The sequence below is a fragment of the Phyllobates terribilis genome, unplaced genomic scaffold, assembly GCF_046119375.1.
Source record: "Phyllobates terribilis strain yellow unplaced genomic scaffold, ASM4611937v1 Scaffold_1__5_contigs__length_1240528914, whole genome shotgun sequence".
NCBI classification, from domain to species: Eukaryota; Metazoa; Chordata; class Amphibia; order Anura; family Dendrobatidae; genus Phyllobates; species Phyllobates terribilis.
Genome location: NW_027362761.1, coordinates 899,127,283 through 899,271,461, shown reverse-complemented (window position 1 = coordinate 899,271,461; position 144,179 = coordinate 899,127,283). Strand labels below are relative to the sequence as shown.

The 144,179-nt window shown below is 44.1% G+C and overlaps 1 protein-coding gene and 2 non-coding genes across 5 annotated transcripts; 1 reads left to right on the top strand and 2 right to left on the bottom strand.

Moving 5' to 3' along the window:
• Positions 1 to 30,107: 30,107 nt before the first annotated feature.
• On the bottom strand, positions 30,108 to 30,179 carry TRNAA-UGC (transfer RNA alanine (anticodon UGC)). Its single transcript has one exon. It is a non-coding gene; the product is annotated as a tRNA-Ala (tRNA).
• A 331-nt stretch (positions 30,180 to 30,510) lies between these two features.
• On the bottom strand, positions 30,511 to 30,582 carry TRNAA-UGC (transfer RNA alanine (anticodon UGC)). Its single transcript has one exon. It is a non-coding gene; the product is annotated as a tRNA-Ala (tRNA).
• A 202-nt stretch (positions 30,583 to 30,784) lies between these two features.
• SEC24B (SEC24 homolog B, COPII coat complex component) lies at positions 30,785 to 140,935 on the top strand. 3 transcript variants are annotated; one of them, XM_073640925.1, is made up of 24 exons: positions 30,785 to 30,961; positions 54,242 to 54,895; positions 60,297 to 60,464; positions 62,280 to 62,384; positions 68,121 to 68,204; positions 68,310 to 68,494; positions 70,312 to 70,493; positions 82,797 to 82,899; positions 83,011 to 83,137; positions 85,038 to 85,147; positions 86,818 to 86,930; positions 87,660 to 87,778; positions 89,113 to 89,168; positions 90,455 to 90,661; positions 90,746 to 90,869; positions 92,812 to 92,970; positions 104,039 to 104,212; positions 104,342 to 104,452; positions 106,690 to 106,865; positions 110,956 to 111,093; positions 114,920 to 115,024; positions 130,325 to 130,417; positions 137,147 to 137,250; positions 140,076 to 140,935. In XM_073640925.1, exons 1-24 carry the CDS (start codon positions 30,925 to 30,927, stop codon positions 140,188 to 140,190), a joined length of 3,549 nt encoding a protein of 1,182 aa, XP_073497026.1. In that variant the 5' UTR covers positions 30,785 to 30,924; the 3' UTR covers positions 140,191 to 140,935. The 3 variants fall into 3 exon arrangements, with proteins under 3 accessions (XP_073497026.1, XP_073497016.1, XP_073497034.1); XM_073640915.1 differs by having other exon boundaries at positions 30,786 to 30,961; positions 70,309 to 70,493; XM_073640933.1 differs by lacking the exon at positions 62,280 to 62,384 and having other exon boundaries at positions 30,786 to 30,961; positions 70,309 to 70,493.
• The last annotated feature ends 3,244 nt before the right edge of the window (positions 140,936 to 144,179 follow it).

The following is a 144,179-nucleotide window of genomic DNA, read 5'->3' as shown; positions in this document are numbered from 1 at the left end:
ACATTGAAGCCATGACTGTGTCACTGGACCCTTGCTCTTTTTGGGCTTCCAATCTGGATAAATGGCCGGAGCTAGCCACTTACGCCTTGGAGATCTTGTCATGCCCCGCAGCCAGCGTTCTGTCTGAACGTGTGTTCAGCGCTGCTGGTGGTGTGCTGACAGATAAGCGCACGCGGCTCTCCACTGATAATGTAGACAGACTCACGTTCATAAAGATGAACAAATCATGGATTCGAAACGACTTTTCTACCCCTGTGTCATCCTGGGGAGAGTAAAAGCTTGATGATTGGTTAAAATCACCCTACCAACCGTTTTAAGCTTTCAAATTACTAATCATGTTTATCTGTATCTTGGCTGGAAAATAATTTGGGCTTTGTAGCAGTGTGCAGCACTGATTCTATTAGGCCATCTATAATAAGCTCCACCAGATTTAAAATTACTAATCATGTTTATCTGTATCTTGGCTGGAAAATAATTTGGGCTTTGTAGCCGTGTGCAGCACTGATCCTATTAGGCCATCTATACTAAGCTCCACCAGATTTAAAATTAATAATAATTTTTAGCTGCATCTAGGCCGGAAAATAATTTTGGGGCTCCGAGATGCGCAAGACACATAAGTGCCTTCTTGCTGCACTACCTGCAACATGACCCTCATATTGTCAGAATTCGAAGTAATCATGACTACTGGGTTGCCACACTCTTAGATCCCCCAAACTTTTCGATCAACCTTTTCATTTTAATAAAGACCAAAAAAATGGTCATTTTTGAAATTCTAAGCATTAGCAGGTTATTAGAAACTGAAATCAAACAGTTTTCAACTCAAAACTTTATTCTAGGTGATGTTACATTTTCACATAGGACCCCTTGTTCGAAAGGAGCTTCTGAACTCTCTCGTCCATTGAATTTGTCAGGTTTTGGATGGTTTCTGCTTCAATTGTTTTGCATGAGGACAGAATACCCTCCCAGAGGTGTTGCTTAGATGTGAACTGCCTCCCGCCATCATAGACACTCCTTTTGATGATGCTCCAGAGGTTCTGAATGTGGTAGAGGTCAGGGGAGCATGGGGGTCACACCATAAGTTTGTCCCCTTTTATGCCCATATCAGCCAGAGATGCAGATGTTTTATGTGCAGCATGAGATGGTGCATTATCATGCAAAAAAATGATCTTGCTGTGAAATACACGGTTCTTCTTCTTGAACCATGGCAGGAAGTGCTGTTTGAGAAAATCCACATACATTATGGAGTTCATCTTTAGCGCCTTCAGGGATCCTAAAGGGGCCGACAATCTCTATCCCCATGATTCCAGCCCAAAACATTACTCCACCTCCTCCTTGTTGGCGCTGTAGCCGTGTTTGCGTGCGGTGTCCATCAACCAGCCATCCTCCACTCCATCCATCTGGACCACCGAGCGCTGCACGGCACTCATCCGTGAACAAAACAGTTTTGAAATCAGTCTTCATGTAATGTTTAGCCCACTGGAGCCGTTTCTGCTTGTGTGAAGTGGATAGAGGAGGTCGACAGGATGGCGTATGCACAGCTGCAAACCTCTGAAGGACCCTGCATCTTGTTGTTCGGGGGACGTTGGAGGCACCAGCAGCTTCAAAAACTTGTCTGCTGCTATGACAAGGCTTTTTTGCCGCTGCTCTTTTAACCTGACGTAATTGCCTGTAGGAAAGAGTCCTCAACTTGCCCTTATCAGCACGCACACGTGTGTACTGTGAATCAGCTACATACTTCTTGATTGCCAAGACACTTCATCCTGATCATCGCACAATGTTGATTGTAGTCATGCCTTGACCTAAACACTCCACAATTTGTTGCTTCTCAGCAGCCGACACATCCTTTTTCTTTCCCATTTTGGCAGAAAATGTAGGCTGCTTAATAATGTGAGACAGCCTTCTTAAGTAGTCTTGCCTTTCATTGGACACACCTGCCAAACTAATTAGCACAGGTGTCTGCAATTGCTTACAGTGATATAAAGAGCCCTGACACACATCACCATCAATGAGTTTAACTGACAAACAAACAAATTCTTCCCTTATCACTCCTAAACACTTTTTTCATAATAATTTGGAACACAGTGTACATGTGCTTTTCCACAAAACACCAGTGGTTCACGTAGTGAATCTTACAGTTCTAACTTGCCAACCGTGGTCTGTATGGAGTTGTTCAATAAAGGGCCCAAAATTAAGATAACATAGATGGGAGAGGTCTCTATGAATAGGAATTCCTAAGTATTTGATACCCTGTGAGGGCCAGGCAAAGGGAAAGTTGGACTGGATGGAATCCTATATGGATTTGGGGAGGGAGACATCGAGGGCCTCAGACTTCGCTGCATTGATTTTAAAATTTGACCATGTAACAAAGTGATCTATTTCAGCCATAACAGCATGGATGGATATATGTGATTGAGTGATATATACTAGTATACTAGGACATCATCAGCAAATAGAGAGCACTTGTACTCGGTGCCTCCCACCTCAATACACCTAATATTGGGGTTATGGCGAATTGATGAGAGCAGGTGCTCCGTCACTAGGATGTATAAGAGAGGGGACAGAGGACATCCCTGCCTTGTCCCATTGGTGATTGTGAAAGGTGATGAAAATGTTCTGATGCACCCCCTGGGCCTTGGGACACCCGGAGCCGGACCCTTTTTGGTGGATGCTGGTGGTTGTAGTCTTCGTGGCGGCGACCCGGTTCCGTGGCTCAGGGTGGTCAAACCAGTGGCGGAACTATTTATGTGGTTTTGATGTTTAAATATCCGACTACGCCACCCGTGGATTGCGGTCAGAGTGAACCGCCGCTGCAGGGCAGACCGCTGAGGCTGGTGTTGTGGGTGCAGCAGAGCGTAGCATAACTCCCCACGGGAGGAGTATAGCCTCAGGGCAGTGTATGCGGAGGATGGGGGTGATGGTGCAGGGCAGCAGCAGTAACGACACGGAGTCAGTGATGCAGTCCAGGGCCTTTACTCACAGTTCTTATTATCCAGACCACGTCTGCAGGTAACGGCTGCCCACGTCGTACTGTGCTCACCAGGTGAGGGGCTCAGACAACTCCCAGATAACTTTGGAGTGCTTCACAGGACCCCCTTTGTGTGTCCTTTGTCTGGCCTTTCTTACCAACCCTTCTGTCCGGCTGCCTCGGGCCTCCTCTTGGTAAACTTGGCGCCAGTTTCCCTGACCCTATGTGGTGCCTTCCTAACGGGTGTAGCGAGGGGCTGCGCCACATAAAATGTCACAGCCTCCGGTTTCTAGCTGAGGGTCGTTTCCTGCCTCCACTAGTTTCGGGGACCGGTCTCCCCCTTTGGCCTGACCCCTCCACGCAGGTGGATTCGGGCGTGCGGTGGCGACTCGCCCGTCCGCACCCCTGGGATCCCTTCGTTCCTCGTTCCTGGAGCCTTCTCCGCTCCTCTTCCTTCCTTCTCCCTCTTCCAGGCCTGGGCCTCTGTTACTAGGCCCGCCTCCGGAGCAGAGCTCATGCAGAGCCCCTGCTCCCTGCCACTTCTGCTCAGACTTCTCTGCACTGAACTAAGATGGTGCCCACCTTTTATACTCCCTTCTCAATGCACCCAGGAACTGCTTCCTCCCTGCTCCTGCACTACAGGGTTCCCCTTCCTCAGTGTTCCCTCCCCCCACTCCAGCCAGGGACAGGGACTGTCGTGCCCAACTCAGAGGCATATTGGTCACCCTGCCCCACGGCAATGTTGTGTAATGCATGCATGTGTCGGGTCCTGATTCACACTCCATCCTTACCTGAGAGTGAGATATCACACCTCTGGGTGAGGTGCAATACCTCTGTAGCAACCGAGCCCTCAGGGTGCTACAGTTCCATTTATCTTCAGCCTAGGTGACGTATTGTGATACAGGGCCGTGATTTTGGCTATAAAAGGGTCCCCTAGACCCCTACCCCAAGCTTTTTAAGAGAATCATATATGGCGTGCCAGGAGACTCTATGGAATGCTTTCTCAGCATCCAACGAGAGTATCTAATTACAAATTTTTAACTGCATCTAGCCCAGGAAATACTTTGTGCCTAGTAGCAGTGTCTGCTAGTCAGCGGATTATCCCGGCTGTTAAGCAAGCTACACCACCTGTAGTTTGGACACTTAATTTTTTCAAAGGAAATGCTTCGGGACCACGGGATACTCAGTGAAGAGCATCAGGAGGCACCCCAAGGCATAGGGGCTGGGACTGGCAGTAGGATGCCTTGCGGTGGACAGCCGAGCTCGATCCTTATAAAAGCTTTTTAACTGCAGCAGCTTTAGTGGACGCTACTGGAGCTGGAATTACGCGGCTGCTGGCATGAGACTTGCCCTCCAATAGATCCTTGTAAATGGATTTAAAGTGTATTCATTCAAATTAGAGAGACAATTTAAATTAAAAAGCTTAGAGCTGCCTCCACCACAGGGGGGCTCGCTCGACCCACCAGCGGACAGGCACCAGTATTGGGAGAGGGGGGGCTGGCCGTCAGGGTTCACCGCGGCTCTGGCACAAACCCGGCGACACGGAGGTGGCACGGGCAGGAGCGGACTGAACGTGTCGGCTTCTCACTTTTTGGATTTTAGAAGGGCATGACATGCCTATATTTGTGTCTCCCCCTCCTTTTACTCCTCCACCTCTTTTCTTTTCGCATGACTATATGTACTTGTCACTTTTCCATGTGTTAGTTGTGTCTTCTGAGCAGTTTGTCAGCTTTTGGACACCTTTGAAGGTGTTTTCTATGTGTTTCTATGTGTTTTTGTTTGCCTGCCATTGGTTTTAACGGTGTTCGAAGGTGTTCGACGAACAGTTCGGCGAACACACGGGTGTTCGACGAACCGAACCGAACTCGAACACTACGGGGGTGGCTCAACACTAGTCATTAATAAGATTCTGAAAAAATGCTGGAGCATTGGTAAGACCAAAAGGCATAACCAGATTCTCAAAATGACCCACAGGAGTATTAAAAGCAGTCTTCCATTCATCACCCTCCTTCATGCGCAACAAATTGTATGCCCCCCGGAGATCAATTTTAGAGAACCACTTGGCCCCCACTAACTGGTTAAACAAATCAGGAATCAATGGCAGTGGGTAAGGATTGCGTACAGTAATTTTATTAATCTCACGAAAGTCCAGACAAGGACGTAAACCGCCATCTTTTATTTTTACAAAAAAAAAATCCAACAGCCACAGGAGACTTGGAAGGCCTAATGTGACCGGCGGCCAAGCTTGTCTGTATGTATTCCTCCAAAGACTTTCTCTCAGGAATAGTAAGATTAAATAAACAACTTTTAGGAAGAGTCGCTCCAGGGACAAATTCAATGGTACAATCATAGTCTCTATGGGGAGGCAAAATTTGTGACTCCTCCTCAGAAAAAACTCTCCAAAAATCCTGAATAGGTACAGGTAATTCCCCTTTTTCCACCGCAGCAATACGTCCGTTACAATACTTGTCATAACATTTAGGGCTCCAGGACTTAATTTCATTGGTAGACCAATCCAGTACAGGATTGTGCAATTTTAACCAGGGCAACCCCAAAATTACTGGAGAAGGCAAATTATTTAATACTACCAAATCCAAATTCTCTTGATGAATACCATTAATAGTGAGGGGAAATTCACAGACCTTGTGAGTAACACTCTTCAAGGGTGAGCCATCAACAGAAACCACAGCAATAGGGGATGACAAAGGTTTAGGTTTTAATTTAAGTTTATCCAAGAATCCCCCATCAATCACATTCAGAGTAGAACCACAATCCACAAATACCCGAAATTCAATTAATTCTTCCTGAGCAGCGGTAGTAGCAGATAGGAATACTCCCTTAGTATTTATACAGGCTATACGTGCATGACTGACCTTTTTTTTTTTTCTTTGTTCATACGAAGCACACAGTTCTTAATAAAATGACCAGAATTTCCGCAATAAAAGCACAAACCTCCAGAAAGCCTGCGGTCTTTTTCCTGAGAGCGGGGTGCCATCGCCCCAATCTCCATCGGCTCTCCTTTGTCAGCACAGACCCTCTCAAAACTCGGAGCTGACATGGCATAGGATTTACTCTCATTAACCCTTGCACGCAGTCTCCTGTCCACCCGTATAGCTAATTGCATTGCCTCCTGCAAGTTTCCAGGTGTGGGATAAGCAATCAGCAAATCCTTAACCCTTTCACCTAGCCCTGCAAGAAACAAACTTTTCAAAGCTGAATCGTTCCACCCTACCTGGGCAGACCACCGACGGAAGTGAGAACAATATTTTTCCACATTACCTGATCCCTGCCTCAGACGTCTCAATTCAGACTCAGCAGATGAGACACGATCAGGATCATCGTACAACAAACCCAAAGCAGAAAAAAAACTATCCACTGATCTAAAGCACGGATCACTAGGTTGGAGAGAAAAGGCCCATCCCTGAGGATCTTTGCGCAAAAGTGACATTATGAACCCTATGCGCTGTGATTCATCACCAGAGGATCTGGGTCTTAAACGAAAATACAATAAACAAGCATTTTTAAAAGAAAAAAAATCTTGTTGTTCACCAAAAAAAAGATCAGGCAGACGTACCTTTGGCTCCACAAAATGTGCTCCAGAACAGCTACTCACGTGTTGTTGGAGCTCGGCCACCTCCAGAGAGAGTCCCTGCAAGCGTTGAGCCAAATTTTGAACCGAGACCATGATGGAAACTGGAGGTCTTTCCTTAGAGAAATTTTTATTTTTTTTTGGGCTGGACTTACTGTTATGATCTGCTACAAGCACTAAGGAAAGACAGGAGATCTGTCCCTACAATAGAACTAAACTGGATCCCTACGATGTAACGGGGAACCTGATCCTGCGATCAGACCCGCTAAAGTCCTCAGATAGTCTGTACGAAGACCTATAGATGCAAGGGAGGGATCCCTACAAGAACTAGGGACTGGGATAAAGTTGGACACCTCCTAGCAGAAATTGTAGCAGTAAAAGACAAACACACAACATAGAACATAGAGGTCAGAAGACCTAGCAAAACCAACAGAGAAAGGTAACAGAGCACCAAGCTAGCTCAAGAGTAGTAATTACAATGAAGTCCAGCAAGGCCAGGAGGGCGGAGCCCGGATTAAATAGGCAAAAAAGGTCATGTGACCAGCAAACTAGAAAAAAACCAACAGGAGAGTTCTAACATCTTCTTCGTCAAAAAGAAGGATGGCTCACTCCGTCCCTGTATAGACTATAGAGGCCTTAACCTGATCACAGTGAAGAATAAATACCCCCTTCCGCTCATTCCTGAATTATTTGACCGTCTGAGGGGGGCTAGAATCTTCACCAAGCTGGACCTCCGTGGGGCGTATAATCTGGTCCGTATCCGTCAGGGGGATGAATGGAAGACGGCATTCAACACCCGGGATGGCCACTATGAATATCTCGTAATGCCCTTCGGTCTTTGTAACGCTCCCGCCGTCTTTCAGGAGTTGGTCAATGACATCTTCCGTGACCTTCTCTACTCCTGCGTGGTGGTGTACCTGGACGACATCTTGGTCTTCTCTCCAGATCTTCTCACTCACCGGAGGGACGTTCGTCAGGTCCTGCTCAGGCTCAGGCAGAACCACCTCTACGCTAAATATGAGAAGTGCCTCTTTGAGCAGACCTCACTTCCGTTTCTGGGCTACATAATCTCTCAGACCGGCCTACAAGTGGACCCTGAGAAACTGTCTGCCATCGAAAAGTGGCCCCGACCAGAGGGGTTGAAGGCTATTCGGCGGTTCCTGGGCTTCGTCAACTACTACCGCCTCTTCATTCCGCACTTCTCTTCCCGGACTGCCCCTATCTCGGCGCTCACCCGTAAGGGCGCTAATCCCAGAGAATGGTCGCTCGAAGCAGAGGAGGCCTTCCTTTCCTTAAAACGAGCTTTTTCCTCCGCCCCTGTGCTGCATCGTCCGGACGGCAACAAACAATTCTTTCTAGAAGTCGACGCTTCCTCCTCCGGAGCCGGAGCAGTACTTACCCAAAAGTCGTCTTCCGGAAGAATGGTAACTTGCAGCTTCTTCTCCAAACTCTTCTCCTCTTCTGAGCGCAATTATTCTATAGGAAACCGAGAATTGTTGGCCATTAAGCTGGCACTGGAGGAGTGGCGTTACCTGCTCGAGGGGGCTCTTCACCCCTTAATAATTTACACGGACCACAAGAACTTGGCTGAGAAGGTTCTACACTGGGGACACTCGTCCAAGCTAGCTGGCCATGCTGGTCAGAAAAAGACCCTCCAGCTTATTTCCCGGCATTACTGGTGGCCTACCCTGCACAAGGACGTAATAGACTTTGTTTCAGCCTGTGTGTCCTGCGCCCGCAACAAGGTTCCGAGACATCTGCCAGCCGGCCGTCTCCTTCCTCTTCCTGTACCTGCTGCCCCGTGGCAGCATATAGCTATGGACTTTATAACGGACCTCCCTGTCTCTGCCGGTTGTACGGTCATATGGGTGGTCGCTGACCGCTTTTCCAAAATGGCTCACTTTATTCCCCTGCCGGGTCTCCCGTCTGCATCAGAGTTAGCTAAAGACTTTATCCATCATGTCTTCCGTCTTCATGGTCTTCCTCTCCACATTGTATCCGACCGAGGGGTTCAGTTCACCTCTCGTTTTTGGCGAGCCATGTGTAAACTGCTGCGGGTCACCTTGGACTTTTCTTCTGCTTATCATCCACAGTCCAATGGCCAAGTAGAACGGATCAACCAAATTTTAACCAGTTACCTCCGGCACTTTGTTAATGCTCACCATTTCGACTGGGTGGACCTTTTACTGTGGGCCGAATTTTCTTACAATAATCACGAGAGCGAATCTTCCTCCAAATCCCCGTTTTTTGTAGTCTTCGGTCAGCATCCTCGGATCCCGTTTCCCGTCTCCACCTCGGTGGACAATCCGGCTGCGGAATCTCTCGTTAACGAATTTTCCTCCATTTGGGAGAGTACCAGATCCGCACTTCTTCAGTCATCCGAGCGGATGAAAAAACAGGCTGACAAGAGACGTCTGGATCCACCACAATTCCGTCCTGGAGATAAGGTCTGGCTCTCGTCCAAATATGTCCGGCTCAAGATTCCTTCCTACAAGTTAGGGCCTCGGTTCATCGGCCCACTGGAAGTTATCAAACAAATCAACCCGGTGGCCTATAAATTGAAACTCCCGGCCAATTTGCGGATTCCTAACTCCTTCCATGTATCTCTACTCAAACCCGTGATACTTAACTCTTTTTCCAAGTCTACGGGTATGCCTCCTGCTCCGGTTTCCGCTGAAAACGAGTTTGAGGTAGAGAACATTCTGGCCACAAAAAGGGTAAGAGGAAGAACCTTTTTTCTAGTGGATTGGAAGGGGTTTGGTCCTGAGGAGAGAACATGGGAGCCCCGGGAGAACATCCATGCCCCGCTCATCCTTGATAAATTCCTGTCTGGCCTAAAAAAGGGGGGCCTAAAGGGGGGGTGCTGTAGCATTGGCGTCCCTGCCTCCTGCTAGGCAGGGACGCCGTTCCCCTCACCTCTCCGCTCCGTGCCCGGCGTCTTCCTCCCGCTCTGCTGGCAGCACGCGCTGCTTCCCGGCCCCTGTGCTTAGGGCGCGCGCGCGCGCTCCCCCTCTCTTAAAGGGGCCGCGCGCGCCGTCCTAAGGAGTCCCCGGCCAATGGCCGGAGGACCTCGCCATATATAAGGCACCTCCTCCAAAATGGAGGTGCCCGAGCAATGTTGTTGCAAAGCCTTTCAACTCTGCTTCAGCCCTCAGGTCCCGTTACCAGTTACCTGCCAGTCACCTGCCAGATTCCTGCTTGATACCTGCCTGATACCTGCCTGATATCTGCTTACCTGCTTGCTATCCTGTGGTCCGATAGTCTGCCTACCAGCACCTGCCAGTCTGTCTATGGATCAGTCCACCTGCGGACCAGGAAGTACCTGCCAGATACCTGCCTGATACCTGCCTGCCTGTCCAGAGACTCTTACTCGCTCACCTGGGAGCGCTCACCTGCTACCTGCCTGCTAGCCTACCTGGAGGCTTAGCCGTCACTTGCTGTGACCACCTGCCTGTCCAGAGACTCTTACTCGCTCACCTGGGAGCGCTTACCTGCTACCTACCTGCTAGCCTACCTGGAGGCTTTTGCCGTCACTCGCTGAGACCACCTGCCTGTCTAGAGACTCTTGCCCGCTCACCTGGGAGCGCTCACCTGCTACCTACCTGCTAGCCTTCCTGGAGGCTTAGCCGTCACTCGCTGTGACCACCTGCCTGTCTAGAGACTCTTGCCCGCTCACCTGGGAGCGCTCACCTGCTACCTGCCTGCTAGCCTACCTGGAGGCTCTGCCGTCACTTGCCGTGACTAGAGATGAGCGTTGTTCGACTAGAACTGTTTGCCAATCTCAAATTCGAGCTGTTTTGGGCGGTGTTCGAGCCGTTCGGCGAACACGAATGATTTGAGAAAAATTCGGCTGTTCGAGGTTATGTTCGATAACTGTTCGTGCACCAAAATCATAACTGGATTTTTTCTCAGTAATGATGAAAATTAATGTTAATACGCAGTTTGAGTGTACAGCGGGGCGGGGGGAGGGGCAGGGGATGGATCTCTGCAGGAATAATGAAGATCTCCATTTTTTTTTCTCTTTCCCGCATTTACAGTGGGGAGGTGCAATCTGTCAGCCTATCAGCAGCGCACACACGGAGCGAAGTGCTTTTTTTCACACAAGCAAGGGCATGTGTCATTGGCAGTGTATGTCACATGTCCTTGCCATATAAGACCAAGCCATTTTCCCCGTCGCCACCATTTTCTCACTGCTGCAGCTGCGTGTTAGACGGCACCGCTGTTGCTGTGTGCGCTATACCTTGTTAATTTCAAGCCAATTTTCGCACAAATCTACATATAGCTTGGGAGTAGGGAATAGTTGTGATTGCAGTCCTTTTAAGGACTAGGTTACAGCATTTCCTACGACTTTTATCAGGCAGGTCTGTGCTCTTAAATAGATAGGTTGTGGGAGTAAAGACTAATTGTAATTGCAGTCCTTTTCAGGACTAGGTTACATCAGTTCCTATCAGTTTTTGCCAGGCAGGTCTGTGCCAGTGCTGTGCAAGTTGTTTTCACAGCATTTGGCTGAATCTAGCAAAGCTAATCCTTTTTGGCCTATTGCAGAGTGTGTTAGTCAGTGGAGTAGCCTATCTGTGTTGCAAGATATACCACCTGTGTATAGAATACCAATTTTTTTACTGCACCTAGTGAAGTAAAATCTTTTGGGCATAGCATCATTCTATTAGTCCATCTATACTGACCTCCATCAGGTTGCAAATGAAAAATATTTTTTTGTCTGCATCTAGCTCTGAAAAAATATTTGGCCTTCTAGCAGTGTGTGGGACTTGTTCTATTAGTCCATCTATACTGACCTCCATCAGGTTGCAAATTGAATATAATTTTTTTCTGCATCTAGCTCTGAAAAAATATTTGGGCTTCTAGCAGTGTGTGGGACTTGTTCTATTAGTCCATCTATACTGACCTCCATCAGGTTGCAAACTGAATATAATTTTTTTCTGCATCTAGCTCTGAAAAAATATTTGGCCTTCTAGCAGTGTGTGGGACTTGTTCTATTAGTCCATCTATACTGACCTCCATCACGTTGCAAATTCAAAATAATTTTTTGTCTGCATCTAGCTCTGAAAAAATATTTGGCCTTCTAGCAGTGTGTGGGACTTTCTCTATTAGTCCATCTATACTGACCTCCATCAGGTTGCAAATTAAAAATAATTTTTATCTGCATCTACCTCTGAAAAAATATTTGGGCTTCTAGCTGTGTGTGGGACTTGTTCTATTAGTCCATCTATACTGACCTCCATCAGGTTGCAAACTGAATATAATTTTTTTCTGCATCTAGCTCTGAAAAAATATTTGGCCTTCTAGCAGTGTGTGGGACTTTCTCTATTAGTCCATCTATACTGACCTCCATCAGGTTGCAAATTAAAAATAATTTTTATCTGCATCTAGCTCTGAAAAAATATTTGGCCTTCTAGCAGTGTGTGGGACTTGTTCTATTAGTCCATCTATACTGACCTCCATCACGTTGCAAATTCAAAATAATTTTTTGTCTGCATCTAGCTCTGAAAAAATATTTGGCCTTCTAACAGTGTGTGGGACTTTCTCTATTAGTCCATCTATACTGACCTCCATCAGGTTGCAAATTAAAAATAATTTTTATCTGCATCTACCTCTGAAAAAATATTTGGGCTTCTAGCTGTGTGTGGGACTTGTTCTATTAGTCCATCTATACTGACCTCCATCAGGTTGCAAACTGAATATAATTTTTTTCTGCATCTAGCTCTGAAAAAATATTTGGCCTTCTAACAGTGTGTGGGACTTTCTCTATTAGTCCATCTATACTGACCTCCATCAGGTTGCAAATGAAAAATAATTTTTATCTGCATCTAGCTCTGAAAAAATATTTGGCCTTCTAGCAGTGTGTGGGACTTTCTCTATTAGTCCATCTATACTGACCTCCATCAGGTTGCAAATTAAAAATATTTTTTTGTCTGCATCTAGCTCTGAAAAAATATTTGGCCTTCTAGCAGTGTGTGGGACTTTCTCTATTAGTCCATCTATACTGACCTCCATCAGGCTGCAAATTAAAAATAATTTTTTGTCTGCATCTAGCTCTGAAAAAATATTTGGCCTTCTAGCAGTGTGTGGGACTTTCTCTATTAGTCCATCTATACTGACCTCCATCAGGTTGCAAACTGAATATATTTTTTTTCTGCATCTACCTCTGAAAAAATATTTGGGCTTCTAGCTGTGTGTGGGACTTGTTCTATTAGTCCATCTATACTGACCTCCATCAGGTTGCAAACTGAATATAATTTTTTTCTGCATCTACCTCTGAAAAAATATTTGGGCTTCTAGCTGTGTGTGGGACTTGTTCTATTAGTCCATCTATACTGACCTCCATCAGGTTGCAAACTGAATATAATTTTTTTCTGCATCTAGCTCTGAAAAAATATTTGGCCTTCTAGCAGTGTGTGGGACTTGTTCTATTAGTCCACCTATACTGACCTCCATCAGGTTGCAAATTCAAAATAATTTTTTGTCTGCATCTAGCTCTGAAAAAATATTTGGCCTTCTAGCAGTGTGTGGGACTTTCTCTATTAGTCCATCTATACTGACCTCCATCAGGTTGCAAATTGAATATAATTTTTTTCTGCATCTAGCTCTGAAAAAATATTTGGGCTTCTAGCAGTGTGTGGGACTTGTTCTATTAGTCCATCTATACTGACCTCCATCAGGTTGCAAACTGAATATAATTTTTTTCTGCATCTAGCTCTGAAAAAATATTTGGCCTTCTAGCAGTGTGTGAGACTTTCTCTATTAGTCCATCTATACTGACCTCCATCAGGTTGCAAATTAAAAATAATTTTTATCTGCATCTAGCTCTGAAAAAATATTTGGCCTTCTAGCAGTGTGTGGGACTTGTTCTATTAGTCCATCTATACTGACCTCCATCAGGTTGCAAACTGAATACAATTTTTTTGTGCATCTACCTCTGAAAAAATATTTGGGCTTCTACCTGTGTGTGGGGCTTGTTCTATTGGTCCATCTATACTGACCTCCATCAGGTTGCAAATTGAATATAATTTTTTTCTGCATCTAACCCAGCCAATAGTTTTGGCCTAATACCACAGTTTGGCCACTCAGCTCTGCTCGGTTCCCATCCATTTTTTTTTTGTGCAAACAACTCCAGAGTTGTGAATTAGTTAACCACCAAAATGAGTGGAAAAAGGCCTGCTGCTGGTGGAAAGGGGAATAAGCGTGTTGGGAAGGGGAAAAAAGGTTGTGTCCGTGGGGTAGGTGTTAAAGCAACAGTAACATCTGCAGAAGAAAGACCATCTTCCAGCCAAACTAAAATGTCTACTTCTTTTAGCGGACAATGTGATAAGATCCCTTTCTTACGGCCACGCCAATCGCTACAAATTCCAGATGAGGCGCAAAAACAGCAGGTGCTTCAACGGATATCAAGTGTTCCTTTAAGTGGGCTCTCCTCAACATCAACTTCAACATCACAAATACTCCAGTCCTCAAAGGTGTCACCCCAATCGCACTTACTTCCTCACAGCTTCCAAATCTCCAGCTGCCCGTCTGAGTATGAGGTAGAACAGATGGTTGAGTCTGCAGAGCTGTTTACTCATACTATAGCCTGGGAATCAGAGGTCGACTCCAGCGCTTCTGTGAATCCAGACGAGGAAATGATCTGCACTGATGCCCAGAATCTTTATGAGTCGGATCCAGGACCAGACGCAGAAGGTTCTGACCATAATGTAGACCCTCATTCCCAAACTGTAACTCCTGTTGGTGGAGACAATGAGGAAGACGATGATGAGACTCAAATACCTGATTGGAGCGACAACTTTAGTTTTTTGTCAGGGCAGGAACAGGTTGGCTCTGAGGACGACGGGTGTGATAACGCACAGGGTGATGATGATGAGGTTGGAGATCCCACTTACTGTCAACCCACAATCAGCCAAGAGATGAGGTCAGCAGAGGAGGTGGAGGAGGATGCTAGTGACGATGAGGTCAGGTTGCGCCTTCCTGGACAGAGACGTAGTACTGGAAGCACGTCAACAACTGCATCCTCAAACACAACTCTGCCTCTCACCACAAGTCGTGGTGGCTCTTCAGGTCGCATGGGTGCTAAGCCTTGCATAGCCTGGGCATTTTTTCAGATCGATAAAGATGACCCAACTCGTGTTATCTGTAACATTTGTCAGCAAAAGCTAAGTAGAGGCCAAAAAATACATAGTTTGAGTACTTCATGCATGAACCGGCACATGGACATGAAGCATAAGTTGCAGTGGGAAGCTCACTGTGCTACAATGCGGCCTAGCCGGCCGGGCCAACCACCGTCTGCCATATCTTGTGCATCCGCGGCCTCTTCATCCTCTGTGACTGGGGGGACAGCAGTCACACCTGTTTTGGGGCGCAGACCTGCCACCTCTTTACCCGCAACAGCCAGCGTGATTGGCAGGTCATCATTTTCTTTGGAGGTGGTAACACCAGCTGGTGTTGAGCGCTGTCCGACATCGATAGCACCACCTTTGGATCAAGGCAACCTAACATGTCCGCCTGCATCTTCCTCACAGACCGGCAGTTTGCCGGGGACACCCTTATCAACCCCGTCTAAGCACAATAGCCAGCCCTCGGTCCCTCAGATGTGGACAAGTAAAAGACCATTTCCTCCTAGCCATGAGAAAGCTAAGAGGTTGAATTTCACCATCTGCAAGCTCTTGGCTACAGAAATGCTGCCTTTCCGCCTGGTGGACACAGAGGATTTTCGAGACCTTATGTCCGTCGCAGTGCCCCAGTACCAGATGCCCAGTCGGCACTACTTCTCAAAGAAAGGTGTGCCTGCGCTCCACCAGCATGTCGCACACAACATCACCGCTTCTTTGAGAAACTCTGTGTGTGACAGGGTGCATTTCACCACAGACACTTGGACGAGTAGGCATGGACAGCGGCATTACATGTCGCTGACTGGGCACTGGGTAACTATGGTGACAGCAGGACAAGGGGCTGCTGTCCAAGTCTTGCCGTCCCCACGAGTTGTGCGTCAATCCTCTTTATCTCAAAGTTCCTCCACTGCTTCTGCCTCCTCAACCTCCTCTCGGTCCTCCACCTGCACCCAAAGCCTGTCTGGTCATGCCACAAGCTTTCTAACTGCGCAGAAGGGATCCTGCACACCTCCTTACTATGCTGGCAGTAGGGCTCAACGTCATCAGGCGGTTTTTACTTTGAAATGTCTGGGAAATGTGAGTCACACAGCTGAGAAGTTGTGGTCAGCTCTGGAGAACCAATTTCATGAATGGTTGTTTCCACTGGACCTGAAACCAGGGAAGGCCGTGTGCGACAATGCTGCAAACCTGGGTGCGGCCCTTCGCCGGGGCAATGTCACACACGTGCCTTGTATGGCTCACGTGTTGAACCTGGTTGTCCAGCAATTTTTAGCCCACTATCCCGGACTAGATGGCCTTCTGCAGAGGGCACGGTCGCTGTGTGCTCACTTCCGCCGTTCGCATCCCGCAGCTCAGCGACTTACATCTCTACAGAAGTCATTGGGCCTGCCATTTCACCGGCTAAAATGCGATGTGCCTACCCGGTGGAATTCAACTCTGCACATGTTGCAGCGACTGTGGCAGCACCGACAAGCCCTGGTGCAATAAGTTCTGACGTATAGCCTGGGCCAACGAGATCCAGAGGTGGGGCAAATCACGCTGGAGGAGTGGTCTCAGATCAGGGACCTATGCACCCTTCTGCACAGTTTTGAAATGGCGACGAAGATGTTTAGTGCTGACGATGCCATTATCAGCATGACTATTCCGGTGATTTACATGCTGGAGCACATGTTAAACAGAATTCGGAGTCAGGTGGTGGCACAAGAGGAGGTGGAGGAAGTAGATGAGGAGGAGTTGTATGCGGAAGGGCTAACATCTGCAAGGTCCAGACGGTCGGCAGCACCAAGGCAGCAGGCATGTGAGGGTGGGGGAGATGGTTTTACCAGGGCGCATTGTAGCAGCCAAACTAGTGAGGAAGGTGCAGGAGCCCAGGAAGAAGTGGAGGACGAACTGATGGAAGACTCATCAGATGAGGGAGACCTTGATCACATTTCTGTTTTGCGAGGTTGGGGGGAGAGGACAGAGGAAGGAAGCATGATTGTTACCTCGCCACCAACACAACAGGGACTTGGTGCTCCTGGATGCGCAACACACATGAGTGCCTTCTTGCTGCACTACCTGCAACATGACCCTCGAATTGTGAGAATTAGAAATAATCCTGACTACTGGGTTGCCACACTGTTAGATCCCCGGTACAAAAGTAAATTTGCAGAAATTATTCCTGCCATAGAAAGGGATGCACGCATGCAGGAGTATCAGCAGAGACTGTTGCAGAATCTTACATGTGCTTTTCCACAAAACACCAGTGGTGCACGTAGTGAATCTCACAGTTCCAACTTGCCAACCGTGGGACCGTCGAGTGTTCAGCACTCAAACCGTAACAGAACCACAGTATCAGCTGGTAACATCAATTTTGCGGAATCATTTCACCACTTTTTTAGCCCATCCTTTGCAAGGCCACAGGAGACAAGAAGTCTGACACATAGTCAACGCCTAGAGACGATGGTACAGGAGTATCTCCTAGTAAACATTGAAGCCATGACTGTGTCACTGGACCCTTGCTCTTTTTGGGCTTCCAATCTGGATAAATGGCCGGAGCTAGCCACTTACGCCTTGGAGATCTTGTCATGCCCCGCAGCCAGCGTTCTGTCTGAACGTGTGTTCAGTGCTGCTGGTGGTGTGCTGACAGATAAGCGCACGCGGCTCTCCACTGATAATGTAGACAGACTCACGTTCATAAAGATGAACAAATCATGGATCCGAAATGACTTTTCTACCCCTGTGTCATCCTGGGGAGAGTAAAAGCTTGATGATTGGTTAAAATCACCTCACCAACCGTTTTAAGCTTTCAAATTACTAATCATGTTTATCTGTATCTTGGCTGGAAAATAATTTGGGCTTTGTAGCAGTGTGCAGCACTGATTCTATTAGGCCATCTATAATAAGCTCCACCAGATTTAAAATTACTAATCATGTTTATCTGTATCTTGGCTGGAAAATAATTTGGGCTTTGTAGCAGTGTGCAGTACTGATTCTATTAGGCCATCTATACTAAGCTCCACCAGATTTAAAATTACTAATCATGTTTATCTGTACCTTGGCTGGAAAATAATTTGGGCTTTGTAGCAGTGTGCAGCACTGATTCTATTAGGCCATCTATACTAAGCTCCACCAGATTTAAAATTAATAATAATTTTTAGCTGCATCTAGCCCGGAAAATAATTTTGGGGCTCCGAGATGCGCAAGACACATAAGTGCCTTCTTGCTGCACTACCTGCAACATGACCCTCATATTGTCAGAATTCGAAGTAATCCTGACTACTGTGTTGCCACACTCTTAGATCCCCCAAACTTTTCGATCAACCTTTTCATTTTAATAAAGACCAAAAAAATGGTCATTTTTGAAATTATAAGCATTAGCAGGTTATTAGAAACTGAACTCAAACAGTTTTCAACTCAAAACTTTATTCTAGGTGATGTTACATTTGCACATAGGACCCCTTGTTCGAAAGGAGCTTCTGAACTCTCTCGTCCATTGAATTTGTCAGGTTTTGGATGGTTTCTGCTTCAATTGTTTTGCATGAGGACAGAATACCCTCCCAGAGCTGTTGCTTAGATGTGAACTGCCTCCCGCCATCATAGACACTCCTTTTGATGATGCTCCAGAGGTTCTGAATGTGGTAGAGGTCAGGGGAGCATGGGGGTCACACCATAAGTTTGTCCCCCTTTATGCCCATATCAGCCAGAGATGCAGATGTTTTATGTGCAGCATGAGATGGTGCATTATCATGCATAAAAATGATCTTGCTGTGGAATACACGGTTCTTCTTCTTGAACCATGGCAGGAAGTGCTGTTTGAGAAACTCCACATACATTATGGAGTTCATCTTTACCCCTTCAGGGATCCTAAAGGGGCCGACAATCTCTCTCCCCATGATTCCAGCCCAAAACATTACTCCACCTCCTCCTTGTTGGCGCTGTAGCCGTGTTTGCGTGGGGTGTCCATCAACCAGCCATCCTCCACTCCATCCATCTGGACCATCGAGCGTTGCACGGCACTCATCCGTGAACAAAACAGTTTTGAAATCAGTCTTCATGTAATGTTTGGCCCACTGGAGCTGTTTTTGCTTGTGTGAAGTGGATAGAGGAGGTCGACAGGATGGCGTATGCACAGCTGCAAACCTCTGAAGGACCCTGCATCTTGTTGTTCGGGGGACGTTGGAGGCACCAGCAGCTTCAAAAACTTGTCTGCTGCTATGACAAGGCTTTTTTGCCGCTGCTCTTTTAACCTGACGTAATTGCCTGTAGGAAAGAGTCCTCAACTTGCCCTTATCAGCACGCACACGTGTGTACTGTGAATCAGCTACATACTTCTTGATTGCCAAGACACTTCATCCTGATCATCGCACAATGTTGATTGTAGTCATGCCTTGACCTAAACACTCCACAATTTGTTGCTTCTCAGCAGCCGACACATCCTTTTTCTTTCCCATTTTGGCAGAAAATGTAGGCTGCTTAATAATGTGGGACAGCCTTCTTAAGTAGTCTTGCCTTTCATTGGACACACCTGCCAAACTAATTAGCACAGGTGTCTGCAGTTGCTTACAGTGATATAAAGAGCCCTGACACACATCACCATCAATGAGTTTAACTGACAAACAAACAAATTCTTCCCTTATCACTCCTAAACACTTTTTGCATAATAATTTGGAACACAGTGTACATGTGCTTTTCCACAAAACACCAGTGGTTCACGTAGTGAATCTTACAGTTCTAACTTACCAACCGTGTTCTGTATGGAGTTGTTCAATAAAGGGCCCAAAATTAAGATAACATAGATGGGAGAGGTCTCTATGAATAGGAATTCCTAAGTATTTGATACCCTGTGAGGGCCAGGCAAAGGGAAAGTTGGACTGGATGGAATCCTGTATGAATTTGGGGAGGGAGACATCGAGGGCCTCAGACTTCGCTGCATTGATTTTAAAATTTGACCATGTAACAAAGTGATCTATTTCAGCCATAACAGCATGGATGGATATATGTGATTGAGTGATATATACTAGTACATCATCAGCAAATAGAGAGCACTTGTACTCGGTGCCTCCCACCTCAATCCACCTAATATTGGGGTTATGGCGAATTGATGAGAGCAGGTGCTCCGTCACTAGGATGTATAAGAGAGGGGACAGAGGACATCCCTGCCTTGTCCCATTGGTGATTGTGAAAGGTGATGAAAATGTTCTGATGCACCCCCTGGGCCTTGGGACACCCGGAGCCGGACCCTTTTTGGTGGATGCTGGTGGTTGTAGTCTCCGTGGCGGCGGCCCGGTTCCGTGGCTCAGGGCGGTCAAACCAGTGGCGGAACTATTTATGTGGTTTTGATGTTTAAATGTCCGACTACGCCACCCGTGGATTGCGGTCAGAGTGAACCGCCGCTGCAGGGCAGACCGCTGAGGCTGGTGTTGTGGGTGCAGCAGAGCGTAGCATAACTCCCCACGGGAGGAGTATAGCCTCAGGGCAGTGTATGCTGAGGATGGGGGTGATGGTGCAGGGCAGCAGCAGTAACGACACGGAGTCAGTGATGCAGTCCAGGGCCTTTACTCACAGTTCTTATTATCCAGACCACGTCTGCAGGTAACGGCTGCCCACGTCGTACTGTGCTCACCAGGTGAGGGGCTCAGACAACTCCCAGATAACTTTGGAGCGCTTCACAGGACCCCCTTTGTGTGTCCTTTGTCTGGCCTTTCTTACCAACCCTTCTGTCCGGCTGCCTCGGGCCTCCTCTTGGTAAACTTGGCGCCAGTTTCCCTGACCTTATGTGGTGCCTTCCTAGCGGGTGTAGCGAGGGGCTGCGCCACATAAAATGTCACAGCCTCCGGTTTCTAGCTGAGGGTCGTTTCCTGCCTCCACTAGTTTCGGGGACCGGTCTCCCCCTTTGGCCTGACCCCTCCACGCTGGTGGATTCGGGCGTGCGGTGGCGACTCACCCATCCGTACCCCTGGGATCCCTTCGTTCCTCGTTCCTGGAGCCTTCTCCGCTCCTCTTCCTTCCTTCTCCCTCTTCCAGGCCTGGGCCTCTGTTACTAGGCCCGCCTCCGGAGCAGAGCTCATGCAGAGCCCCTGCTCCCTGTCATTTCTGCTCAGACTTCTCTGCACTGAACTAAGATGGTGCCCACCTTTTATACTCCCTTCTCAATGCACCCAGGAACTGCTTCCTCCCTGCTCCTGCACTACAGGGTTCCCCTTCCTCAGTGTTCCCTCCCCCCACTCCAGCCAGGGACAGGGACTGTCGTGCCAATCTCAGGGGCATATTGGTCGCCTGCCCCACGGCAATGTGGTGTAATGCATGCAGGTGTCGGGTCCTGATCCACACTCCATCCTTACCTGAGAGTGAGATATCACACCTCTGGGTGAGGTGCAATACCTCTGTAGCAATCGAGCCCTCAGGGTGCTACAGTTCCATTTATCTTCAGCCTAGGTGACGTATTGCGATACAGGGCCGTGATTTTGGCTATAAAAGGGTCCCCTAGACCCCTACCCCAAGCTTTTCAAGAGAATCATATATGGCGTGCCAGGAGACTCTATGGAATGCTTTCTCAGCATCCAACGAGAGTATCTAATTACAAATTTTTAACTGCATCTAGCCCAGGAAATACTTTGTGCCTAGTAGCAGTGTCTGCTAGTCAGCGGATTATCCCGGCTGTTAAGCAAGCTACACCACCTGTAGTTTGGACACTTAATTTTTTCAAAGGAAATGCTTCGGGACCACGAAATACTCAGTGAAGAGCATCAGGAGGCACCCCAAGGCATAGGGGCTGGGACTGGCAGTAGGATGCCTTGCGGTGGACAGCCGAGCTCGATCCTTATGAAAGCTTTTTAACTGCAGCAGCTTTAGTGGACGCTACTGGAGCTGGAATTACGCGGCTGCTGGTATGAGACTTGCCCTCCAATAGATCCTTGTAAATGGATTTAAAGTGTATTCATTCAAATTAGAGAGACAATTTAAATTAAAAAGCTTAGAGCTGCCTCCACCACAGGGGGGCTCGCTCGACCCACCAGCGGACAGGCACCAGTATTGGGAGAGGGGGGCTGGCCGTCAGGGTTCACCGCGGCTCTGGCACAAACCTGGCGACACGGAGGTGGCACGGGCAGGAGCGGACTGGCCGTGTCGGCTTCTCACTTTTTGGATTTTAGAAGGGCATGACATGCCTATATCTGTGTCTCCCCCTCCTTTTACTCCTCCACCTCTTTTCTTTTCGCATGACTATATGTACTTGTCACTTTTCCATGTGTTAGTTGTGTCTTCTGAGCAGTTTGTCAGCTTTTGGACACCTTTGAAGGTGTTTTCTATGTGTTTCTATGTGTTTTTGTTTGCCTGCCATTGGTTTTAACGGTGTTCGAAGGTGTTCGACGAACAGTTCGACGAACAGTTCGACGAACCGAACCGAACTCGAACACTACGGGGGTGGCTCAACACTAGCCGTGGCCACCTGCCTGTCCAGAGACTCTTGCCCGCTCACCTGGGAGCGCTCACCTGCTACCTGCCTGCTAGCCTACCTGGAGGCCCTGCCGTCACTTGCCGTGACCACCTGCCTGTCCAGAGACTCTTACCTGCTCACCTAGGAGCGCTCACCTGCTAACTGCCTGCTAGCCTGTCTAGAGACTCTTCCCTGCTGTCACTTGCCGTGACCACCTGCCCGTCTAGAGACTCTTTCCCTGCTGTCACTTGCCGTGACCACCTGCCCATCTAGAGACTCTTACCCTGCTGTCACTTGCCGTGACCATCCGCCTGTCAAGAGACTGTCCCCGTCACTTGCCGTGACTTCCTGCCCCTTCTACCCAGAGACTGTCCCTGTCACTTGCTGTGACTACCTGCCCGTCTTCCCTGGGAGCCACCCGCTTCCTTACAAGGACTGCCTCTTTGTATAGTTGCTCAGAGGTTCCACCTCCCAGACCCGTTACAACAGGTGGCGACTCCGCTCCGTCAGTACCCTCCTGGGATCCTTTCGCCTGTGGAGCCTAACTCCTCTGCTCCCCTCCAAGGCCTTCTTAGAACAGGACCCTGACCGGGCAGAGACACTTGTTAACTCAGACCCGCTCCTCGTCTCAAGGCCAGAGAGCGAGGATCGTGACTCTTCAGCCAGCTACAGACTCTTGCTGGACCCTGACAGAAGACCCACAATCAAAGACCTTGAACTTAAGATGGTCACCTATTATATATGATTCTATACGTGCTCCCTGTAAGTGTTTCCTCCACCCTCACCCACTACTTGGTTCCCTCTATCTTTGGTTCCCCCCATCTCCTCTTTCCCAGGACGCGGCAGCACCCTGGTGCATTTAGGCCCCCTGCAGGACAGGAGTGGTGTAGTGTTGAGTGTGAAGTGGGGTCCTGGGTAATGCTCCATCCTTACCTGGAAAAGGAGATACCACACCTCTATCTGAGGTGCAGTACCCCTGTGGTGACTAAACCCTCAGGGGCGCCACAGTATCACTTGCAAACTTATGCGATCAACCAGCGAGAAGTTATTGCAGAAATTCGAGATTTTAACCCCTTTAAAGCCCATGACGTACTATTCCGTACCTGCGCCCTGGGCTTTAAGAGCCAGATACGTATTAGTACGTCATGGCGATCGCGCCTGCAGACACAGGCTGTGCGGGAGCGATCGCCGCCGGGTGTCAGCTGATTTTCACAGCTGACACCCAGTACTATGTGCAGGGAGCTGTCTCGCACCGCTCCTGACACATTAACCCCCCGCAATGCTGCGATCGAAGGCGATCGCAGCATTGCGGTGGCAAGGGGAGGTGATCGCAATACTCACCTCCTCTTCCGGCCTCCAGCGCTGTCTGCCGCGGCTTCCCGGATGTTGCCATGACGACCCAATGTCGTCATGACAACATCCGGGTCACCAGACAGCAGTAAGATAGTTTGGTCATGCGCAGTGCATGACCAAACGACCTTCTCCCTGTGCAGCGCTGACAGCCTGCATAGCACAAGGATGGTGCTCCATTCCTGTGCTATGCAGGCGATCAGAATAAAAAAAGTGAAAGTCCCATAGTGGGACAAAGTATAAAAGTAAAAAAAAGTATCAGAAAAAAAAAAAATAAAAAATTCTAAAAATATAAAAAAAAAATAAAAAAATAATCCATCAAAAATAAAAATATAATGTACTCATCAATAAATATTATTATGAAAAAAACAAACAATAAAAGTACACATATTTGGTATCGCCGCATCCGGAACGACCTGACCTATAAAACTGTCCCACTAGTTAGCCCCTTCAGTGAACACGGTAAAAAAAAAAAAAAAAAAAACGAAGCAAAAAACAATGCTTTATCATCATACCACCAAACAAAAAATGGAATAACACGCGATCAAAAAGACAAATATGAATAAAAATGGTACCGCTGAAAACGTCATGTTGTCCCGCAAAAAACAAGCTGCCGTACAGCTCCATCAGCCAAAAAATAAAAAAGTTATAACTCTCAGAATAAAGAGATGCAAAAAAATTTTTTTTTCTAGAAAATAGCTTTTATTGTGTAAAAGCGCCAAAACACAGAAAAATGATATAAATGTGGTACCACTGTAAACGTACTGACCTGAAGAATAAAGCTACCTATCAATTTTACCACACGCGACACAGCATAAAATTTTTTTTGAAAAAAAACAATTCCTGAATTGTTGGTTTTGTTTATTCTGCCTCCCAAAAATCGGAATAGAAAGCGATCAAAAAATGTCACGTGCCTGAAAATGGCACCAATAAAAACGTCAACTCATCCCGCAAAAAACAAGACATCACATGACTCTGTCGGCCAAAATATGGAAAAATTATAGCTCTCAAAATATGGCGATGCAAAAACTAGATTTTACAAAAAATGCGTCTTTTAATGTGTGACAGCTGTCAATCATAAAAACCCAATATGATTCTGGTATTGCTGTAATCGCACCCACCCGAAGAATAAAGACGTCTAATCACTTATACCGCACGAGGAACGGCGTAAAAAATAAACTCTCGGGTTAGGGTTGTGCTAGGGTTAGGGTTAGGGTTGGGCTAGAGTTAGGGTTAGGGTTGGGTTAGGGTTGGGATTTTTTTCAAAAGTAAAAAAAAAAAAGATGACGATATGGCGACTAGTATTGAGCGCAAGTGCTCGCTACTTGAGTTTGCATCGGGTACTTGGGTATGCTCTGAGTATCGCGGGTGCTCGAGTCTCCGCCACATGTGCATCGCGGCCAAAAAATCCTTGCGGGGATTGCCTGCCATGCACGAGCGATCCCCGCATGTTTTTTTTTGGGTGTCTAATAACCGTGAAACATGTGGGTGGGGACTCGAGCATGTCACTAGAGCAGCCGCGATACATGGTGCATACCTGAGTACCCGATGCAAACTCAAGTAGCGAGCACTTGCACTCAAGACTAATGACAACTTATTCAATATGATGACCGAATGTTATCAAATTCTGTGTCGTACCTCTGGGTTCAAAATGTTCACTATACCCCTTGATAAAATCTTTGAGGGGTGTAGTTTCCAAAATGGGGTCACTTGTGGGGGGTTTCCAATATTTAGGCACATCAGGGGCTCTCCAAACGCGACTTGGCGTCCACTCTCGATTCCAGCCAATTTTTCGTTCAAAAAGTCACACAGTGCTCCTTCACTCCTGAACCCTGCCGTGCGCCCAAACACTGTATTTTCCCCACATATGGCATATTGGCGTACTCAAGAGACATTGCACAAAAGTTTTTGGGGTCCATTTTCTCCTCTTACCCTTGTGAAAATAAAAAAATGGGGCTAAAGCATAATTTTTGTGGAAAAAGTTAGATCTTTTTATTTTCACGGCTCCATGTTATAAACTTCTGTAAAGGATTTGGGGGTTCAGGGTGCTCTCCACACATTTAGATAAGTTCCCTGAGGGGTCTAGTTTCCAAAATGGTATCACTTGTGAGTTTTTTTTACTGTTTAGGCACATCAGGGGCTCTCCAAACGCAACATGGCGTCCGCTAATTATTCAAGCAAATTTTACAATAAAAAAGTCAAATGGCGCTCCTTCCCTTCCGAACCTTGCCGTGCGCCTAAACAGTGGTTTTTCCCCACATATGGGGTATCTGCGTGCTCAGGGGAAATTGCACAACAAATTTTGGGGTCCATTTTTTCCTGTTACCCCTGCGAAAATAAAAAAAATTGGGTTTAAAATAAAATTTTTGTGAAAGAAGTTAAATGTTAATTTTTTTCTTCCACATTCCAAAAATTCCTGTGAAGCACCTGAAGGGTTAATAAAGTTCTTGAATGTGGTTTTGAGCACCGTGAGGGGTGCACTTTTTAGAATGGTGTCACTTTTGGGTATTTTCTGTCATAAAGACCCCTCAAAGTGACTTCAAATGTGATGTGGTCCCTAAAAAAATGGTTTTGTAAATTTTGTGGGAAAAATGAGAAATCGCTGGTCAACTTTTAACCCTTATAGCTCCCTAATAAAAAAAAATGTTGGTTCCAAAATTGTGCTGATGTAAAGTAGACATGTGGGAAATGTTATTTATTAACTATTTTGTGTGACATATCTCTCTGATTTAAGGGCATAAAAATTCAAATTTTGAAAATTGCTAAATTTTCTACATTTTCGCCAAATTTCCATTTTTTTCACAAATAAACGCCAGTGATATCGAAGAAATTTTACCATAATCATGAAGTACAATATGTCACGAAAAAACAATCTCACAATCAGGGGGATCCGTTGAAGCGTTCCAGAGTAATTACCTCATAAAGTGACAGTGGTCAGAATTGTAAAAATTGGCCTGGTCATTAACGTGCAAACCACCTTGGGTTGTAAAGGGGTTAATAAAACCATGAAGGGCAGAGACCAGTCCACTTAAGGTCATCACAGGGGAGTGTGTGGGCAGGGCTCCCCTTCAGCATAACAGATCCAGCTGAAGATGGGTCTATACTCATGCCGGGAGATACATATTTTGTAAGCACGGGTCCCGTTCCATAACGGTCCATTGGAGAGCCTCCCCTCCAGCTAAACTAAATCATCTCTGCGATCTGTCTTGTAAGTTTCTTCTGTTAATCCCTTTTTATTTTGGGTAACTGTATATTCTGCATTGTATTGTCCCCCTTTGTAAAACCTTTTGTATATTTTTTCATAAACACTGCCTCCCTTTGGATTAAATATAAAATTTAATACTTCTGTTTCTTCTCTCCTGTAATCGTTCTTCCCCCTAAGCCATACGCTACCCATACGGCGTCAAATCAGCCAGAACTGATTGGTGGTGGCAGCGAATAATCTTAATTGGGTTATCGTGAACCTGGCAATGATTGTACGGGGGCATATACACATATTTCATGAATTCGGAGGTGTGTACGCCATATGCTCACTGCTTGCTTGTCGATAACTACGTAGTGAATAATCAGGATCATGCGTGTGCCGATTTCCTGACAAAATCAGATTGTAAAGGGTCAAGTAGAGAGTTATCCGAGAGGTAGCGGATGAGACGGGAGTGGACCAAGCGTTCCAGGAGCTTAGATATGAATGGAAGATTACAGATCAGGTCTGTAGTTAGCAGTGCAGTTCTGATCCAGGGATGTTTTTTTAAGTAAAGGGGTTATGATGGCGTGTTTAAATGAGGAGGGAAAGATACCTGAAGAAAGAGAGAGGTTAAATATTTTAGTTAGGTAAGTGGTGACCACCAGTGAGAGAGACTGTAAGAGATGTGAGGGAATAGGGTCACTGTTGCAGGTTGTAGGCCGAGAAGATGCGAGGAGCTGGGTAACTTCTGTAACAGGCTCAAAGATGGCAAGTGAGCTTGAAGTGCAGCAGGGAAGGAGATCAAGGCACTGAGGAGATTGGACCAAAATGTCCCGATGGGTGTGGTTGATTTTTTTCCAGGAAATAAGTGAGATTTGTGATGGGGGCCTGTGCTTTAGGGCTCAGGAGGAAGTGTAAGGTTTCAAAAAGTCGTTTTGGATTGCTAGCTAGTAAAGTGATGAGGGTGGTAAAGTAGGATTGTTTGGCCAGATGAAGGGCAGAGTTATAGGTTTTGAGCATGAACTTATAGTGGATGAAATTCTCTGCTAAAAGCGATTTTCTCCACTGACACTCAGCACACCTTTGCATCATCTGTGTCGTATCTTTCTGTGTGTAGCAGGTGCTGCTTCATCTAGGGCGCTCTGCAGTGTATTATTGTGGTGTGACAATGCTAAGTCTGGACAGGAGAGGGAGAAGATGGGAGCTAAAGATGTGTGTAGATTGTCCATAATTTACTGGGTATTAATGGTACGTGTATTCCTATAAGTGTGGTAAGTGGGGGTGTCCCGGATGAGGAGACAGTTCTTGACAGAGAAGGAAAGAAGGTTGTGGTTCTAGAGTGGGAGAGGGGAGTTAGTAAAGTCGTGCACTGAGCAGAGCTGGGAGAAGACCAAGTCCAGAGTATTCCCATCTTCATGGGTGGGAGAGTTAGTAAGCTGTGAGAGGCCGAATGAGGCGGTTAGAGAAAGTAGATGAGAGGCAGATTGGGAGAGGTATCATCGATGGGTATATTAAAGTCTCCCATGATGAGGGTGGGGATGTCACAGGTTAGAAAGTCAGGAAGCCAGGTGGAAAAGTGATCCAGGAATTGACGGGAGGAGCATGGAGGGCGATAAACAACCGCCACTTGCAGGGAGAAGGGTTTGAAGAGTCTAACGGCGTGTACTTCAAAGGAAGGAAACATAAGCGAGGGAACTGGGTGGATAACCTGGAAAGCACATTGTGAGGAAAGGAGCAAACCAACACCCCCACCACCTTGTCTGCTCTCAGGTCTGGGGGTATTAGAAAATTTCAGTCCACCAAACAAGAGAGTAGCTTCGGTGGTGGTGTCTGACTGCTGGATCCAGGTTTCTGTAAGAGCCAGAAGGTTAAGGGAATTGGAAAGGAACAAAATTGTGAATGTAAGTTAGTTTGTTACACACAGACCGTGCGTTCCAGAGAGCACAATGGAAAGCGATAGGAGAGGGCATGCACTGAATGTTAATAAGATTAGCAGGGTTTCTATATGCAGCTGAAAGAGAGTTATGTATACTAGTGGTGGGAGGCCCAGGGTTGGGGGACATGTTGCCAGTGACTAGGAGGAGAAAAAAAGAAAAAGAGCAGGTGGTGCAATGATTTGTATGAACGTTTTGAGTGCTGAATGGTGGTAGTGGATGGTTTGGAGTGGGTGAGAAATGTCAGTAGAGCCTCAGAGTTATACATGGGAGAGGGGAGAAGGGAGGGGTTGATGTGGAGAGAGTGCACAGAATGTGTAAGCGGGCAGGAGAGTTGTGAGAAAGCAGAAGTTAAAGGGAATCTGTCACCCCCTGGCACTTATCTGACCTCTAATATGGGCTTACAGGTGATAGAAATATAAATCTATACCTACCTGCATGCCTCATATTAGAGGTTTTGTTGCTGTGAAATGTCTTTTTATTCCTACAAGTTTCTGATGTATTCCAGTCCCGGGGGCCCGCAAGAAAACCCCCCTCCCGTGGTAATTATAATGTTTCCCCCCTCCCCTGCATATCACAGTGCCTGGATTTGGCTGCTGCAACTGCAAATCACAGGGCACTGTGACATACAGGGGAGGGGGGAAACAGGATAGGATAGAGCATCAATGTCTGATCAGTGGGGGTCTGACATCCGGCACATCCGCTCATCAGCTGTTCTTGATGTTGGCGGCGGACAGTACTGCACATCCACCCCCTATTGATTTGGATAATAATAATCTTTATTTATATAGCGCCAACATATTCCGCATCATTTTACAATTCAGAGGTTCATATACAACAGTCATAAGTGACATAGCTAAAGATAATACAATAATTAAAGCAAAAATAATGACGACTCTGCTGGGAATAGGGCCAGATGTGCAGTACCTGGTTGCGGTCACTATACAGCTGACAGAGCCGTGCTGTGCAGCTCCGTAACTGAGCAGTTCTGGCCGACACAGGGACCCACTGATAGGCGAGGTTCTGGGTGTCGCACCCCCACCCATCAGATATTGATCCCTGAGGATAAGCCATCAATGTTGAATTCCCGGACAACATGTTTAATGGGAGTGCTGAAGACCGGCGGAGCGCAGCAGTTCTCCAGGCCAGTGCTCAGACTCCCAGCAATCGGGAAGGTATTCCTTGGATAGATCATTTTCAAACTTGAAAACACCATTTTAAGGGCCTTTTCACACAGGACAATAATTGCCCAAACATTCCTTCATACAAATATTGTTTTCTGATCACTACTTAATAGACCTGCCAAAAAATCAAAGCCAAATTATAATTCACTAATTTTTTTTATTGTATTTTTTATGATAACAACAAAATCATGGTTGGTGGCGCAATACCCTCGGGTAAAGAAGGAACGTGGCTGGCAGAAATAACGTAAACTGTATTGGGGTGAGGACACGGATGACCACAAATCCAGTAACATCAGATGGTGATGGCGGCTGGTTACAGGCGACAAATCTCCTCACGTAATAATGGAACATAAAAAGCAGCATAAAGTGGAGATGCCGGGGATTGAACCCGGGGCCTCATACATGCAAAGCATGCGCTCTACCACTGAGCTACATCCCCGCACGGCTGTCGCTGCTCTCCTCAGGGCTGGTGAGGTCACGGGGCCAGTCCGCCTCAGCACGTCATGTCCCTGTGTACCGGCCGCACAGTCTCTGTACCGAGCAGCCCTGACAGGAGCAGCTCCTCTGTGCTCGGTAATGTCATGCACAGGGTAATGTCATGCACAGGCCATGGACACGTGAGAAACTGCGTCCATGTAGGGAGAGCGCAGGAATAATGGGCGCGTATGTGTGCTGTAATATTAGTGCTGACATTTTGTAACCTCTAAGAACAATATAAGAATAAGATACAATGTAATACCGCAGAGACATCTGAAAAAAAATAAAAATTGTGGAGATGCCGGGGATTGAACCCGGGGCCTCATACATGCAAAGCATGCGCTCTACCACTGAGCTACATCCCCTCCATAGCATTTCTGCTAGCTCACACTCTGTAGTTACTACAGCCGGGTCCCGCCCCTGGATGTGTGCGGCGTCTGTGGTTGGTGCTTCTGGGTTCCTTCTGTTTTCGCCACAGAACTTGACAATGTTATCAGCCTCCTCCGGCCGCTGGAGGGCGCACACTCTCTACTCCTCAGATCAGTCTTGTGTAAGGCATGGGCTGACTATGGGTCACATGATGTTTCCGATCACAGCCAAGTGGTAGCTGGCTCCTCCCACAAGCCGGCGGTTGCGGTGGTGACGGGAGGGTCCTGCAGCCCGGGGCTGCTATTAGTTACGCAACATCAGCGCGCACTGCCGCAGTCATGTCCGCTCCGGGGCCTCCTGCCGCCCAGCACAACGGTGAGTGGGGAAGAAGAGCGCTCGGTGGTGGGGACGTGTGCGCTGATCACGGCCGGCGCGTACCGCTGACATCACAGCGCGGTCCCGTCACTCTCCCTGCTGGGGAGCTGTAATGGGGGCCACAGACATGTGTCCTGCACGTGCTCGACCCTGCGTGGCCCCCACTACTGTGCCCAATCATTGTACCCTGCTCCTAGTGTGACGTCACTGTCCTTGTACCCTGCTCCTAGTGTGACGTCACTGTCCTTGTACCCTGCTCCTAGTGTGACGTCACTGTCCTTGTACCCTGCTCCTAGTGTGACGTCACTGTCCTTGTACCCTGATCCTAGTGTGACGTCACTGTCCTTGTACCCTGATCCTAGTGTGACGTCACTATCCTAGTGTGACGTCACTGTCCTTGTACCCAGCTCCTAGTGTGACGTCACTGTCCTTGTACCCAGCTCCTAGTGTGACGTCACTGTCCTTGTACCCTGCTCCTAGTGTGACGTCACTGTCCTTGTACCCTGCTCCTAGTGTGACGTCACTGTCCTTGTACCCAGCTCCTAGTGTGACGTCACTATCCTAGTGTGACGTCACTGTCCTTGTACCCAGCTCCTAGTGTGACGTCACTGTCCTTGTACCCAGCTCCTAGTGTGACGTCACTGTCCTTGTACCCTGATCCTAGTGTGACGTCACTATCCTAGTGTGACGTCACTGTCCTTGTACCCAGCTCCTAGTGTGACGTCACTGTCCTTGTACCCTGCTCCTAGTGTGACGTCACTGTCCTTGTACCCTGCTCCTAGTGTGACGTCACTGTCCTTGTACCCTGATCCTAGTGTGACGTCACTATCCTAGTGTGACGTCACTGTCCTTGTACCCTGATCCTAGTGTGACGTCACTATCCTAGTGTGACGTCACTGTCCTTGTACCCAGCTCCTAGTGTGACGTCACTGTCCTTGTACCCAGCTCCTAGTGTGACGTCACTGTCCTTGTACCCTGATCCTAGTGTGACGTCACTGCCCTTGTACCCTGATCCTAGTGTGACGTCACTGCCCTTGTACCCTGATCCTAGTGTGACGTCACTGCCCTTGTACCCTGATCCTAGTGTGACGTCACTGCCCTTGTACCCTGCTCCTAGTGTGACGTCACTGCCCTTGTACCCTGCTCCTAGTGTGACGTCACTGCCCTTGTACCCTGCTCCTAGTGTGACGTCACTGCCCTTGTACCCTGCTCCTAGTGTGACGTCACTGGCCTTGTACCCTGCTCCTAGTGTGACGTCACTGGCCTTGTACCCAGCTCCTAGTGTGACGTCACTGGCCTTGTACCCAGCTCCTAGTGTGACGTCACTGGCCTTGTACCCTGCTCCTAGTGTGACGTCACTGGCCTTGTACCCTGCTCCTAGTGTGACGTCACTGGCCTTGTACCCAGCTCCTAGTGTGACGTCACTGGCCTTGTACCCTGCTCCTAGTGTGACGTCACTGGCCTTGTACCCTGCTCCTAGTGTGACGTCACTGGCCTTGTACCCTGCTCCTAGTGTGACGTCACTGCCCTTGTACCCTGCTCCTAGTGTGACGCCGCTAAAAACCGCCAGCCCATAAGCCACAGAGTACTGCATGTTTGTGTCCCTGTTCCTCATGGTGGCCTGTACACGGGGTCAGCCAGCCTATTATTTCTTAGCTTTGTTAGGTCTGACATTCTCCGATGAGCTTCCACATGTGACTACTTGGCTCTTGGACTCCTCACTGTATCCCGTGTCAGGTTTAGGCTATGCGCCCACGAGGCAGAAATGCTGAGGATTTTTTCCTGAGCGTTTCTGCATCTCCCTGGCAGAAAAAACGCATGCGGATTGTTCATGCGGATTGTACATGCGATTTCTTGCCAGGGACATGCGGATGTGAAGCGTTCTTCACATGCATTTCCGCATGCGGGTTGACAAGCACTTTCCAAGCAATTTTAGCATCACTTGGAAAGTGCTTGACAACTTGTTCACACTATATAAATCCATGCAAATGACATGGATTTATATAGTGTGACCGAAAGAATGTTTAAAAATAAAAAAATAAACCTATACTTACCTTCCGATGGCCCGGGGTGTGTAGCTCGTTCCTGGCTGCCGGGATATCGCGGGACTTCACTGAAGGGCCTGCGGTCACATGACTGTGATGTCACCGCAGGTCCTTCAGTCCTGCCCACAAGCACAGTGAAGGAGACCGGGGGCCGTCGGAAGGTGAATATAATCTTTATTTTTTATTTTATTCTTTTTTTTTACAGGTACAATGGTACCCAGGTCTGGATGAGAGTCTCCTCTCCTCCAGACTTGGGTACCATCCGCACATTGAAACGCTTCATATCCGTGAGTACAAATGTACAGACACGGATTATATGCGTCTCAATGCAAGTCAATGGCAGCGCTTCCGCAAAATTAATGGACATGCTACGGATTTTTGAGCACAGCATAAACGCTGCGGAAAAATCCGCAGCATGGACATTGACAGTGCGGCTTGTTATTGGGGACCATGGGGGGCAGATTACCAAGCGTTTCCGCTGCGGAAATTCCGCAGCATAAACGCTTGAAAAATGCATCGTGGGCACACAGCCTTATACCAGCCATCTTTGTGAAACTAGTGTAAGATCCCCCGTGTTTACTCCATATAACAATAGTGTATCTGTGAGCACGATCTATAGGGGACGTCGTATTGACTAGTGGGTGTATTACGGGGGTCTTTGGGTCTTGTCAGTGGATTCCAATGGATATTGTTGCTGCGTAACAGATGGGATTTTGTATATAGGATTATTACACTATAAAGCCTCATTCAGACGTCTGATTTTTCTCGTACATGGAAAAAAAAACAGACCAATTTCCATCAGTGTTTGGTCAGTTTTTACTATCAGTGATTCCTCATATGCAAAAAAAAAAAAAAAGCTGCTGGAGATTTCTCAATCTATTTGTAGAAAACGACACAACTAAGATGGCAGCCGTGTGAGTTTTTCTTGGACCCATTGATATGAATGGCCTAGTTTGCTCATGGTCCCGATCGAAATCAGACCTGTGTCTTAACATTTTTTGTTTGTTGACACTTGGTTCCAAAAAACGACTGACATATAAATAGCCGTTTAGGCTATAATGGGTAAATTCAGAAACACAGACCTTTTTTAACACCATTTTTGGAGCCAATTTGCGTCAAAGTTTTCTTCAAAAGCCACTTAAAGTGCTTGGAAAACTCATCCTATTCATTTCTATGAGAAAGCCACTTCGCTGTTCATATGAGAAAGCGGTCTTAAAGGGAATCAGTCACCACTTTGGAGTTATCAGACCTCTACTATGGCCGTACAGGGTATATAAAAGTAAATCTGTACATACCTGTATGGCCCATAGTAGAGGTCTGATTGCAGAGAAAAGCACTTTAATCAATTCTATTTTCCACAGGCTTGGCTTCCAGGGGACACCAAGCAATCCCTACCTATGTGCTTATTATTCCCCCAAATCCCCGCCTATATGCTTATCATATTCCCCCCCTCCCCTGCACGTCACACGGTCCTGTGACGTGCATTGTGCTCACTGACGTCCCGGGCATGCGCATAGCGCCGCTCACATAGTGTGCTGTGCTTCCTCCCGGCCCCGTCTGCCTGTGCAGTGCGCCGCAGGGTTCTATTGCGCAGGCACCGGAGGGTCACTGTCGCTTCCCTGCGCCTGCCCAATAGAAACCTGCAGCGCACTGCACAGAGAGACGGGCCGGGATAAAGCAAAGCGTGCACTATGTGAGCGGCGCTATGCGCATGCCCGGGAAGTCAGAGAGCACAGTTCATGTCACAGGGAGCTGTAACGTGCAGGGGAGGGGGGGAATATGATGAGCATACAGGCGGGGATTTGTGGGAATAATAAGCACATAGGCGGGGATTTCTTCCCGTCCCCCGAGCTGTGCAAAATAGAATTGATTAAAGCGCTTTTCTCTGCAATCAGACCTCTACTATGGGCCATACAGGTATGTACAGATTTACTTTTCTATACGCTGTACGGCCATAGTAGATGTCTGATAACTAGTGTTGAGCGATACCTTCCGATATCGGGAAATATCGGATCGGATTGGACCGATACCGAAAAAGTATCGGATATCGCCGATTCCGATACCGGAAACCAATGCAAGTCAATGGGACATAAATATCGGAATTAAAATAAACCCTTTCTTTCCTTGTAGGTTATTTCTACATGAAGGAAAACAACTAAGAATAATGTAGAATGTATTGGGGGAGGTGGGGGAGACAATAAAGGCATAGAGGTTTAGCCCAGTCAAATGGAATAGCAGGAATTACTATTTTTTTATTATGTTCTGAGTTACGGAAATATTAACTATGTTAAGTATTTTTATATTTTGTCAGATATTTATGTTTCACTACTTCCATGCTCTTCACCTTCTTTTTTACTTCTCCCACACTTTCTCCTTCATCATCCTCAGCATCTTTTTCATCCACTTCTTCTTCACCTTCTTCTTCTTCACCTTCTTCGTATTATTCTTTTTTTTACATTCTTCATATTCTACTTCTTCATCTTCTTCATATTCTTCTTCTTCATCATATTCTTATTTGTGACAGGCATTCCTGTAGTTGTTATCTATAAAAGGTTGGACATTACACCTTTTGTTCTGCCCGTCACAAAAGATTTACAACAGGATTTGTCCGCGTTCAGTTTGGCCTGCAGCAGCAGGTCTTTTCCAGGGGCACCACGAGGAGGAACGGACTCACCCCCATACACTGCTTAGTCATCTTCTGCTTATAATTTAGATATTATCTTTTGCTCTGATTTTTAGTCTTATGCTTAATGTTCTTCCGCTTTTTGTTCTGCAGCTTCTTGTATTTCTGCTTCTTGGTTTTCTGTCTCTTGTTCTTCTGTATCTTGGTGCTTGTCTTCTCTTCTTTGTCTTCTTGGTCAACTTCTTCAGGGTCATCTTCTTGGTCTTCTTCGGGGTGGTCTTCAGGGTCGTCGTCTTCGGGGGTCGTCGTCTTCGGGGGTCCTCGTCTTCGGGGGTCCTCGTCTTCGGGGGTCCTCGTCTTCGGGGGTCCTCGTCTTCGGGGGTCCTCGTCTTCTTCGGGTTGGTCTTCTGGGTCCTCGTCTTCGGGGTCCTCGTCTTCTTCGGGGTGGTCTTCAGGGTCCTCGTCTTCTTCGGGGTGGTCTTCAGGGTCCTCGTCTTCTTCGGGGTGGTCTTCAGGGTCCTCGTCTTCAGGGTCATTGTCTTCGGGGTCCTCGTCTTCTTAGGGTTGGTCTTCAGGGTCCTCGTCTTCATGGTCCTCGTCAGGGAGATCCAGAGTGATTACCAAGAACCATTTCAAAAAGCTTGAACTTGGAAATGTAGCAGAAGGTACAAGAAAGCTGTGGAACTACCGAGGACCAGCTGACTGTACTGGAACCCGGATGGGTAGCAGAAGGTACAAGAGCCAATGGAACTACCGAGGACCAGCTGATGTTACTGGAACTCGGTTACTAAGCAGGAGGTACCTGTGCCAGAAAGCACTACCAAGGACCAGCAGACGTTGGTGGAACTTGGATACCGAGAAGGAGGCACCTAATCCAAAGGCACTGCCGAGAACCAGCTGACGTACTGGAACCCGGATGGGTAGCAGAAGGTACCCATGTAAAAAAAAGTTCAAGGCCGCGAGCCGGCCGCAGTTACCAAAACCCACAGTCCTACAGGGGGTGCTTGGTCCTATTGGCACTATGGAACCAGCCTTCATTGCCAGATCCCGCAGCTCACATAGGAGTCACCTAAACTGCAGGCACCATAGAGTCGGCTAACCCGACCGCAACACGACAGGACAACGCATTGGAGGCAAAGTGACGTTGACACTACCCGGAAACAGCTGGCGTGCTGGAACCAGGCTGGGCAGGAGGGAGTACCCGTGCCAAAGACACTGCCGAGAACCAGCTGACGGTACTGGAACCCGGATGGGTAGCAGAAGATACAAGAGCAAATGGAACTACCGAGGACCAGCTGACGGTACTGGAACCCGGATGGGTAGCAGAAGGTACAAGAGCCAATGGAACTGCCGAGAACCAGCTGGCGGTGCTGGAGCCCAGGGTAAATACTAAAAACAGAGGAGCCAGAGGTGTATTTGGAGGAGGTTTTAAATCCGTAGTACAGTGGATGTGGACAAAGCAGGAGAATTTGCCGGACACACAGCTGGGGATCAGCTGACGTTACTGAACCCCAGTAACACTCGAGCAAGCGTTGACTGTGCAGACGGCACTTCTGAGCAGCAACTAGCGGTATTGGAGCCCAGGGTAAATACTAAAAACGGAGGAGCCAGAGGTGTAATTGGAGCAAGTTTTAAATAAGTAGCACAGTGAATATGGACAGAGCAGGAGAAATTGCCGTGAACACAGCAGGGGAACAGCTGACGTTACCGAACCCCAATAACACGGCAGCAAGTGTTGACTGTGCAGACAGCACTTCCGAGCGCCAACTGGCGGTGCTGGAGCCCAGGGATAAGAATAAAAATAGAGAGGAGCCAGAGGTGTAATTGGAGCAAGTTTTAAATAAGTAGCACAGTGAATATGGACAGAGCAGGAGAAATTGCCGTGAACACAGCAGGGGAACAGCTGACGTTACCGAACCCCAATAACACGGCAGCAAGTGTTGACTGTGCAGACGGCACTTCCGAGCGCCAACTGGCGGTGTTGGAGCCCAGGGATAAGAATGAAAACAGAGGAGCCAGAGGTGTAATTGGAACAACTTTAAAATGTGTAGTACAGTGGATGTGGACAAAGCAGGAGAAATTGCCGTCCGCACAGCAGGGGAACAGCTGACGTTACTGAACCCCAATAACACGGCAGCAAGTGTTGACTGTGCAGATGGCACTTCCGTGCGCCAACTGGCGGTGTTGGAGCTCAGGGATAATACTGAAAACAGAGGAGCCAGAGGTGTAATTGGAGCAACTTTAAAATCTGTAGTAGTGAGAATGTGGACAGAGCAGGAGAAATTGCCGTCCGCACAGCAGGGGAACAGCTGACGTTACTGAACCCCAATAACATGGTAGCAAGTGTTGACTGTGCAGACGGCACTTCCGAGCGCCAACTGGCGGTGTTGGAGCTCAGGGATAATACTGAAAACAGAGGAGCCAGAGGTGTATTTGGAGGAGGTTTTAAATCAGTAGTACAGTGGATGTGGACAGAGCAGGAGAAATTGCCGTCCGCACAGCAGGGGAACAGCTGACGTTACTGAACCCCAATAACACGGCAGCAAGTGTTGACTGTGCAGACGGCACTTCCGAGCGCCAACTGGCGGTGTTGGAGCTCAGGGATTACAGTTCAGGTGGTAGAAACATGAACAGAACAGGAGACCTGGATACTGTTGCCAATCAATTATTTATTCTGGAAGAGGACTGGCAAATTCATGAGAGATCCAGGCCTTGTTCATTTTGAGAAAAGTAAGCCGGTCAACGTTATCGGAGGATAGTCGCATGCGACGGTCTGTTAGTACACCACCTGCGGCACTAAAGACGCGTTCCGATAATACACTAGCAGCAGGGCAAGCTAGCACCTCCAGTGCATACTGACTAAGCTCTGGCCATGTATCCAGCTTACAGACCCAAAACTTAAAGGGAGAAGAGCCGTCTGGGAGTACACTAAGAGGGCAAGACATGTAGTCTGTCACCATCTGACGGAAACGTTGCCTCCTGCTGACTGGAGCCGTTTGTGATGGTGTAGACATTTGTGGCGGCGGGGACACAAAACTTTGCCACATTTCGGCCATACTGGTCTTGCCTTGTGCTGAGGCGCTGCTTCTGCTCCCTCTTTGTGCAGAGCTTCCTCCACTGCCTCGACGCACTGAGCTGCTTTGTAAAGCACTAGCTGCACTGCTCTCGGTTGGAATGGAGAACATGATGGAATGCACCAGTGCGTCTTGGTACTCCCGCATTTTACGCTCCCGGTTCAACGGTGTTATGAGGCTTTGTAAGTTGTCCCGGTAGCGAGGATCTAGGAGGGTGGACACCCAATAATCAGCCGTGTTGAGAATGTGGGCGATGCGGCGGTCGTTTCTCAGGCACTGCAGCATGAAATCAACCATGTGCTGCAGACTGCCAACTGGCCAAGAAACGCTGTCCCCTGCTTGAGGCGTGATCTCTGCCTGCTCTGCATCACCCCACCCTCGCTCTAGATACTGACTACTAGAGCATTGTGTACCTCCCTCCTCTGGACAGATGTCTTCCTCATCCATTGACTCCTCCTCATCCTCCTCACAAAGTGTCCCCTGCCTAGGCCTTTGTGAGGAACCACGTTGCGCAGACTGTAGAGAAGCAGATGGCATTTGTGACTCCTCATCCTCCACCTCTTCCAAAACCTCGTCCCTTAGTGCTTGCAGTGTTTTTTCAAGCAGGCAGATAAGGGGGATAGTCATGCTGACTAGTGCATCATCTGCACTCGCCATCCGCGTGGAATAATCGAAGGCACGCAAAACGTGGCAAATGTCCTTCATAGAGGCCCACTCAGTGGTGGTGAAGTGTGAACGGCGCGCACTGCGACTTGTTTGCGCCTGCTGCAGCTGGTACTCCATTACTGCTGCCTGCTGCTCACACAACCTCTCCAACATATGTAACGTTGAATTCCACCTGGTGGGTAGGTCACATATGATGCGATGTTCCGGAAGACATAATCGGCGCTGCAGAGCTGCAATGCGTGATCTTGCATTGCTGGAACGCCGCAAGTGAGCGCACTCTATGCGGACCTTGTGAAGCAGTGCATCAAGATCCGGATAGTCCCTCAAAAAACTCTGCACGACCAAGTTGAGCACATGTGCCAGACATGGGATGTGAGTGAGGTTGCCTAGGCCCAGAGCTGCCACCAGATTTCGGCCATTGTCACACACTACCATGCCTGGCTGGAGATTCGCTGGCACAAACCACACGTCACTCTGCTGCTTGATGGCATTCCAGAGCTCCTGCGCTGTGTGGCTTCGATTCCCCAAAGAAATTAATTTTAATACGGCCTGTTGACGTTTGGCCACGGCTGTGCTCATATTGGTCATCATAACAGGTAACCGTTCACGGGTCGATGTGGAGGTAGACCGTGACAGCTCCTGCAGCGCTGATTCAGAGGAACTGGAGTATGAGGAGGAGTCAATGTGTACAGACTGGATTCCTGCAATCCTTGGAGTTGGCAGAACACGTACAGCGCCACTCTCAAGATCTGTACCCGGCTCCACAACATTTACCCAATAGGCAGTGAGGGAAAGGTATCGTCCCTGTCCATGCTTACTGGTCCACGCATCAGTGGTCAGGTGGACCTTGCTACTGACGGCGTTTTGTAGCGCATGTTTAATTTTTCCCTCCACATGATGTTGCAGGGCAGGGACGGCTTGCCTGCTGAAATAAAAGCGGCTGGGCACGTTGTATTGTGGGACTGCCAATGCCATAAAGTTACGGAATGTGTCAGTCTCCACCAGCCTGAATGATAGCATTTCAAGGGCCAGTAGTTTAGCAATGCCAGCATTCAGAGCCTGTGCTCGGGGGTGGTTTGCCGAGTATGGGCGCCTTTTCTCCCATGCCTGTGCTAACGATGGCTGTAGACTGGCCTGGGAGTGTGAGGATGACTGGGAAAGTGGTGCTGTGGGTGGAATTACACTGTGTCTCTGTACAACAGTGCCAGAGATTCTTCCATGGCGATCCTGTGAGGAAGCCGAACCAGCTGTGTGTGAGCTGGAGGAAGAGGCTACAACACGAGCTGAAGAGGTGGTAGGTGGCGCTGTAGGTTGGCCTAGGTCTTCAGTGTGTTTGTGTAACTCCACCACGTGCTTGGTCCGCACATGTTTCCACATATTTGTGGTATTGAGGTTGCTGACACTTTTCCCTCTTTTCACCTTCTGATTACACAGCTTGCATTTGACAAAGCAAATGTCATCTGCAACTGTGTCAAAAAAGGACCAGGCACTGCAAGTCTTGGGAGCGCCCGCTTTGGATTTTGGAAGAGCCATGCTCCTAATGGGTGCCGAAGTGGAGGCTACAGGCAACCAAGTCTGCCCCCTCCCTCTCCCTCCTTTTTGGGCCGTTCGGGGAATCTCTTCCTCAGAGCTGCTCCCACCACCTTCCTGTCCCTCACGCCATGATGGGTCAAGGGACCTCATCTACACCACCCTCTTCAAACAACTGCTTCTCCTGGGTAGTCTCGACAGCACAGTACGCACCAGAAAGTGGCACCTGAGTCTCCTCATCAGATGCGTACTGAGGTGTGCTGCTGACCATAGGCACTGGCCCACCCGCCTCTTCAGATTCAGAGAGACAAAACGGTTGCGCATCACTGCATACTACCTCTTCTTCAAATTCTCGAATTCTGCTTGGCTGGCCCCCTCTTTCCAAGCCAAGAGATTCAGAGAACAGAAGTAGAGATGGCTCCTGTCCAGGGCTCTCTGACTGCCTGGGCAATTTGGCAGGTGGTGAAGAGACAGATGGGTGCTCTTCAGTGCTCAGGACCTGAGAGGATCTGGAACTAATTGAAGTCGATGCGTTAGCTGCCATCCATCCGACAACGGCTTCAATTTGGTCCTCGCGCAGCAGTGGGGTACGGCTAGCTCCTACAAAGCTGCGCATAAAGGACTGTTCCCTGGTAAAACTGGGGGATGCTGAGTCACTGGTGCCCGCAGCAGGCACAGAATCCCCATGTCCTCTCCCTGCAGGCACAGAATCCTCACTTCCTCTCCCTGCAGAAACTCCACGACCACATGCCTTACTCCCTGCCTTCTTCATCTTTGTAGACTGATAAAGATAGGCAGAAAAGTACTAAGGGCTTAGTGTGCTTATTCCTGAACAGCTGCTAACAGGTATAAGAAACACTAATTTTATAAAGTGTGGACTAGACTTTAATATGAGCTAATGTGGCCTACACAACTGTAAAGTGGAGTGTTTGGTCAACTTTATTTAGGTTTTTTTTGTCACAAAAAGACACTGGATGTGCCTAAAGATGTAATAACGATAGTATCACAAACTTTTTGTAGCTATTACAATGTAGGAAGGTAACCTACAATGCAATAGATGAGGCTGCAAAAAATAGGCTAATACTAATCTGGCTGGGGCTGCAGGGCCCAAGGCTGCAGAAAGGCTCCTCTATCTACTCCTATATAGTGTGTTTGGAATCAATTTAGCGGAATACGGATGGAACCACCACACTAATAGGAGATATCAGGAAAAATTATGAATTGGCAATAAAGGACAATGTATGAGGCAGTGACACACACTGAGTGCACTACAACCAGACGGGGTTGAAGCACACACTACAGGGTGAGCTGCACTCACACACCAGACCTTGCAGACAGCGGTGAACAGTACAGATGCAGAGCACTGTGCACTAGTGCTGCAAGACGGAAAAAAATGTCTCTATCTACTCCTATATAGTGTGTTTGGAACCAATTTAGCTGAATACAGATGGAACCACCACACTAATAGGAGATATCAGGAAAAATTATGAATTGGCAAAAAAGGACAATGTATGAGGCAGTGACACACACTGAGTGCACTACAACCAGACTTGGCTGAAGCACACACTACAGGGTGAGCTGCACTCACACACACAGACCTTGCAGACAGTGGTGAACAGCACAGGGAACTGTGCACTAGCACTGCAAGGCACAGTGATTTAGAAAGTAGCTTGGGTAAAGCAGTATAGAGCAAATAGGTAGCTAAAACTGTCCCTCAGAACAACAGCGTCCTATCCCTAACTGAATTCACAGCAGAGTGAGCTCAAAATGGCGGCGGTGGCTTTTATAGTGCATCATGACATCATTTCAGCAGCCAATCACAGCCATGCCATTAGTTAAGATGCCTACATGCCTAACAGGATGTGCCCACACTTCTTAGGATCCTCATTGGCTGAATAAAATGAAAATGTCTCATTGCATTATGGGAACTTCCGATTCCGGTATACGATATTGCAAAAGTATCGGAATTAAGTATCGGAATTCCGATACCGCGAATATCGTCCGATACCCGATATTTCAGTATCGGAATGCTCAACACTACTGATAACTCCAAATAGGTGACAGATTCCCTTTAAAAATGCTGTGGAAAATAAAGTACACGTCACTTCTTTGAAGTAAATCTTTATGGAATCCAGTCCAAAGAAGGCACTGTCCAATCAAAAGACTGCAAAAAATGCTTCAAGATAAAATCTTCAAAAGCTCTCCAGGAAACGCTTCCAGAAAAGGAATACTTCCCCTAAAAGAAGCATTTTTTTCTTGAAATTTTATTTGTTTTGATCGCCTTAAAAACTTCAGTGTGAACATAGCCTAATGGTGAATTAGGGTCGGGTTATACAGACCTCAGAATGCATAGAACTGGTAGACACCGGATGATGTGCTGCCAAGAATGATGATTTTAAAGAAAACGTAAAAAATCATTTCACTTGACCAACAAGCGGTTTTCGGGTGATCAGTTTGTTTACAGTGCTGATTATCGGGACAAGCGTTCCTACAATTCCTGGTTGCCAATAATTGGTGAGTGTAAATGCAGCTTTACATCGGTATCAGTAATATTCACAGTAGAAATAAATCACACACACACTTTCATTTAAGCCTTGATGCTCTTACAAAAAATATAGGTCCTTATTTAAGAAAAAAAAAAAAAGTGCTTGTTTAATTGTCAAACTTTTGAAGATAGATCTGTTAGTTCAGATGCTCTAGTTTTTACATGACACACTTAAAGGGGTTATCCGAGACTTTTTCTGTTTTTTTTTTTTTTTTTCTATGTTAAGTACTTGCCTGTTCTGCCCTGCGACGATTTGTTTCGGCTCAGAGCAGTCACAGTCCACTCCTGCTGGCGATACTCCTGTGACATCACGTTGACAGATCAGTTCCTTTTCTTCCGATCTGCTCTGTTGACGCGCATCACTGCTAATATCGTGTTGATTGTCAGCCTTCTCTTCGCTGCCTGTAAGGTTACAGAGTCTGTTATACTCTATGGGGAAGTAAGGAAACCATCAGATTAAAGGAGTTGTCCACTACTTTCAGTGATCGGCCGGGGTCCGGCCCCCTCGCCGATCAGCTGTTATCGGTACCGGCAGCGGCCGCTGGCTGGCAGTGCTTACCTGCTGTGCTTGGCCGTCCATCTGTAGTGGCCGCCGCGGGGTACTGCACATCCGCTTCCCATTGAATTGAATAGGAGGCGGATGTGCAGTAACAAGCGCCGGCCACTACAACTTGACGGCCAAGCACCGCAGGTAAGGACTATACTATAATAGTAATAATTTTTATTTTTATAGCGCCAACATATTCTGCACCACTTTACATTTTAGAGGGGACTTGTACAAACAGTAAAACACATTACAGAATAACGATAATCACAAAAATCAATAGATACTAGGAGGAGAGAGGGCCCTGCGCGCAAGCTTAAAATCTATGAGGAAATAGGGGAGACACGAAAGATGGATGGTAACAATTGCTTGTATTGTACGGTCAACCATCAATGTAATAAAAAGGGTATCCACATAATGCTAAATGAACCAGTCACCAACCAGTATTAGAACAAGTACAGGCACAGTAGTCTAAGTGATACGAGGGACCTGATTTGGAAGGAAGTTTTGTATGGCGGGTGTAACATACCTGGCGGCGTCCTTGCATGGTGGTCCATCTCCCACTGTGCAAGAGGGCGCACTTGATCTCCTGTCCAGAATGTCTCTCTGGCTTCCCTCCATGCTGTCTGTTTGTGTCTGTTTCTGCTGCTTAAGGGCGGCGCCCGATCACTTCCTGCCTTTTGTACCTGCTGTGGGTCACACCCCTTGTGCGTCCTCAGCCTATTGCTGTCTGTCACTTGGTATATAGCTCAGCAGCTCCCTTCTATCCCTGCCGGAGCATAGTGTTTCCTTCAGTGTGTGCTTGCACTCTGAAGGTGCCAGGTCCCGTCTCTTGTCTCCTGCTTTTTGTATCAGTTCCCGTGTCTGAACTGAGTCCTGTATGTCTCCTGCCTTGCGGTATCAGCTCCCGTGTCTGAACTGAGTCCTTTCTGTGTTCTCTTGTCTGTCCTGTCTGAACACGCTCCTAGCCTGTTCCTCCTGCCTTCTAGGGGCCGATTACCTAGACCCGTTCCTGTATCTTGTCTGACCTGTCTGAACTCGCTCCTAGCCTGTTCCTCTCGCCTTCTAGTGGCCGATTTCCTAGACCCGCTCCTGTGTCTGGTCTGTCCTGTCTGAACACGCTCCTTGCCTGTTCGTTCCGCCTCTCTGGGGGCCGTATTCCCAGACCCGCTCCTGTATCCCTCTGCAGTGTCGGTCTCCTCCGTACACTCAGTTCCAGTCTGAACTCTCTCCTGTCCTTTACCTGTTTTGCCTCTATGTCCGTTCCCTTCCTTTTTCTGCAGAGTCTGAACTCGTACCTAACTCCTGCTTGTTGTCTCTGCAAGTACTGTGTGAGTATCTGGCTCTGTCTTTCCCTTCCTGTCTGTTCCGTGTGAACAGAGCCCTGTCCTCCCTGCTCAGCCTTGTCTGCACTCTAGCCGTGCTTGCCTGTAACCCTCTGCCTGTATTGTTCCTGAGTCCCGGTGTGTACTGGGTCCTATCCCGCCTGTGTTCCTACCTGCTAGTGCCTCCCTGTCTGCACTCTAGCTGTGCTTGCCTTTACCCCCCTGCCTGCATACCCGCCTGCCTGCATACCAGTCGTGCCTGCCTATACCCACCAGTCTGTGTGCCAGCCTACCAGCCTGTTCCTGTATTCCCCTGTGTGGGTCAACAGCCGTGTCCGGGGTCTGTCCTGGAGTAGCACCTGGTCCCTCTGCTCGGTTCCTCCTTGGTGCACTGGCGTCGTATGCCGTCGTGCGACCCTGGTCGGATCGGGTGAATACCTAGTCACGCCCCTCCAGGCATTCACTCTCCGGCACGGTCCAGTGGAATCACTACCAATCACACGCACACGCCGCTTAGCCCGGGCGTGTGCATAACAGCATGCTCAGGCCATGGTTCCCGTTGAGCCCCACGGCCTTCGCTCTTTGAGAAGTTTTTCCAGCGAATACATGCATTAAAATAAAATAAATAAAATTTTTTCCCCCTTTAGCTGAGTTCCAGGCGAATTACGCACCCGTCCAGATGGATCTATCAGCCCTCGTTCCTGCGGATCCGCCACGTTACTATGGGGATCCAAGACAGTGTCGTGCATTTGTGGAGCAATGCATGCTACACTTTAAGGCCTACCCTCTCTATTTTCCTTCCGATTGGGCTAAAGTGGCCTTTATGATTGACTACCTAGCGGGTGATGCCTTGAAATGGGTCACCCCCCTATGGGAAGCATGGGATCCTGTCATCCTTGACCTGCAGGCCTTCCTGGTGGCCTTTCGTATGGTCTTCGAGGACCCTAACTCTGAAGCCCCTGCTGAAGCTTCACTTCCCAATATCCCGGAGCAGCCCCGACGGGTAATGTGTGTGGGTAGCGCAATAGTCCTCCAGCCCAATGAGACTACTGCCCACCCAGAATCCTCACAGGGTGACTACGCTTTCCGGAATACTTCTCTCAACCTCAAGAGGCAGTCCAGACGTGCTAGACTTAGAGGCAAGCCGTCTCGCCAGGGTCTGTCCTCCCTGAGACCTCCTGACCCCAACCTTGAAGTCCCTACTGAAGCTTCATCTCCCTGTATCCCGGAGAAACCCCAATGGGTAATGTGCGTGGGTAGTGCACCAGTTCTCCTGGCCGAAGAGACTTCTGCCCATCCAGACTCCACACAGGAGAACTTCCTGCACCCGGCATCAGATGCTTCTTTCTCTTTAACCGGTGTGCATGTCCAAGGATGCTCCAAAGCTGTGGTTACCTCAGAGTCTGTGCACCTCTACTACCTGGCGGAGGATCCCCTGTTGCCTCCTGAACCCTCCGGGATACCACTCGATGACAAATGGAGAGAGACTTCTCTACACCCGGTACTCAATACTTTGTCCGCTTCGTCCTGTGAGCCTGACAATGGGTACCCCAAAGTGGTAGTTACCTCCGAGTCTCTACACCCCTCCGACCAGGCGGAGGATCTCCAGTTGTCTCCTGAACCCTTCGGGGTGCTACCTGGTAGCGAAAGGACAGAGACTCTCCTATACTCTGTACCTGATACCTCGCTCGCTTCGTCCAGTGAGTCCAACTTAGTGTACTCCGAAGCAGAGGTTACTCCTGAGTCTCTACACCCCTCCGACCAGGCGGAGGACCTCCAGTTGTGTTCAGAATCCTTCGGGGTGCCACCTGGTGGTGAATGGACAGAGACTTTCCTATATCCTGGATCTGATACCTCGCTTGCTTCGTCCAGTGAGTCCGACCTAGTGTACTCTGAAGCAGAGGTTACCCGTGAGTCTCTACACCCCTCTGACCAGGCGGAGGACCGCCAGCTGTCTCCAGAACCCTTCGGGGTGCCACCTGGTGGTGAATGGACAGAGACTTTCCTATACTCGGTACTCGATACCTCGCCTGCTTCCTCCAGTGAGTCCGACCTAGTGTACTCTGAAGCAGAGGTTACCCGTGAGTCTCTACACCCCTCTGACCAGGCGGAGGACCGCCAGCTGTCTCCAGAACCCTTCGGGGTGCCACCTGGTGGTGAATGGACAGAGACTTTCCTATACTCGGTACCCGATACCTCGCCTGCTTCCTCCAGTGAGTCCGACCTAGTGTACTCTGAAGCAGTTGTTTTCTCTGAGCCTCTGCACTCTTCTGACCCGGCGGAGGACCTCCAGTTGTTTCCTGAATCCTCCGGGATACCACCAGATAACAATGAGACAGTGACTTTTCCTCATTATGTACCTGATAACCCGTCTATTTCTTCCTGTGAGCTTGACAAGATGTACCTCGAAGCAGAGATTACCCTTAAGTCTCTGTCCCCCTCCAACCCAGTGAACGACTGGCCCTCGAATTCCCTGCGGAAGATTCTGGCAGGCCTGAAGAAGAGGGGGCGTAAGGGGGGAGGTACTGTAACATACCTGGCGGCGTCCTTGCATGGTGGTCCATCTCCCACTGTGCAAGAGGGCGCACTTGATCTCCTGTCCAGAATGTCTCTCTGGCTTCCCTCCATGCTGTCTGTTTGTGTCTGTTTCTGCTGCTTAAGGGCGGCGCCCGATCACTTCCTGCCTTTTGTACCTGCTGTGGGTCACACCCCTTGTGCGTCCTCAGCCTATTGCTGTCTGTCACTTGGTATATAGCTCAGCAGCTCCCTTCTATCCCTGCCGGAGCATAGTGTTTCCTTCAGTGTGTGCTTGCACTCTGAAGGTGCCAGGTCCCGTCTCTTGTCTCCTGCTTTTTGTATCAGTTCCCGTGTCTGAACTGAGTCCTGTATGTCTCCTGCCTTGCGGTATCAGCTCCCGTGTCTGAACTGAGTCCTTTCTGTGTTCTCTTGTCTGTCCTGTCTGAACACGCTCCTAGCCTGTTCCTCCTGCCTTCTAGGGGCCGATTACCTAGACCCGTTCCTGTATCTTGTCTGACCTGTCTGAACTCGCTCCTAGCCTGTTCCTCTCGCCTTCTAGTGGCCGATTTCCTAGACCCGCTCCTGTGTCTGGTCTGTCCTGTCTGAACACGCTCCTTGCCTGTTCGTTCCGCCTCTCTGGGGGCCGTATTCCCAGACCCGCTCCTGTATCCCTCTGCAGTGTCGGTCTCCTCCGTACACTCAGTTCCAGTCTGAACTCTCTCCTGTCCTTTACCTGTTTTGCCTCTATGTCCGTTCCCTTCCTTTTTCTGCAGAGTCTGAACTCGTACCTAACTCCTGCTTGTTGTCTCTGCAAGTACTGTGTGAGTATCTGGCTCTGTCTTTCCCTTCCTGTCTGTTCCGTGTGAACAGAGCCCTGTCCTCCCTGCTCAGCCTTGTCTGCACTCTAGCCGTGCTTGCCTGTAACCCTCTGCCTGTATTGTTCCTGAGTCCCGGTGTGTACTGGGTCCTATCCCACCTGTGTTCCTACCTGCTAGTGCCTCCCTGTCTGCACTCTAGCTGTGCTTGCCTTTACCCCCCTGCCTGCATACCCGCCTGCCTGCATACCAGTCGTGCCTGCCTATACCCACCAGTCTGTGTGCCAGCCTACCAGCCTGTTCCTGTATTCCCCTGTGTGGGTCAACAGCCGTGTCCGGGGTCTGTCCTGGAGTAGCACCTGGTCCCTCTGCTCGGTTCCTCCTTGGTGCACTGGCGTCGTATGCCGTCGTGCGACCCTGGTCGGATCGGGTGAATACCTAGTCACGCCCCTCCAGGCATTCACTCTCCGGCACGGTCCAGTGGAATCACTACCAATCACACGCACACGCCGCTTAGCCCGGGCGTGTGCATAACAGCGGGAAAAAAAAGGAGGAGGTGAGGTGGTAGGCCAGTCTAAACAAATGCTTAAAACTGTGGGTATTGGGGATTAATCGGAAAATCCTGGGTAGTGCATTCCAAAGAATTGGTGCAGCATGTGAGAAGTTTTGGAGACGGGAGTGGGAGGTCTGGATTATTGAGGATGTTAATCTTAGGTCATTAGCAGAACGGAGGGTACAGGTATGGTCGTAGACTGAGACGAGAGAGGAGATGTAGGGTGGTGCTGAAGCATGGAGCGCTTTGTGAGTGAGGGTGATGAGTTTATATTGAACTCTGTAGCGGATGGGTAACCAGTGCAACGACTGGCACAGGGAAGAGGCATCTGTGTATCGGTTGGTGAGGAATATGATCCTGGCTGCTGCATTCAGGACAGAATGGAGAAGGGAGAGTTTAGTAAGAGGGAGACCGATTAGTAGAGAGTTGCAGTAGTCCAGACGAGAATGAATCAGTGCAACAGTAAGAGTTTTTGCTGAGTCAAAGGTAAGAAAAGGTCAGATTCTAGAAATGTTTTTGAGGTGTAGATGACATGAGCGGGTGAGTGATTGGATCTGCGGAGAGAAGGAAAGATCTGAATCAAGTATGACCCCAAGACAGTTGGCATGTTGCTGGGGACTAATGCTGGAGCCACACATGGAAATGGCAATATCGGGCACAGATAGGTTAGTGGAGGGAGGAAATACGAGTACAGTCATGGCCAAAAGTTTTGAGAATGACACCAAAATTATATTTTCACATGATCTGCTGGCCTCTGGTTTTTATTAGTGTTTGTCTGATGTTTATATCACATACAGAAATATAATTGCAATCATATTATGAGTACCAATAGGTTATATTGACAGTTAGAATGAGTTAATGCAGCAAGTCAATATTTGCAGTGTTGCCCCTTCTTCTTCAAGACCTCTGTAATTCTCCCTGGCATGCTCTCAATCAACTTTTGGACTAAATCCTGACTGATAGCAGTCCATTCTTGCATAATCAATGCTTGCATTTTGCCAGAATTTGTTTGTTTTTGTTTGTCCACCCGTCTCTTGATGATTGACCACAAGTTCTCAATGGGATTAAGATCTGGGGAGTTTCCAGGCCATGGACCCAAAATCTCTGTTTTGTTCCATGAGCCATTTAGTGATCACCTTTGCTTTATGGCAAGGTACTCCATCATGCTGGAAAAGGCATTGTTGGGCGCCAAACTGCTCTTGGACGGTTGGGAGAAGTTGCTCTTGGAGGACATTCTGGTACAATTCTTTATTCATGGCTGTGTTTTTAGGCAAGACTGTGAGTGAGCCGATTCCCTTGGCTGAGAAGCAACCCCACACATGAATGGTTTCAGGATGCTTTACAGTTGGCATGAGACAAGACTGGTGGTAGAACTCACCTCTTCTTCTCCGAATAAGCTGTTTTCCAGATGTCCCAAACAATCGAAAAGGGGATTCATCAGAGAAAATGACTTTGCCCCAGTCCTCAGCAGTCCACTCCCTGTACCTTTTGCAGAATATCAGTCGGTCCCTGATGTTTTTTCTGGAGAGAAGTGGCTTCTTTGCTGCCCTCCTTGAAACCAGCCCTTGCTCAAAGAGTCTCCGCCTCACAGTGCATGCAGAAGCACTCACACCAGCCTGCTGCCATTCCTGAGCAAGCTCGGCACTGCTGGTAGTCCGATCCCGCAGCTGAAACAGTTTTAAGATACGGTCCTGGCGCTTGCTGGTCTTTCTTGGGCTCCCTGGAGCCTTTTTGACAACAATGGAAGCTTTCTCCTTGAAGTTCTTGATGATGCGATAGATTGTTGACTGAGGTGCAATCTTTGTAGCTGCGATACTCTTCCCTGTTAGGCCATTTTTGTGCAGTGCAATGATGGCTGCACGTGTTTCTTTAGAGATAACCATGGTTAACTGAAGAGAAACAATGATACCAAGAACCAGCCTCCTTTTAAAGTGTCCAGTGATGTCATTCTTACTTAATCATGACTGATCGCCAGCCCTGTCCTCATCAACACCCACACCTGTGTTAATGGATCAATCACTAAAACGATGTTAGCTGCTCCTTTTAAGGCAGGACTGCAATGATGTTGAAATGTGTTTTGGGGGTTAAAGTTCATTTTCTGGGCAAATATTGACTTTGCAAGTACAGTAATTGCTGTTAAGCTGATCACTCTTTGACATTCAGGAGTATATGCAAATTGCCATTACAAAAAATGAAGCAGTAAACTTTGGAAAAATTACTATTTGTCTCATTCTCAATACTTTTGGCCATGACTGTAGTTCAGTTTTTGACGGGTTCAGTTTGAGATAGAGGGAGGACATGATGTTAGAGATGGCGGAAAGACAATCGCCTATAACAGCTGATCGGCAGGGTGCCAGGTGCAGGACACGGCCGATCATATCTTGATGCCCTATCCTATGGGCATCAATGTGAAAGTAGTGGACAGCTCCTTTAAGGGCTCGCTCACACTGCCGTATAACACGGCCAAGAGCTATCAGATGGCACTCAGCATAATATTATACTATGGGGCAGTGCAGATCTGCGATTATTTTCTCATGTTGATTCGGCATGAGAAAGCAATTACAGCATGGAGTCCATCCAAGAATTTGCTCGCACTCACCCATACAAGTCTATGGGTGCGTGTGAAACATCAGACTTACTTGGATGTCATCTGAGTGCAGTCTGATTCCATTCCTGCAGACACAGGCAATGGAGGAGATGGAGAAATTACTTCAGTCTCCTTCGCACCTGTGTGATGATTCTCGGACCACGGTGCCCTAACACTCGGCTCATGCTAGCACCAAAGCTGGAGCCGAGTGTCATTAGCATATCGCATCTGATGCGCTAGCATGAGAGAATCATCGGATGCTACTCGCCAGTGTGAGCGAGCCCTTAGACACAGAAAGATCGAACTATGCTTTCTCAATAGTCTTTTACCTCACCCCAGAGCTGGATTCACATCTACACTGCTCAGTACTGCTGTTTAACCTCCTCCATGCTGCTGATTTTCACTGTATGCTGCTAAAGTATAAGAAGCGGGTATCCATTAGGGTGCTGTGTTCTTTATGGCAGAAATTAGAGCCGCTAGTCTCCTCCTGTCGGCTCCCACTGGTTTGCAAATTAGAGCGAGAGCCTGCAAAGGAGAAAACTGGTGAAAATGCCGGATACAAGTCATGTAATAGCCATACGTAGTGTTGTGCCTTGTGTATACACAGGACACCTTATTCTGAGTTATTTGAAAGTATATTGTAATAACCGTCGTTTTAATTTTTATTTCAGAAATCAATAGTGCACGTGAAAATACTATATTATTCTATCTAGATAGGAGGGGGAGGAGCTTTGTCTCTAGCTCCTCCCTCCTATTGACATAGAATTGTATCCATAGCAACTGCCATCTCCTATCTCAGTAATGGGAAAGTCTGTCTTCACTGAATACAGATTTTACCTCTGAACTGAGAATTTTGATAATGACTGATCAGTTCTGTCAGAGAAAGAAGCAGATTTGTCTGATAAGATATATGACAAAGTTGCTTATTTTCTAGAGTATTATTGATTTATGAAATAGAAATGTAAATGATGGTTACTCTTTAAGACCCCATACTCCTGGGATAAGTCATCCAAACCCAGGAATATGTAATGTATGGGGCCAGACAGATGTACTGGGGGAGAGATGGATCAGGCTTATTGAATTTCCAGCACTCCCCAGAGAGAAGCGTCTGCTAGATGTGTGTGGCGGTGGCTTACTCCACTTTTCATATTGCAAATATATACACGCTCAGTTGAGCCGTCGTTCTTGTGTAGGGGGGAATCTGGAACCTTTAGATTATGACCCGATGATTAATACTGCACAATAATGGAAGCCTCCCAGAGCTTCATTGTGTGCAGAAAACTGTGTGAAATGTTTCTTTGCTATTGATCCTGAGTGTGGCACGTCTTGATCCTTGAGCTGAGCCATGCTTTTGCCCGTCTCATTGTCACCCCACAGAGCCAATGAGTTGCTAACCTGTGACTTTACGTTGTGAAAGGTCCTGGGTGGTCTGTAGTGAAGCCACAATGTCTGATGATCCTAGTGCAGCTTCACTCACTTGCAAGTAAATGGGTTTTCTGGGATTATATGTAGTTTGGCAAACAGCAGACAATGTGATGACATAAAAAAATACCCATACATTAGCATCTGCTCTAGTGCCACCATTCTGATGGTCTCCACCGATCCTGTAGTAGTTGGTCAGGTGTCGTACATCATTCATGTGACCACTGCAGCCAATGACTGCTCTTGGTGGTCATGTGCGATGCACGGCAGTGCAGGGCCCCGTAATCTGGATTGATAAAGGTCGATTTGTTGGGGTCCACTTCTATTATATTGTTGCCATCCTTTGTATATGCTGTAAATGTACAAGATTAGAATATCCTTTATGGCCTCTTTTATGTAAGAATTCTCCCATTTACTTAAAAGACATTGAAGGAAAAGAACACAAAAATACATCAATTTTTAAGGCCCAGGCTATGTAAAATCACAGAAATGAAGATTTGGCAATATTTTGTTAAACTGATTAAAATATGGTACCGGATCCTACCAAGGATCGAGACATGCCACCATCAGGATCAATAGCAAACAAACATTTCACACAGTTTTCTGCACACAATGAAGCTCTGGGAGGTTTCCATTATTTACCAAAAAATGGACGCCTACTTGAGAAGCTGGTTCACAAGCTTCTTTGTGTCCCCTTAGTTACAGACTACTCTGCAGTTTGATTCGGCAGTCACTGGTTACTCCCTTCTATCTGCCCCCTTTACTACCGACTGTATAGCGAGGAGAGGCAATCAGGTGGAAGGTAGCGACACGATGGTAGGACAAGACCGCGCAGGTCGGAGGAAAAGAGCCTGTAGCCTTCACCTTTCTGCTTGTGCTTTGTAGATGGTGTGGAGGTCTGCTTCCATCACCACTGCCTATCTCTCTATTTCTGTACGTTGTCTGCTTGTGGAAATTCCTTATAAAGTAGGTTTCTGTTAACTATCGAATATTTTCTTTTCCTGTGTGTAATAATATTGTCATCTTTATTTTAGGCCCAGAGCCACCTCAGCCTCCTCATGGATACAGACTACACCCGTCAGCTAGCAGCGCTCCTGCATTCTGCTCCCAAGTGCCGAGTAAAGTTACTCCCCCACACACAAATCACCAGTATGGGTTTGATTATCACTCAAACTATGCAGCTCCACCGCAGACCACCAATATCCCACCCCTCCACACCAACCATGTAAACACAAGTCATGGTTCCCATCAGTTCTATCATGGACTTTCTCAAAGTGATGGTGGTCCAGTATCACGAGAGCAGCATCAAGTTTTAGCTCCTCCTGTGCAACCATATCCTGCTTTCACTGGGGACTACAATTATTCATATGCTGCCACCTCATCCTTTCCTCCTCAGGGATTATCCACTCATTCCAGCCACTACTCTGCACCCGTGACATCCAGTCATTTATATCAAGGGGCACCATACTCCTCTATGCCTGCAAGCAGTCAGTATGGACAAGTCATCCCTACCCATGGCCTTCAGACTGGCACTCAGGTGCCTAGTAATACACAGAGACTGCCACCAACTTCTCACCCTCACCTACATCAAGATTTGCACAGCCTAAGTGCACCGTGTGTTCCAGTCGCTGATCATCATAGAGCTCATGATGGCCATGTGGCTACTAACCATCATCAGGCCTTTGCAGGTAAGATGGTGTCCATATGCCACTGTGGAGGTCTACAAAACACGTCCTTTGTATATTGCTCATTCATGAATATCTAATCCACCAGAGCTACCCAAGATAGATTTTAGGTGTATGGTATAGGTGATCTTAAGCCCCATGCTTGCTAAACTGGTTCGGCTACCAGCTATCCTTGCCTTCTGTGCCATACACCGGAGTTCTCCCTCCTGTATCTATGGAAGAGCCGCTGCCAGACTTGTCTGGATGCAGCTTACCTTAGGGAGGACAAACGATCAGCAATACGAAAACAGGCACGTCTGTTACTTCCCCGATATTCATCAATCAGGAGTCCCCATATTCATAACAATGTTGGCTGAATCTGTCGATATCGGTGGGTCCGGCTGACACTGGTTTTATGTGTTTGGGGGGCTATAGGACTAATGTAAATGATCGTATTACTGCTCAGTACAATCTCAAGGAAGTATTGTACCCATAAATCTCTATAGGGGGTGCTATTCCTTTTATCTTTATATAGAGGTTTGCTTTCATTGCTTGCTCTATCAGATGCCATATTACAGCATTATTCTATAGGTATGCAGAACTTATAGGAGTGATTAATCCTCCAATGTGAAGGCTGTAAACTGCAGGGATTTTCTCTCCGGGTCTTCCCTAAACATGAGACCTTACCCTAAAGTTGGGCTCTGTCGTTTGCAAAAAAAAAAAAAGCTTACTATATGAGGTATTTTAAGATGTTTAACATGGTATTTGGGGAAACCGTAGTCCGCCTGGAGCGGAGGGGGGCAGCATTTGTAAAAGGTGGGAGGGAGCAATAGTCTCTCTGCTGAACAAGCCCCTGTGTGTTCACAGCGAGACAATGAATGCACGACGTCCTGGAAAATGTCACATAGCTATAAAGAGAGGGCATTCAGAGAATAGGGATTTCTGCCGAAGAATTATGCAAGTGAAATGTTATCATCGGATATATTCCTCTTGTGGCCAAGAATGACATTTCCTTTAGATTTAAAGGGGTTTTCTAATTTTAGACATTTATAGCCTATTCAGAGGATACTGGCCAAACTATCTAATAGATGTGGGTCTCCGCTAGCTTCCATAGCTCCCATTGAAGGCAATTGATTGACCATATGCGAAGCTGCTTCTCCATTCATTTTCTGCCTGGAGTTATATGGGGGTCCCTGAGTTGGGGCATCTACCAGACACTTACGCCATATCGTATGTCCGAGCTGGGAACTGCCCTTTTATATACACCTTACAGACTGGCTTTGTGATGTGCGAGAGGTTAATGTTTGTCTGACGTGAACTGTTTTAGTTGCTTTGTAACCTCCAACAGAAACTTGTGGTTTTGTGATATGAGTGGTGTGGGGTTGTGTGTGCAGGTGTCTTATGTAGGTTATATTCCCAAAGGAAATGACCGAGAACAAGAGTTAGTACAATGATGCAATATCGCCTGCTAGGAAAACAGGCTCGGGTGTCTACATTCTCCCATGTCAGTCATTATGGAAATAATGGTTACTATCTATTCCTAGAAAATGTATTAGGGCTTGTTCACGTGTAGCGTTTTTACATTCATTTATTTTGTTCGTTTTTTTTCATATGGGGGAAAAAAAATCTGCGTTTTATAGTAACAGCAAAATTAATGAGATATCTAAAATCTCATTCACACACTGCATTTCCCAACGTGTTGTGTTTTTTTTTTTTTTTTTTTTTTTTTTTTTTTAACCTGTGATGCCTTTTTTTGGGTGAGTGGGGAGTTTTCCAGCTTTAATCTGTGTTTTTGAGGCAGAAGAAAGGGACTCAAAAATGCTACATGTGAGCATACCCTTACTGATTTTGAGCCCCCTATAATGAAAGTATAGGGGGGTTTACATGCGATTGAGACAGTACACTTTCTAAACTATTGAATAAGGAAGGTCCTAGCCACAAATCTAATGTGCTGCCAATGTAACTTCTGCCTGAAGCAGTGCCAGTAGCTGGGTGGGTTATTTGTCGTGGTTTCACAGACAAGATACTAACACTTCTCACTGCACCTACTTCTTCAGGCAAAATTTATAGTGGCCGCAGGTATTTAAAGTAACAGGCAACACACAGCAATGTTTAGAAGATGGTAGCTTGATGGAAGGAAAGTGTTCCTTTATCAGGTCCTATCTTGGCTCGTCTGGAGGCCATTGAGTTGGTGCATTTTTGGAACAGGTCACCTACACCCCCCCCCCATCTCCCACCCAAACAGTAGTACTTTGTAGCAGTCACCCAAGGTTTTGCAGCAATTGTCTATATTTAGCGGTCAGCCTTAATTCTCTTATGTCACCCAGCCTGACACACAAGTCAGACACCACTACTTTCCATACAGAATAACATTTGGCACAACACAGGGCAATGAACCCAGGAGAAAACTCTGCAACATGCATTCAAGATGGACCTAGATAATCAATGATCATTGACAGGACAGAATATGTCCTATAGACCTTTTAGTAGGAAGCCTACTTTCAGTACAGCTTGAGACCAATATATAAGAATTAAATGCCTGAAACAAAGCATTGAAGCTGATAGTTGGGCACACACAATATAACGAATATCTGATAAAAAGACCCCCACACCAATACAATGGTACATAAACTAATTGACCATACAAACACAAATGTTTTGTTCCAGACATGTTAAATGGAGCTTGTCATGTGATAATAGTGTCTGATCTGCAGGCAGGATGTTATAGAGCAGGAGGAGAAGGTCAGGTTGATACACATGGTAGTGGGAAAAGTTTGTTAAACTTGCATTTTATTCATAGAAATGCCCGGTGTTTGTATGTATAGGAATCCAGTGGCTGGTCCTACTCGGTGATTGACAGTCTTCCCTCATTAACTTAATACAAGCTAAGCTTCATTCAGATGTCCATGCACGCACCGTGATACTCTGACGGGGTTGGGGTCGACCATATTCCTATGAGGCTGTCAAGTTCAGGGTAGGAGACCTGCAGCCAGTCTATGCATCCGTACATGGACCGTGTTCCACAGATGTTAACTTGTATTTTATTTGTTGAAATCCTGGTGTTTGTATGTATGAGTCCAGTGGGGGGTCCTATTCCTATACAGACATCTCTGCATGCATAGTCATACAGGGAAGACTGTCAAACACTGAATAGCACCGCCCACTGGACTCGTATACATACACGTGAAGCCACATTCAGACATCCGGTTCTCACACAGCAGTGGGGTGGACTCTCAGTACTAACCAAGTGCCTGACCTGAACTTGACAGCCTTATGTATTCCAACACGGACATCTAGATGAGGCTTTATACTGAATCTTTTCCAACAAACCTAGATCATTCTTCTCAGCTTCTCCTCCTCTATACCGTGCCATCCACAGATCGGACTGCATGCATGTATATCTTGACATGTTCTCTTTACATGTCCATGAGTCTAAAAAAACATATATATGACACAGACTTATGATTGAAACCATACCATTTGTAGAGGTGAAGGAGCAGGAGGACAACGCTTCATAAAGGTTTCATGTTATGGACGTATAAGTAAATCAACAACTAAAAAAGTATCCATTGTATAACAGAAAGCAATCCATATCATATATTTAAGATCATGAACAGAGTATAGACCTGTAGAGCCAGATCTGTATTGCTCCCTAATACACGGTATTGTAGGTCTCCAAGAAGTAATGGTCTAGTATGGTTAGAGACCAGATTGATCACAATCAATGAAGTTACAATCAAGGTTCCAGACCTGGGATAGGTGATGGTGACCACACTGCTCCTCCACCTCTCACCCTTATCAATAGAGACCCTGCGACTGGGCACATACGGGGTGTCCTTGTCACAGTCTCATGCCATTTTCCTGATTAAAGTTCAGTAAATGTAGGAATACGTGTAGCTGTTCATTCGAGGTACACTTTATAGCTGAGGGCCTGGCACGTAGACTTTTCTAGGCGCGTTGCCTACCTGCCTTCTGGGATTTGTCTAGTCTTGATATAGATAAGCTGTTTACATACTGAATTTGGCACTTTACCGTCTTCAATCTTCAGGTCAGGACAGCTTGTTAGGGATTCTGGCAGATGCCTATCCAATGACTAGGTGACAGATGTGTAAGGCATTAGCTGAGCCAGTGTCTGGGTAAGCTGCAGTGGATTACATCTTCAAAATGACCTGAAGTGGATCAAGGCCTGAGAATTAGAGCACTTTAGAAGTGCAAGATGTGGCTCAGCCTCTCCGGTTACAACTTTTCATCAGAGGCACGTCTTTAGAAGACCATAAGGATTTGGGGTAATAGGAGTTAGTGCCAATATAGGCATTGCTTACATGTTGGTAGTAATATTTCAGCTATGAGCCACAATACTAATGTTTATATTTAGCTTTTTTTATTTCATTTGAGTTTAACAAAACATTTGATACATTACGGTTTTTGGAAATTGGGAATAACTGCATTGCTGGGCAGCATGAAGGGTATTCTATACCTTAAAGTGAATCTATCCCCAGGTTTTTGCCATCTAATCTGAGATCAGCATAATGTAGGGGCAGATACCCTGATTCCAGCAATGTATCAGCAGGAGATTATCACTAGAGAACTAATAACCCTACTGCCATGTAGTGCTCCATATTCTGATTGGCAGCTTTCTGCATACACAGTACATGGACAGTAAGCTGCCAATCTGTGATGTGGGTGGGGTTATACGGGTCTCCGCATTCAGAGAACTGCTAGAATTGCAGCAGAGAAAATTAATGTCAGAAAACCGCCAGTAAGTGAAACATCACTGGAATTAGGGTCTTTGCCCCTATATCATGCAGCTCTGAGCAGGAAAAACCTAGTGACAGACTGAATTTTTTTTAAAAAAAGGGCTGGAAAGTGTGAAGATGTAAATTTTGTTCACGATCCTGCTATTTTTTTTTTTCTAAATTGCTATGGAAAATCTGGATCTAAATTTAAAGTGTTAGCTCCCATGTGCAAAAACACTGCATTTTCCATGCTTTTTTCTGTGTCTACACCAAAATACACAATTGCAATCTGCTCTGATTATTACGTTTTTGTTGTACTTTCCCTCGCTTTTTGGCACAAATGTATTTTTAGCGCTCTAACATTGCAATTCTACACAAAGTTACACTTGCATTTTTTCAGGCTCTCCATAGACTCCTATCAGGAAAAAAATTCACCAAAAATGTGCAGTTCAGCAGCATCTTTAATCCCACAGTGGACATGACATTTCATTCCCATATCTTCAGCTGTTAACTACAGCAAATTTAATGCAAAAAAGTGCACCCTTTACACTACATGGCCTAATTGAGGATTCAAAGCGAAGGCTTTCCATAGATGCATATGTCTTGTTGGGGGAATAAAAATACTATACACTTTAGTGCTTTCAGTAGTCGGTTAAAAAACTAACTTTTTTCTTATTTTTAACCCCCAGTGTCTTCTGCATTTGCTGCAGCTGGACAGACATCAGATCGTGGACAAGCTAGTCCGGCTGTATCAGCTCCTAACTCAATGGCAACATATCCGCCTTCTGCAAACCAGTCATCGGGATCCTCTTCTCCGCGGGCTTCGGCACATACAGCTCAGCCAACTGTGCAACAAGGTATTAACAAAAATACACAGAAAAGTGTTTTGTGTTAGCAGCATACATGAACTTGTAGAATATTGAACTGACCTATGGAAGATACTGGGATTCCTCACATACAATTGTTGACAGATTAAAGAGGGGGGACCCAAGTTACAATGAAAAGTCGAAGCTCACCTTCCGCTGTGGAGACGTTCCAGTGATGTCAGCACTGTTATTCCAAGTGGGTGACGTCAAATTGTCACCGTCTGCCACTACAACCAATCGGTAGTTCCTGTTTGGTGGTAGCGCTTCAATATACCGTGAATGTCTTCTCTGATAAAATAGTAAAGGCAGCATCCAAACAGTGGCCATCGATTGTTGTGACATTGGTTGTAGCGGGCAAGTGATGTCACCCCCTGGGAATAGCAGCGCCAAAGTCACTGGGGCGGCGCTAATACAGGAGAAGAGTGACTGTCTTGTTTTATTTTAATTTGAGTCTTGAATTGATTGAACCCATTAAAGCACCTCTCCATTGTTTTTTTAGAATTGCACTGCTGGAGTGGTATTTTAAATGTAATTCCCCTGTCCCATACTCGCTGGCCGCCGCCTTCATTGTTTTCCAGCGTCGCTTCCGTCAGTCTCTGACGAAAAGTGATATGCTCCAGTGGTTCATGGAGCGCTGCGGAGGTCACTTTTCAGTACATCTCTATGAGTGCCTCATGCTTGCTCTCATAGACTTGCATTGAGCTCTTGTGACATAGGTTCTGACTTCCGGCCAGTCAGAGGTTAAGTTCACAAGATGGCCCTGCGGGAACGGAGCAGCATCTGTAAGAGGTGAAGCTACCGGAAGGAGAGTATAAGAACGGGCAGGGGGCTTACATTTAAAGCGCCACTCCAGCATTGAAAAAAAAAAATGCTGGAGTGGTGCTTTAATGGAGCTGGCAGCCTTGTTCACTTTTTGGTTATATGGGGTATGTAAATTGGTATATGTGATGGAAGAGAACCGATGGATACCTCTATCCTTCCAGGAAAGAAAAATTACTCATTTATTTTATCTCTTAGAATCTTATTAATTAAATTATGTGCAGTCTTTATCTGATGTATGAAATATTTACAGCCCAAGTTGGGACTTATTCAGAGCTTATAGAAAAAATCCTTGGAGGTATAGGTTTCCTTCATATTTACAAACACTACAGATACCGATAACTGTAACTAGTGTTGAGCGAGTATGTTCTGTTAACCCTTTCGGCGAGTATGCTCGGGCCGTGCTCCGAGTATTTACAGCTGCTCGGTGATATGGTTGAATCGCTCCCGTGTGCATGATTTGCGACTGTTTGACAGTTTTAATACATGTGAGGAATGTCTATTTCTTACACATTCCTCTCATGTAATAAAACTGTCAAATTGGTTGTATAAATTCGATAAAGGTGAATGGGAGTTTATCTGTTTCCCTAAAAGATAGACAAATATTTCCCTCTGAGCCATAAATGGCGAAACGAGAATACCCCTGAAACATTCAGAGGCTGAACACCCCCCCCCAATAAATAGTTCAGCTATCCAGGATTAGGAAAAAGGTCTCTTTTCTAGAAATGGTTGCTGCTCTGAAGTCACTAGACAAAGGAGAAAGAGTGGACCTTCTCTCTACTCCTGGTATAATGGAATTGCCTGGTACTCTTTACAATAATGGCTCTCCTGCTGGGGAAGCTTTATACCTGCCATCGCAGAGCCTCGGGGACATGGCGGCATGGTTTTCAGTGCTATGATGAAGAGCTGACGTTGTGTGAGTCTTCTGTCCTGTCTGCTGTGATTTCCTGCCTGTCTGACTTCTCTTGTACTTTCTATAATTTGCAGGCATGCAGTATGCTGGATATGTCAATAATCAAGCTAACTTTGCACCAACTCCCTTGTCATCCAGCTCAGATGATGAGGAAGAGGAGGAGGATGATGAGGAAGCAGGTCTGCTTCAGCTTTTTTACAATCCTAATCATTAACATGATCTCTTCTGTGACATGGCTGTGTCTGACATACTGCAATATTTTCATAGCTGAACCTGAATGCAATCTCTTGAGCACATGTTTATTTTCCATCAGTTTCTCTATTCTACTTCACATTGGCATGATTGTGGAAGCGGGCAAACCATACTTGCAGTTTCTGCCCACCATTACAACACTTCCCCTGAGGACCACCAAACTAAAATGGATTGCCCTCCTTGCCATCTTGGAAACCCAATGTGTATTGTCTGAACACACACACATAACCACACACAGTGGGGAAAGTAAGTATTTGATCCAGAAAATCACACTATGATTTTTAAATAATTAATTTGCATTTTATTGCATGAAATAAGTATTTGATCACCTACCAACCAGCAAGAATTCTGGCTCTCACAGACCTGTTTCTCTTTAAGAAGCACTCCTACTCTGCACTCATTACCTGTATTAATTGCACCTTTTTGAACTCGTTACCTGTATAAAAGACACCTGTCCACACACTCAGTTAATCACACTCCAACCTCTCCACCATGGCCAAGACCAAAGAGCTCTCTAAGGACAGCAGGGACAAAATTGTAGACCTGCACTAGGCTGGGATGGGGTACAGGACAATAGTGAAGCAGCTTGGTGAGAATACAACAACTGTAGGCGCAATTATTAGAAAATGGAAGTAACACAATACGCCATCACGGATTAAAATCCTGCTGGGCACGCAAGGTCCCCCAGCTCACGCCAGCACATGTCTAGGCCCATTTGAAGTTCACCAATGACCATCTGATTGATCCAGGGGAGGCATGGGAGAAGGTCATGTGGTCAGATGAGACCAAAATAGAACTTTTTGGTATCGGCTCCACTCGCCGTGTTTGGAGGAAGAAAGATGAGTACAACCTCGAGAGCACCGTCCCAACCGTGAAGCGTGGTGGGGGAAACATCATACTTTGGGGGTGCTTTTCTGCAAAGGGGACAGAATGAGTGCACCGTATTGAAGGGAGGATGGATAGGGTCATGTATCGTGAGATTTTAGCCAACAACCTCCTTCCCTCAGTAAGAGCATTGAAGATGGGGTCATGGCTCGGTCATCCAGCATGTCAATGACCCAAAACACACATCCAGGGCAAATAAGCAGTGGCTCCGTAAGAAGCATTTCAAGGTCCCCCAAATATTCAGTTCTGTTTTTCTATTGTATCAAATACTTATTTAATGCAGTAAAATTCAAATTAATTATGTAATAATCATACAACGAGATTTTCTGTTTTTTATTTTTAGATTCTGTCTCTCACAGTTGAAGTATACCTAAGATAAAAATTACAGACCTCTCCATTCTTTGTAGGTGGGAAAACATGCAAAATCGGCAGTGTATCAAATACTTATTTTCCCCACTGTATGTATGTGTTTGTATGTATATACACACATAGCCGAGCACTCATTCACCGTCACCTATCTCTCCTAACTGTGCCAGAAGATGGATGCTGCGGAAAGACTATCATCTCCTTTTCTCCTGAAGAACAATAGGGTAGAGCGTCAATTCAAACTGTCCAACTCTTATCTTCTCGACATCATGTGTTGGGGAGAGTCAAGAGGCCCCCATACACATTAGACTGTCAGCCGATCCTGCCTATATCAGCTGGTTCACAAACTTTAGTGTGTGTTAGAGGGGCTCTAAGGCTCTGTTCAACGCATTGTTAGCCCTATATGTATATCCATAAGGCTCTATTTAAAGGGAACCTGTCACGTCCTGGCTACTATCTACACTACCCCTATAGTGTTGTTAATGATGCAATGTGCCTCACTAACTAGCTTTTTTTCATTAAAATTGTTGGTATTATAATGATTTTATAACCTTTGATATACTTTGTCCTACCTGCTGTATTCAGTCATAGGGGTGTGATTCTCACATTCAGCCATGGGCGATCGCTGCATTCACTCACTGCTGGTGCCGCCCATGTATTTGAATATTGCTCCTGGCAAGCGCTATTATTGTGGGGCGCATGCGCATTTGTACATGTCCTGCGCCTGCATAATGAAGCTGTGTAGTTCGCAGCTTCACTGCGCACGTGCAGGAACATAGCGCGTGCGCAGTGAAGCTGGTAATCACTCGGCCTCACTGCGCAGGCTGCCGGACATGTACAAATGCGCCTGCGCCCCACTATAATAGCACTTGCCGGGAGCAATATCCAAATACGTGGGCGGCACCAGCAGTGACTGAATGTGAGAATCACACCCCTATGACTGAATACAGCAGGTAGGACAAAGTATATCAAAGGTTATAAAATCATTATAATACCAACAATTTTAATGAAAAAAGCTTGTTAGTGATGCACATTGCGTCACTAACAACGCTATGGGGGCAGCGTAGATAGTAGCTAGGACATGACAGGTTCCTTTTAATAGGTGTACCTCTTATTTAAAGAAGCACTGCCATCCAAGTTTTTATCCTCTTAATATATTGAAATCAACATATTATTTATTTATTTTAATGTGAGACCAAAGTTTTTTCTAAAAAAAAAAAAAAATTTTAATGGTGATCATCTTCCAAGTGGAAGCTTCCAGAAGAATGTACCAATCGCTTCTTTGATAGCCTCAAGCAGTTAAAAGATATTCAAGACGATGCAATGTATGTACAGCAAGTCATTCTTGCATTGATGCGCATTCTTTTGGTCTTTTTTTTATAGCACTCTTATAGTTGGGTTCCAGATGGAATCTAAATCTAAAAGATTAGGTGGCACATGCCATTTAAAGGGTTTTTTTTTTTTTGCGTGTATTTATTGTTCAATATAATGAAACCTAAAACTATGGAAATCTGGTATTACTGTCCCACAGAATAAAGGTAACACTTTATTTTTGCAGCACAATGAATAGCTTAAAATGCAGAAAACAGTGGCAGAATTTCTGTTTGTGTTTACATTCCTTCCCATATATAATTACTAAATGTTATTTGTATACTGAAATGGTTCCAATGATATATACAACTCATCCCAAAAAAAAACAAACAAGCCCTCATACGACTGATGCCAAAGAAAGAAAAAAAAATTATGGCTCCTAGAACGTGACAATAGAAAAGTTTAAAAAATAAAGTTTTGGCCTTTAAAACAGACCAATCTGTGATGCTACAGGGTTAAAGTGATGTGAACAGAATTTAAGAAATGAGCATTTTGTCTGATTGCCCAGTATGTTCTCCAGCTCACCTAGTTTCTACATGCAATGAAACATCTCATTTTGTTATGGCAGGTTTGCCATTCAACATAGGCAATTCAATTTTTTTATGATGGGCTTGAAGGAGTAGAGGACTCTTGAGCTGACATTACTGCTTTCTTATGAGGCTGCCAGTCACCCAACTTTGCTGGATCTTTAACCACAAATGTCTCATGATACGACTAAGGAAGATTCAGGGGCCTAGGAAAGACCTTTGTAATTGTAGGCATGGCATCCTCAATGAACATATGTGGGCATCACTATGAAGTTACGCTTTCACACAGAGAGCTTTTTGCCTCATTTCCTGTTTTCCTTCCTTTTTATTATGGGTGCGGGCTGGGGACTTTTATGAAAGGTGGACAGTCATTGATATAGGAGAAATCGTAATATCTTAGTCATACATAGGAACAATCATTTTAGATCATATTTTTTCCATTTCTAGCATCACATTTTCAGTATTATGGATAAGGTGGAATACTACTGTAAGCCTATAGACCAAGTATATGTGGATTGTGTTTCTTTCATCTTGGTGTCTGGTAGATTTTTATTATTATTATTTATTATTATAGATGCATCCGATATTGGCAAACCATTTTAGGGGAGTCTGGTTTAATTTGAGATTTGGTGGAGACATTTATATTTTCATAAACTGGATTTGGCTCCTACAAAAAATCATACCTGTATATTTTATTTTATATAATGTTAAAAAAAACAAAAGTTTTATTGGATGTGTAAATGAGGCGACTGCAGTGTACTCTTGGTATGGCCAAGAGTTCATTATACCATTCAGCCCCCAGTTACTATCCTCTGCATCTCCCCTTATGTTGTCGGACTGCATCCACTTTGGAGTGCTTCTTGAATTGAATCCTCAGCTCTGCACTAATGCAGCGGGAACTGAGTGCAGGCACCGTGTCCGTGTGTACAGGTGTGTTCTAATCTCCCTCTCCTGTCTGCAGTGGCTGCTCGCTGCTATAAGCTAAGACAGTAGCAGATGAAAATGCACTCTGACAGTGTGCCCACACTTGCTGGGCTTCTCCAGTGTCAGTGTGTACACACGGTCATCCCACTCTCCTGCCGGCATCGATCACCCACTACTGTACGAACTTGTGTAGCAGCCTCTACAGACAGGAGAGGGGAAGGAGAATGCACCTGCACACACTGACACTGTGACACTGTATGTGCACTCAGCTCCTGCAGTGTCAGTGTGTGCAGGGCTGAGGATTCAATTTGAGTAGGGCACCCAAGTGAATGCTAACAATCAACGTTAGGGGATGTGAGGGGGCTAAACGGTGTACTGAGATCTTGGCCACGTCTGAGGTCTACCAAGGACTCCTTATTTGCATATATAGTAAAAAAAATTATGTAAACTACATGAGTGATGTTTATAGGGGCTAGGAGCCCTATAAATGTATAAAAGGTTTAATTTGAGCTTTGGGGAGACTGTTTCTGCAGCAGCGATTCTAATGGGAATCTTTATGAATTTTAGGGGTTCCATAATAAGGCATCTAGCTAGTCACTATAAGAAGATCTTGTATATCGCCCACACGTTTTTAGTTCTGCAGGGTTTTCATGACAATTGTAAAGCACCATCATTCACCAGAAACTTTCAGACTTGTTAGTTACTTTGACATTCCGTTTAAAGGTACCTCCTGATTCCCACCAGTGCACTCCCACTGCCCCCGGAAACAGTCAGGGCAGCCTGTGTCAATCAGAACCTGAATCACTGGTATATAGCGTCTCTGTTCTGACTTGTAAAAGGGGCTTCTGAGTGAGTGTGTCTCTGCCCTAATATATTCTCCTCACGGACTGGTGCCTCTTCTGTACTTGCTACTGTGTCACTTGCCAGCATCAAAATCCAGATGGGCAGTTGCTTTCACCTTCCATCCAATAAGAAGCTGGCACAGACAGAATGTGAGGGCTGCCGCTGATGTCCTGCCACCATCCGGATGCCCCAACACTAGAGGTGGACATAGTAGCAGGTATGGAGGTGTGGCACTGGTCTGGGAGGTGATTATGATTTTTTTGGGCCTATTGAGGATAACTTTTAGAGTAGGAAAAGCACCTTTTAAAGGCAAAGGTGCAGAAAATTTATAATATAAAGTTATTAGATGTCATTGAGGCAATTTTCTAGATGCCTGTCTGTATTTTTAGAGTAATGAAGTAGCACTTGCCAGGCGGTATAGACCTATAAGTGCTGTGGAAGTATCCCCTACGAAATCCTGGGTGTATTTCTGCTGCGCAGTTGAATGGCAGATCGCTGGAGAAGTGTTAAGTTTCCATAAAGTAGGTGTTTAATGAGTTCAGTTTTTTAATTGCATCTGCCAGTCACATAATATGGCTTCATAGCTTCTGTGTCACGACACAACCTGCTAGTTGTAATATCGGTATCGGATTTCTCGTAATATCGTCATATCTAACAAACAAATAAATATAGGTTGATTAATAAATGTAAAGGCTATCTCCAGCCCTAACAAAGTGGAATTTCCAGTTAATCGTTGTTTTTTTTTAGGCATTGATGAAAGTTCCTCCACCACCAGCAGCGCATCATCTGAACCCAGAAATTACGATGTGTTGGAAGGAGGCGGATACACAGGTGTATATCGCTCTAAATGTCACTGATCAGTGTTTCACATGGATTTCGGTGACATCGCTATTTGTTTCTGATATTAACCCCTTTTCTATTTTTGCACATTTCTAGAGACGCCTGCTGCCGCAAACATCCAGGCTCCCGTTAATGCAGCTTCTCATGTATCTACTAGGCTATCTAAACCATTTGGTCATGGGTACCCAACCCTCCAGCCTGGATATCAAAATGCAGCAAGTCCCCACAGCTCTCAGCCAAGTACTCCTGTGCACCAGCCAAATTACCCACAGTATGCTCCTGTAAGAACATGTTCTGGTATAAATAGCCTGTCTATATCCTGATCACACTTATTGGTACAAATGTCAGTATCCATTAGAACTCTGCCTTTTAGTGAGTAGTGCCTTTTAAAGTAGCTTATACCGAAGTGTCACTGTCATTAAATTGTTCAGGGGCATATGGTTTTGTTTCTTCACTATAGATTATGCAGATAATCCAAGCTAAACTATCAATCTTGTTAGGTAGTGGGCAGACATTGCTTAGTATCTATTAACGTCACAACATGTAGAATTGTGTTTTGGTAAGTTATTGCATCATACAGTTAGCCAAAATAATTGAACAGATCAGTTGGTTCAGTATATTGTTCATTACAGGCCATGTTTTTCACATATATTGGATCTGTTACCAGATTTCACACAATAAACTGCATACATTAATAAATAGATCTTAGACCTGATGGAATGACGTCTTAGAGTGCATGCACATTGATGTCCTATGCTCTGCCCTCCATAGGGCAAAGCTAAGTGGGCCTGCGGTGCTAATGCGCATGCGCAAGATTACATTGTGCTATGTGGATGATGCAGGATGCATCATCCACATCAGTGAGAGGCAGAGGATGGTGATTAGGAAAAGAGGAGGCACAGACACTTCAGCATATCATAAGGCATAAATGAGATGTGCCGCTGAGAACCATGGCAGCCTCTGTACACGGAAGGATCTATTAAAGGGAACCTATTAATTATTGGATCCATGCATCTGCGCTGCACGAGTCTGAATTGGCTGCATGAATCTAAACTTGTAGCAACAGGAGAAAACACAGGAGTGTATGGCAATAAAATTACACATAAAACCAGTTGTGGATAGGACAGATAGAAATAAATGCTAGCCATAGGGAGTTTGACCAGTTTCAAAATATTTTTAGCAGCAATACATATTAAAGTGATTTCAATGGTATGTACTGGGAGGTATGCAAACTCACAATCCACAAGAGGATTGATGCTTATATAGCCATGATATATTATTTTATAATCTGCCCAATGGCATCCAGAGAAATATAAGCATTCTTACCCGAGTGGAGGCAGGCACAAGGTAAAAAAACGGGTGGGTATGAACCACCACAGGCCCCGACGCGCGTTTCGCGTGAGTAAAAGGTCGCTTCCTCAAGGGGAGGTCTTTCTACTCCAAATAATTTTTGGAGTGGTATTTCTCTGTGGGTCGCTGTGTCCAGGGTTAATACTGTGGACCCACAACTATATTAATGGGCTTTTGGTTGTTCATGAATCTAAACTTGCCTGCGCTATTGCAGCCTGGTACGTCTTTCTCTGAAATTCTGTGGCGTTTCAGGGAAAATATAGTTTATAATGTCGGACGTAGACTATAGGGAGAGGCCTGACTAGTCCACTGCAGTCCCTGGCTAGCTTCTCCCCACCACTCTTCAGTTGATTGATAGGTCTCTGCCATGTGTGTACACATGAAGAAACCTGTCAGTCAACTGGTACAAGGTGAGAGGGGTATCAGGTCCGACCTCTTATTATAGTTCCTGTCTGCCTTTGCAAACTATGGTTTCTCTGGAATGACGCAGTGTTTTATAGTTAGACATACCTGTCTACAATCGCGCAGCCAAGCTCCGATTCTGCTGCATGAATCTAATAAAAGGTTCCCTCTTTCCGTACACATCAGAGGAGCTGTCGGCCAGTCTAAACAAGCTATTACAAGGCCACCATTGGCAAAGATGCCTCCGATAGGCAAACCTTTACACTGTTACATTGTGTATAATTGTAATCTGCTGGGAGATATTGAATGTGCTTTTTTTTTCTCTTTTTCCCATGTGAATTAGCAGTACAGTGGCATGAATCAATTACCTGCCTCCCTAGCAGGATTAAGCTTGCAACAAACCCAGCAGCCCGAGAGCCTTCGACCTGTGAACCTAATTCAAGATCGAAATCTTCTTCCTGTGTCATCTCTGCCACCTCCAGCCCCAAATCTCAATGCAGACCTGAAGAAACTAAACTGCAATCCAGAGTAAGCCTAGTCTATTTTATAATGATTTAGTGATATCTGTCTTGTTGTTACCTGGGACTCCTCAAGCTCTGACCCTAGGGACTCTTGTAAATAGATTCCCTCTAAATAATTGCCTTAATGTTTTACTAGTAGGTACACTAACTTATAATATACATACACCTGATTTATACTACCTGTTCAGCTAACACCAATCCCCTTAGCTTTGCTGAGATACCGAAGCGAAAACAGGATTTTTGTTGGTTACTCACCGTAAAATATGTTTCTCTGAGATTTCATTGGGGACACGGGAAACCATGGGTATATGCTGCTGCCACTATGAGGCTAACACAAGGCACAAAATAATTTAGCTCCTGCCCAGCCTTGTACACCCCACCGACAGGCATTATGTTAATCAGTTAGTGTACATGCAGTAGGAGAAGCAACATTTAAAGAGAAATGCACAAATCCAAATTGTAACATTATAACAGTTAGTCAATCTGTAAAACATAGGAGGGTGCTGTGTCCCCAAAGAAGGCTCCAAGAAACAGATTTTACGGTGAGGAACCAAAAATCCTGTTTTCTCTATCGCTTCATTGGGACACAGGAAACCATGAGACGTCCCAAAGCAGTCCCTGGGGAGGGAAACAGCAGAAAACTCCATTCAGGTCGGACAACTAACCACTGCCACCTACGAGATTCTCCTGACATGGAAAAACCACCTTCCAAGAAAGAGACAGAGAGACTTCTCATAATGGTTCAGCGGGAGAACTCCTGAGGGCCTCCAGAACAAGGTTGCGTTTCCAGGGTTCAATTGGCGTTCGATATGGAAGCACTGAGTAAGCCACTCTCCGAAGAAAAATTCTGACCTGAAAGCGAGAAGCTAAATTCTTCTGGAAGAGAATAGATAATGCAGAACTTGGCCCTTTAGAGAGCTGAGAACCAGGATAGTCAAATCGAAATAGCGAAGATGATGGATTTTGGGAAAAAAACAAAGATATAAAAAGTTTCCAAGAGGAAGCTGTCGGAAAGTAGACTACCTCCCTGCTATAAGAAGGCGAGGGGGATCAGAGTGTAGGAGGCTGCGAAAGCGAGTCGCATTAAGAAAAAAAAAAAAAAAGTCGTAGGGCATCCTGGATCTCTTTGGTACGAACCATAAACAACAATGGACAAGAACCGTCTGGGAAGGGAAGGTGAGAATACCTACCACTCCGGGTTCCAGTTGAAGAAGGTGAAGAGGCTTAATTAACCTACAGACGATCAATAACTGTGTGACCCTGGACTAAAGTTCCTACCTGAAAAGGGAGGAGATGCCAGGCATCAGAAAAAAAACTTCTTCAGTCTGAAGGATCCTTTGCGGAAAAAAGGGGGTAGAAACTCGCCAGTAGGCCAAGACTAAGATTCTGCTCAGACGAAAGAGCACGTGGAAGGAAAGTCAGAGAAGGTGAGTTCCTAGAATGAGAGTAGAGAACCCTTCTGGAAAGGAGGGGGGTACGCATGCGGATTGGGACAACGTGCTCCAAAAACTAGAGACTGGGACGAAACAAGTGGCGAGTATGACCTAATGAAAGTCAAACCAAGGCGAAAGGGTGTTCGAGACAAGTACAAAGAAATCTTGCAGCATGTAGCAAATAGAGGAACCCTGGACCAAATGTGTGATCCTTGTAAAGATACTGAGAAGAAGCTAAGCTGATGGTAACTCTTAGGGCTGGCAGAGATTCAGGAGCCTCTGTAGTCCAGAAGAGAAGCACTGAAGCCAAATTCAAGAGCACTGGGCGAAGGAAGCCGTAGGTTCTGAGATTAGCCTTCCAAGAAGGGCGATTGAAGACACATCAGTACTTGAGCCGTAGATCCAGAAAGGAAGGATAGGAGATGACCAACACTGAACCGGGAGATACGAAGGGAGAGCTCTGAGTGGCTGGAGTAAGCCACGCAAACCTCGGAAGGAAAGCCCCTAACTCCCTGAAGAGATGACCATAGAGAAGTCTGAACATAGAACCCAAGTTTTGAAAAACGCCTAAATGGCGAAAGAGGACAATACGAATGAGGACTCCAGTTGTTATGAGGAGGACTGAACCAGCCTAAGGAAACAATTACCGATAACCTGAGGCATGTTGGGTAGCTCTTGACCGACTAAGACCACCTTGGAAAGGAGAGGGCGGGAATCCTTGCATGTATAACAGCTTATCTTGAATTGAGCCACAACATGACAGATAATCGCGATGAAAGTCGAGAATGTCGTCAGCTGAGGGGAGAACCAACTCTGGCAATATGGTCAGCGATGTCTGATCAATCGGAGGAAGGACCCCGGAGAAATGCCTGGTAGAGGTAACTGCAAGGAGAGACAGACTCACCGACACGACCAGCTGGGCACGGGTGCTGATCCTGTGTACCGCAGGATGAGACTTAGCCAGGGACCCCGTAAGTTGAAATGATTTGTCCTGGAGAAACAACGTTGTTTCTAAGAATCATAGTCTAATCACCGTAAGGGAGGAAGACAGAATTACGAATCTAACATACAATTCTTGCCGAAGGAGGGACTCGTTATCATGAAGTTCGGAAATCGGATCCAGGGTCGAAGAGGCTCCCGTATTCTTGGCAGTAGTTTGCTAAGAGCCAGGTGTTAGCCGATCCCTGTAAGAAAGAGGGGTAAGTACTAACAAACAGACAAAAGGCTGATGTGATGAGGTCACTCTAGACCCTTTGGACCACACTACAAGCATCCATGAGGATCCTAGTAGAAGTAGGATCTGACTCTCTGTGTAGTGCATAGAGCACTAGAAACGCTGCTGTTTTCAACCGTGTGAATCCTATGGTGGGTCTAACTCCATGGGTAGAAAGTAGTACCCTAGACCCTGCTGCAGACTGTAATGTGATATGGATACTTAGTGGTAAGTCTGATACATCAGATGGTTCTGACCCGCTGGATAGCGGTAAAGGTCATATGGACCGCTGCTGCAACCGGTCATATGGTTCAAGATAGATGGTGCGCGTAACTTACCGGAATGCAGACAAGGCACTTACGTTGCTGCTGAGATCGGCCATGTGTGGATGGTGTGTCCGACTCGCTTGATAGTGAGTAGAAAACGTGAACCGCTGCTGCATTCAACCGTGGGGCACGTGGTAAATGGTGTGTCTGACTCACTGGATAGCAGACAGGAAACGTGGACCGCTGCTACAGTCAACCGCGGGGCACATGCTAGATGGTGCGTCTGACTCACTGGATAGGGAACGAGGGAGGCTGCTGTAATCGGTCATGTGGGGCCAAGCGACCCTGAGATGCATGGTAAACGATGCTTCTGACTCACCGGGAAGTGGACAGAAACGCCAGTACTGCTGCTGCATTGACCACGTGGTAAGTGGTCTACAGCCGCAATCAACCTTGAAGGGCAGACAGGCACTAGAACCGCTGCTGTGATTGGTCCTATATCACCTGGCATTGAACTGGTACATGTCCTTTTTTTTTTTTTTTTTTTTTTCCCTCCCCGGGGTTGATGACTGGGTAGGGATAAATAACCTTTATATGGCTGGGAACCACACACAACAGTAGAGCGACTGCACCTCTCCCCCTGCGGTGAAAATCCGGGCTCAGGGAAAGGAAGATGGTAAAGAGTACCCGTGCGACTGGGAGGCAAGGCGTGGTGCTGTGGATAGGAGAGGAATGTGGGCAGGGAGCGCAGCAGAACACGCACGAGTGACTGATTCAATTGTCGGGGCTAGTGTTGAGCGATACCTTCTGATATCGAGAAATATCGGATCGGATTGTATCGGACCGATACCCAAAAAATATCGGATATCGCCGATTCCGATACCGGAAACCAATGCAAGTCAATGGGACACAAATATCGGAATGAAAATAAACCCTTTCTTTCCTTGTAGGTTAATTCTACATGAAGGAAAACAACTAAGAATAATGTAGAATGTATTGGGGGAGGTGGGGGACACAATAAAGGCATAGAGGTTTAGCCCAATCAAATGGAATAGCAGGAATTAATATTTTTTTTAAGACGTTCTGAGTTACAAAAATATTGACTATGTTAAGTTTTTTTATATTTTGTCAGATATTTATGTTTCACTACTTCCATGCTCTTCACCTTCTTTTTTACTTGTCCCACACTTTCTCCTTCAGCATCTTTTTCATCAACTTCTTCTTCACCTTCTTCATCTTCTTCTTCTTCACCTTCTTCGTATTATTCTTTTTTTTTACATTCTTCATATTCTTCTTATTCAACTATTATTCTTCTTCATATTCTTCATCATATTCTTATTTGTGACAGGCATTCCTGTAGTTATCTATAAAAGTTTGAAGATTTACACCTTTCGTTCTGCCTGTCACAAAAGATTTACAACAGGATTTGTCCGCGTTCAGTTTGAACTGCAGCAGCAGGTCTTTTCCAGGGGCACCACGAGGAGGAACGGACTCACCCCCATACACTGCTTAGTTGTCTTCTGCTTATAATTTAGATAATATCTTTTGCTCTGATTTTTAGTCTTATGCTTACTGTTCTTCTTCTTTTTGTTCTGCAGCTTCTTGTTCTTCTGCTTCTTGGTTTTCTGTCTCTTGTTCTTCTGTATCTTGGTGGTTGTCTTCTTGTTCTTTGTCCTCTTGGTCATCTTCTTCAGGGTCATCTTCTTGGTCTTCTTCGGGGTGGTCCTCGGGGTCGTCTTCTTCGGGGTCGTCTTCTTCGGGGTCGCCTTCTTCGGGGTCGCCTTCTTCGGGGTCGCCTTCTTCGGGGTCCTCTTCTTCGGGGTCCTCTTCTTCGGGGTCCTCGTCTTCGGGGTCCTCGTCTTCGGGGTCCTCGTCTTCGGGGTGGTCTTCAGGGTCGTCGTCTTCTTCGGGGTGGTCTTCAGGGTCCTTGTCTTCAGGGTCGTCGTCAGGGAGATCCAGAGTGATTACCAAGAACCATTTCAAAAAGCTTGAACTTGGAAATGTAGCAGAAGGTACAAGAAGGTTGAGGAACTGCCCAGAACCAGCTGACGGTACTGGAACCCGAATGGGTAGCAGAAGGCACTAGAGCCAATGGAACTACCGAGGACCAGCTGACGGTACTGGAACCCGGTTACTAAGCAGGAGGTACCTGTGCCAGAAAGCACTACCAAGGACCAGCAGACGTTGGTGGAACTTGGATACCGAGAAGGAGGCACCTAAGCCAAAGGCACTGCCGAGAACCAGCTGACGGTACTGGAACCCGGATGGGTAGCAGAAGGTACCCATGAAAAAAAAAGTTGCAAGGCCGCGAGCCGTCCGGAGTTACCGAAACCCACAGTCCTACAGGGGGTGCTTGTCCTATTGGCACTATGGAGCCAGCCTTCATTGCCAGATCCCGCAGCCCACATAGGAGTCACCTAAACTGCAGGCACCATAGAGTCGGCTAACCCGACCGCAACACGACAGGACAACGTATTGGAGGCAAAGAGACGTTGACACTACCCGGAAACAGCTGGCGTGCTGGAACAAGGCTGGGCAGGAGGGAGTACACGTGCCAAAGACACTGCCGGGAAACAGCTAGCGGGGCTGTAACCCAGGGTAAATACTGAAAAAAGAGTGGAGCCAAAGGTGTAAATGGAGCAAGTTTTAAATCTGTAGTAGTAGTGAGAATGTGGACAGAGCAGGAGAATTTGCCGGACACACAGCTGGGGATCAGCTGATGTTGCTGAACCCCAATAACACGGCAGCAAGTGTTGACTGTGCAGATGGCACTTCTGAGCGGCAACTGGCGGTGTTGGAGCTCAGGGATAATACTGAAAACAGAGAGGAGCCCGAGGCCTAATTGGAGCAACTTTAAAATCTGTAGTAGTGTGAATGTGGACAGAGCAGGAGAATTTGCCGGACACACAGCAGGGGAACAGCTGACGTTGCTGAACCCCAATAACACTGGACCAAGCGTTGACTGTGCAGACGGCACTTCTGAGCAGCAACTGGCGGTGTTGTAGCTCAGGGATTACAGTTCAGGTGGTAGAAACATGAACACAACAGGAGACCTGGATACTGTTGCCAACCAATTATTTATTCTGGAAGAGGACTGGCAAATTCATGCGAGATCCAGGCCTTGTTCATTTTCAGAAAAGTAAGCTGGTCATCGTTATCGGAGGATAGGCGCATGCGACGGTCTGTTAGTACACCACCTGCGGCACTAAAGACGTGTTACGATAATACACTAGCAGCAGGGCAAGCCAGCACCTCCAATGCATACTGGCTAAGCTCTGGCCATGTATCCAGCTTACACACCCAAAACTTGAAGGAGGAAGAGCCGTCTGGGAGTACACTGAGAGGGCAAGACATGTAGTCTGTCACCATCTGACGGAAACGTTGCCTCCTGCTGACTGGAGCCGTCTGTGATGGTGTAAACATTTGTGGCGGCGGGGACACAAAACGTTGCCACATTTGGGCCCATACTGGTCTTACCTTGTGCTGAGGCGCTGCTTCTGCTCCCTCTTTGTGCAGAGCTTCCTCCACTGCCTTGACGCACTGAGCTGCTTTGTAAAGCACTAGCAGCACTGCTCTCGGTTGGAATGGAGAACATGATGGAATGCACCAGTGCCTCTTGGTACTCCCGCATTTTACGCTCCCGGTTCAACGGTGTTATGAGGCTTTGTAAGTTGTCCCGGTAGCGAGGATCTAGAAGGGTGGACACCCAATAATCAGCCGTGTTGAGAATGTGGGCGATGCGGCGGTTGTTTCTCAGGCACTGCAGCATGAAATCAACCATGTGCTGCAGACTGCCAACTGGCCAAGAAACGCTGTCCCTTGCTTGAGGCGTGATCTCTTCCTGCTCTGCATCACCCCACCCTCGCTCTAGATACTGACTACTAGAGCATTGTGTACCTCCCACCTCTGGACAGATGTCTTCCTCCTCCATTGACTCCTCCTCATCCTCCTCACAAAGTGTCCCCTGCCTAGGCCTTTGTGAGGAACCACGTTGCGCAGACTGTACAGAAGCAGATGGCATTTGTGACTCCTCATCCTCCACCTCTTCCAAAACCTCCTCCCTTAGTGCTTGCAGTGTTTTTTCAAGCAGGCAGATAAGGGGGATAGTCATGCTGACTAGTGCATTATCTGCACTCGCCATCCGCGTGGAATAATCGAAGGCACGCAAAACGTGGCAAATATCCTTCATAGAGGCCCACTCTGTGGTGGTGAAGTGTGAATGGCGCGCACTGCGACTTGTTTGCGCCTGCTGCAGCTGGTACTCCATTACTGCTGCCTGCTGCTCACACAACCTCTCCAACATATGTAACGTTGAATTCCACCTGGTGGGTAGGTCACATATGATGCGATGTTCCGGAAGACGTAATCGGCGCTGCAGAGCTGCAATGCGCGATCTTGCGTTGCTGGAACGCCGCAAATGAGCGCACTCTATGCGGACCTTGTGCAGCAGTGCATCAAGATCCGGATAGTCCCTCAAAAAACTCTGCACCACCAAGTTGAGCACATGTGCCAGACATGGGATGTGAGTGAGGTTGCCTAGGCCAAGAGCTGCCACCAGATTTCGGCCATTGTCACACACTACCATGCCTGGTTGGAGATTCGCTGGCACAAACCACACGTCGCTCTGCTGCTTGATGGCATTCCAGAGCTCCTGCGCTGTGTGGCTTCGATTCCCCAAAGAAATTCATTTTAATACGGCCTGTTGATGTCTTGCCACGACTGTGCTCATATCGGTCATCATAACAGGTAACCCGTTCACGGGTCGATGTGGAGGTAGACCGTGACGGCTCCTGCAGCGCTGATTCAGAGGAACTGGAGTATGAGGAGGAGTCAATGTGTACAGACTGGATTCCTGCAATCCTTGGAGTTGGCAGAACACGTACAGCGCCACTCTCAAGATCTGTACCCAGCTCCACAACATTTACCCAATGGGCAGTGAGGGAAAGGTATTGTCCCTGTCCATGCTTACTGGTCCACGCATCGGTGGTCAGGTGGAGCTTGCTACTGACGGCGTTTTGTAGCGCATGTTTAATTTTTCCCTCCACATGCTGTTGCAGGGCAGGGACGGCTTGCCTGCTGAAATAAAAGCGGCTGGGCACGTTGTATTGTGGGAATGCCAATGCCATAAAGTTACGGAAGGTGTCAGTCTCCACCAGCCTGAATGATAGCATTTCAAGGGCCAGTAGTTTTGCAATGCCAGCATTCAGAGCCTGTGCTCGGGGGTGGTTTGCCGAGTATGGGCGCCTTTTCTCCCATGCCTGTGCTAACGATGGCTGTAGACTGGCCTGGGAGTGAGAGGATGACAGGGAACGTGGTGCTGTGGGTGGAATGACACTGTGTCTCTGTACAACAGTGCCAGAGGTTCTTCCATGGCGATCCTGTGAGGAAGCCGAACCAGCTGTGTGTGAGCTGGAGGAAGAGGCTACAACACGAGCTGAAGAGGTGGTAGGTGGCGCTGTAGGTTGGCCTAGGTCTTCAGTGTGTCTTTGTAGCTCCACCACGTGCTTGGTCCGCACATGTTTCCACATATTTGTGGTATTGAGGTTGCTGACACTTTTCCCTCTTTTCACCTTCTGATTACACAGCTTGCATTTGACAAAGCAAATGTCATCTGCAACTGTGTCAAAAAAGGACCAGGCACTGCAAGTCTTGGGAGCGCCCGCTTTGGTTTTTGGAAGAGCCATGCTCCTAATGGGTGCCGAAGTGGAGGTTACAGGCAACCAAGTCTGCCCCCTCCCTCTCCCTCCTTTTGGGGCCGTTCGGGGAATCTCTTCCTCAGAGCTGCTCCCACCACCTTCCTGTCCCTCACGCCATGATGGGTCAAGAACCTCATCATCTACACCACCCTCTTCAAACAACTGCTTCTCCTGGGTAGTCTCGACAGCACAGTGCGCACCAGAAAGTGGCACCTGAGTCTCATCACCAGATGCGTACTGAGGTGTGCTGCTGACCATAGGCACTGGCCCACCCGCCTCTTCAGATTCAGAGAGACAAAACGGTTGCGCATCACTGCATACTACCTCTTCAAATTCTCGAATTCTGCTTGGCTGGCCCCCTCTTTCCAAGCCAAGAGATTCAGAGAACAGAAGTAGAGATCGCTCCTCTCCAGTGCTCTCTGACTGCCTGGGCAATTTGGCAGGTGGTGAAGAGACAGATGGGTGCTCTTCAGTGCTCAGGACCTCATAGGATCTGGAACTAATTGAAGTCGATGCGTTAGCTGCCATCCACCCGACAACGGCTTCAATTTGGTCCTCCCGCAGCAGTGGGGTACGGCTAGCTCCTACAAAGCTGCGCATAAAGGACTGTTCCCTGGTAAAACTGGGGGATGCTGAGTCACTGGCGCCCGCAGCAGGCACAGAATCCCCATGTCCTCTCCCTGCAGGCACAGAATCCTCACTTCCTCTCCCTGCAGAAACTCCACGACCACATGCCTTACTCCCTGCTTTCTTCATCTTGGTAGACTGATAAAGAAAGGCAGAAAAGTACTAATGGCTTAGTGTGCTTATTCCTGAACAGCTGCTAACAGGTATAAGAAACACTAATTTTATAAAGTGTGGACTAGACTTTAATATGAGCTAATGTGGCCTACACAACTGTAAAGTGGAGTGTTTGGTCAACTTTATTTAGGTTTTTTTTGTCACAAAAAGACACTGGATGTGCCCAAAGATGTAATACCGATTAGTATCACAAACTTTTTGTAGCTATTACAATGCAGGAAGGTAACCTACAATGCAATAGATGAGGCTACAAAAAATAGGCTAATACTAATCTGGCTGGGGCTGCAGGGCACAAGGCTGCAGAAAGGCTTCTCTATCTACTCCTATATAGTGTTTGGAACCAATGTAGCTGAATACGGATGGAACCACCACACTAATAGGAGAAATCAGGAAAAATGATCAATTAGCAAAAAAGGACAATGTATGAGGCAGTGACACACACTGAGTGCACTACAACCAGACGTGGCTGAAGCACACACTACAGGGTGAGCTGCACTCACACACACAGACCTCGCAGAAAGCGGTGAACAGCACAGAGAACTGTGCACTAGCACTGCAAGGCACAGCGATTTATAAAGTAGCTTGGGTAAAGCAGAATAGAGCAAATAGGTAGCTAAAACTTTTCCTCAGAACAACAGCGTCCTATCCCTAACTGAATTCACAGCAGAGTGAGCTCAAAATGGCGGCGGCGGCTTTTATAGTGCATCATGACATCATTTCAGCAGCCAATCACAGCCATGCCATTAGTTAAGATGCCTACATGCCTAACAGGATGTGCCCACACTTCTTAGGATCCTCATTGGCTGAATAAAATGAAACTGGCTCATTGCATTATGGGAACTTCCGATTCCGGTATCCAATATTCTAAAAGTATCGGAATTCCGATACCGCGAATATCGGCCGATACCCGATATTTCAGTATCGGAATGCTCAACACTAGTCAGGGCGTGTGCCAGCTGCAGGAGCATGCCCCAAACGGAGACGGTTGCTAAATTTAGAAACCCGGCCGCCGGGGAGAGGCAGGGCGGCGCACTATAAGATGGGGGCGTGACGGGAGCTGTGAGGGGACGGGGTCGAGCACCGCAGCTAGGCCGCTCATGGGCCTATATTAGGGAGGGAGGCCAGGCGAGGGAGCGAGAGTAACGCGGAGGTGACAGGACGGCGCCGGCAGGGAAGTTTTTGTGCCGTAAGGCACACACGGCTCCCATACCACCCAATAATATAGCTCTGTATCCAGCACACTGTCCTCCTGCAAGATTCAAGCTGCGCTCACTCTCTAAATAAATCCCCTGTAGTGTGCTTTCTACGAAGGGAGCCGCTGGAAAGGGCCTGGATCCGCTTCAGGGAACCTGTGGAAGAAAATTACCTCTCCATCCCTGAAGATGAAACCACACAGTTATTCTATCCGATGTCCGAACCTCACCAGATTGTGGGGCGTCTGAAACCGACAGACTCTGGTAGGCGAGCGGGCAGGGGTGGGGTGCAGGACCGTCCTTCGGATCACCTGAACACTCTTCATGTGTTAGGCGTTATGGTCCTGCCCGATAGACATATAAGGATATGGGGTAGCAGTTCACGCCATACTTGTAGTCTTTACATGGGAGTACAGTGTGACCATCACACACTGTATCCCTCCAGAGGTAAGGAAAAGAGCCTTCTGAAAAAGAAACAGGAGAGACGTTACTGGAAAGCGACGAAAACTGAGGTAGATCTGGGTCTAGTGAAAGACCCGTGTCCACCTCCTACTGACACTAAGCTAAACTAATTAACTTAATGCCAGTCGGTGGGTGTACACTGCTGGGGAGGAGCTAACTTTTTTGTGCATTAGTCTCAGCCTCCCAGTGGCAGCAGCATACACCCATGGTTTCCTATGTCCCCCAATGAAGCGATAGAGAAAATTGAAATTTTGCATAACTAGACCGCATTATCAGTCAGTGCATGTAGAAACCTTAGAAATATCTCCAATAGAGCAGTTGTAGAAAACAAATTTGGTTGACTTTCAGTTTCCCTTTAAAGAGAGATTCCCATTCTGTACATTTTTGGCATATCCACTGGATACACAATTAATGTATAGTAAATACAAGTCCCACCAATTAGTACTGCATATTACCAGAGAACAGAGGGCCCCGTCACATGCTCCCATCAGTAGAGAGGTGATGATCAGAAATCTCCTACAAGTAAATGGGATTTTTTTTACCACCCCTTCTCTGACAGCGGTGCACATCAGGGTCCGGTTTTGGGATGGATGCAGGACCCATTGGAGAGTCGTACATCTACTATACATTTATTTTGTGGATATGCCATAAATGTATGATATGAGAATACTTTACCCTTAAAACAGATCAATTGAATAGATTGTGTAACCTAAGAGGAGGTGACAGCTGATTTTGGAGATTGTCACTTGCACAATACACTGACCTGCTCCAAATGTTTGTGTGTAAAGTCAACGCTTTTTAAAACACATGGGACATGGCATAAAATGTGTTCAATTACTACTAAATTATTAAAGAGGTGTACCATTTTTTTATTTGTTTTTATTTTTTGCATAAAATATTATACGTGGATGCCTCTCTTGGAGTGACATACGGAAGTAATATATGTCTAACATTCCTACCAAGTGGCACCAAATTTATTGTTTAAAGGAATTGTGTGGAGTTGTAAAAATATCCAGCTGTGTTTAAAACAGTGAATTCGGACAGACGATGACACTGGGTCTGTTCCTCCATGGCTACTAGGAGATGCTCACTATAGATCCTTATTATTGGCTTGTGGGTGACTATAGATCCTATTTAGGTTTTAATTCAAATTACAGTTTAAACTTGTTGGATATGTTTTTCAATATACACTTTTTTTATGGTTTAAAACAAAATCTATCATCCTGGTTGTGCTCTCTTTCTGCAGGTTTTTTAGGTGCACACTCACCAATGTCCCACAGACTCAGGCTCTCTTGAACAAAGCAAAGCTTCCTCTTGGATTACTTCTTCATCCTTTCAAAAGCAAGCCGGTAAGGATTTACAGCTCTTTAGAAAGGTCAGGGGTTTTGTGCTTGTTTTTACCTTATATGTGTGATTATACCCTTGTGTTTAACTGATTTTTTTTTTTGCTTGTTATCCAGCGTATCACCACTTTATCACCAAGCACCATTGTACGTTGCAGAAGCTGCAGGACATACATCAATCCATTTGTATCTTTTATTGACCAGAGGAGGTGGAAATGTAATCTTTGTTACAGGGTGAATGATGGTGTGTATAATCCATTAGATTTCATACTAAATATAATATGCTTCCCATTTACAGAGTCCCAAATAAATAATATAAGTACTGTCCTGTGCCAGAATCTGAATGACAAATCTTGTCTGCAGTTAAATATCCCATTTTCTAGACTTGATACCCTTTGAATCGTGATGGTCAGATTGGATTGAATCCAGCCTTATCAGGAACATTTGTGACCCAGGATTATCATAATTTGAAGCCATGTTTAAAGGGAATCTGTCAGCAGATGTTTGCTACCTCATCTGAGTATAACATGATGTAAGAAAAGAGACCCTGATTCCAACGATGTATCTCTTAGTTTACTGAGTGCAGCGGTTCTGACACAATCAGACTACTTAGATGTACAATGCAGCAGAGCTGAAAAAGCTAACTCTGCCCACACCAGGCTCTCTGTGTACAAATTCCATAGACAGTGAGGTTCTTATGACAGTAGGGGGCAGAGTCGGTTTAGCAGTCATATGAGACCCAGTCCAGCAGTGTTAATATCCTGGTGATGAAACCTTCATTGTAAGTATACTGTACAAAGCCTGATAAGTGACACATCGCTGAATTCAGTGTTTTAATCCCTAACTCTTGCTATCCTCAGATATAGCAAAAACCTGCTGAGCAATTCTCTCTAAAGGGGTTGTCCAGGACTTATACAGTATGTTGATGGCCTATCTTTAGGAAAGGTCATCAATATCTGATCAGTGGGAATGCGACACCTTGCCCCCCTCTGCCAGCTGTTCCCGGTGCTGGCCAGATGTGCTGAGTTTCGGAGGTACAGCAGATCCATCCCTTATTCAAATTAATAAGGAGTGGATGTGCAGTACCCTGCCACAGCACCTATGCAGTTGATAGAGCTGCGCTGTGCTGCTCTGCAACTCGGCACATCCAGCCAGCATCAGGAACAGCTGGCAGAGGTGCTTGGTGTCGAATCCCCACTGATGGGCTATTAACATAAAAGTCCCAGACAAACCGTTAAACTTACAACATGACAGACGGCAGCAGTTTTTCCTCATTTCATTGACTGGATGATCGCTGCTTGCAAGACAGTGGTAAAAATTAATGTAAATTAACACATCACTGAAGGCGGTCACATTAAAGAGTACTTGCCAACTCCTGACTATAGGAGTAACGGGGAAGTGAATAGCATTTAAATCATGTCCGACAGGCTTAATGGAACAGGGGCTACAGGGAGAAAATGAAGTTATATCCTCACTGCAGCTACTAGCTTCCAGTCATCAGGGCGGTGCAGAGAGTGGTTATGGTCACCGCCCACTATGCTATGAGCTGTAATCAGTCCCTGCCTCTTTGACCATTTTTCTCTGCAGCGTGTGTGTTCTATCAAAGTGATTGATTACAACTTGCTCACTGTGTTGAGCGCGACTGTAATCACTCCCTGTACCGCCCTGATGGCTGAAAGTTAGCGGCTGCAGAAAATACAACTTAATTTTCTCTCTATAGCTGCTCCAATAAGCTGATTAAACTAGATTTAAAGCTATTTACCTGCAGATTAACATTACATCTGCAGGTAAATAGCATTTTTAGACACGACCTGTTCTCTTTAAGAGCAGGTAGATTACTGTAGTATATGCCCTGATCTGGCTGTGTAGTAGCACTGCTCTGCAGTTCAGTACAGTGCGGTACTTCATGTAATGTAGTGACCCAGGACTATCTGTAGTGACCCTGGACACTTTTTGAGCTGTACCTTTTAGACCACATGTGAAGACGACTGTTATTTTCTACTATTTGTTTATTGTATAAGACTCTTTAACTTTTTATATACCCTGACTTGCTTTATCTGAATTAGTTGTTTTTTTCTTTCATCCACTTTTCTTATTCTTTTTGCCATTTTTAAATATGTGACTTGTGATAATTTTATTTAAAGTACCAGAAGAGTTCATGTACAATCCAGTCACTCGATCCTATGGAGAGCCGCATAAACGACCGGAGGTTCTGAATTCTTCAGTGGAATTCATTGCTTCATCTGATTACATGGTAGGATTTTAGATTATTCTAAAAGGATGGATTATGATTCAATTTTTAATTGTGGTGCATAATATGTATTCAAAGTAATCCAATTGCATTGTTTGTGGAAGGCTAAATACTCTGCAGGTCACACTTGTACCTGCAGAATACAGAACTTGCAATTCTTATATACAGAGTATATAACTTGAAATTCTTATATTCTATTTTCACTCTTTAATTGTAGTCAAGCCTTTTGTAAACTCCTGCCATCGCTCTTAAGCTATTTTCACACATGTTGGGTTTTTCAGTGTTTTTTGCTGCAGATTTTTATGCAAACAGAATGGGGTTCTTTTTTTCACAGAACTTTATGTGCATGCAATAAATAGAGACAGAAGGACTGAAACCCTGCGTTTTTGACGCAGCTGATTTCCTGCCAGTTATTAGGTTTTGCTGCAGATTTGTGATGCTGAAAAACCCAACATGTGTGAACATAGCCTTACATTGACCATTGTCTTATCTACCAACCCTGACCATAGTCTGCATACATGCATATGGACAGCTTAGTGGTCTATCTCAGGATTACTCTGTGTACACCAGAGTAGAGCCACCAGGAATGCTCCTATTCATTAGTAAGCTTTGTCCATATAAATCTTTAGGAAATTTTAAGGTTGAAAATGGAGTAAAATGATGAAAGAAGTGATACCTAGCTTACTGATCACTGCCGCTCCCTTTCGGACACTTCCCAGGCCCCTTGCTGATGTCTACTTATAGTTCCATCTTAACAATATGTGACCGCCATAGTGATGACTTGTTGGCCAGTGATTGGCTGCAGTGGTCACACACAGGGGCGACAGATTGGAGGAGAGTGGCAGTGCTGGATCATTGGCAAATTTATCATGTGTGTAATTTGTCTTCCTATCTTTATTATTTTATGCTTTCTTACTCTTCTTGCCCCAGTTGTGGAAAACCTCAGAAAACGGTTTTTCAATCTGATCATTTTTTATTGGGAAAGATATCAAGATACTTTCACATTTTAATTTGTTTTTGGGGCCAATCAAAACTAAATGAAAGAAAGACACAAATAAAAAAACATAAGTCCACCAAATACAAACCGGTTCATATAGCGTTCATCGTAGGTATTATTATATTATCATTCGCTTACTACAAATTACATATATGAATACAAATATAAATGAATACCATCTGACTGCTTGTGTATTGCATTAACATACAGAGAATTACAGCATTTACATGTAATTATTTATGAGCCTTTTGTTTTCCAAGATGTAACACTTTGGGTGTGTAAGTTATGGACTTGAGATGAGTTAGGAGATTTTACAGGTTCATGACAAGGAGATGTACAGACAGTCTATCATAGTGTTTCTGAGAAGGCTTTCTGATGCAATCCCCGGAGTAGTTAACGACTGCTCCCATAGCTTTATAAAAGTTTTGAGGGCGTTTCTTTTCATTTATATGTTCCCCTTTCCATACATAAGACATTATTTAGTTTGGATTTCAATTCTTCTATCGTTGGGGGGGGGGGGTTTCTATCCAGTGTAGTGCTAAAAGTTTTCTAGCTTGAAATAGTACTCGGGAGATGGCTATAGGGGAATCCGAATCAGAAAACTGTTCTAACTTTATAGGAATGTAAGTACATCTTGTCTTTGAATGAAATGTTTCTTTTTTAATATTTGCCATAGCTTCGCCCTCCACCTCCAGCTGTTTATCTGTTTGTTCTGGATGTATCGTACAACGCTGTGGAGTCTGGGTATCTCCAATGTTTCTCTCAGTCACTTTTGGATAATCTAGACAAGTAGGTATACCAGTTGGTGTATTTCACTTTTATTAGTAGCGGACAACCCTTTATCAATCAGCATGTTTGCCCCCAGTAAAATAATAACACCGGTGCCGTTCCAGTGGTGTCTGCACCCGCTCTCCCTGTGCTCGCCTGAGATTGTCACGTGAGCCCTACACTCAATCAGCGATGGCGTCACTTTCCCCCGCTTCAGACTTACTGGGCATCAAGAGGAGTGATTGGACAGCCGCAGCTCTGACTTCCACTTGGTGTCTGATTCGTCCAAAGGCCGGGAGAGAAGATTTCGTTGATTGGGCGCAGGGATTGTGTGACATAACAATGTCACGTGAGCCCCGAGAGAGCCAGTGTCGACACCTCTCGAACGGCGCTGGCACCAGAGTTGAGTATAGAGGGGGTTGTTTTACTGGGGCAAACATGCTAAGATGGGATTGTCTGAGTAGTGGACAACCCCTTTAATAGTTAAATGGCTGTAGGACTGAGGACCACCTTACCTGCTAATGTGCATAATATCTGATAGGGTGTAGAATGCTTTCATGATGTTGTAGTGTTGGGATACCCTATCTGAAATTAGAAAGATAAACCACAGGTAATCCCTGAGACCCCGCTGTAGACTTCAGTTTGGGAACCAGAGCTTTCTCTATAATAATCCTTATTAATGGAGACGTGGGCATCAGGAGTATAATTCTTAATAATGGTTTGTCATTAATTCGCCTTACTTTTTGTAAGGTTACGGGGAGATTCAAGAACAAAGATCGGCTTCATAACATTTGACAGCACCGTGCATTTCTACAATCTACAGGAAGGTCTTTCTCAGCCACAAATGTTAATTGTATCTGATGTAGAAGGTAAGTTTTCCAAAGCATGAGGTGAGCAGAAGGCACAATAAATGTATTTAAAGGGAAAATAATTAAAGGCTCTGTGCCAAGATTTAGTGGAGCTTCATACATTGGCAACCTTCTCAACAAACCTGCTTTGTTGAGTAATAACTCAGAACAGAGCTGTTACATCTTGTTCTGGCACTTGGTTATTACTTGTTATCATGAAGTCATCCAAGCCACAACTTTATTGTTTTTGTCAATCTTAAAGGGGTTTTCCAATCACTTATTGATCATGAGATCTGACAGCAGTGACTCCCATCCTTACAATGATGACACAGCATTATTGATGCTGCTGCCGCAGTGTCTTTTGCACAGCAGTTCCCTCGGGTGACCCGCTATGCAGGGACCTCCAACACTGCCCCCTTCACAAGCTGTCTGTCGTCAGCACCTGGTATGATCAGAAACACTCTTTATCTTCCCCATAACCCTCATTGATTGTTACAGAATAGAAAATGAAACCAGATCATGGGCTCTTTTATAGCTTTCTGGTTATAGTATGGGATGATTTTATATGCTAGGGTACCATTACGGCTGCAGTGTATGCCAGTCATCAGAGAGTCGGTAACGTGGGATGTTCTTTTCAGGTCTTCATTGTCAGACACCGGTTTCCTTTTTGCAAAAAATTTAGTTCACTATCATTTTCTCCATCTGTGAGCGCTGACTTTACAAAGCTCTACTTGTTTTTTTTTTATTATTCACATGTCATTTACAGTCTGTTGGGAAAAGTTTACTTAGTAGCGGAATTATAATTACTACTCTGTTTTTCCAAAGGCACCATTGCAGTTTTTAGTGCAGTTTTTTTAAGCCAAGGCCAGAAACGGATACAAGGAGATTTATAACTTTTTCCTTTATTTCTATTTCTCCAATTCCTTTTAAATTCACTTCTTCGTTTTCCCAAAAATTGTATTGTTTAAAAAATATTATGTTATAGCACCCTATGTAATTTAGTTTATTTTTTATTTTTTTCATATCTTTGCATAGAAACACATTGTGGGAATTTACCAAAAGTGGTGTTTCATACTGCAGTCATCATGAATTGACTCCAAGTTAATTATTCAGGCTGCAGCTAGCTCTGCTACCACCCATTAGGACAATTATCAGTTTTGGGGGAAAAAAGTGGTGGGAGCATTATAAAATTGAAAATGGATGCAAATTTTGCACCAAGCAAGTACACTGCAAGAGAGCTTGCGTACAGGCCGGCCTTAGTTACCGTAATTACATTCACTTTCTGTGTGTCTTTTTTGTCTGCTCTATAATTTTGGAGTTTTTCTAGCTAAAATGATTGTCATGTTTTCTTTCAGAAATATTCTTGCCTACACCTGAAGGCTTACTAGTAAATCTTCACGAAAGCTTGGAGGTAAGAGCAATATTTTTGGGTCTGGATTGCATGCCAGCTGACTGTCTCCTCACATCTTTTTCTGTTGGATACTAGGCACAAGTTTCTTTACTGACCCAACTCTTTCTGGAGACTGCATAGTGTAAGCTTTTATCATCCGCTAGTTTAACCCCATAATGATCAAGCACTTTATATTTCTGGTGATTGGTTTTGGGCTTTAACCCTGCACTATTGTAAATTGAGCAGGAGGAGGTCGGATGCATGGCTGTCACACATCTGGGGACTTTGAGAAAAAGAAGCGGTAAATTACCACTTCTGTCCTCTATTTCGCTGGCTACATAGTGCTCAATGATTGCCGGGTTTCTGCCTGGCATAACAGAGCTGCTCGGTATTAGACTTATATCAGCTCTGCCATTGACTTGGGTCACTCCAGTGGACTGTTTTCCCTTGTAACTGTGGCTTTTACAGATGCCCCAGTTGCAGTGGGGGAAAAAACATATCCCCCAAAAGATCATCTCTTTATGCAAAGATTGTAAAAAAAAAAAAATAATAATAATTTTAAAGCTTCTGCAAAAAAGAAAAATGGTAAGTTCCCGCTGCAAAAAAACCCTGTTTTTTTCTTTATAAAGTACATTACATACATTTAACAAAAAACCTACACATATTAGATATCCATATGATTACAACAACCTGGAGATTCATTCAACAGGTCGTTTGGTGTGAAATTTGAACAGTAATAAAATAAACCAAAAACTATGTCTCTTCCTATTGCATGTGATCACGCTGGGCACATTTGTGCAGACATCAATGCCACTAGCAGCCAGTCCCATAATATGAATAGGGATGTTTCGGCTGATTAATTTTTCCAAGCCCTGTTCAAATAAATGAGAAAGATGCTGAAATGGCTGCAACAAACCTGCCAGATGAAAACATTGCATACCTTAATAATTTTTGCCTCCATAGACCACATGAATAGATGCCCTAATATAGCACATACATGGGTTTTTGTAAGCTTTGTACAAATTTATTCTTCTATTCCTGTCATAAATGAAAATCTTGACACATTGAAGGATCAATGACACTATAGCTACCAGCAGCGACTGACGAACACCATTCACTTCTTGTGGGGTCTGCCAGGTATGGCTGTGGTGTCTATCAGTGAAATAGAGTTCTATTCAGCTCTACAATTCTTGTCAAAAACCAAATCTGCAACGTAAGTATGAACTGAGCCCAAGCGTGTTACTAATAAGGGTATTTTTTATGTGATTAAATACCAAATGTTGTTGAGTATCTCTTTTTCTGCCTAGCTTATCAAAGATCTGTTGACCGCCTTACCTGGCATGTTTACCAGCACAAGGGAAACTCACAGTGCTCTTGGTCCCGCTCTTCAAGGAGCTTTTAAATTGATGTCTCCCACTGGAGGAAGAATATCAGTATTCCAGACTCAGCTGCCGTCCTTAGGAGTTGGACTTTTACAGTCTAGAGAAGATCCAAACCAAAGATCCAGCTTAAAGGTACAATGTCTATGGATGTTCTATAAAATTACTTTTCTTTAAGGTGGTAGTTCTTTTTATAATATATTCCTGCTTGTTTTTCAGGGAATACAGCACTTGGGCCCCGCCACAGATTTCTATAAGAAATTAGCTTTGGATTGCTCCGGACAACAAATTGCTGTGGACCTGTTTCTTCTAAGTTCTCAGTATTCTGACCTGGCATCGCTAGGTTGGTCAACATGTAGCGGCTTTGTTTCTGTACTTCTACCTGTGATTGTAAAAGCATGCACTGGTAAAGGGGTAATCCCTGACTTTATTATTGATGAACTATTCTTAGGATTAGGTCCTCAATATCGGATCTGATCCCCAGCGATCAGCACTGCAGAAGAGGATAGGAAAGACCATGGCACTCCTTGGTTGCAGTGACGAAAATATTATTAATTTATCAGTCAACATCATGTTTAAGAGTACCACACTTTACAAGATGGCCAACGTTTCGGTCCACCAGGACCTTGATCACGGCCTGTTAGAAACAGTGTGTTCATAGATTATGGTCTGCGCTCAATCACATTTCTACCAGCTCTGTACATTTAGTAATGGCACAGAATGGTACTGCAAGCTCTATTTCATTATTTCATTTTACTATGGCACATTTATTCAGCTGATCGGTGGAGGTGTGGGGAGCCTGACCCCTACTGATGTTATGAGGACCTATCCTAAAGTCACAGAAAACTTCTTTATATGCTATTTTTTTGGATTGTTTAAATGTTCAGAAAGCCATAAGTGTGAGTTTGTTACCAGATCAAAGCTATACATTCTTTCCATGGATCCTGCCATGAAAACCCTTTAGGGCCCTATTCAGATATCAGTTTTCATTACTTGTTCTTTCCGTAGTTTTCACAGATTATAATGGGTATGTATTCTATTGGGCTGATCACTTGTCCATGTTTTGTTGCGGACCGAGTGTCTTCCAAAAAAATCATGGAGTCCTATCCGTCTGATTCAAGTCACAAATCAAAATAACCCGTAAAAATCATGGATTGCATCAGTGTGCAGTCTGGTTCTCTCCGTGATTACCATTGTAAAGCTTTTCCTACCCATTACAACTTGTTTATTAATTTTTTTCATATGAAAAAAATCTCTGATAAAACGGACACCCTGACCAAACACTGATGGCACTCGCACTGTTTATATGAAAAATCACTGACGTCTGAATGATGTCTAAAGCTTTATTCACACATACGGCTTTAGTACAGTTTCTGTTTTTTTGAAGCAAGACCTGGAGTGGGCACCAAGGGAAGCAGAAGTATAGAGAGAAGACTTAAGTTATGTTCACACATGGCGTTTCTGCTGCTTTTTTTTCTGCACAAAAAACTTTTACAGTACCAGCAAAAGCTATGAGATTTCAGAAATCTCATGGACACGTTTGTTTTTTTTCCTGACCAAATTTAAGAACTGCAGCGTTTTTTAAATTTGCAGCATGTCAATTCTTTCAGCATTTTATTTAAAAAAATGCTGCAAAAAATGCAGCAAACCGGCTTCAATGCATTTTTTGCAATGTTTCTTGCTGCCTTTTTGGTGAATAAATGCAAACTATATTTAACATTGACTGTAGACAAATCGCACATAATCCGCTCCCAAAAAATGCAGTTAAAAAAAAGCAAAATCTGCATCTGGAATGCAGAGTTTTTACTGCCAAGAGATCAGGTTTTGGCTGCAGAGAAAAATGCTGCTAAAAACGCTGGATGTGAACATAGCTTTAGGGTTCATCCAGACATTGCAGAATTTTTCTGCAGTGGCAACATCTTTTGTTACATACTAATTTATTTGCTGACTATTAGTGGTGATCAGCATGTTCTATTAACCCCTTCGGCGAGCACGCTCGGGTGTTCGCCGAGTATTTTGGCGTGCTCGGCATTTCTTTTAATGTCGCCGCACCTGCAAGTGTCACGGCTGTTTGATAGCTGTGACACATGCAGAGATTGCCTGTCTGACAGGCGTGACACTTGCAGGCGCGGTGACATTAAAAGAAATGCCGAGCACGCCAAAATACTCGGCGAGCGTGCTCGCCGAAGGGGTTAATGGAACACGCTCGATCATCACTACTGACTATATTTCTTCTCAGATAAGGATGAAGGAATGCAGTAATATTATGCTGTTGTGTTTTTCAGCCTGCATGTCGAAGTACTCTGCTGGATGCATCTATTACTATCCATCATTCCATCATAAGCACAACCCACCTCAAGCTGATAAACTGAAGCAAGATCTGGATCATTATCTTACTAGAAAGATTGGTTTTGAAGCGGTAATGAGAATTCGCTGTACTAAAGGTATTTATCATTAGGCTTTTATTGTCCTTTGTCCAGGATGTGACCAGAACTTTAGGCTATGTGCACACGATGCAGATTTGGTGCATTTTAGTGTGTTTTTTTCCGTGCAAAGAAAATGTAAAATATACAGTTAGGTGTAGAAATATTTGGACAGAGACCAAATCTTCGTGATTTGTGCTCTGCTTGACATTTTTTATTTAAAATGAAGCAACTGAGATGCAATTGAAGTGGAGACTTTCAGGTTTAATTAAAGGGGTTGAACAAAAATATCTTGTGAAACGTTTAGGAACTGCAACCATTTCTCTACAAAGCCCTCTCTCTTTCAGGGACTCAAAAATAATTGGAAAATTAACTTTATCATAAATAAAATGTTCATTTCTAATACTTTGTAGAGAATCCTTTGCAGGCAACGACTGGCTGAAGTCTGGAAGCCATGGACATCACCAGACGTTGGGTTTCCTCCTCTGTGATGCTTTGCCAGATCTTTACTGCAGCTGACTTCAGTTATTGCTTGCTTGTGGGTCTTTCTGCCTTAAGTTTTGTCTTTAGCATGCGAAATGCATGCTAGATGGGGTTGAGATCTGGTGATTGACTCTGTAATTGCATAGTATTTCCATTCTTTGCCTTTAAAAATTCCTGGGTTCCTTTCGCAGTATGTTTTTGGGTCATTTTCCATCTGTACTGAGAAGCACCATCCAATCAACCTTGCTGCATTTGGTTGAATCTAAGCAGAAGGTATAGCCCTGTACACTTCAGAATTCATCCCGCTGTTTGTCTTCAGTCACATCATCAATAAACACTAGTGACCCAGCGCCATTTGAAGCCATGCATGCCCATGTCATCACACTGCCTCCACCATGTGTTACAGAGGATGTGCTGTGCTTTGGATCATGAGCCGTTCCAAGCCTTCTCCATAGTTTCATCTTCCCATCATTCTGGTACAGATTGATCTTGGTTTCATCTGTCCAAAGAATTATTTTCCGGAACTGGGCTGACTTCTTTAGATGTTTTTTGGCAAAGTCTAATCTGGCATTTCTAATTTTAAGGCTGATTAATGGTTTGCACATTTGTAGTGAACCCCTTTGTATTTGTTCTGATGAAGTCTTCTCTTTATGGTACACTTAGATACTGAAACATCTACTTCCTCTAGAGTGTTCTTCACTTGAGTAGATGTTGTAAAGGGGTTTTTCTTCACCATGGAAAGGATACTGCGATCATCCACCACTGTTGTCTTCCGTGGACGTCCGGGCCTTTTTGAGTTCCCAAGCTCACCAGCGCAATTTTTTTGTGCAGAAAGTGCTAAACTGTTGATTTGGCCACTTCTAACATTTCTGCTATCTCGCTGATGGATTTCTTCTTTTTTTTCAGCCTAATGATGGTCTGTTTCTTTCCCATTGAGAGCTCTTTTGGTTACATGTTGTGGGTTCACAGCAACAATTTCCAAATGCAAATGGCACACCTGGAATCAGCTCCAGACCTTATACTTGGATAATTCAGGATGGATTAACGAGGGAATAGCCCATGCAGCACATTAAAGAGCTTTTCGAGGCAATTGTCTAATTACTTTTTGGTCCCTTTAAAAAAGGGGCAACTACTTATTAAAGAGCTGTAATTCCTAAACCCTTACTCCAATTTGGATGTGAATACCCTCAAATTAAAGCTGAGAGTCTGCACTTAAGCCCATATTGATTCTGTATGTGTAACCTGAATTTGTTTTTGGTAAACCTCTAAAATGCCAAAACTTGTCATTGTCCAAATATTTCTGGACCTAACAGTATTTGGTATTCGTGTATTTGTAAAAGTCTGGTCTATCAAAATCTAAAACTTATTAACCTATGTGGTAATCGCCGTAAGGACAAAAAAAAAAAAAAAAAAAACCCCTTCTAAGTGTAATAAAAAACTATCAAAACGTCGTACTCTTGCCAACTTAGTATCACTAAAGCTGTCAGGTTGCCGCACAAAAAAAAGCCTACACCCCGCTCCATTGACTGAAAGTTAAAAATGTTATGGATCTCGGAAAATGCCGGCACAAACTAAAATTTTCTTTTACAAACTTCAGAAATTTTTTTTACTATTAAAAAAAAAAAAAAAAAAAAATCTGAGCAAGTTTGATATTACCCGAATCATACGGATCTGAATCCAGATTGTTTTTACCACACAATAACCATCATAAAGCAAAGCCCAAAAATCAAACGCAGAGTTGCATTTTTTTGTTCCACCATTTCATCTCACTTGGGCTTTTTCCCCCGTTTTTCAGTACATTGTATAATAAAAATGGATTGTGTCATTAATACTTCTAACTCATCCTGCAAAAAAAACCTCAGTCGTCTTTGTGGACGGAACATTAAAAAAGTAATGAAATGAAAAATGTCACAGAAAGTAATAGGTGTATTGAGTAGTGATTGTAGTGTGTTCACCTCTGTGTGACATGTTATGCTGAAATACGTATTACACAACTCCTCTAACCACATGACAGCGACTGCGGGGTAAGCTCGGGCAAGACATGGAGTGACTCCAGTGTACGGTTTACCTTGAGGTTTGTACGCCTGCATTAGTAGGATTAGCCAGTCTGTGCTTCTACAGGTGGTAACAGACTAACACTGCTGCTTATCAGTCCAGCAAGGCGTAGCACACAGTTATCTATGGTTATGGAGACGCCAGCTGACAGAGGGGGGGTGTGCACTCCTCTGCCTGAACGTAGCATAGATGTCACATTCTCCCTCATCAAATGCCATGTTCACACTGCAGGAATTATTTATTACATATTTTTTTTTAGTTATTTATTATGCTTTGCTTACTTACATCAAATTTGCTATCATATTCTACAGCGCTTTACAGATATTATCATTACTGTCCCCAATGAGGCTCAGAGTTTAAATCCCCTATCAATATATATTTAGAGTGTGGAAGGAAACCCACGCAAACACAGGAGAACATACAAACTCCTTGCAGGTGTTGTCCTTGGTGGGATATGAACCCAGGATCCCAGTGTTGCAGTGCTAACTACCGAGCCACCGTGCTGCCCATAATGCAGAACCACCGATGGAGCCATAGAATACACTGACGCAAACTGAGTTCAAATGAGGTTTTTTTTTTATTTTTCTTTAAATGTGTCTGTTTGGACAGGCACACAAACGTAGACATTTGAACTCACTTTGTGTCTTTATCTTATTGCACCATCGGAGGTTAATCTGAATTCCATTTTGGGACGGATCCATCGGATGCACTGCAGAAACAGTGTGGACAGGGCCTAAAACCAAGGCTACATATAGATTGTACATAGACTATTATACTTCTAATCGAAGGCCCCCAGTTTGTGGTGACTGCCTGTGGCACTCAGGGCAAGCTGGTAGTTTTAAGAGCTCTTGAGTATCGCAGTTGGAGATGTGTGCAGTGCATAATGAGTACATATTCGTCCTCTCCATCCCCTATAGCCGTACTTGTCATGTTTGGTGAGACACTGGCAATGAACATTTAGGGTATAAGCACACGTTGAGTATTTGATTGCAAAAATTTCTGCATCTCTTAGCAGGAAAACACAGCTTTAAAAATGTTGCATCTTTGTCTGCGGTTTTTCAATGCATTCAATGGGTGAAAAACGCAGGCCAAAACCACAAAGAGAATTGACATGTAGATTTAAGGCTGTGTGCCCACGATGCGTTTTTGGTGCGGATTTGGAGCGCAGAAACGCTCCAGAAACACATTGTATACCTTATCCCATGACTTCATATGACATTCTGCAAGTTCTGTGCACATGGTCAGGATTTTTTCTGCGCAGATTTTACTTGCAGAAAAAACCCGGACATGACCAACTCTTGTGCATTTCGGCATGCAGATTTGCCTATACAATACATTGGAAAAACGCATGGCAAAAACGCATGTAAAAACCGCATGCTTTTTTCTGCCAAGGAGATGCAGAAATGCTCAGTAAAATTTCTGCTTCATTTCTGCATTGTGGGCACGAAGCCTTAAAGGACAGCAAATCCTAAAAGGGAAAATACTGATCATGCCACAGCACTTCAGGACGCTCATTGACTGTGCTGGCATAAGGATTCTCTACTGTTTTTGGCCCAATTCCGCGTGGAAAAAAGGCACCAAAAACGCGCCATGTGCACCCCGCCTTACTGAAGCTGGCCGTACGTATTACTGCACTATTCCTCCCGACTCCTGGTCTTCTCATCTGGCAGTGTCTTACAGTGGTGGCCAAAAGTATTGGCACCCCTGCAATTCTGTCAGATAATACTCAGTTTCTTCCTGAAAATGATTGCAATCACAAATTCTTTGGTATTATTATCTTCATTTAATTTGTCTTCAATGAAAAAAACACAAAAAGAATTGTCCTAAAGCCAAATTGGATATAATTCCACACCAAACCTAAAAAAGGGGGTGGACAAAAGTATTGGCACTGTTTGAAAAATCATGTGATGCTTCTCTAATTCGTGTAATTAACAGCACCTGTAACTTACCTGTGGCACCTAACAGGTGTTGGCAATAACTAAATCACACTTGCAGCCAGTTAACATGGATTAAAGTTGACTCAACCTCTGTCCTGTGTCCTTGTGTGTACCACATTGAGCATGGAGAAAAGAAAGAAGACCAAAGAACTGTCTGAGGACTTGAGAAACCAAATTGTGAGGAAGCATGAGCAATCTCAAGGCTACAAGTCCATCTCCAAAGACCTGAATGTTCCTGTGTCTTCCGTGCGCAGTGTCATCAAGAAGTTTAAAGCCCATGGCACTGTGGCTAACCTCCCTAGATGTGGACGGAAAAGAAAAATTGACGAGAAATTTCAACGCAAGATTGTGCGCATGGTGGAAAAAGAACCTCGACTAACATCCAAACAAGTTCAAGCTGCCCTGCAGTCCGAGGGTACAACAGTGTCAACCCGTACTATCCGTCGGCGTCTGAATGAAAAGGGACTGTATGGTAGGATACCCAGGAAGACCCCACTTCTTACCCCGAGACATAAAAAAGCCAGGCTGGAGTTTGCCAAAACTTACCTGAGAAAGCCTAAAACGTTTTGGAAGAATGTTCTCTGGTCAGATGAGACAAAAGTAGAGCTTTTTGGCAAAAAGCATCAACATAGAGTGTACAGGAAAAAGAAAGAGGCATTCAAAGAAAAGAACACGGTCCCTACAGTCAAACATGGCGGAGGTTCCCTGATGTTTTGGGGTTGCTTTGCTGCCTCTGGCACTGGACTGCTTGACCGTGTGCATGGCATTATGAAGTCTGAAGACTACCAACAAATTTTGCAGCATAATGTAGGGCCCAGTGTGAGAAAGCTGGGTCTCCCTCAGAGGTCATGGGTCTTCCAGCAGGACAATGACCCAAAACACACTTCCAAAAGCACTATAAAATGGTTTGAGAGAAAGCACTGGAGACTTCTAAGGTGGCCAGCAATGAGTCCAGACCTAAATCCCATAGAACACCTGTGGAGAGATCTCAAAATGGCAGTTTGGAGAAGGCACCCTTCAAATATCAGGGACCTGGAGCAGTTTGCCAAAGAAGAATGGTCTACAATTCCAGCAGAGCATTGTAAGAAACTCATTGATGGTTACCGGAAGCGGTTGTTCGCAGTTATTTTGGCTAAAGGTTGTGCAACCAAGTATTAGGCTGAGGGTGCCAATACTTTTGTCTGGCCCATTTTTGGAGTTTTGTGTGAAATGATCAATGATTTGATTTTTGCTTCATTCTCTTTTGTGTTTTTTCCTTGCAAGCAAATTAAATGAAGATAATAAGACCAAAGAATTTGTGATTGCAATCATTTTCAGGAAGAAATGGAGTACTATCTGACAGAATTGCAGGGGTGCCAATACTTTTGGCCACCACTGTATCTTCCCACTGAATTTCTAACAGCCAGATCCTTCTCTCCACTGACATCTGTTGGGGGAGAGTTGAGAGTCCCAATATACATTAAATGATTAGTTGATCCTGCCATAATCAGCGGGTTAGGGCAACATAGGAACAGTTGCTAGCTGTGTAATACATGTCTTATATATTTATAGTCCTTAAACGGCTTAGCAATGGTATATTTATTTTCTGTCTGACCCCTATAGTATATATCCAGTGCTAAGAGATTATATATATTACACACACGTGGTCAAAATTGTTGGTACCCCCCTCGTTTAATGAAAGAAAAACCCACAATGGTCACAGAAATAACTTGAATCTGACAAAAGTAATAATAAATTAAAAATCTATGAAAATGAACAAATGAAAGTCAGACATTGCTTTTCAACCCTGCTTCGACAGAATTTAAAAAAAAAATTAAACTCATGAAATAGGCCTGGACAGAAATGATAGTACCCCTGAAAATAATGTGACAAATGGGACATATTAAATCAAATACTGGTTCAGTATGCCTTCAGTTTTGAATAAATCCCCAACAGTGTCACCAGCAAAGCACCCCCACACCATCACACCTCCTCCTCCATGCTTCACGGTGGGATCCAGGCATGTAGAGTCCATCCGTTCACCTTTTCTGCGTCGCACAAAGACACGGTGGTTGGAACAAAAGATCTCAAATTTGGACTCCTCAGACCAAAGCACAGATTTCCACTGGTCTAATGTCCATTCCTTGTGTTCTTTAACCCAAATAAGTCTCTTCTGCTTGTTGACTGTCCTTAGCAGTGGTTTCCTAGCAGCTATTTTATCATGAAGGCCTGCTGCACAAAGTCTCCCCTTAACAGTTATTGAAGAGATGTGTCTGCTGCTAGAACTCTGTGTGGCATTGACCTGGTCTCTAATCTGAGCAGCTGTTAACCTGCGATTTCTGAGGCTGGTGACTCGGATAAACTTATCCTCAGAAGCAGAGGTGACTCTTGGTCTTCCTTTCCTGGGGCGGTCCTCATGTGACCCAATTTCTTTGTAGCGCTTGATGGTTTTTGCAACTGCACTTGGGGACACATTCAAAGTTTTCCCAATTTTTCGCACTGACTGACCTTCATTTCTTCAAGTAATGATGGCCACTCGTTTTTCTTTACTTGGCTGCTTTTTTCTTGCCATAATACAAATTCTAACAGTCTATTCAGTAGGACTATCAGCTGTGTATCCACCAGACTTCTGCACAACACAACTGATGGTCCCAACCCTATTTATAAGGCAAGAAATCCCACTTATTAAACCTGACAGGGCACACCTGTGAAGTGAAAGCCATTTCTGGTGACTACCTCTTGAAGCTCATCAAGAGAATGCCAAGAGTGTGCAAAGCAGTCATCAAAGCAAAAGGTGGCTACTTTGAAGAACCTAGAATATAAGACATATTTTCAGTTGTTTCACACTTTTTTGTTAAGTATATAATTCCACATGTGTTAATTCATAGTTTTGATGCCCTCAGTGTGAATGTACAATTTTCATAGTCATAAAAATACAGAAATTTCTTTAAATGAGAAGGTGTGTCCAACCTTTTGGTCTGTACTGTGTGTGTGTATGTGTGTATATATATATATATATATATATATATATATATATATATATATATATATATATATATATATATATATATATATATATATATATATATATATATATATATATATATAAAATATATACACATACACACACACACAGCTCAAAAAAATGAAGGTAATACACTTAAACAACAGAATATAGCTCCCAGTAAATCAAACTATCCACTTAGGAAGCAACACTGACAATCAATTTCACATGCTGTTGTGCAGATGGAATAGACAATAGATGGAAATTATTGGCAATTAGAAACACACTCAATAAAGGAGTGGTTCTGCAGGTGGGGACCACAGACCACATCTCAGTACCAATGCTTTCTGGCTGATGTTATGGTCACTTTTGAATGTTGGTTGTGCTTTCACCTTCGTGGTAGCATGAGACGGACTCTACAACCCACAGAAGTTGCTCAGGTAGTGCAGCTCATCCAGAATGGCACATCAATGTGAGCTGTGGCAAGAAGGTTTGCTGTGTCTGTCAGCGTAGTGTCCAGAGGCTGGAGGCGCTACCTGGAGACAGGCCAGTACACCAGGAGACATGGAGGGGGCCGTAGGAGGGCAACAACCCAGCAGCAGGACCGCTACCTCCGCCTTTGTGCAAGGAGGAACACTGCCAGAGCCCTGCAAAATGACCACCAGCAGGCCACAAATGTGCATGTGTCTGCACAAATGGTTAGAAACCATCTCCATGAGGGCCCGACGTCCACAGATGGGGGTTGTGCTTACAGCCCAACACCGTGCAGGATGCTTGGCATTTGCCACAGAACACCAGGATTGGCACAGTCGCCACTGGCGTCCTGTGCTCTTTACAGATGAAAGCAGGTTCACACTGAGCACATGTTACAGACCTGACAGTCTGGAGACGCCGTGGAGAGTGATAGGCTGCCTGCAACATCCTTCAGCATGACAGGTTGGGCAGTGGGTCAGTAATGGTGTGGGGTGGCATTTCTTTGGAGAGCCGCACAACCCTCCATGTGCTCGCCAGAGGTAGCCTGACTGCCATTAGGTACCGAGATGAGATCCTCAGACCCCTTGTGAGACCATATTATGGTGCGGTTGGCCCTGGGTTCCTCCTGATGCAGGACAATGCCAGACCTCATGTGGCTGGAGTGTGTCAGCCGTTCCTGCAAGATGAAGGCACTGAAGCTATGAACTGGCCCGCCTGTTCCCCAGACCTGAATCTGATTGAGCACATCTGGGACATCATGTCTCGCTCCATCCACCAACGTCACGTTGCACCACAGACTGTCCAGGAGTTGGCGGATGCTTTAGTCCAGGTCTGGGAGGAGATCCCACAGGAGACCATCCGCAACCTCATCAGGAGCATGTCCAGGCGTTGTAGGGAGGTCATACAGGCACGTGGAGGCCACACACAATACGGAGCCTCATTTTGACTTGTTTTAAGGACATTACATCAAAGTTGGATCAGCCTGTAGTGTGTTTTTCCACTTTAATTTTGGCGGTGACTCCAAATCCAGGCTTCCATTGGTTAATAAATGTGATTTCCATTGATGATTTTTGTGTGATTTTTGTTGTCAGAACATTCAACTTTGTACAGAACAAAGTATTCTATTCAGTACACATACACACACATACGCACACACATACAGCTCTGGCAAAAATTAAGAGACCACTGCGCTGTTTTCTATAAAATCACCACCTCTACATGTCTGACAGCCATTCCAGTGTCAGTTGAATTCCAACCACAGTCCACCTTATTCTACTTCATGTGCTTCTGATTAGGTGATCACCTGAACCAAGTCTCATGTAACGAGGGAAAGTATAAAAAAACACTGCTGTGGTCTTCACAATCCTCTTGCAATAGGACAAGCTGGATGGCAAAACAAGTGCTAGGAATAGCCCAAAAGTAATTTGAATGAAAAAATAACTTTTAACCATGCCAAAGGAGTTGAAAAGAAAAGTCTTGAGTGAGGAAAAGAAGGGCTCAATTCTGGCTTTACTAGCAGAGGAATACAGTGAGTGTCATGTTTCCTCCATCCTTAAAATTTCGAAGTTTGCAGTCCATTACAACAAGGTCAAGCAGCAGACATTGGGGACAACAAAGCCACAGACCGGCAGAGGGCGAAAGCGACTCTCCACTGACCGGGTTGACCGTCATCTAATTCGAATGTCACTGAGCAACCGCAGGATGACATCAAGTGACCTACAAAAGGAATGGCAGCTGGGGTGAAGTGAACGGCAAGAACAGTTGGTAACAGGCTCCTAGAGGCAGGCCTCAAGTCATGTAAAGCTAGAAAAAAGCCTTTCATCAATGAGAAGCAAAGGTGAGCCAGGCTGAAGTTTGCCAAAGACCATAAGGATTGGACTATAGTGGACTGGAGTAAGGTAATCTTCTCTGATGAGTCTAATTTTCAGCTTTGCCCAACACCTGGTTGTCTAATGGTTAGACGGAGACCAGGAGAGGCATATAAGCCACAGTGTCTTGCAACCACTGTGAAATTTGGTGGAGGATCGGTGATGATCTGGGGATGCTTCAGGCTGGAATTGGGCAGGTTAATCTTTGCGAAGGACGTATGAATCAAGCCGCATACAAGGTTATCCTTGAAAAACACTTGCTTACTTCTGCTCAGGCAATGTTCCCAACTCTGAGGACTGTTTTTTCCAGCAGGACAATGCCCCATGCCACACAACTAGGTCAATCAATGTGTGGATGAAGGAGCACCACATCAAGACCCTGTCATGGCCAGCCCAATCTCCAGACCTGAACCCCATTGAAAACCTCTGGAATGTAATCAAGAGGAAGATGGATAGTCACAAGCCATCAAACAAAGAAGAACTGCTTACATTTTTGTGCCAGGAATGGCATAAGGTCACCCAAAAGCAGTGTGAAAGACTGGTGGAAAGCATGCCAAGACGCATGAAAGCTGGGATTAAAAATCATGGTTAGTCCACCAAATATTGATTTCTGAACTCTTCCTGAGTTAAAACATGAGTATTGTTGTTTCTAAATTAATAAGAACCTGTTTTCTTTTAATTATTTGAGGTCTGAAAGCATGGTTTCTTTTTTATTATTTTGATGATCTATCATTTGCTGCAAATAAATACATTTTTAGCTTTGAATTTCGGAGACATGTTGTCAGTAGTTTATAGACTAAAACAACAATGTACATTTTACTCAAAAATATACCTATAAAGAGAAAAATCAGAGAAAATAAAAATTTTACAGTGGTCTCTTAATTTTTGTGAAGGTTGAAAATGTATGTTTTAGTCATTTATTAAATCTAGCTGCAAGTCATTAATGTGCAGCAGAACATGTTACTTGAAGCTACCAGTAGAGGGAGCCTATCAGCGTGCTGCCTGCTTGTAGGTTACTGTGCAGTAAGCTCCATGCTCCTGCTAGGGGCGATAGAGGTAGCCTAATGTTATTTGGCATCTCAATCTGAATTCCATAGCTCAGATTACTATAAAGAAATAATAAAGGGGGTGTATTCCCCACTAAATACTTACACACAATGATTTCACTCTGTGTCCAGTTTGTTAGAACAACTCCATTGTATATAAGAGAGGCATATATCATTGTGGCTTTTCTGCTGTAGTATATCCACTATAGTACGTTGTTGTGTCACACATTTATTCTGTTTTAGGCCTCTCAATACATACTTTCCATGGAAATTTTTTTGTACGGTCAACGGACCTGTTATCACTTGCCAACATCAGTGAGGATGCAGGATTTGCAGTGCAGATGTCTTTAGAAGAAAGTCTGACGGACAGTTCCTTGGCATGTTGTCAAGTGGCCCTTCTTTACACGTCTAGCAAAGGTAGTTCTTTTTCAGGGCTTTTTTTGGAGGGATTTATAAAGTATTATTTATTTATTTGGAAATAACATAATCTGTTAGTGGGGGGGGGGGCAGAATGGAACGCAATATTGATATGTTAATTGCATACAGGTCAGCGGAGGATACGCGTGCACACCTTGTGCTTACCCGTGGTGAATTCGCTACCTGATGTGTTTGCAGGAGTAGATGTCCAAGCTACTACTTGTCTGTTGGCGAACATGGGTAAGATTTGATGCGGTTTTTTTAATCAGAATGTAGATGTCTTTCAGAACTGTCAGCAAAGCATCTTGTATGTAAAGTATATATAATAATATGAAGACGTAACTGCAGTTCATAATATCAGTATGACTTCAGATAAATATACATACCCACACTTGCATACAAATATATTCTGTGTACACACACATGCACACAGATACACGTGTGTATGCATATATACTGTAATATTGTATATTACATACACATGCTTAGAAGCCTCCTTACACAGACTTGGCACTCTCCACAGGGAGAAGCTTTACCCCTTAGACTCCCTAGCCAAACCAGTTCTCCTGCTTTGCACTGATTAGGGGGCAAACACCCCGAAACATGTGTCTGCAAATGGAGTCTATTTTGGCTTTTTATCCCACGTCCTATGGCAAGGCCCTGTTTAAAGGGTTGATATTGACTTTTAGGATTGCTACATGTAATAGGTAGCACTAGAGTTTAGTTCTCTTTCTTCCTGTAGAAGTCAGGTGCATTTATGTTTACATACTTATACACTTTTACGCTTGTTATGATTTTTATAATATTGCTTCATTTCTGAGCATTAAGGCACAATAGTAACTTGCCTAAACATGTGCTGCTTTTGTAAAGCTGTTCTTACATAACCAGGACTCGCTTAGCAAGTGGACTTAGGAATGTTAAAAGAAATTTCTCAATATGACCCCATAATGCCATTAAGATGACATATGTCATAGTTCTAAAATGATGGTAAATTATTCTATCAGGTGGTATTGGTGTAAGGATGTCATTGCTATGATGTGTGTACATATAGTTTAATAGGAGGATATTTTCCATGGGTATATTTTCTTTTCTCTTTTTAAAGGGGTGTTCTCAAGTTCTTAAATTTCTTTAGTTAGACAGCCTGAAAATAAGCAAGTTTGCAATTAACTTGCTTTTTCTTCCTGATGTCATTCTCCTGCAATGAGAAATTTTGTCTTATAGTATACAACTTGTTTTCATGGAACCTGGTCTCTACAGCCTTAACTCTTAACATACCAGCCATCTGTCTCTAGCTCATTAAAGAGGTTGTGCACTACTGTAGAGAATGCCCCCATTGATGTAAACGATGGAAATAAGATTTTTTGTAAATACTTTGCTTTGTCTTTTTTGCCTGGAGCGGTGCTATTGCTGACCGCTCACCAGGCATCACGTGACCCGGCTGCAGCTGGCTCTGACATCCGCTGATGTCACATCAAGTTCCAGCTGCAGCCAGACGTGACCCAGTGATGCGCACCCCCCTGATTGATGGGCTGTGGGCGGGGTTTCACCGCACGTCACAGTCCAGCATCCACCGTGTGCTTTCCCAATGAATACAGGAGGGAAAGCATGCTGGATACTGGGCTGTGATGTGTGGTGAAACCCCGCCCACAGCCCAGCAATCGGGGGGAGCTCGTCACTGGGTCACGCCTGGCTGCAGCTGGCACTTGACGTGACATCAGCGGATGTCAGAGCTGCCTGGAGCCGGGGGTCATGTGATGCCTGGTGAGCGGTCAGCAATAGCGCCGCTCACAGGCAAGATTGATAGTGCAAAGTATTTACAAAAACGCTTATTTCCACCATTTACATCTATGGGGGCATTCTTTATAGTAGTGGACAACCTCTTTAATTTATATACATCAATTTCTGCTCACCTCCCTCTCCCTCTTTATCATCACTAGACCACAGCTTTCAGAGCAAGTTGTCTCTCTGCTCTCCTTGTCCAGAGTTGTGTGCTTGTCTAAATGCCTTATTATCTCTGTGTAAATACAGTGATAACCGTGTAGGCATACGGCAAATCTTTGGTAGCTGAATGTGTTACAGCAGAAGTGCTGAGCTTTATAGTTCTACCTCTACTATAGTTTTACGCTTCACCATATCTCACACAAGGAGGAAAGCCCACTAGAAACCAGGAGGTAAAGAGACTGCACTGCTCTTAGCTGCTTAAGAGCTTAAGAAACAACTTGAGAAAACCCCTTTAGGACATGTTTTTTAGGTGTAACTTTCTTATATTGGCTGTAATGGAGCTTATAAAATAGATCTTTAGTATGTTGAGTACATCTTTAGTATATTCATCTCTGGAACATTGCATTATGTTGTGTTTCCATTAATGGTACTATTTGAATGGCTCTGCTGAGTTACTGGATACAGATCTTGATTACTGTTCAGTACAAAGTCTGCCTGACATTTGCTTTCTTCATCTCTTTTATATCTTTTTGCAGCTGTAGACCGATCTGTTACATCCAGTCTTTCTGATGCTAGAGATGCCTTGGTGAACGCAGTGGTGGATTCATTGTCCTCCTACAAGTCTACACTTTCAAACCTACAGCAGTCCACTCTCATTGCGCCCAGTTCTCTGAAACTTTTCCCTTTATATATTTTGGCTCTTCTTAAGCAGGTGAGTGAAAATATTTTATAGCCAAACCAATCTTTTAGTATTTTTGGCCAAATCTGCAACAGAGGCCTCCAGCACAGACATGACCTCAAAAATTATCTAATGCAGTTTATATATGATCGTTTCCTGAAGCTCATGCGATGAGTCAACTACAATATTTGGTCATTTTCTTCTACTTTTTTTTTTTTTTTTAATGTAGAGCTCAAAATGCTGGAGACAGATGTTATTTTAAGTCTGTAGTGAAATATCAAAAGTGGCAAAAATTAAAGTAAAAACCTATATCAGGACAGGCAGCCCCAAGGTGCCCCAAATTCATATAGAGGTGCTCACTTCTTAGTAAATTTCAAGGATCTTAGCCTATCAAACTTTTCACAAAAAAAATAAAAATAATGACAGTTTTGATGAATTTGCCCATTTTGTATGTAGTGTTAATCACTATAGTTATTAAGCTCCCGATTCATCAGTGTTTACGCCAGCCCGTACCACACTTTTTGAAAAGTGCCCAAAGTTTTGCACAATGCAAAGTGGCACAAAAATTTAGCAATTTTTAGCATTTTCATACCAGATTTGGGCTTCTCCACCAAAATGGGCCTATCTGGGAAGAAACCAGAGCGTGGCTACGGATGACCATTGCATTTATCACGTGGCGGCTTTTCTTACTCCAGAAGTTTTACTGGGGTAATATCTCTGGCGGGGAACACAGAGGTGTACACCATAAGATGCCCCGATTTCATTAAGTGAATTCATGAATTTGGTGCATCTTATTCCTGCATGTCCCTCATTAAGACTGGCAGACGAAACATCAATCTTAATAAATCCAGGCCGAAAACTGTTCAAAACCATAGCAAAATGCTGAAGAAAGTGTGTGAAGGAGGCCATAATAGTAGCTTGTAGTTACATTGTTACTCTAAAGAGGGCCTATGTTTTTTTGTTTTGTTTTTTTGCGCACAATGTGATCTGCTGATTACTCTCTCGTTCACTTGAAAGGGTCTACACTGTGTTCCAAATTATTATGCAAACAGTGTTTAGGAGTGATAAGGGAAGAATTTGTTTGTTTGTCAGTTAAACTCATTGATGGTGATGTGTGTCAGGGCTCTTTATATCACTGTAAGCAATTGCAGACACCTGTGCTAATTAGTTTGGCAGGTGTGTCCAATGAAAGGAAAGACTACTTAAGAAGGCTGTCCCACATTATTAAGCAGCCTACATTTTCTGCCAAAATGGGAAAGAAAAAGGATGTGTCGGCTGCTGAGAAGCAACAAATTGTGGAGTGTTTAGGTCAAGGCATGACTACAATCAACATTGCCAAGACACTTCATCCTGATCATCGCACAATCAAGAAGTATGTGGCTGATTCACAGTACAAACGTGTGCGTGCTGATAAGGGAAAATTGAGGACTCTTTCCTACAGGCAATTACGTCAGGTTAAAAGAGCAGCGGCAAAAAAGCCTTGTCATAGCAGCAGACAAATTTTTGAAGCTGCTGGTGCCTCCAACGTCCCCCGTAACAACAAGATGCAGGGTCCTTCAGTGGTTTGCAGCTGTGCGTAAGCCATCCTGTTGACCTCCTCTATCCACTGCACACAAGCAGAAACTGCTCCAGTGGGCCAAACAATACATGAAGACTGACTTCAAAACTCTTTTGTTCACCGATGAGTGCCTTGCAACGCTCGATGGTCCAGATAGATGGAGTGGAGGATGGCTGGTTGATGGACACCCCATGCAAACACGGCTACGGCGCCAACAAGGAGGAGGTGGAGTAATGTTTTGGGCTGGAATCATGGGGAGAGAGATTGTCGGCCCCTTTAGGATCCCTGAAGGGGTAAAGATGAACTCCATAATGTATGTGGAGTTTCTCAAACAGCACTTCCTGCCATGGTTCAAGAAGAAGAACCGTGCATTCCGCAGCAAGATCATTTTCATGCATGATAATGCCCGGTCTCATGCTGCACATAACACATCTGCATCTCTGGCTGCTATGGGCATAAAAGGGGACAAACTTATGGTGTGGCCCCCATGCTCCCCTGACCTCAACCCCATTGAGAACCTCTGGAGCATCATCAAAAGGAGTGTCTATGATGGTGGGACGCAGTTCACATCTAAGCAACCGCTCTGGGAGGGTATTCTGTCCTCATACAAAACAATTGTAAGCAGAAACCATCCAAAACCTGACAAATTCAATGGACGAGAGAGTTCAGAATCTCCTTTCGAACAAGGAGTCCTATGTGCAAATGTAACATCACCTAGAATAAAGTTTTGAGTTGAAAACTGTTTGATTTCAGTTTGTAATAACCTGCTAATGCTTATAATTTCAAAAATGACCATTTTTTTGTTTTTTATTAAAATGAAATTGTTGAAAACTCTGCTGTGCATAATAATTTGGAACATGCATTTTGAGTGCAGTTTGAGTTTTTTATTTTTTTAAAAATATACTGTTATCATAGGCAGTTTGTACAAAAACCTTTCAATTGTACTCTAATAGTTATTTGACTGGAAAATTACAATGACTGCAATTCATATAGGTAATTTGGGAAAATCTGAGAAAATATTATTTGCATAACAATTTGGAACACAGTGTATAATAAAGGCTGATGGCACTTGAATGCCACACGTGTGTAATCTAAGTTTTGTCCATTTTTCACTTGAGCTGGTTATAAAAGTTTTTGAAAACCCTTAGTTTTATTTTATACCAACATTTTTGTTTTTCATGTTCTAAAAACAAATGAAGGTACTTGGCGCACAAGTTGACAAGTTTGTGTGCACCCACTAACCAAAAGGTGACCTTTTCTTGATGGGACCCTAACAATTTCTATCAAACATGCCTCTCCCGAGCCAAAAACTTACATATGTAAAGGGCAAGTAGGATCCAGCAATAATTAAAAACAGCCTTTGGCTGATGGGAGAAGGGCTCAGTCAGAAAAGGAAGCAGTCGCCACTGGAGAAAACATTGACTGACCAGTTCCTCCTAACTGACTAAGGTGTGAATAGGTGCAAGCTGCTGTGACTATTCTACACGAACTCGTATGTATGAAACTTAACCTGCATTACTGTCAATGTGTTTGCGTATATTTTAGTGCATAGTGTACCACTGCACTGTATATAATGCAGTCCCTGCAGCTTGCGCCTGTTCACACTTGCTTAATTTTGTTAGGAGGTGCTAGTTATTTTTTTAACAGATGACACATACAACAAAAATGATTGCAAGATACTGAAAAAAGGTTTGTTTTTTTGTTTTTTACTTCTGAGAAAAAAATGGAAATCTGAATGAGGTCTAATATAAGTATTAAAAAAAAAAAAAAAGAAAACTTATGACTTCCAGAAGAGCCAGCATTGTGATCTCACTCTCACAATCCCCATCTGCAAAACTTACTGTTTTTTACCTAAACCTTATCTTTTAATAATAATAATCTTTATTTTTATATAGCACCAACATATTCCGCAGCGCTTTACATACATTATCGTCGCTGTCCCCATCGGGGCTCACAATCTAAATTCCCTATCAGTATGTCTTTTGAAATAAACTATCTTTATCTAACATAATGAAGCTAAGCAGCTTGTCATGTCAGTTCCTTGCAGTGCTGACCTGCACAATCTTTCTTTCTCAATCTCCCTATAAAATATTTAAAAAAAGAATATTTATTTTTTTGCGTCTTTCATGCCAAATGTGGGGAAAAAATACCGCGCAATCAATAATCATCTGAAAATAAAAAATCATAATAAATTTCCAGTGTTACATTCCCTTTAACTGTTAAATGACATCAGCTGGCACTATATTGCGGTGCCAGCCGCTGTTACTACTCCTTCCTCCCCTCCCCCATGTGCCAGGCACGATTATATAACCCGGTGATGTGTACTACACCCAAATGAAATGTTTGTAATTCTTTACAATTTCCTAGCCGCCTGTCGGTGAAGTATGCATGAGATCTGGTTTGTTGTACGCTGGCGTTCCCGCTGTGTTGTTCCATTTGGCACATCACTCCAGATAATGGGATTCAGGAGCGGTAAAGCTCTGATTGCCTGCGTCATCTTTGACACATTGTTAATGTGCTTGATAGCAATTGAAAAGAATAATTTTATTTGTACCGTCTCCACAGAAAGCCTTCAGGACTGGCACCTGTACACGTCTGGATGATCGCGTTTTTGCAATGTACCAGATGAAATATCAGCCGTTGCTTCATCAGATGAAAATGATTCACCCGAGCCTGTACCGAGTAGACAGGCTTACTGATGAGGTAGGGAAGCATCTGCATGATATTAGACTATTTGAGGACAGGCTTTTGGGCTATGCTGAAATAGTGATTGCCTCTCATGTAATTACTGTTGTTTCGTTCTAGCCATAAATGTGTTTTACGCTGTTTTCTTTATTCTCCTAGTGCTCCTGTATTCAAATCGCTTTTTCACAGCTTGGTGGGAGAAATGTGTGCGCACTAATGCAGATTGTCCATAGAAAGCAATCAGACTCTCCTTTTCTGAACTATAAACTAATCTGTTATGGGCAATATTGCGCCATTTACCATATATACCGTATACAGTGACATATAATAGTTTGGGCACCCCTGGTCAAAATTACTGTAATTGTGAACAGTTAAGCAAGTTGAAGATGAAATGATCCATAAAAGACCAGAAGTTTAATGTTTTTTAGGCTAAAATATATATATATATTATAGAATATTTTTTTTTTTTTTACATTTTTAAAATTGCAAAAAGGAAAAGGGGCAAAACTTGCAAAAGTTTGGGCACCCTTGGAGATTTGTGTACTCAGGTAACTTTGACCAAGGTGTCAGACCTAATTAGGCTTTTAGGATTATGGCTTGTTCACTATCCTCGTTAAGAAAGGCCAGGTGATGCAAATTTCCCACCTTTATAAAAAACCTCCTCTAACCTTGTACCAAAAAAACCTCAGCCATGGGTTCTTCTAAGCAGCTGTCTAGCACTCTGAAAGTGAAAATGGTGGAGGCCCACAAAGCAGGAGAAGGCTATAAGAAGATGGCAAAGCTTTTTCAAGTTGCCCTTTCCTCAATTCGAAATGTAATTTAGAAATGGCAATTAACAAGAACAGTTAACATAAGGTCCGGAAGACCAAGCAAAATTTCAAGTCAGAACTGCTTGTAGGATTGCTAGAGAGGCAAATCCGAACCCCAGCTTGACTTCAAAAGACCTTCAGAAAGATTTAGCAGACACTGGAATTGTGGTACATTGTTCTACTGTTCAGAGACACCTGCACAAATATGGCCTTCATGGAGGAGTCATCAGAAGAAAACCTCTCCTGCGTCCTCGTCCTAAAATTCAGCGTCAGAAGTATGCAAAGGAACATCTAAGCAAGCCTGATGCTTTTTGGAAACAAGTCCTGTGGACCGATGAGGTTAAACTAGAACTCTTTGGCCACAATGATCAAAGCTATGCGTGGAGAAAAAAGGGCACAGAATTTCAGGAAAAGAACATCTCGCCAACCATTAAGCATGGGGGTGGATCAATCATACTTTAGGGTTGTGCTGCAGCCAATGGCACAGGGAACATTTCACGGGTAGAGGGAAGAATGGATTCAATGAAATTTCAACAATTTCTTGATGCAAACATAACACCATCTGTAAAAAAGCTTACGTTGAAAAGAGGATGGCTTTTACAAATGGATAATGATCACACGTCAAAAATCAACAATAGACTACCTCAAAAGGCACAAGCTGAAGGTTTTACAATAGCCCTCACAGTTCTCTGATCTGAACATCATTGAAAATCTATGGCTAAACCTCAAAACCGCAGTGCATGCAAAACGACCCAGAAATGTCACAGAACTGGAAGAATTTTCCATGGAAGAATGGATGAAGATCCCTCAAACAAGAATTGAAAGACTCTTGTCAGGCTACAAAAAGCGTTTAGAAGCTGTGACACTTTCAAAAGGGGGGCTACTAGATACTAGCCATGCAGGGTGCCCAAACTTTTGCATTGGACCTATATATATATATATATATATATATATATATATATATATATATATATATATATATATATATATATATATATATATATATATATATATATAGTTCAGATCAAAAGCTTGGACACGCCTTCTCATTTAAAGATTTTTCTGTATTTTCATGACTATGAAAATTGTACATTCACACTGAAGGCATCAAAACTATGAATTAACACACGTGGAATTGTATACTTAACAAAAAAGGCTGAAACAACTGAAAATATGTCTTATATTCTAGGTTCTTCAAAGTAGCCACCTTTTGCTTTGATGACTGCTTTGCACACTCTTGGCATTCTCTTGATGAGCTGCAAGAGGTAGTCACCGGAAATGTTTTTCACTTCACAGGTGTGCCCTGTCAGGTTTAATAAGTGGGATTTCTTGCCTTATAAATGGGGTTGGGACCATCAGTTGTGTTGTGCAGAAGTCCGGTGGATACACAGCTAATAGTCCTACTGAATAGACTGTTAGAATTTGTATTATGGCAAGAAAAAAGCAGCCAAGTAAAGAAAAACGAGTGGCCATCATTACTTTAAGAAATGAAGGTCAGTCAGTCTGAAAAATTGGGCAAACTTTGAAAGTGTCCCCAAGTGCAGTTGCAAAAACCATCAAGCGCTACAAAGAAACTGGCTCACATGAGGACCGCCCCAGGAAAGGAAGACCAAGAGTCACCTCTGCTTCTGAGGATAAGTTTATCCGAGTCACCAGCCTCAGAAATCGCAGGATAACAGCAGCTCAGATTAGAGACCAGGTCAATGCCACACAGAGTTCTAGCAGCAGACACATCTCTTCAACAACTGTTAAGAGGAGACTTTGAGCAGAAGGCCTTCATGATAAAATAGCTGCTAGGAAACCACTGCTAAGGACAGGCAACAAGCAGAAGAGACTTGTTTGGGCTAAAGAACACAAGGAATGGACATTATACCAGTGTAAATCTGTGCTTTGGTCTGAGGAGTCCAAATTTGAGATCTTTGGTTCCAAACACCGTGTCTTTGTGCGACGCAGAAAAGGTGAACGAATGGACTCTACATGCCTGGTTCCCACCATGAAGAATGGAGGAGGAGGTGTGATGGTGTGGGGGTGCTTTGCTGGTGACACTCTTGGGGATTTATTCAAAATTGAAGGCATACTGAACCAGCATGGCTACCACAGCATCTTTCAGCGGCATGCTATTCCATCCGGTTTGCGTTTAGTTGGACCATCATTTATTTTTCAACAGGACAATGACCCCAAACACACCTCCAGGCAGTGTAAGGGCTATTTGACCAAGAAGGAGAGTGATGGGGTGCTACGCCAGATGACCTGGCCTCCACAGTCACCAGACCTGAACCCAATCGAGATGGTTTGGGGTGAGCTGGACCGCAGAGTGAAGGCAAAAGGGCCAACAAGTGCTAAGCATCTCTGGGAACTCCTTCAAGATTGTTGGAAAACCATTTCCGGTGACTACTTCTTGAAGCTCATCAAGAGAATGCCATGAGTGTGCAAAGCAGTCATCAAAGCAAAAGGTGGCTACTTTGAAGAACCTAGAATATAAGACATATTTTCAGTTGTTTCACACTTTTTTGTTACGTATATAATTCCACATGTGTTAATTCATAGTTTTGATGCTTTTAGTGTGAATGTACAATTTTCATAGTCAAGAAAATACAGAAAAATCTTTAAATGAGAAGGTGTGTCCAAACTTTTGGTCTGTACTGTATATACATGTTTTGTTTTTTGTCTAAAATACAAAGGAAATGTGTCATCTTTAGTTTCAGGGCTTTTAGAGATCACTTCATCTCCTACTTGCCTAACTGTTCACAATAACAGTAATTTTGACCAGGGGTGCCCAAACTTTTACATGACTCTGTATATTCCAGACATAGCATGAGCTAGAGGGCACCTTTCTGTTCTCATTATTTTTGGTGTTACTTTTACAATGTATACTTATAATACCCAACATATAATTTAATATACTACAAGTATTATCTTTTTAGTTGTTGGTAGCCATAGTGTAATTTACTTGTATAATCTACTTTAGAAATTACTGTTTTTTCAGCCAGGACAATAGTTAGAGAATGATTTGTATTTCATGTTTTCTTTTTCAGGGGGCTATTCTTGTTAATGACTTGGTTGTACCACAGCCACAGCTTCAGCACTTATCTGTAGAGAAACTTGAGAGGGTCGGTGCCTTTCTTCTGGATGCTGGTTCAGTATGTGATCACTTTCTTATTGTGCTTCTTGTATAGTATGTTATGCTAGTGTACCATTGCTCTGCCAGGACACCATCACTTAGTACTAGGCCAAGTTCAGATGACCAGTGTACAAGCGCCGCCGGTCATTACATGCGCTGGAGCACATGCTGCTCTTATGTGCACGTCCACATTGACTACCATTGGTCAGTGTGCTATCTGTGTGAGCACACACGTACACCACACTAACCAACTCTAGGATTGCCTGAACCTGGCATGATCAGACTGAAGTTTATGAACTTATTCATTGTTGGGCTGTTTCATATCCCCATAATCTTTCAGTCCATAACAATGTTAACAAGATATTTATAGGAATGGCTCTATTTCTTTCTCCTCTTGAACTGGATCTTTCATTCTCAATTCTTGTGTGAAATCTGTATTCAATGAAGGCAGATTTTTATATTACGAAGATACCATATGACAGTTGGTGCTGAAAAGATTCTATGTAGATGGGAGGAGCTAGAGGAGGAACTCATCCACCTCACATCAACATAGAATCTCATCAGCACCAACTGTCATCTTCGATCTTCACTGAAATACAATTTTTTAATTCTGAATTGACAATTTTGATAATGAATGATCAGTCCTGGTGGAGAAAGAAGCAGATTTCTGTTATAAGATATATTCCAAGGTTTCTTATTTTTATGTTTACTATTTATTTATTAGATAAAAATTAAAAACATCCTTTACTCTTTAAGTTCTAATAACAGAGATATGCCACCGCATATAAACAAAAGGCTAAAGTATGTCAAAAGTATAATAAATGTGTATTTTAGTAAAAGGCCTAGAGGCAGACATCCAAGCTGCGGATGAAATGAGCTGAGCAGTAGTGAGGAGCATCAGTTCTACGTGGGAGTTTAGATATGCCTATGACATGTTATAACCTTTGCCTACATGATCTATGTAACTGCCCTTTGCATTCCTTCCATAGTACTGATCCTTAGTTATACCCTGTATTCACAATTCTGCTTCTTACTGGAAACTCTTCTTTTAGTAGGGTTAATAGGCTGAGTTCACCTGTTGTTGGATGCCATACCATTTTTGCTTTGTTTTTTGCTTTTGTTTTTTTCTTTTCAATGAATGCATTTTTTTTGCCACAAAGCGAAGTAGCAAGAGGCATCCAAAACATATCACTTTTATTAACTGACATACTAAAGAGACAAAAAGAATGGCAGAATAGACGCATGTAAAAATAAAAAATGCACTCCAAAACCTAATTCATCCAATTGGTACAGAAATATTGTAGAAAATCTGCAACATCAAATCACCATTTTCCACTTATTGTGGAAACTTAGTCATAGGCCCCAGTTCATCAAAGCAATTTCGCCAGAGTTCTGACCTAAATTGCTTTGAAAAGTTTCAAAATGTTGGCGCCACTTGAAGTTGCACAAAAATGTTGTATCTTTTGGCATTTTCACTCCAGTTTCTCCTAGTTCAGCGTTTTTTCTACATCTTGAGGAAGAAGTGCAGACTTTTCTGGATGGTGCAGCAGTAAGAGATCCGGGTGGTATCGGCGGTCCACACATGTAGCGGTTTGTCCACACAGTTGCAAACTATGAAGAACCGCACCCAATCTTTATAGTAAATTGCTATGTATTCACAATGCAGCTGTAGAGCTTTTAAACCTTGGAAATCATGTGCTTCTTCTGTACAATCAGATGCCGCCACATCCCCGGGTACCTGCAGTCTGCTTCTTCCTGACTAATTAATCTTGTCAAATTGATTAGTATTACCTGCCTATTAATTACTCTGTTTTAATGACTGTATTAGTATGAAATTCTACTAATTTCATACTAATACCATAATAAAAACCATAAGATTGTTTTATCTTATGGTTTCTACAAATTGTTATTCATTTATATATAGTAAATCAAACCAGCAATTTTTCATTAAACACCAAAAGAGAAAAATATTTAAAGCTTTTTTTTTTTTTTTTTTTTTTTTTTTTTTTAATTAAAATCCCAATAAAATGAGTCTCCATTGTAACCAGGCAGTAGTAAAAAAGAAAAGAAGGAAAAAAAAAAAAAAGCAAATTGAGTTCTTGGTTGCATAGTTATAAGCATAACCAGCAAAAAAGTAGGGACAGTTAGACACCATTTGGAATACTGTGTTCAGTCCTGGAGACCTCGCCTACAAAATAAAAATAATAATCTAAAATAAACCAGTCCATAGGTGGTCTGCAACGATGTTAAAAGGGTGTTTAAATAGTAACTAAACGTTCAAGTGCTTGAATGCTAGTAGATCGCTCAAAAGTTGGCTGAAACGTATGCAGGCTGGGAGGCAGGAGAGCACAACTCTTGCCTGAGCGTACGCCCAGAGTGGGGTACGGATTCAATAGAAAGTAATGGGCTATATGACTTTCTATTGAATCTGTACTCACTCTGTGCGTTCACTAAGGCAGGAGCCGTGTACTCCTGCCACCCAAAACTGCACACTTCTCAGCCATCTTTTGAGCGATCGGTGGGGGTTTTCATATGATGTACTTTAATTATTGTGTGTCTTTAGTATATATAATTTGTGTGTGTGTGTAATTTCATACACCTATATAATTGAAGCAAAGGCTAATGCCGTTTACCCCCTTCCCATAGATTAAATACTTCATGCTTCATATGTCTGGTCCTTGTCCGTGATGCAGGAGCTGTGCCTGCACCATTCCCTGCAGACACTGGATGTGTTACATAGCCATTATTATTATTGCGCCATTTATTCCATGGCGCTTTACATGTGAAAAGGGGTGTACATAATAAAAAACATGTACAATAATTTTAAACAATACAAGTCATCGACTGGTACAGGAGGAGAGAGGACCCTGCTTGTGAGGGCTCACAATCTGCAAGGGATGGGTGAGGATACAGTAGGTGGGGGTAGAGCTGGTCGTGCAGCGGTATGGTGGAACGAGGGTTACTGCAGGCTGTAGGCTTGTCAGAAGAGGTAGGGTCATCGGGTTCCTTTTGAAGGTTTCCACAGTAGGCAAGAGTCTTATGTTGGGGTACTGAGTACTAGAGTAGGGGAGATGCACGGGAGGAATCTTGTATGCGATTGTGGGAAGAGGAGATAAGAGGGGAGTAGAGAAGGAGATCTTGTGAGGATCGGTGGTTGCTTGCAGGTAAGTACTGGGAGACTAGGTCACAGATGTATGGAGGAGACCAGTTGTGGATGGCTTTGTATGCCATGGTTAGAGTTTTGAACTGGAGTCTGGGCAATAGGGAGCCAGTGAAGGGATTTACAGAGAGGAGAGGCCAGGGAATAGTGGGGAGGGACAGGTGGATTAGTCGGGCAGCCGAGTTGAGGATAAATTAGAGGGGTGTGAGAGTGGTAGAAGGGAGGCCACAGAGCAGAAGGTTGCAGTAGTCGAGGTGGGAGATGATGAGGGCGTGCGCTAGGTATTTGTTGATTCTTGATTTAAGGAATGTACGGATCCGGAAAATATTTTTCAGTTGGAGTCGGCAGGAAGTGGAAAGGGCTTGGATATGTGGTTTGACGGAGAGATCAGAGTCCAGGGTTACCCAGAGGCAGCGAGCTTCCGGTACTAGGGAGAGTGAGCAACCATTGACTTTAATGGATAGGTCTGTTAGGGATGGGGGTGGGAAATGATGAATTCTGTTTTATCCATGTTAAGTTTTAGAAATCTAGCAGAGAAGGATGATATAGCGGACAGACATTGTGGGATTGTGGTTAGTAAGGAGGTGATATTTGGGCCAGAGAGGTAGATCTGTATGTTATCAGCATAGAGATGATACTGAAAGCCGTGGGACTCTGAGCTGTCCCAGGCCGAAGGTGTAAATGGAGAAAGGCAGGGGTCCTAGGACTGAACCTTGGGGGACACCGACAGATAAGGGGCGAGGTGAGGAGGTGGTGTGTGAGTGGGAGATGCTGAATGTCCTGTCTTTTAGGTATGAAGAGATCCAAGATGGGGCAAGTCTGTGAAGAGATGAGACAATCTGTAGTAAGAGGGAATGGTCCACTGTGTCAAAAGCAGAGGACCGGTCCAGGAGGGAGGAGGACAGAGTAATGTCTCTTGGATTTGGTGGTTAGTAGGTCATTGGTGACTTTATTCAGGGCAGTTTCAGTGGAATGATGCGGTTGGAAGCCAAATTGTATCAGATCTTGAGACCAGAGAGGAAAGTTGACCTTCTGTAATGGCGGAGAAGCTGGTTTTGGAGGAGGGCTGAGGAGGGGCTGTAGGCCAAAGCTTTCTCTGATGTTATCGATATTCTGCTTGAAGAATGAGGCAAAGTCTTCAGCTGGGATGAGAGCAGGGGAAGGAGGTGCTGGGGGACAGAGGAGAGAATTGAAGATGTTAAGGGTTGTGAGACAGGAAGGATATGCTGTCAACCCCTGACCGCTGCATTTAAAGCCCGTGCAAACGTGGCCACGCACTATTCCAAATTCCCATCGACCCGACCACGGGGTGCTGGTAGCTGGTGAACATAATTCAGTTGACCGATTTTTACGCCAATTACCTCAACTTTACCTCAAAAGTTTAGTCTAATGGGCTTTGATGCCATTTAAAATAATTCACATATACATTTGCAAATATCTTGGTGCACAGTGTACTGCTGTATACTTTGTATATGTTGCAGCCACAGAATGAAGCAAATGTGAATGGGTGCAAGCTGCTGTTAGGAGATGATGGTCGATGTTTGTTTGTTTCTTTGTAGACATACAGTACTGTGCAAAAATGTGTGGAAAAAAATGCTGCAAAGTAAGAATGTTTTTCAAAAGTATCAGCATTAATAATTTGCGTTTTAATTGATAAAAATAAATTTAATGTACGAAAGAGAAATGTAAATCAAATGAATATTTGGTTTGACCACTCTCTCCTTGCTGATGACTTCGCCCAGGCATAGATGTGTAGCCATGTCAGCTGCAAGGAGAGAGTACAACCCCTGGCAAAAATTCTGGAATCACCGGGCTTGGAGAATGTTCATTCAGTTATTTAATGTTATTGAAAAAAAGCAGATCACAGACATGGCACAAAGATAAAGTCATTTCAAATGGCAAATTTAGGGCTTTAAGAAGCACTAAAAGAAATCAAGATTAAAAATGTACTCAGTAAGGGTAATTTTTTTTCAGACCAAGCAGAGGGAAAAAATTATGGAATCACTCAATTCTGAGGAAAAAAATATGGAATCATGAAAAACAAACACACAAAAGAACACCCCAAACATCACTAGTATTTTGTTGCACCACCTCTGTCTTTAATAACAGCTTGCAGTCTCTGAGGCATGGACTTAATGTGTGACAAACAGTACTCTTCATCAATCTGGCTTCAACGTTCTCTGATTGCTGTTGCCAGATCAGCTTTGCAGGCTGGAGCCTTGTCATGGACCATTTTCTTCAACTTCCACCAAAGATTTTCAATTGGATTGAGATCTGGACTATTTGCAGGCCATGACCTTGACCTTGTGTGTCTTCTTTCAAGGAATGTTTTCACAGTTTTTGCTCTATGGCAGGATGCATTATCATCTTGAAAAATGATGGCATCATCCCCAAACATCCTTTCAATTGATGGGATAAGAAAACTGTCCAAAATATCAATGTAAACTTGGACATTTATTGAAGATGTAATGACAGCCATCTCCCCAGTGCCTTTACCTGACATGCAGCCCCATATCATCAATGACTGTGGAAGTTTACATGTTCTCTTCATGCAGTCATCTTTATAAATCTCATTGGAACGGCACCAAACAAAAGTTCCAGCATCATCACCTTGCCCAATGCAGATTTGCGATTCATCACTGAATATGACTTTCATCCAGTCATTCACAGTCCACGATTGCTTTTCCTTAGCCCATTGTATCCTTGTTTTTTTCTGTTTAGGTGTTAATGATGGCTTATGTTTAGCTTTTCTGTATGTAAATCCCATTTCCTTTAGGCGGTTTCTTACAGTTCGGTCACAGACATTGACTCCAGTTTCCTCCCATTCGTTCCTCATTTGTTTTGTTGTGCATTTCCTGTTTTGGAGACACATTGCTTTGTTTCCAGTCTTGATGCTTTGATGTCTTCCTTGGTCTACCAGTATGTTTGCCTTTAACAACCTTCCCATGTTGTTTGTATTTGGTCCAGATTTTAGATACAGCTGACTGTGAACAACCAACATCTTTTGCAACATTGCGTGATGTTCTTCTTTTAAGAGTTTGATAATCCTCTCCTTTGTTTTAATTGACATCTCTCATGTTGGAGCCTTGATTCATGTCAGTCTACTTGGTGCAAAAAGAACTTCGGCACTCCATACATGAAAATATAAGAAATATTGTATCTGGACTAATGTCACTTTGAAAAATGAAGGTTTTTTGCGCATAATTTGGCCAATTTATGTGTGCCCATCAACCACGACAAGGTCACCTTCGTATGATGGGAAACTACGCTACACTACCACTGGATATGCCACTCTTGGGCTGTAAGCCTGTATGGACAATATGTCTCTGCTTGGGCTTTTAACCTACAATGTATGGGCTGGTAGAGCTAGTTAAAACCACCTGTGACTGAATGGGAGGGACACATGGTCAGAAAAAAGGCTGTCAAACTTCTAATAGTGTGAACACGTACCTGCTGCAATGCTCCAGGAGCGGGATCCCAAAAATGATTAATAGAAAAAAGAGAGGGGTCGCTCACTGGTCTATTCGGGTGCTCTGAAGAAAAAAGTAATCTCAATTGCAAAAAGAACTTCGGCACTCCATACATGAAAATATAAGAAATATTGTATCTGGACTAATGTCACTTTGAAAAATGAAGGTTTTTTGCGCATAATTTGGCCAATTTATGTGTGCCCATCAACCACGACAAGGTCACCTTCGTATGATGGGAAACTACGCTACACTACCACTGGATATGCCACTCTTGGGCTGTAAGCCTGTATGGACAATATGTCTCTGCTTGGGCTTTTAACCTACAATGTATGGGCTGGTAGAGCTAGTTAAAACCACCTGTGACTGAATGGGAGGGACACATGGTCAGAAAAAAGGCTGTCAAACTTCTAATAGTGTGAACACGTACCTGCTGCAATGCTCCAGGAGCGGGATCCCAAAAATGATTAATAGAAAAAAGAGAGGGGTCGCTCACTGGTCTATTCGGGTGCTCTGAAGAAAAAAGTAATCTCAATTGCAAAAAGAACTTCGGCACTCCATACATGAAAATATAAGAAATATTGTATCTGGACTAATGTCACTTTGAAAAATGAAGGTTTTTTGCGCATAATTTGGCCAATTTATGTGTGCCCATCAACCACGACAAGGTCACCTTCGTATGATGGGGAAACTACGCTACACTACCACTGGATATGCCACTCTTGGGCTGTAAGCCTGTATGGACAATATGTCTCTGCTTGGGCTTTTAACCTACAATGTATGGGCTGGTAGAGCTAGTTAAAACCACCTGTGACTGAATGGGAGGGACACATGGTCAGAAAAAAGGCTGTCAAACTTCTAATAGTGTGAACACGTACCTGCTGCAATGCTCCAGGAGCGGGATCCCAAAAATGATTAATAGAAAAAAGAGAGGGGTCGCTCACTGGTCTATTCGGGTGCTCTGAAGAAAAAAGTAATCTCAATTGCAAAAAGAACTTCGGCACTCCATACATGAAAATATAAGAAATATTGTATCTGGACTAATGTCACTTTGAAAAATGAAGGTTTTTTGCGCATAATTTGGCCAATTTATGTGTGTCCATCAACCACGACAAGGTCACCTTCGTATGATGGGAAACTACGCTACACTACCACTGGATATGCCACTCTTGGGCTGTAAGCCTGTATGGACAATATGTCTCTGCTTGGGCTTTTAACCTACAATGTATGGGCTGGTAGAGCTAGTTAAAACCACCTGTGACTGAATGGGAGGGACACATGGTCAGAAAAAAGGCTGTCAAACTTCTTCTAGTCTACTTGGTGCAACAGCTCTCCAAGGTGTGATCACTCCTTTTTAGATGCAGATGAACGAGCAGAGCTAATTTGATGCAGGTGTTAGCTTTGGAAATGAAAATTTACAGGATGATTCCATATTTTTTTCCCTCTGCTTGGTCTGAAAGAAAATTACCCTTACTGAGTACCACATTTTTAATCTTGATTTCTTTTAGTGCTTCTTAAAGCCTTAAATGTGCCATTTGAAATGACTTTAGTTTTGTGCCATGTCTGTGATCTGCTTTTTTGCAACAACATTTAAACAACTGAATGAACATCCTCCGAGCCCGGTGATTCCATAATTTTTGCCAGGGGTTGTAATATGTGAGCGCTGTCCTGCACTGAAGTGATAGCAGAGGAGACGAGCAATGTCAAGCGAGGAGAGAGTGATTTGTCTTCTCTCTTTTGCAGAGGGGCAGCGACCACATAAAGAGGTTTATCTTCAGACAGCTTTGGCTCTGGGCAACAAAGGATTGGCTGTGCAGTGGGTGGAACGGTGCACTGAGGCATTTATACATGCCAAGGGTGCACTCAGCGCCCTGACTTGTATATTACAAAAAAAGTTGTTTTTGGAGGGCAAAGGAGGAACAGGTTTTAAAACAAAGAATGATTTTTATTGTTGCTTCATCTCTTACAAGTCTTAGTTGAACCCCTTCAACCCAGAGCCTGTGTTCATCTTCCTAACCAGGCCAATTTTTCAATTCTGACCTGGGTCAGTGAGATATTTACACTGGAACGCTTCAATATATTCCAGTGATTCTGAAAATGTTTTTATCATGACATGTTGTCCTTCATGTTAGTGGTAAATTTTGGTTGATATTATTTGCGTTTATTTATGAAAATATCAAAATTTTTACAAAAAATGTGAAAATTTTGCAACTTTCAATTTTTCTGCCCTTAAACCAGGGAGTTATACCACAGAAAATAGATAATTAAATAACATTTACCACATTTCTACTTTACATCTGCATCATTTTTGAAAGATTTTTTTTTTTTTTAGGAAATTAGAAGGATTAAAAGTTTATCAGCAATTTTCTCCTTTTTCCGACAATATACAAAACCATTTTTTTAGGGACCACGTCATGTTTGAAGTGACTTTGTGGGGCCTGTGTGACAGAAACCCAAAAGTGACACCATTTTAAAAACTGCACCCCTCAAAGTCCTCAAAACTACATTCAAGAAGCTTATTAACCCTTTAGGTGCTTCACAGGAATTAAAGAAATGTGGAAGAAAAAAAATTAAAAATTTTACATTTTTCCCACAAATGTTGCTTTAACTCCAAACTTTTAATTTTCACAGGAGTAACAGGAGAAAATAGACCATAAAATGTGTTGTACAATTTCTCTCGAGTACGCCTATATCCCATATGTGGGGAAAAACTACAATTTGGGCACATGGCAGGGCTCGGAAGGGAAGGAGCCCATTTGACTTATGGAGCGTAAAATTGGCTGGAATAAATAGCAGACACATGTGGCGTTTGCAGAGACCCTGATGTACCTAAACAGTGGAAACCCCCAACAAGTGACCCCATTTTACAAACTACACCCCTCAATAAATTCATCTAGGGGTGCGGTGAGCATATTAACACCATAGGTGTGTCACACAAATTTATACCATTGGGTGGTGAAGAAAAAATAATTACATATTCACCGCCAAAATGTTGCTTTAGCTCCAAGTTTTAAATTTTTATAAGGGTTAATAGGCAGATATGTACCTCACAGTTGTGCTTTTTTTTTTTCCTGAGTTCGCCAATACCCTACATGTAATTGGGAACTAGTTTTCAGACACAGTGAAAAGTTCAGAAGGGAAGCCTCATATTGTAGTGCAGAATTTACTAGAATGGTTTGAGGGTGCCATGTCACATTGGAAGAGCCCCTAAGGTCCCAAAACAGCAGCCCACACTCCCCTCCCCCAATAATTGTACCCATTTTACAAACTATACCTCTCAATGAATTCATCTAAGGGTGCAATGATCATATTGACTGGATGTGTCATATAATTTTATACCATTGGTCGGTAAAGAAAAAATTCAATTTTTACTACAAAGAATGTTGTTTTAGCCCCAGATTTTGCATTTCCACATGGGTAAAAATGTCACCAAAATTTGTCACAATTTCTGCTGAACATTGGCTGAGTGAAAGGCTAAGCCATATGTGGTTATACATTACTGCTTATCCACACAGCCAGACTCTGGAGGAAAGAAGCGCTATTTGACTCTTTGAGAACAGATTTTCCTAGAATAGTTTGCGGACTTCATATACAGTACAGACCAAAAGTTTGGACACACCTTCTCATTTAAAGATTTTTCTGTATTTTCATGACTATGAAAATTGTACATTCACACTGAGGGCATCAAAACTATGAATTAACACATGTGGAATTATATACTTAGCAAAAAAGTGTGAAACTACGGAAAATATGTCTTATATTCTAGGTTCTTCAAAGTAGCCACCTTTTTCTTTCATGACTGCTTTGCACACTCTTGGCATTCTCTTGATGAGCTTCAAGAGGTAGTCACCAGAAATGGTCTTCCAACAATCTTGATGGAATTCCCAGAGATGCTTAGCTCTTCTTGGCCCTTTTGCCTTCACTCTGCGGTCCAGCTCACCCCAAACCATCTCTATTGGGTTCAGGTCTGGTGACTGTGGAGGCCAGGTCATCTGGCGTAGCACCCCATCACTCTCCATCTTGGTCAAATAGCCCTTACACAGCCTGGAGGTGTGTTTGGGGTCATTGTCCTGTTGAAAAATAAATGATGGTCCAACTAAACGCAAACCGGAAGGAATAGCATGCCGCTGCAAGATGCTGTGGTAGCCATGCTGGTTCAGTATGCCTTCAATTTTGAATAAATCCCCAACAGTGTCACCAGCAAAGCACCCCCACACCATCACACCTCCTCCTCCATGCTTCATGGTGGGAACCAGGCATGTTGAGTCCATCCGTTCACCTTTTCTGCGTAGCACAAAGACACGGTGGTTGGAACCAAAGATCTCAAATTTGGACTCATCAGACCAAAGCACAGATTTCCACTGGTCTAATGTCCACTCCTTGTGTTCTTTAGCCCAAACAAGTCTCTTTTGCTTGTTGCCTGTCCTTAGCAGTGGTTTCCTAGCAGCTATTTTACCATGAAGGCCTGCTGCACAAAGTCTCCTCTTAATTGTTGTTGAAGAGATGTGTCTGCTGCTAGAACTCTGTGTGGCATTGACCTGGTCTCTAATCTGAGCTGCTGTTAACCTGCGATTTCTGAGGCTGGTGACTCGGATAAACTTATTCTCAGAAGCAGAGGTGACTCTTGGTCTTCCTTTCCTGGGGCGATCCTCATGTGAGCCAGTTTCTTTGTAGCGCTTGATGGTTTTTGCAACTGCACTTGGGGACACTTTCAAAGTTTGCCCAATTTTTTGGACTGACTGACCTTCATTTCTTAAAGTAATGATGGCCACTCGTTTTTCTTTACTTAGCTGCTTTTTTCTTGCCATAATACAAATTCTAACAGTCTATTCAGTAGGACTATCAGCTGTGTATCCACCTGACTTCTGCACAACACAACTGATGGTCCCAACACCATTTATAAGGCAAAAAATACCACTTATTAAACCTGACAGGGCACACCTGTGAAGTGAAAACCATTTCCGGTGACTACTTCTTGAAGCTCATCAAGAGAATGCCAAGAGTGTGCAAAGCAGTCATCAAAGCAAAAGGTGGCTACTTTGAAGAACCTAGAATATAAGACATATTTTCAGTTGTTTCACACTTTTTTGTTAAGTATATAATTCCACATGTGTAAATTCATAGTTTTGATGACTTCAGTGTGAATGTACAATTTTCAAAGTCATGTAAAAACAGAAAAATCTTTAAATGAGAAGGTGTGTCCAAACTTTTGGTCTGTACTGTACATAGCCCCTAAGTGCTAGAAGAGCAGAATCCCCCCCTAAAGTGACCCCATTTTTCAAATTACACCTCTCCTGAGAATCTATCTACAGGTGTAGTAACGATTTTGACTCCATGGGTGTTTTCCAGAAACAAGCAGCAGTGGATGTTGCTTAGTGAAATTGCAAATCTGCCATTGTAGTGCCTGTACATTGTGCCTAGCTTGTGCTTCTGTAGATACGCACCAGTAAATTAAGTGGGCTCTAATCGCTACAGTACTGACAAAAATGTGGACGATAAATGTGGTTTAGGTACACTGAGGGGCTCAGAAGGGAGGGGGGCATTAGGATTTGGGCGAGGATCCAATTCGCTTTTCCAGAGCCATTGTAATGCCAGGAACGTGCAAGCCCTTATATTTCCATAAACAGATGACGGACCTGAGTGGGGACTTGCTTTTTTTGTGGATTGAGTTGAAGCTTTTATTGGGAACATTTTACATAACATCTTGGATCACATTTATCCTGCGCTCTATGCTGATCACTCACATCGGGCTTTCCATCTAAATCTCCGAATTACATGATTCAGATGAAACCCCGAGGGATCCATTCACTTTCAACGCTGTCTGTCTTTTCAGAGGTGCAGAATGCTGCTGCTGATGGCGCTTTTAAGTACACTTGAATGGATTCTGTCAGCAGGTCCTTGCTACCTCATTTGAGAGCAGCATGATGTAGACAAGAGACCCTGAATCCAACGATGTATCACCTAGTTTACTGGTTTCAGCCGTTCTGACACAGAGTTTTTAGATATAGCAATGTAGCAGAGCTGAGAAGGCTATTCCCGCCCACACCAGGCTCTCAATGTACATGGCTATAGACGCTGAGCTGCTTATCAAAGGAGGGGGATGTGGACTACCAAGCATATGCTACGGTGTCCCATCAATGATAAGCTCCTGGTGCTAAAACAATGAGAGGCATCGCTGAAATCTGTACTTTAATAGCTACAGCATGTGGTCTTCAGATTCCAGATCAAAAACCTGCTGACGGATTCCCTTTAAAAAGATGGACACCACGGGATCACAGGCTTGATGGTATCCATAGTGTCTCCATCTGCCTCATTATGGGGAATCTTCCGCCAGGGGTTCCGTCTGAATCACGTATATCAAAGATTTACACAGGGATCTAAGGGGTAGGGTTTCTCCTTGTGAAGGGGGACATGGCAGGTCTGGCACGCCAATATTAGGAGACTTTAAACGCCTTGCATGCTCTTCTAGGAAATTAAATATGCAAATTGTCTTTTTAGAGAGGAAGAGAACTTGAATTCTAGTGCCACCTATTGGAAGTTGCAATCCTACAAGTCACTATCGACCCTTTAACGAACCTTGAAGTATGACTTGGGATAAAAGCTAAATCAGCATCTCAATTTATAGACATCGTATTTCCGAGTATTGCCATCTCATACTGTCATGCTAGACCTGGCATGTCACACTCTACAAGGAGAAACCTTACCACTTAGATCCCAGTCTTAGCCTCTCACCTAGACAAATCAGATTTCATGCTTTGTACGGACGAGAGGCAATACCCCAAATCACCATGTCTACAAATTGAGATTCTGATTTGGCTTTTATCCAAAGTCATGTTTCAAGGCTCGTTAAAGGGTCCATAATGCATAGAAATTTACACGGAAACCCCGGTGTAAATGCTCATCGTAGAGCGCAGGATAAATGTGCGCTGAACCTTACTGTGGTCTTTTGGGAGGCAGAATGAACAAATAAACAAGAAGATGAAGAATTGGTTTTATTTATTTTATGCGCCGTTCCTCATGCAGTATAAGTCCTAGACGGATTTATTCTTCAGGTTGGTGCGATTACAGCAATACCATATATATAATATATATATTTTTTATATTTGGCTGCTATCGCACAGCTGTAATTTTTCTATATTTTTACCAACAGTCATGTAAGGGCTTGATGTTTTTATTGGTACCATTTTTGGGCACATAATTTATTTGATCACTTTCTATTCCAATTTTTGGGAGAAAGAATGAACAAAAGCCAGCAATTCCGCATTTACATCATTTTTTTTCAAGCTTTGCCACTTTTACACAATGAAAACAATTTTATAGAAAAAAGTAATTTTGTATCACTATATTCTGAGAGCTATAGCTTTTATTTCTCCACTGACAGAGCTGTATGGCGGCTTGTTTTTAGCAGGACAAGATGATGTTTTCAACGATACAATATTTACATAGCACTTTTTGATCGCATTTTATTCCACTTTTTTGGGGGTGGTATGATGAAAAAGCATAGTTTTTTGACACTTTTTTTTACGGTGCTCACTGCAGGGGTTAACTAGTGTGACAGTTTTATAGATCGGGTTGTTCTGGATGCAGCGATACCAAATATGTGGTGGTGGTTTTTTTTTTACATAAATATACATATTTGTTGGTATAATTTTTTGGTTTTATTTTTTTACCTATGGGACTTTAACTTTTATTACTCTGATCACTGGTATGATGCATTGCAATACACAAGCATTGCAGTGTGTTACACTGACAAAACACCTTTTAGACTATGCACCTGGAATGGTCTAACAGGCCACTGTATTATTTGACCACCTGCTGCCATGGGGTGCCAATTGCATGGGAGAGGGAGCCCCGTTCCTCTCCTAGCCTTCTAAATGCTGCAATCGCTTTGATCTCGGCATTTATTGCGGGCACTGCCCCTGGCTCTGACAGTCGAAAGCTTGGCGATCATGCTGGCGTGCTCCTGTGCCCACACAATCACCATGGCGTACCGGCGCATCATATATCAGCAAGTCACTGCTAAATAAGACGTACCGCTACGTCATATGTGGGGAAGGGGTTCAAGTGTACATTTTGGGTGACTGACTCCCTTTAGGCTTTTATTTTTGGTAGTTGTTAAAGATCAAAGGCTTTGTTTTGAGCTGGGCGTTTTACCCTTTTGTTTCCTTAAAAATTCTGCTGGTATTTTTACAAGGAGCACATGTCCAATTTCGGAAAATATTTTGATGTAGGGTACATTTTTATTTTATAGTTCAGATTTTATTTCTGTATGTTAAGTGTGGAAATTGACCTGAAACCTTTAGAAACAAAGGGGTTAAACAACGGATATTTCCAAGTGACAAGTAATAGAATTGCTAATGCCGTGGGACAGATACGGATTAATAATAACACATACATTCTCACACAATTAAAATATGGAAATGTTTTACATTGCCGGGCATTGCTGCTCTAGTTTTATTAAGTGTGCCTTCCTAGGCAGTAATGTCTTCTCTGCTTTGTGTCAGGGCTTGGTAATTGCCAATGCTCCAAGCATATCAATTTTAGAAATGAGACTTCCTTGTAAATGTAGACTGAGGTTACTTAGACCAATGGAAAATGTCTTACTATCTAGACATACACTTTATTCTGCATTTCATCATATCTTTTTATAGCATTTTACAAACAACATTTGTAATCTCTATTTTTTCTGTAGACCTTTTACCTCTGGGTTGGAAGGAGTTGTGACACTAATTTTTTGAAGGATGTTCTAGGATTCCCTAACTATGCATCAGTGCCACAGAAAATGGTAAGTACAACTGTGCATATACTGTATTTTTGGTCATTTTGCCATTGTTGTTGACATTTGACTGCATTGAAAAATCATCAAATCACAGGTGATCTACGCGGCTTTTTTCTTTCTTTTTCGTTTTTTTATTTAATTGCTTTCTCTGACTTTAGTTGCACAATATTCATTATTATGTTTTGGCCCTGACAATCACTTAATTGATGGAAAAACAGTCATTTGACTTCTCTGCTGGGCACTAGATCCAGCACGGTTTTATAGTATGAAACCTACAAAAAGCGAGAGATTATAATAGACTATCCAAAATGGGCTCCAAGAAAGGGGGGAAACATAATTACATATGTAGAGCGTTTATATAAAGTTAGGTCTAGAAATATTTGCCAGTGACACAAGTTTTGGCATTTTAGCTGCTTACAAAAAGATATTCAAGATACAGTTTATATAACCAATAAGGGCTTAAAATGCAGACTGCCAGCTTTAATATCCTAATTGGAGTAAGGGTTTAGGAATTACAGCTCTTTAATATGAAGCTGCCTCTTTTTCAAGGGACCAAAAGTAATTGAACAATTATCTCAAAAGCTCCTTAGTGGGCTGGTAAAGCAGGTAAAAGATTTGGAGCTGATTCCAGGTGTGGTATTTGCATTTGGAAGCTGTTGCTGTGAACCCACAACATGCTTTCAAAGGATCTCTCAGTGCAGTGAAACAGACAATCATTAGGCTGAAAAAAAGGAAGAAATCCATCAGATATATAGCAGAAATGTTAGAAGTGGCTAAATCAACAGTTTGGTACATTCTGAGAAAAAAAAAAAAGCATATTGGTGAGTTTGGGAACTCAGAAAGGCCTAGACATCCATGAAAGACAACAGCGGTGGATGATCCTTTCCATAGTGAAGAAAATCCCCTTCACAACATTCACCCAAGTGAAGAACACTCTCCAGGAAGTAGGTGTTTCCGTATCTAAGCTCATCATGAAGAGAAGACTTCATGAGAGCAAATACAGAGGGTTAGGGTTACCCACAAAGTACAAACCATTAATCAGCCTTAAAATAGAAAGGCCAGATTAGACTTTGCCAAAAAACATCTAAAGAAGTCGGCCCAGTTCTGGAAAAGCATTCTTTAGACAAATAAAACAAAGATTAACCTGTCCAGAATGATGGGAACAAGAAAGTATAGAGAAGACTTGAAATGGCTTATGATCCAAAGCATGCCACATCCTCTGTAAAACATGGTGGCGGCAGTGTGATGACATGGGCATACATGGCTTCTAGTGGCACTGGGTCACTAGTGTTTATTGATGATGTGACTGAAGACAGAAGAGGCCGGATGAATTCTGAAGTGTACAGGGCGATACTTTGTGCTCCGATTCAACCAAAGGCATCAAGGTTGGTTGGACGTCGCTTCACAGTACAGATTGACAAAAAACCATTCTGCAAAAGCAACCCAGGAGTTTTTAAGGCAAAGAAGTGGAATATTATGCAATGGCCGTGTCAGTCACCAGATCTCCGCCCCATAGAGCATGCATTTCATATGCTTAAGACAAAACTTAACCCCTTAGTGACCCAGCCAGTTTTGATCTTAATGACCAGGCCAAATTTTACAGTTCTGTCCACTGTCACTTTATGAGGTAATAACCCTGGAACGCTTCAACGGATCCCACTGATTCTGAGATTGTTTTTTTGTAACATATTTTACTTCATGATAGTGGTAAAATTTCTTCGATATGACTTGTTTATTTGTGGAAAAAAAATGGAAATTTGGCAAGAATTTAGCAATTTTCAAACTTTGAATTCTTATGCCCTTAATCGGAGAAGTCACACAAAATAGTTAATAAATAATATTTCCCACATGTCTGTTTTACATCAGAACAATTTTTGAAATTTTTTTTTTTGTTAGGAAGTTATAAGGGTTAAAAGTTGACCAGCAAGTTCTCATTTTTCCAACAAAATTTACAAAACCATTTTTTTTAGGGAACACCTTATATTTGAAGTGACTTTGAGGGGTCTCAATGACAGAAAATACACAAAAGTGACACCATTCTAAAAACTGCACCCTCAAAGTGCTCAAAACCACATTTAAGAATTTTATTAACCCTTCACATGCTTCACTGAACTGAAAAAATGATCCTTTAACTTTTTTTTTTCACAAAAATGTTACTTCAGACCCAATTTTTTTTATTTTCACAAGGGTAACAAGAGAAAATGGACCACAAAATTTGTTGTGCAATGTTTCCTGAGCATGCTGATACTTTATATGTGGGGGAAAACCACTGTTTGGGCGCACGGCAGGACTTGGAAGGGAACGCAAAATTGGCTGGAATCAAGAGCGGTCACCATGTCTGGTTTGGGGAGTCCCTGATGTGCCTAAACAGTGGAAAACCCCCACAGGTGACACCATTTTGGAATCTACACCCCTCAAGGATTTTATCAAGGGGTATATTTGTTACCCACATGTAGTCAAAAAGCTCTGTTTGAATAAACGGCAAAGCTTGAAGTGGAAGGAGCAATTTTGGAACACAAATTTGGCTGAAAGATGACAGGCACCATGTCACATTTGCAGGGCCCTAAGGTTCCTAATCAGCAGAAACCCCTCCCCCTTACAACTGACACCATTTTGGAAACTACACCCCTCAAGAATTTTATCCAGGTGTATAGTAAGCATTTTGAACCCACAGATACGACACATAATTTGATAACATTAGGTCGTCATATTGAAAAAGTTAATTTTTTTCACAAAAATCTTGCTTTAGCCCCAAATTTCTCACTTTTCCAAGAATTTGACCCCACAATTTGTTACCCGCTTACTTAGGAGCGCTGCGATATCCCACATGTAGTCAAAGAGTTCTGGTTGCACAAACGGCAGGGCTCGAAACTAAAGGGGCACAATGTGAATTTTGAAACACAAGTTTGGCTCTATTTTAATTGTCATATTTGCAGAGCCTGTGTGGTTCAAGAGCAACCGAAATCCCCCCATAAAAAATGTATTTTTGTAAATTATACTCTGCAATGTATTTATCAACGCACGTTTGAAAAAGTACAATTTGCATTTTTTTCCACTGTCTCTTATTAGTCTTTTTTGTACGTTCTGAGGAACACACCTCAAATTTTATTGCACTAGTTATTCAGGGTTTAGATATGTATCCAATATGGCACCAATGTGAGCACTGGACACACAGCTGTGCCTATATTAGATGGCGCGCCATTTGGCCTTTAGTGTAAAATTGATGGAATTCCAGGACCCATTCAAAGCGTACAGAGACATTGAGCTACCGAACAAGAAAATCCTTCCAGGAATTATTACTCACAGAAGGACGCATGCCCCTAAAAATAAGTTTTCTTATTATAAAACTTGGTCTTGCTAACAAAACAGTTGTCCTGCAATTTGCGTATATTGTAGCAGGAAGAATAAACTGTACTGGAGTGAAGAGCAAAATGTGGAGGAAAATGCAGCCAGCTATGTGGCAAACCTGAGTTTGTTCCAAAGGTGAAAGAACACCAGCAGGGCTGGAATGACGGAGACTTTCAGAGATTGGTCGTACAACGTTCGTTTAGCTCCATCAATCCCTATATGAGAGACGAATGTGCCAATAGACGTGGTACACCATAGCAGGCTCCCGCCCGCCAGGGTAGGAACCGCTGTATGCACAAAATAACCAATCCCCTACAGAATCCTGAAAGTACTGTCTGTTATAGAAGGTTCAGCAGAACCATGCAGTAAAGCCCTTAGTGTAGAAGTACGGAACAGCCTCATTATTAGAGATCCTCCAATAAAATGATCATGTCCGTATCACCAATATAAATATATCGAAGTAATATAAATGAAAACAAAAAATTTGTGTAGCAAGACCTAGTGGTAAAACCAGTCAAACTAACATCAATGGTCAAAAAATGTTTATGTGAGTAATCAAGTCTTAGGATTGTCAGATGACCTGACTTTTTTTTCAAGAACATTTGTGGGGTCCACTTTCTGGAGTATACAGATGTGGGCATGTGGACGAGAATTTTTCTGAATAGTAGTTTTGGATGTGATTGATCAAGTCCAGGAATTAATTGTGAAATGGGGTAAAATGTGATTTACTGATGAAAATATTCTTTTCATTACTTGTTCCATAAAAATTACTCTAAGGGGCCACTAAGCAGAAAATATAAATTATTTGAAAAAAAAAAAAAACTAATTGTAAGCTGTGTGGTAGGTCTCAAAATAGATAGATAGCCATCCCAACAAAGGCCTTGTTGGGATGGGCACATGGGGCAATAGTACCAGGAATCACTCGTTCTACCGTGCTTCCTACAAACCCGGCATCTTTTTTTGGGGATACTTTTGGGTGGCAGTGGGAGGGGGGTTTGGGAATTATCACTATAATGAAGGAATCTCATTAGGGCCTCATAACGGGCTGCACATATTTTGTTGTCCAGTGGGAGCGGAGTATGTTTTTTTTTTTTGTTGTTTTTTTTTACTAATCCCATGTTCAGGGTAAGGCCAACATTTTTTTTATTTCGGGGACATTTGTGGGGATCCAGGATCGGAAATGAAAGGCAGTGGGTTTTGTATTTTCCGGCATATAAATTGGTTTGGTGAGCAATCAATTGTAGGACTTCTGGAGTAACGAAAATTTGGAAAAATTCAAAGGGTATAAAATTGACATCTAATTTTATTCCAGGGGCTGCTAAAAAGGGGGGAATTTGAGGGGAAAGTGAACTGTCGTGATACCACTGCGATGGGGGACTCCGGTACTTGGTCCTGCCTCTGAAGCTTCAGCAGTGATGACTGACTCCGCTACCATCAGGCTGTCGGATCCCGTGGAGGAAGAGTCGTAGTCACTCGCTGAAAACTGCTCTACTTCAGAGGCAGATTCTGTTTCACTGCCAGAGCCAACAGGGTGTACACCAGCTCTGCGCTGAATGTTTTGTGGGCCATTAGTATTTTATATATGCCTGCCTAACAAAAAAGCCTAAACCTAATCGAACACTAGTAATATATATATAAATAATAAAATATACAGTGGGTACGGAAAGTATTCAGACCCCTTTTAAATTTTTCACTCTGTTTCATTGCAGCCATTTGGTAAATTATAAAAAGTTCATTTTTTTTTCTCATTAATGTATACTCTGCACCCCATCTTGACTGAAAAAAAACAGAAATGTAGAAATTTTTGCAAATTTATTAAAAATGAAAAACTGAAATATCACATGGTCATAAGTATTCAGACCCTTTGCTCAGTATTGAGTAGAAGCACCCTTTTGAGCTCGTACAGCCATGAGTCTTCTTGGGAATGATGCAACAAGTTTTTCACACCTGGATTTGGGGATCCTCTGCCATTCTTCCTTGCAGATCCTCTCCAGTTCCGTCTAGTCTGACACACAGGTAGAAATTAGATTTTTTTTTTTTTTCATCAATGACAGGGCAGCAGCTTGGGTGTAGTTCATCTCTCTTCTCTCCCAGAACAACTACAAGGAGAGAAGAGAGAGGCACAGCCCAAGTGCTGCCATATATACAAATATTGGGGGCTTTTGATCACTGTGATAGGGTCTATCACCGTAATCAAAAGCCATCAGCCAATGAGAAAAATCCCAGCGGTTGCTGGGTGCAGGGAGGTAGATCTTGGCTGGCGCACTGTCCATGCACCCGCCATTTTGTTTCAGCAGAAGAAGAGGGGCCGGGGGATAACGGATTCGGTACCTAAGGTACCATGGGTTGGTTCGGGACTTCATTTCTTTCTTGTCTTAATATGCTAGATCATATCAGACTAGAGTGAAATGAGTTTCAAAAAATAAGGGGAAAAAAACCTTTCTGGTGGTATAGGGCAGTGGATGGGATAATACCAACTTCTCTGGTGGCCTTGGGTTGTGAAAGAATCAATGTCTGTCCTGGTGACTATGGCATTGGAGAGGTTAATACTTGGCATCTAATGGCATAAAGATTTCCCCCTCCCGGGGTTACTGTACAGGGATTTCTTTTCTTGCCATATGCTGACCTTATAGAGCAGTATCAGACTGCAACACAAAACTGGCAGTTGTAATTGAAGCGCTGCACAGTTCTCTCTATATTTGGGTAATATATTTTACGAGAACTATTACAGATCGCTAAAGAGAATCTGATACCAGGTTTTTTGGAACCTCATCTGAGAGCAGCATGATGTAAGAACAGAGACCCTAATTCCAGTGATGTTTTGATAAAATCACTGTTTTATCTGCTGCCGATCTAGCAGTTATCTGAATGCTGAGCTCTGTTTAACCCCACCCACACCACTGATTTACAGTTTTCTGCCTATGCACAGTGTTCACAGAAACCTGCCAATCAGTGGAGGGGGCGGGGTTATACAGAGCTCATGGATATGGAAGACTACATGGCAGCTGGTTTACTAGTTCTCTAGTGTTAATCTCCTGATTAAAGCAGTGATTGTATCAAATCTACAGCATTATATGCCATTGGAAATGGGCTTCTCCTCTTCACCCATCCCATCATCATGGCAGCTGTTAACAGAAGAAGAGAAATCTACAAGTTGTGCATGGGATCCGTCTTCAAGGTTGAGCTGGAGATGTAATAAACTTCCAGAGCTACTCCACCCTTCTTACTGTACGAGACCAGCACATGTTCCAGCAACAATATTATTCTTGCGAAGTTTAATTCACAAAATATGATATTCTACCCCTTGATGTTTTGTATGCTAATGTGTTTTATAGCAGTTTACGTCTCTTATGTATGATTTCATTGACCCAGTGTTTTCTTCTGTAGACCCAGCTTCCAGAGTTGGACAATGTGGCATCAGAAAGAACAAGAAATTTTATATCATGGCTGACGCAGGACAGTCCGTTGAACCCTCTTTTATGTGTGTTGAAGTATGTGCATTTTTAAGTAAATACCTTTATTTTCCATGAAATACCAATTTTAGAACCTCTATTCTTGGATCTGTTTATGCTTGTTTCTCTGTTATCCCTTCTAGAAATGTATACATAAATTGACAGCTCGGTGTTACAAATAATAATAATTGAATTTATATAGCGCCATCCTATTCCGTTGCACTTTACGATTAAGCGGGGACATTTACAGACAATAAAGACATTAGAGTCCCATATAGTTCATCAGGAACAGGAGGAGTGACGGCCCTGCTCGTAAGCTTACAATCTTTAAGTAAAAAGGGTGCATTTCTCTATAGAAAGTTCAGATGGCCATAATTGGATTACAGTGTAAGATTGGTAGAGCGACTCCCCAAACTGATGAGCTTTTAGCAAAGTTCCATATTATCCGAGGCAGGAATGTAATGACTGGTATCACCTCTATACACAGTTGATAACATAGGCTCTACCATTCAGAATAGGTGATTTTACACCTGACCCTGCTCCCCTTCAACCTCTCCACACGCTCATTAGATGCTTCAATACAAAAGATAGGGTTGGAATCTGTTCATTGCTTTAAATGTAGGAATTCCTGAAACAGGAGGTTAGGAGATTAAAAAATCCCCAGTGGTCAGTATGAAACTGCACATTTTCTATGCAACATTTTTAATAAAGATTGTGATATGGGGATATTTCCAAAAATATTAAGAAATACATATAAAGGGAATCTGCAGAAGAATTTCATTCCCCAAACTATTTATATGCGCATGTAGCTCTTTCAAAGACAAGTCCAGCAATATCTTTACATGGTCAGTCCCTTACTGAGAAATTAGTGTTTGAATTGATCTGCAAATCGGGCTGAAAGACTGTTAGATCTGAAGTATCTGTCACGCCAGCCCTATTCCTCACCCAGAGCCCGCTGCTCATACTTGACTGGCAGCTCCTTTGTCTGAAGTCACACAATATAGAGGTTGTCGGTCAAGTAGGAGGAGGCGGTACTGGGCCGAGAATAGAGCTGGAGTGACAGAGGCTTGAGATCTACAGCCTTATTTGCATATCTTCCCAAACAGTGATTTCTCAGTGACAGAGGAACGGACTGGCCATGTAATGGTATTGTTCGACTTGTCCTTGAAAGATCCACATGCACATATACCTTATTTTTCAGACTATAAAATGCACTTTTTTCCTCCAAAATTGGGGAGCAGTGACCATTCACTCTCCTTAATAGCGTGCACGCTGTACCCGCAGCGCGGCTCTGCAGTCTGTGTGCCTACTATTAGAGACCATGAATATTCACTACAACCCACTCCCATGGCTTGTAGTGAATATTCATGGTCTTTAATAGCGGGCACATGTGACCGCTGGCTGCAGCAGGAGCCGCGCTGCTGGTACAGTGTGCTCGCTGTTAACGAGAGTGAATGGTCACTGCTCCCCACGAACACAGTCCCGACTTGGGGAGCAGTGACTATTCTGGCACAGCATCCCACAGTGTGACGGTGCATGGCAGTGGTGGTGCAGAGTGGAGGTGAGTATAATTGTTTATTTTTTTTTTGTGCAGCGTGATGGGGATCAGGGGGTGCCAAGTATACCAGGATGGAGGAGTGACCAGCACACCAGGAAGAGGGATGAGGGGGGCCACATATATAGCAGGATGAGGGATGAAGGGTGCCATACATACCAGGAAGAGGGATGAGGGGAGCCATACATACCAGGATGAGGGATGAAGGGTGCCATACATACCAGGATGAGGGGTGCCATACATACCAGGAAGAGGGATGAGGGGGGCCATACATACCAGGAAGAGGGATGAAGGGTGGCATACATACCAGGAAGAGGGATGAAGGGTGGCATACATACCAGGAAGAGGAATGAGGGGTGCCATACATACCAGGATGAGGGATGAAGGGAGCCAGACATACCAGGAAGAAGGATGCAATACATACCAGGAAGAGGGATGAGGGGTGCCATGCATATCAGGATGGGGGATGAAGGCCATGTATAACAGGAAGGAGGGGGCCATATATACCAGGATGGGGGATATTAACAGAATTGGGGGACATTACCCCTATAACAGTGTCAGCAGCTGACCCCCTCCCCCTTAACAGGGCATCATGACCACATTTTTTGCTTAAATTTTTTTTTCTATTTTCCTCTTCTAAAACCTAGGTGCGTCTTATAGTCCGAAAAATCTGGTAAATAGGTTGGGGTGTGAAATCCTGCTGTCAGATTCCCTTTAACACACAAACCTTATGCAAACAGTAGGTCATTTTTTGATGATCCATTCCCTTTAATGAATTTGGCACATCTTTTATCTGGCATGCGCCATATCAAGAAGCATACTGGAGTCAGAGACTACATCACACTTCTGTCCTGACACCTCTTTTGTGGTGTAAATTATGATGATCTTGTTTCAGCCACGACTCCTTTGGTTAAGTTCCCCCTTAAAAAAAAAAAAAAAAAAAAAAACACATACCATAACTCGTTGTTACTGAACTATCGCAATTTTTTTGTGCAATTTGTAAACCAAATTCTATAGGAAACTTTTGGCATGAATCGAGGCTTATATCTTTTCAATTGTGCCACATCTCTCCACTCTTGAGGATGTGAGATCCTCAGAAATGTATTTAAGTTTAGAATTAACGAGTATGATGAATTGATTTGTGTGCACGTTTTATGAGAATAGTTTTCTTGGATGCGCTAAAGTTTCTTTTAATAAACGACTTCTACCATTTGAGGCGTCTAGAAAATGTTAATCTTGGATGAATAGAAAGTAATTTAATACTTTCCTTGTTCCGCTTTACAGAAGTAATTCATCTTTGTCATTTCAGGGACGACAGCGCTGCGAAGACTGAATTCTTCCAACACTTAATTGAAGACCGTTCAGAGGCAGCATTTTCCTACTATGAATTTTTACTTCACATCCAACAACAAATATGCAAGTGACAAGGATATGCGGAGGAGCCCTCATCTTGAAAAATAGCTCCACTTAATAAAAAGAGCCCCGGCCTTTGGTGTACATCAATTCTCTTTCCTATGAATGAGCCACACCAAACTCCTTTTTTTCTACAATCTCCCAGCCTTTGAGAATGGCCATCATTCTGCGGTTTATGTTTTAGGCAGATTTATGTATGTCGAGTTGTGTGGAATTTTGGTGCGTTGTTTCTTTTATGTGATGAATGACTTGTACTTTTTTCCCTCCTATGGTTGCAACTGTTTTTCTTCCCTAAATCTATTCTTCTTCCTGTTATGAAGAGATGCCAAAGACCAGTGATAGTGTTTACTACGCTTGAAGAAACTTCTATGATCTTTTGGCATTCTTGACCGGGAAGATATGACTTGGCGTATGTGACTATAGAGCTAAACTAGATCATGTATATATGAAGGCATTTGTAAAGTGTAAAAATGTAACTAAACAAATGACTTGTGAACTCTTGATGAATGTAGATCCTTCTACAGATACAACATTTATCTCAGATATATATTAAAAAAAATTCTAGTAAAATAACTCTGGATTTATTTATGACTGACATACTAATTAAACATATTTTGCTTGACCATGTGTTTTTATACTTATGCAAGTAATATCTATTTTAAAGACCAACGTTTAAAGTTTTAGACCCTTTTATTGTAAATGTAATTATACCATTTTTTTTCTGTGAATACTAGAAGTAAACTTTTCAAACTTCAACTTGACTTGCGTATTACTGGCATGCCCAGTTCCTTACTTAGGCTGGGGTCACACGAGCATGTAAAAAATTGGTCCCATTCTCATCCAGAAAAGTGGGAAGATTTTTTTTCCCACTTGTCATCCCTGTGCAGTCTGAATGCAATCTGTTTTTTACTCCGCTGCTATTAATCATTTACAAGACTATTGACTATTCACAGTTTCCCATCTTACAGAATTGCAATGAATCCATAAAAATCGAATGCCATACTGATGGTCCGCATACCATCATATTTTTTTTTCTTGCACTGAACCAATTTTTGGAGTCCGATCACAGCATGCTGTGAATTTTTCCTCACGCCAAATACAGCTTAAAAAAAACGCAGATTTGCACTGCCTCATTGAATAACATTGTCCGAGTGAATAACATTGTCCGATCTGTTTTATCAGATTGTACTTTCCAATTTTAAATGCTCGTGTGAGCGAGCCCTTAAAGTGCACCTCAAGAGGAGTAATCTCTCCCACCCAGTGACATTTTGTATCAAGAGACACAACTGTGCACTGTGGTGCAGCTGACCAAGCAATCTCAAAACAGACAAGGTCCTGTTCATTAGAATCCATGCTAACTACTCAACAGGCATTGTTGCACTGCCTAATTTCCAGTTGCTCGCTGCATTCCTGATGTCAGATTGAGTGACTATCTAGCCTTGTTTCCACATTGAACAATTTGAAGATGGGTACTTTTTTGAGGAGTAGAACCTTTCATGCAGCTAAATATTGCAAAAATCCATCTGATCAGTTAAAGGGTTACTTCCAAAATCATAATGTGCACATATTTATTTTTGTCACTATAACAAATTTTTAAATCTGCAAAGTTTTGCTTGTAACACCCCCAAAGAATGCTCCTCCAAGCTTTTACCCTACAGTTACCATTGAGACTTCCACTGCTCTTGGTTTAATCATGCACAATTCAATGTCTCTTAAATAGCTTCTTCTTTTTACATATCCAAAAACTAAGTGTCAACCGGTAAAATGGAATAAGTGAGACCCGCTGCAGGTCATAGGTCTTAACTGGCTTCTTGCCAGCATAGATCTGCTCTACTTCCAATTCTAACATTGGGTAATTGGGTATTCTACCTAAAGTTGATACCAGAAGTTTACATACACTATATAAAAAGACACATATGCATGTTTTTCTCAATATCTGACATGAAATCAGAATAAACCTTTCCCGTTTTAGGGCTATTAGAATTACCATAATTTTTAATATTTGCCAAATGGCAGAATAATGAGAGAGAGAATGTTTTAAGGCATTTTTATTACTTACTGCAAAGTCAAAAATTTACATACCCTAAGATTAAAACAATTCTGGACTGCCCATATGATGATGTCATGTGTTTGGAAGCTTCTGATAGTTTTTTTGGCAACATCTGAGTTAGAGACACATGTGGATATATTTTACTGCACACCTGAAACACACTGCTTCTTTGTATAGCATCATGAGAAAGTGTTAAGAAATCAGCCAAGATATCAGGAGGAGAATTGTGGACTTGCACAAGTCTGGCTTATCCTTGGGTACAATTTCAAGATACCGTGACGGAAATAATTATTTGATCCCTTGCTGTTTTTGTAAGTTTGCCCACTGACAAAGACATGAACAGTCTATCATTTTAAGGGAAGGTTAATTTTAACATTGAGAGATAGAATACCCCCCAAAAAAATCAAGAAAATCACATTGTATAAATTAATTTTTTTTGCATTTTGCAGTGAGAAATAAGTATTTGATTCCTCTGGCAAACAACACTTAATACTTGGTGGCAAAACCCTTTTTGGTAAGCACAGCAGTCAGACATTTTTTGTAGTTGATGTTGAGGATTGCGCACATGTCAGGAGGAATTTTGGTCCACTCCTCTTTGCAGATCATCTCTAAATCATTCAGATTTTGAGGCTGTTGCTTGGCAACTCGGGAGCCTCAACTCCCTCCATAAGTGTTCTATGGGATTAAGGTCTGGAGACTGGCTAGGCCACTCCATGACCTTAATGTGCTTCTTCTTGAGCCACTCCTTTGTTGCCTTGGCTGTATGTTTTGGGTCAATGTCTTGCTGGAAGACCCAGCCACGACCCATTTTTAATGTCCTGGCGGAGGGAAGGAGGTTGTCACTCAGGATTTTACGGTATGTGGTTCCATCCATTCTCCCATTGATGCAGTGAAGTAGTCCTGTGGCCTTAGCAGAGAAACACCCACAAAACAATGTTTCCACCTCCATGTTTGACAGTGTGGACCGTGTTCTTTGGGTCATAGGCAGCATTTCTCTTCCTCCAAACACGGTGAGTTAATGCCAAAGAGCTAAATTTTTGTCTCATCTGACCACAGCACCTTCTCCCAATAACTCACAGAATCATCCAGGTGTTCATTGGCAAACTTCAGACGGGCCTTCACATGTACCTTCTGGAGCAGGGGGACCTTGTGGACACTGCAGGATTTTAAACCTTTAAGGCAAAATGTGTTGCCAATGGTTTTCTTGGCGATGAAACTAAAATTGAACTTTTTGGGCATAATGACTATCGTTACATTTGGAGGAAAAAGGGAGAAGCTTGGAAGCCTAAGAACACCATCCCGACTGTGAAACATGGGGGGGCAGCATCATGTTGTGGGGTTGTTTTGCTGCTGGAGGATTGGTGCACTTCACAAAATAGATGGCATCATGAGAAAAGAAGATAATGTTTCAGTACTGAAGCCACATCTCAAGACATCTGCCAGGAAGTTAAAGCTTGGGCGGAAATGGATCTTCCAAATGGACAATGACCCGAAGCATACTGCCAAAATGGTAACAAAGTGGCTTAAGGATAACAAACTCAATGTTTTGGAGTGGTCATCACAAAGCCCTGATCTCAATCCTATTGAAATGTATGGGCAAAGCTGAAAAGGCGGGTGCGAGCAAGGCGACCTACAAACCTGGATCAGTTACACCAGTTTTGTCAGGAGGAATGGGCCCAAATTCCAACCAACTATTGTGAGAAGCTTGTGGAAGGATATCCCAAACGTTTGATTAATGAAATGTAATGTATGTAAACTTTTGACTTTGCAGTAAGTAATAAAAATGCCTTAAAAGATTCTCTCTCTCATTATTCTGGCAAATATTAAAAAATAAGGTAAACCTAATTTACCTAAAACGGGAAAGTTTTATTCTGATTTCATGTCAGGTATTGAGAAAAACATGTATATGTGTCTTTTTATATAGTGTATGTAAACTTCAGGTTTCAACTG

Coding starts and splice junctions, on each gene's coding strand:
- SEC24B (XM_073640915.1), top strand. CDS start 30,925: ATGTCCGCTCCGGGGCCTCCTGCCGCCCAGCACAACG. Junction 86,931..87,659: donor CTTTTGGATAATCTAGACAA/GTAGGTATACCA, acceptor ACTTTTTGTAAG/GTTACGGGGAGATTCAAGAA. Junction 92,971..104,038: donor GAGAATTCGCTGTACTAAAG/GTATTTATCATT, acceptor ATTCTGTTTTAG/GCCTCTCAATACATACTTTC.